Below are 144,179 nucleotides of genomic sequence, written 5' to 3' on the forward strand. Positions count from 1 at the left end.
ATTTCATTGGATGAGTGGGAGGAAGCACTTCTGAGCTGGGACTATACTGGACATTTCCAGCACTTCTCAGTCAGTCTTGCTTCCGCCTCTTCTTCAGGCAACAGCTTTCTATCCTGGGCTTTCTGCCAAGGCCCCGGCCTTGAAAACCAGATAACAGGCCTGTATACTAACTCCCTTCCAATTAACTCGAACTGCTTCTAACTTTTTTTTTCCTCTCTTCTCTTTCTCTTTCTATCCCATTCTGGGGAAAGGGGGGGAAGAGAGGGGAGAGCAGAGGTGGGGGACCCCTCTCTGCCGAGGGGGGCACTCTCATTTCTGTGTTACTTTGTTGTATATCTTTGTATATATTGTAGATATTGTAAATTTGTAAATAATCCCCTGCAAACCCTACATCGCTTTGTAAATATAGCTCCACTGCTTTGCTAATTCAGCTTGCGAGTTTTTTTTTCCTTTCCCTTCAATTTTTTTTCCCTTTTACTTTACAAAGGGGGAAGGGAGGAGGCTTCTCGGCCTTACCTTCCACCCCACCACATTTTTTTTATTGGCGCCCAACGTGGGGCAGATAATTAGTTTAATTTATTATTTGATTGATTTAGTGTTTTCTAGCTGAATTAGCAAACATGAAGGTATTGTGGTTTGTGGAGCGATTATTCTTTTCAATTTTTGGGGCTCTGGTTTACAGGTATTGTTTGGGTTTGATTTTGGATTACCTGGGTAAATATTTGGTGCGGACAATTTATATGTGGGTTATGTATAGAGTTAAATTATGGTATGGAAAATGTATTAATTTATTATGGCCAGTGAGATACAGGAATGTTACCTCCACCACTCTCCCAATTGAGATAAAGGGTTTTAAGATTCCGCCTGAGGAGAGAGTAACTTTAGGTGATGCCTGGGATCCAAAGGTGATTTATTTGATGTGTATAAATCTGTTGTTAGTGATGGTAATTGCATATTTACTGTTCTCTTTACGGCGAGAGAGAAAGGTGTCCAGGGCGTGTTTTGTTATTAAAACTAGATCAAAAAGAAAACGCCGTGGCTCTCGATCAGTCCCAGAGTCATCTAGTGACGAGGACTGTGGAGAACCCGTGTCAGTTAAAAAGAAGGCTAAAAAGTTAATTGGTAAAGCAGCTCTAAATGACTTTGCTGATTCTAGCAAGCAGCCAAGGGCATCGGCTGGTATCAACATGGCACCTACTCCTTCTCCCACTCTTTCTCCTTCTTCTTCTTCTCCGTCGGCCATTAATGGAGCAACGTCACTTCCACCCACTCCCTCGGTGGGACCGGAAGTCACTGCCCCAGCAGCTGATTTATCTCAGGACTTGTCAGCTTCCATTAAGGTGGCTGTAAATTCAAACACAGCTCCAGTCAAGATGGCTCCTTTAAAGACTAGAGCTGGAAAGGGCAAAGATGGAGAAGAAGAGGAGGAGACTGATCCTGGTGAGGGGCCCTCTACTCTAAAAGATCCTGCTCAGGAGGAAGAGAAGGTTTGTTTTAAAGATCTAGCTAACCTAGTGAGATCAAAGCAGGATAGAGATGAAGCTAGGAAAGCAGCTGGCAAAGGTGGTTCTCAGCTTAAAGAGATCCTTAGGAGAATGACAGCAGGATTTTATGGGCAAAGAATTCAGGGAGATGAAGATGAAGATGATATTACGGACTGTTCGTCACCACGGGAGGAATTGCGTTATGTCCGTAAAGATTTCACCAGGGCAGATAAGGAGCCAGTTCTAGCTTGGCTTAGTAGGTGTTATGATACAGGTGCTTCAGCTCTAACTGTTGGAGACAAGTCAGCAGCTCAGTTAGGAACTCTCTCAAGGGACAATGGAATAGATAGGCATCTAGGCGAAGCTCTCGGTAAGGTTAATCTGTGGATACGCCTTTTAATAGCGGTTGCCCTGAGATACCCTTCCCGAGATGATCTTCCCTGGAATCCTAAACCCTGGACTACCATAGATGAGGGAATTAAGCGCTTGAGAGAATTTGCTGTTAGAGAGCTACTCTATGGTGAACATGAAACTCTGAATCCTGATGACGTTCCTGTGGGTATTGGTCTTGCTAAAAAGATTATCAAACTTGCTCCTTCCAATTATGCAAACATTCTGGCAAGCAGAATTGTGTCAAGAAGTTATGGTGGAGCTTCTCCCACGGTTGGCCAATTCAGTGATCAAATGAGACAACTGGAGGATAGCATGACACGTGGTTCTTTGGTTTCGGCCATTAAAACGATGTCTGGTGATATTCAGAATTGCATAAGAGAGTTAAAAGATTCCATATACCAATTGGCACAAAGGGATAATTTCAATTCTTCCTCCAGGTGGGTACAAGTTTCATCTGTGAGGAATACACGTCCTCCAAGGAGGTCATTCCAAAACAGGTCATTCCAAAACAGGTCATTCCAAAACAGACCACCAAGGCAATCACGTAGAACTATTTGGATAACTCTGCGTGATCAGTTTGGTGAGAACATGAACCGCTGGGATGGCCAACCAACTTCTAATCTTTTCAGGAGACTGAGAGAATTGCAAAGTGGCAGAACCCGAGGTAGCAATACCAGAAGGGTAGCTGTTACTTCCACAGTTCCCCAGAACGACTCTTATGGCTCCAACAGTGGCTCCAGTTATAACACCTGCCCACCCCTCAATGTACTCCTGGGGCAGGGAAATGTTGAAAGGACACAGCTCGGATACTGAATTCAGCCGTAGCCAAAACACTGCTGTGTTATCAACTGCTGCTGCAAAAAAACCACAGCACTAAAATGATGCTGTGAGGAGAATTAACTCCACCTCAGTTCAACCCAATACAATAGCCCAACTGAAAAAAGGATTCGGAGATTCGTAGAATACCAGGTTGGAAGGGACCTCAAGCATCATCTAGTCCAACCTTTCAGGGTAAGAATATAGTTTAAATGAGATGGCCCAGCACCCTGTCAAGCTGGGCATTGAAACTGTCTAGTGTAGAGGAATACACCAGCTCCCTTGGGAGTTGATTCCAATATCTAATAGTTCAAATGCTAATTTCTTTTTCCCTGGCATCCAGTCTGAATCTTCCCAGTAGCAACTTGTGGCCATTACCCCTTGTCTTTACCATGTCACTCTTTGTATAAAGAGAGTCTCCCTCCTCATGATAGCCACCCTTTATGTACTTGAGCTTGGCTATGAGGTTTCCTCCAAGCCTTTTCTTCCCAAGGCTGAACAAAACCAGTTCTCTCAGCCTTCCCTCATATGACAGGTCTTCCATTCTTGTGACCCTTCTCTGGACCCTTTCCAGCCTGTTTGAATCCTTCTTGTATAGCAGGGACCAAAACTGTACACAGTAGTCAAGGTGTGGCCTCACCAGCACTGAGCAGAGCGGGAGAATGGTATCTTTATCCATGCTTGTGATACTCTTATTAATGCAACTCTGCATCCCATTGGCATTCTTTGCCACTGCAGCATCCTGTTCACTCATGTTGAGCCTTTTGTCCACCAAGACCCCAGGTGCCCCTCCACAGTGCTGCTCTCAAGCCAGGTGGCTCCCAATCTGAGCTGCATTCCTGGGTTATGTGCTCCCATGTGCAAGACTAGGCCTACACTTGGCCTCATGAAACTTCACACAGTTCCTTCTTGCCTGCTCGACCAGCCTGTCAAGATCTTCCTGGAGGGTTGCTCTCCCTTCTGGGATGTCAACTTCCCCACTTATGTTTGTGTCATCAGCAAACTTCATCAGGGTGCTCTTAATTCCAATCTTCATTAATGAAGATATTAAACAGCGTTGGGACCAATATTGAATCTTGGAGGACTCCAAAAGTGACAGCTTCCCAGGCTGAGAAAGAGTTATTTATTACCACGCTCTGGGTATAGCCTGTGTAATGGGTTGGGGCAGACCCCCTCCCCACCACGCGCAGAAATGATGACTCAGACAAACGGATTGCAAAAGTGATGGAAAGTTTAAATAGAGAACAGTGAGCGCGTGCAGAGAACTAGAAATACAGTGACAAGAAAGACCCCAAAACAGACCCAGAGAGATCCCATTCCCACCTGAGGGTGCACCCAAACCCCCAGGGCTCCTCCTTCCCCCCCCCCCACTGCTAGGCTAGTCTCAGCTGGCCAGATCTGAGACTGCCCCTCCCCCTGTGGCCTTGGGCCTAACCAGGCCCATGGCCAGGAGATCTCTTCCCCAGTTACCAGGTGGCGAGGAGGAAGGAAAGAGGAAGTGCCAGACCCCGCCGTGAGACTTACAGTGGTGCAAGGGATCATGGTAGGAAATAACCTAATTTCCTGTGTCCACCCACTGGGCTGGACTTCTGGACACAGGAAACACCCCTGTAGCAGAGGACACCCAGCCCAAACTACGGCAGCCTGTCAGACAGTTCCTCATCCACCACACAGACCACTTGTCTAGGTCACAGCATGTCAGTTTCCGAAGGGGTCTGTCAGAGACTTGTGGAAAGCCTTGTAGAGAGCCAGACAGACAGTGTCCACTGCTCGCCCTGTATCAACTAAGCGTGTCATCTTGTCATAGAAGGCAATCAGGTTTGTCAAGCATGACTTACCCCAGTGAATCCATGTTGGCTTTTCCTTACCACCTTCTTCAGTTTACTTGCAATAGTCCCCAGGAGAATTGGTTCTGTAACTTTCCCAGGGATTGACATTAGGCTAACAGCTCTATGATTACCTGAATCCTCCTTGGAATCTGTATTGTAGATAGGGGTGACATTAGCCTTCTTTCAGTCTTCAGGCACATCTCCTGACCTCCATGATTTCTTATGTATTATGGAGAGTGGCCTTGCAACAACATCAGCCAGTTCCTTTAACATCCCCAGGTGGATGGCACCTAGGCCCATTGATCTGTACAGTTCAAGCTCCTCTAAGAGGTGACATACCAACTCTTCCTTTGACACAAATAAGCATTTGTTATGCATTATTAGAGCAGTTTGTAGACAATTGTTTTAACTTTATCCCTTATCCAGAGACATTTTTCCAGTCAGTTACATACAACCCTACTTACTGATTTCCCCTATTCAAGAAGTGTAAAACAATTCACAGGGTATTTGGAACAATTGACATTAATAATATATATAATTTAAGGAGCAATGACTCCTAAGACCTTGCTTTAAGAAGTTTTAACTTAATAATGTTACTGGAAATCCTTTTAAAGGCTCTTGCATGATAGGGCTTTTTTCTCACTGTTTGGTTTGTCTGCTTCTCATTCATAGTCTTTTATGTGACTCACGAAAATGCAGTGTTCCAATCTGAAATTTATTGTTGCTATCTCCCACAACACCTTGAGAAGAAAGAGGATGATGTATTTTTTTCTTTTTACAGAAAGACATGAACACCACTGAATGTCACCCTTAGGGTAAGAGGGCAATAAGGTGGAATGTGAAGCAAACACTTCCAAAGCAATACATGAAAATATAACTACAAATAAAATAAGTGAGTAAATGCAACCACTTTTGGCAATATAGAAACTATAGTGTAACTAAAACCTGATAATCAAGGTGGCTTGTATTTTCCCTTTCAATAAATCACATGCTACAGCTCTGTGCAGAGAAAAAAACAACCTAACTGACCCACATTTTTGGCAACATAGTCTCGAAAAGACGTTGACTATCTCTAAACTTCTTGCGGCTCTTCTGTTCTTTAGCTGATTGATCTAAGATCAACTAAAGAGACTTAGAAAGGAAAAAATGTCATGAATTATTTCAAATAGGATGAAACCTCCACTCTGTGTATACAATAAAATCTTTAAGACATTACAAGGTAAATATTTTCTCACTTTCAATTACTACTATTGTTAATACTCTGAGATCAGTAAAAAAGCCCAGAACAGATTCATAACAAAGTTCAGAGAATACATTTTGGTACTGTTCATGATTTTGGCACTAGCGCAATAAAAAAGTCTACTCCCCCATATGATCACGCACTTTCATACTTGGAAATCTGAAAAAATTTTTTCCAATTTGTCTATCACCACAATCCCAATGGAAGACTAGTCAGTCTCACCTCTGTGCCAGATAATCATTGAATCACAGAATCAATAAGGTTGGAAAAGACCTGAGAGTTCATCAAGTCCAATCTGTCACCCAAGACCTCATGACTACTAAACCATGGCACCAAGTGCCATGTCCAGTCCCCTCTTGAACACCTCCAGGGATGGTGACTCCACCACCTCCATGGGCAGCCTATTCAAATGGCTAACAACTCTTTCCATGAAGAACTTTCTCTTCACCTCGAGCCTAAACTTCCCCTGGTGCAGTTTAAGACTGTGTCCTCCTGTTCTGGTGCTGACTGCCTGGGAGAAGAGACCAACCCCCTCCTGGCTACAACCTCATTTCAGGTAGTTGTAGAGAGCAATAAGGTCTCCCCTGATCCTCCTCTTCTCCAGGCTAAACAACCCCAGCTCCCTCAGCCTCTCCTTGTAAGGCTTGTGTTCAAGGCCTCTCACCAGCCTCGTTGCCCTTCTCTGGACATGTTCAAGAGTCTCAATGTCCTTCTTAAATTGAGAGGCCCAGAACTGGACACAGGACTCAAAGTGTGGCCTAACCAGCGCAGAGTACAGGGGCAGAATGACTTCCCTGCTCCTGCTGGCCACACTACTCCTGATGCAGGCCAGGATGCTATTGGCCTTCTTGGTTATCTGGGTACACTGCTGGCTCATGATCAGCCTACCGTCAATCAGTACCCCAGGGTCCCTCTCGGTTTGGCAGCTCTCCAGCCACTCCAACCCCAGCCTGTAGCACTGCATGGTCTTGTTGTGACCAAAGTGCAGCATCCAGCACTTGGACTTACTGAATGCCGTCATGTTGGACTCTGCCCATCTGTCCAGTCCGTCAATGTCCCTCTGGAGAGCCCTTCTATCCTCTAACAGATCAACACCTGCTCCCAACTTTGTGTCATCTGCAAACTTACTGATGATGGACTCAATCCCCTCATCCAGATCATCAATAAAGATATTAAAGAGGATGGGGCCCAGAAATGATCCCTAGGGGACACCATGTGGTGAAGGTACATTATGCCCAAATGTGGCCGGTTGACGTTGCCCCCTTAAGAAAGAGAATATGGTGGACGGAAGTTGGTAAACGGAAGGAATAGTCTAAACTAATTTCATTGGTGAAGTGGGAGGAAGCACTTTTCGGAACTGGGAGTGAACTGGACATTTCCAGCACTTCTCAGTCAGTCTTGCTTCCGCCTTTCTACGGTGCGGCTGCTCTCTGTCCCTGTGCTGGGCTTTCTGCCAAGGCTCCGGCCTTGAGAGAAAAACTGATAAGGCCTGTATTAACTCTTTTCCAATTAACACAAAACTGCTTTTAACTTCTTTCTTTCGCTCTCTCTCTCTTCTAACCTAATCTGGGGAAAGGGGGGAAAGAGGGGAAAGAGGAGGTGGGGAACCCCCTCTCTGCCGAGAGGGGTTCACTCTCATTTCTGTGTTACTCTGTTGTATATCTTTGTATATATTGTAGATATTGTAAATTTGTAAATATCTCCCTGCAAACCCTACATCGCTTTGTAAATATAGCTCCACTGCTTTGCTAATTCAGCTTGCGAGTTTTTTTTCTTTTCTCTTCAATTTTTTTTCCCTTTTACTTTACAAGGGGGAAGGGAGGAGGCTTCTTGGCCTTGCCCTTCCACCCACCACACCAAATATCAAATCTTGTCCCAGCATGTGGACAGGTTCCCCCTCCTTCAGGAGGAAGACAAAAGCCAAGGCATTAGCCAGGCCAGCATGCACCCAGCGCATGCAGTGCTCGTGCAAATACCAAGTATGGGCAGATTTCTAGCTTCATGCTTTCTATAGGCTGAAGCCAGTTGTTTATGAGAGTGCCCATTGGCCAAACCCAGCCTCGCGGAATCTATAAGTATCACCCCAGTTGGTAAACAAGTTGCCCTCTCTTTCACTTTGTGCTTGCTCGAGAGAGCAACTCTCGAGCCGCAGCCTCTGCCATTGAGCTTATTGTTGTTAGCTTCTGTTATACATGCACACATACTGAAAGCCTCTGCATCATGAGAAGCAATCGTGACAATCATCTCCAGAGGGAGGACCTTCGCTGCGCCCGAGGAGCCCAGCGTTGCTACAGCTAGTCGTACAAAAGCCAAGGCATTAGCCAGGCCAACATGCACCCAGCGCATGCAATGATCGTGCAAATAACAAGTATGGGCATAATTCCAGCTTCACGCTTTCTATAGGCTGAAGCTAATTGTCTATGAGAGTGCCCACTGGTCAAACCCAGCCTCGAGGAATCTATAATTAGCGCCCTAGTTGGTAAACAAGTTGCCCCCTCTTACACTTTGTCTATCTATCATTGCTGGAGAGGACAATGCTAGAGCTATTAGTCTCTGCCACTGAGCTCATTGTTATTAGCTTCTCTTATTCATACATGCACGCATACTGAAAGCCTCTGCATCGCGCGAAGCAGACCTGAGAATCCTTGTTTCAGAGGGAGGACCTTCGCTGAGCCTGAGAAGCCCAGTCGCACCGAACAGGTGTGGTGAAGAGGTTATTAAATTTATGAATATGAAATATGAATTACCTGAGGGTACACCCGAGACCCCCAGGGCTCCTTCTTCCCCCTCCCACTGCTAGGCTAGTCTCAGCTGGCCAGATCTGAGACTGCCCATCCCCCCGTGGCCTTGGGCCTAGCCAGGCCCAAAGCCAGGAGACATCTCCCCAGTTACCGGCTGACGGAGGAGGAAGAAAAGAGATAGTGCTAGACTCCGCACTGGATCTTATAGTGGTGCAAAGGATTGTGGTATGAAATACTACATAATTTCCTGTGTCCACCCCTCTGGGCTGGACTTCTGGACACAGGAAGTAAACATTACAGGGGGGCACCCAGCTCAAACTGTAACACTGCCCATCCCCCCGTGGCCTTGGGCCTAGCCAGGCCCATGGCCAGGAGACATGTCGCCCAGTTACTGGGTGGCGGAGAGAGAAGAAAGAGAAAGTGCCAGACCCCCAGCTGGATCTTATAGTGGTGCAGAGAATTATGGTACGAAATACCTAATTTCCTGTGTCCACCCCTCTGGGCTGGACTTCCAGACACAGGAAGCAAACACAGCAGAGGGCACTCAGCCCAAACTGCTACAACCCTGTAGCCTTGCCAGCTGTCGAGTCCGATCGGAAACATCCGAGCCCGCCTATCAGCAACGGTTGCCCCACCCTGCCATGCGAGTCGACTCCAAGGGCCAACCCCACAGGCCAACCCGACCAGGGCCAATCCCTATTGTCTGGAGGGAATTGACTGAGTCCTGAAGGGAATCTGCTTCTGAGCTAAGCCCAGGTTCCATTATTCCCTCTCCACTGCTGTGGAGAGAGGAGACAGCTACCCAACACTGCCTTCTAGATCGACTAGGAACCAGTCCAGTGACAGTAGTCAGCCAGAACCTCCACCTTGCTACAAACAACAGCTACAGAGTATCTTCCACGTTTTCCATCCACTAGCACTCAGTTCAAAGTATCCGCGTCTAGCAGAGTAATTGCTGAAGCACAGAAATATTGTGAGCTGTATATAGCCAGAAGCCACCCGTGTCCCGTCGAGTCGCCATCTAGTGGCCAAGCAGCAGAACTGCATCCCTCATTATATAAATATAGATAAAAGTCTGTAGATAGTTCAATTAAGTTCTAATTGTAATACTAACCCACTTATGGAATGTATTTCATGAACGTGCACTAGAACATGTATATAAGTTAGTGATTCATTGGTTATTAATAATTTTGATAATTAATAAAAATTATATTTTCATAATTAATATTTCATATTCTTAAATTTAATAACCTCTTCATCACACACCACTAATGACTGGCTGCCTGCTGCATGTGGCACCATTCACCACCACTCTCTGGGCTCGGTCCTCCAGTCACTTCCTAACCCAGCACAGAGTGCTGCTGTTCAAGCCATGGGCTGACAGCTTGGCCAGGAGTTTGCTGCGGGGAACGGTGTCAAAGGCCTTGCTGAAGTCCAGGTAGACTACATCAACAACCTTTCCCACATCCACCAGGTGGGTCACCTGATCTTAGAAGGAGACCAGGTTGGTCAGGCAGGACTTTCCCTTCCTAAATCCATGTTGGCTGGGCCTGATCCTTTGCCATCCTTCAGGTGCACAGTGATTGCCCCCAAGATGAGCTGCTCTGTAATTTTTCCTGGCACTGCAGTCAGGCTGACAGGCCTGTAGTTTGCAGGTTCATCCAACCGTGACTTCTTATGGATGAGCATCACATTGGCCAGTTTCCAGTCGTCTGGGACCTCTCTGGCAAGCCAGGACTGTTGGAGAATGATGGAGAGGGGCTTGGTGAGCTCATCTGAAGATCATGAGCAGATCCTCCTGATAACTGTGCTAAGACACATGGAAAAACAACAAGGTAATCAGTGACAGCCAACATGGCAACAGCCAACATGGCTTCAGAAAGGGCAAATCATGCCTGATGAATCTGGTGGCTTTCTATGACAGCTACAGCTCTGTTAGATATGGGAAGAGCAACTGACATAATCCACCTGGAGTCATGCAAGGTATTTGACATTGTCCCACATGACATCCTTGTCTCTAAGATGAAGAAACATAGATTTGATGGATGGTTAGCTCCACGGTCACACTCAAATTGTGGTGATCAACAGTCTTGATGTCCAAGTAGAGACCAATGACAAGTTGAGTTCCTCAGGGATCTGTACTGCATCCAGAGCTGTTTAATATCTTTGACAGTGATACAGACAGTGTCATCAAGTATGCCCTCAGCAAGGTTGCTGGTGATATTAAGCTGTGTGGTACAGTGAAAGCGATGCCATCCAGAAGGATCTTGACAGGCTTGAGAAGTGGGCCAGTTGACAACTGCATGAGGTTCAACAAGTAAGTCCTGAATCTGGGTCAGCCCAATCCCAGGCTGGGTTCACAGTGGGCTGAGAGTAGCTGTGAAGAGACGTGGGTGTATTGATTGATGAGAAGCTCACCATGAGCTGGCAGTGCGCTCATTCAGCCCACAAGGCAAATCATATCCTAGGCTGTGTTAAGAGGACTGTGACCAGCAGGTCAAGAGAGGTGATTCTCCCTGAGGAGAGAGACTTGGGGGTGCTGGTGGACGAGAAGCTCAACATGAGCTCTCAGTGTGCACTTGCAGCCCGCAAAGCCAATCAGATCCTGGGCTGCATCAGGAGAAGTGTGGCCAGCAGGTCAAGGGAGGTGATCCTCCCCCTCTACTCAGCCCTGGTGAGACCCCACCTGGAGTACTGTGTCCAGTTCTGGAGCCCCTATTACAAGAGGGATATGGATGTACTGGAGCATATCCAGAGAAGGGCCACGAGGATGATCAGAGGGCTGGAACACCTCTCCTATGAGGACAGACTGAAGGAGTTGGGGCTGTTCAGTCTGGAGAAGAGAAGGCTCTGAGGTGACCTAATTGTGGCCTTCCAGTATCTGAAGGGGGCCTACAAGAAGGCTGGGGAGGGACTTCTCAGGATCTCAGGTAGTGATAGGACTAGGGGGAATGGAATGAAGCTGGAGGTGGGGAGATTCAGGCTAGATGTGAGGAGGAGGTTCTTCACCATGAGAGTGGTGAAACCCTGGAATGGGTTGCCCAGGGAGGTGGTTGAGGCCCCATCCCTGGAGGTGTTTAAGACCAGGCTGGATGAGGCTCTGGCCAGGCTGATCTAGTATGGGGTGTCCCTGCCCATGGCAGGGGGGTTGGAACTAGATGATCCTTGTGGTCCCTTCCAACCCAGACTGATACTATGATACTATGATTCTTCCCTTTTACTCTGCCCTTGTGAGATTCCATCTTGAATACTGCATCCAGTTCTGGTGTCCCCATCATAAGAAGGTGTCTCGGTCTGGAGAGGGAAAGAGACTCAGTTCTTTTTGAATATTCCTGTGATGTGAAATTAGAGGCACAAATGAGGCCAAAATATCAACAGCTAGACTATTTATTACATAAATAAAGTGGACATATGAAGGGGAGAGGGAGAAAATAGAGAGGGAGAGAGGGAACAGAGAGAGAAGATGAAAGGAATTATATCACCACACCCCTCACGCCCCCCAAGACAGTTTGAGTCTGTGGAGGAAAGGTGCTGCAGGAGATGTTGGGTTTGTAGAGAAACGGTGCTGAGGCTTTGGCTGGAGAAGAGCTGTGGTCCTCTGGGCAGCCTCTTCAGCTCCATGAGTTGCAGCAGGCAGAACTTAGGACACAGAGAAAGGGTTCATTCTGCTTCTTCCAGGCTCCACGGCCTCTTTTCTCCAGAGCAGCATTGTCCTGGGATTTTCCTTCTCAGTGGCATGGTCCTTCTCCTGTGTTTTCCATCATCTCCATTTTTCTCCTGCGCTTTTCTTCCCCCAAGCCAGTAGTTGCTCAAGTCTTTTATACAGTTTTTAGTCCTTAGGTATGTGTCCAAGTATTGTCCCTCAGGAATTCCAGGGCCAGGAAATCATCCTCCTTCTCCATCTACATGCCCCCACACTCATTATACATCAGGAAACAGGTGGTGAATCCGTTGTCTCACCATCCTCCCTTCCCAGGGTACTTGATGGGTGGAGATTATCTTGTCTCATGCATATTCCCGAAGGTGGCCTCAGTCCATTGTTGTCAGGCCAGCTGTAGCCCAGAGAGCAATGTTATCTTTGCACCTTCCAAGAGTCGTTCCAGTGGCTCTGCCCAACACATATCAGCTATTGTCTGGGCAAGCAGCAAGTGATTTTATCTTTGTTGAGTCACACCAGGAGAGACAACTTTTAGTCTCTCACAGAAGGACACAGAGATGTTGGAACAAGTCCAGAGAAGGGCCATGAAGATGATCCAAGGGCTGGAACACCTCTGCTATTAGGATAGGCTGATAGAGCTGGTCTTGTTCATCCTATACAAGACTCCAGGGAAAGAGTCCTGAAGGGATCCTGTAAGAAGGCTGAAGAGAGACTTTTCATAAGGGTGTCTAGAGATAGGACAAGAGGAAACAGCTTTAAGCTGAGGTTTAGGCAGGATCTTCGGAAGAAGATGTTCAGTACAAGAGTAGGGAGACCCTAGAATAGGTTGCCCATGGAGGTTGTGGATGCCTCCTCCCTAGGGGTGCTTAAGGTCAGGTTCGATGAGGCTTTGAGCAGCCAAGTCTAGTTGAGAGGCATCCCTGCCCATGGTGGGGAGGCTGGAGTAGATGATCTCTAAGGTCCCTTCCAACCTAGGCCATTTCATGATTCTATGAAGATTGTTTCCCAGGCTGATAGGTTAACCTTAATGTAGGTAGGCTACTTCAGCCCATGAGTCCATCCCCTATTACACTTATTACCTACAAAAAGATACATACTCTGCAGAAAACCAAGACACTGAAGACTTGCTTGTATTGGCAACCTCAGCCTTCCTTTGACATTCATGTCTACTGCTTAATACATGTACAGGAAAGAAAACAGTGAAAAAGATGCAATGCCTTCTTTGCTTAAAAAAAAGTGATAGGCAGATGTCAAACTTAAAGCTACTTAATGTGTCCTGTAAATACTTGGTAATTTCGAATGCAAGAATGTAAAAATATGGTTACCATTACTAACTCAGCTGTTCTTTTTCTACCAGGTAAACACTGTTTTGGAGGGTAACAAGCCAGATTTTATACTTCTAGCAAACACTTATGCTTTAAGTGAGTTAAGACATTTAAAAAGCAATCAATCAATGAATGACAACCACCAAACTTTGCTGACTCCCAACATACCTCATTCATTTTTTAATGAAAGCATCCTATGTAAAATTTGTCTAATACAAACCAGAGGACAAGCTGTGGAGCTTTCACAATCACCTGGATGGCAGTTTTGAGAAATGTCCTGTAGGTATTTCAGTGTCAATTTTAGACGTTAGCTAGTGCTGTAGCTACAATTAAATCTAGTATGTAATTTTTGATATGTGGGTGGGAGAGAGGAATAGGTGTCAACTACATCCTTGCATTCCTCATTCAGTAGCTTCCCATATGCAGAATTTAAAATCAAGTCCAGCATCTTGATATCTGTTTATTCAGACAATATTAATCTATTTCCAATCTTAAAATATTTTGCATCTAAAGCTTTAGTATTTTTAAATATCTTGTTCCTCACTGCCAAATTAGCGTATTAAAAGTATTACAATGTTAAATTAAGATATTAATTTTAAACATCTTATTTTGCATGTAAACAATCAGATGCATAAATAAAACTTAAACTAGTTAATTATTCATAGAATCTAGAGCCTCCAGACTTCAGAGATATTTTCACAACTCAAAAATATCTCAAAACTAGATGTCAACAATAAAACCTAACTCAAAAAAAATGTTTAAAAATTCTCCTTTTCCTCAACGGCTAGACAGTGAAATTGAAAGCAGATTCTGTTCCCAACATATCATTAAGTGATCCACCATCACACTTTCCTTCTTGCATCACCATGGTTTTGTTGGGGACTACATAAGTCACAGATGCTTTATATAAATATTTTGAAAATAGGTTTAAAACGTGTTGTAGAGTTTTGTGTTACTTTACAGCATATTGCAGAGAGAATAGAAGAACTTCAGTTACAGTCAGTTATTGGAAATTCCCTTTCAGATCAACCAAGTAGTTGTACTTGTGATCCAAACTTAATTTCCTGGGAGGGAAATATTTCTCATAGATCAGCTAATGGATTCACGTAGCACTGCTATAGGGATGATGGAAGACTAGGGGTGGAAGCAAGTTTCATGGCACAGGACCGCAGTGCTGCTTTAAGAGAAACGTCAGAAAAATCCTACATCTGAATATGTTAAAATCATGAATCTGGAATAAACTTTACTGTTCTTCAATAATGCATCTATGTATGTACTCCCAGCTCAGTTTTATTAACACAAAGATAAAAGAATTTACCTACCTCCATTTACTTACCTGTGTTCATTTTTTTGCAAAACATTTCAGGAATGGATAGAAGCCTAATAAAAACCTACAAACAGAATGTTGAGTAATTTAGTCAACACACCTCAAAGGAAATTGCCTATCAGTAGAAATGAAAGGCATACTGCTTGTGAAGGTTTTACTGTATTAACACAGTCCAGCAGTCTTGCTTCATTTACAAGGGCCTTGATTAGAAGGGGGTCCTTAAACCACAAGTTCTTCTTCATTGAGAAATTAACATATTCAATATTAGGCAGAGAAGTAATTTACTGCTTAGCAGCCAGCACAACGCTGGAACAAGCACTATTTCCGCCTCAACCTTTAGCGATAGAGTTTGGATGAAAGTTCAATTAAAAATTATTTGGTTTCTCAAAATATTTTTTCCTCTTCATTTTTCCTTTTTATTACCACAGTCCAGAATATGAACAATATGCTGGAGAAAAGGAGTGAGTAAAAATAATTCAAGCTGGATAGTTGTTTATACTGAAACAGACTGTACTTTTAGAGGTATCTATGACATACTCCAATAAACTAAATAAAAATGAGTGCAGTACACACAGCATCTGAATAAGAACCTTAGTTTTACAAACTGTAAGTAAAGTAGGCTTGCATTTTCGATGCTTCACGTTACATATCAGTTTTCAGATTTCCCTCAGAGACTTCAGTGGCCTGTACACACTGCAGTAAGAAATGTTTGCTTTGAGGTGCCCCCAAAACTCATTTTTATTAGCACAAGCACACACACCACATCAGACAGAACTGTACCATAGCTCTAACTGGTATAACAGCCCTACTTATTGCTGACATTTTCTGATGTGGCTTTTTGGAATATTTCTGCACAAGAATAGAAAAGCATTTGGATACATTGACAGGAATTCTTACAATTCAGCTTGGAAATCTTTTAAAATATTCCTGCTTTCAAGGATAATCATGAAGCTTGACATACATACATTCATGCATAGCATTTTTTTGAAGTGTAGATGTAAAACAAGACCGGAAGAGAGAAAGGAGAGCCAGACTCTTCTGCTGAGGACAACTGAGGAACTTTTTACTTTTCCTGTGAGAAACTCCCTAAATTCTGAAATTACAATTGCAGCAGCATAAATTTGCACAAGGAAGAGCTTGGTGTTCAAATTATAAACCAGATTACAAAGTACTGTGTAAGGTCCAGAGCTGCAACAGTGCCAGTTGCTTTCAACCACTTCTGATTATACTGTTACTGGCTAACAGGAGGTCATAGATGGGTAGGCTCTTATCAAAGGCTGTTTTAACAGTTTTACAGAATAGAATAGAATAGAATAGAATAGAATAGAATAGAATAGAATAGAATAGAATAGAATAGAATAGAACCGAACCCGACCAGACCAGGTTGGAAGAGACCATCAAGATCATCGTGTCCAACCTATCATCCAACACCACCTAATCAACTAAACCATGGCACAAAGCACCCTATCAAGTCTCCTCCGGAACACCTCCAATGATGGTGACTCCACCACCTCCCCAGGCAGCCCATTCCAATGGGCAATCACTCTCTCTGTGTAGAACTTCCTCCTAATCCCCAGCCTAAACCTCCCCTGGCACAGCCTGAGACTGTGTCCTCTTGTTCTGGTGCTGGTTGCCTGGGAGAAGAGACCAAACTCTGCCTGTCTACAACCTCCCTTCAGGTAGTTGTAAAGAGCAATAAGGTCACCCCTGAGTCTCCTCTTCTCCAGGCTGAGCAACCCCAGCTCCCTCGTAGGGCTTGTGTTCCAAGCCCCTCACCAACTTTGTTGCCCTTCCCTGGACACACTCCAGCAAGTCAACATCCTTCCTAAACTGAGAGGCCCAGAACTGGACACAGGACTCGAGGTGCGGCCTAACCAGTGCAGTGTACAGGGGCAGAATGACCTCCCTGCTCCTGCTGGCCACACTGTTCCTGATGCAGACCAGGATAACATTGGCCTTCCCAGCTGCCTGGTCACACTGCTGGCTCATATTCAGCCTACCATCAACCAGCAGCCCCTAGGTCCCTCTCTGCCTGGCTGTTCTCCAGCCATTCTGACCCCAGCCTGTAGCACTGCATAGGGTTGTTGTGACCAATGTGCAGAACCCGGCACTTGGATGTGTTAAATCTCATGCCCAGGGGCACACCACTACTGACTGGCCACCAGCTGGATGTGGCACCATTCAGGCACCCCAGCCAGTTCCTAACCCAATGCAGTGTGCTCCCGTCCAAGCCATGGGCTGACAGCTTGGCCAGGAGTTTGCTGTGAGGGACATTGTCAAAGGCCTTGCTGAAGTCAAGGTAGACTACATCCACAGGCCTCCCCACATCCACCAGGCAGGGCACCTGATCATAGAAGGAGATCAGGTTGGTCAGGCAGAACCTGCCCTTCCTAAATCCATGCTGGCTGGGCCTGATCCCTTGGCCATCCTGTAAGTGCTGTGAGATTGCACTCAAGATGACCTGTTCCATAATCTTGCCTGGCACTGGGGTCAGGCTGACAGGCCTGTAATTCCCTGGTTCATCCAACCAGCCCTTCTTGTGGATGGGCACCACATTGGCCAGCTTCCAGTCTTCTGGGACATCTCCAGTGAGCCAGGACTGCTAAAAAATGATGGAGAGCAGCTTGGCCTGCTCATCTGGCAGCTCTCTCAGCACCCTAGGATGGATCCCATCAAGTCCCATGGACTTGTGGGGATCCAAGCGTCTGAGGAGATCTCTAGCTACCCCATTCTGGAACAGAGGAAAACTATGCTGCTCCCGGGCTCCTTTTTCCAGCTCCTCCGGCCAGCTGTCTGGAAGACATTCTGTCCTGCTAGTAAAAATTGAGGCAAAGAAGTGTTAAGTAACTCTGCCTTTTCCTCATCCTTTGTTACAACATTCCCCTCTGTGTCCACCAAGGATTGGAGGTTGTCCTTGCCCTTCCTCTTGCTATTAATGTATTTATACAAGGACTTTTTGTTGTCCTTCACGGCAGAGGCCAGTCTAAGCTCCAAATGTGCTTTTGCCTCCCTAATTTTTTTCCTACAAGACCTAGCAACATCCTTAAACTTTTCTATGGGTTTCCTCACCTTTCTTCCAAAGATGATACACCCTCTGTTTTTCCCATAACTCTTTCAGAAGTTCATTACTCATCCAGGCTGGACGTCTGCCCCGGCGGCTCATCTTCCGGCACATTGGCACAGCCTGTTCCTGTGATGGCAGCTACATCGTAATTTTCCTGCTGCAGCAAGGCTTCCAGCTCCTCTTGTTTGTTGCCCATACTTCATGCACTAGTGTACATGCACTTCAGCCGGGCTGCTGGTTTCACCCCTGACTCCAGCTTACCACCCTCAGACTCCTGTCTGTGGGGACTGGTACCAGCCCATTCCCCCTTCAAATCTAGTTTAAAGCCCTATCAATGAGACTTGCCAATTCCCTTCCTAGAATCTTTTTCCCCTTGAGGGATAGGCCATTCTTGTACACTGATCTTTCCCCTCCTCTGGGACAGATGTACTCCATCTGTTGCCAGCTGACCTGGTACAGTAGAAAGTTTATCAAGATCGAAAACCCCCAAATTCTTTTGACTACACCAGCCTCTAAGCCACTTGTTGACTATAGCTGCTGACCTGTTCCTTCTTGTATTCCCTCCTGCAACTAAGCGTATAGATGAAAAAATTATTTGTGCACCTGACCCCTCAACCAGATCCCCCAGAGCCTTGAAGTAATTTTTGATAGCCCTGGGAGTTCTGGTTGAAACATCATCATTCCCTAACTGCATAACTATTAAGGGATAGTAGTCAGAGGGCTACACCAGACTAGGCAGCCTTCTGGTAACATCTTAACTTGAGCTCCTGGGAGGCGACAAACTTCCCTGAGAGAAGGGTCTGGCTGACACATGGGGCCTTCTGTTCCCCTCAGAAGGGAATCACCAATAACAATTACCCTCCTCTTTTTTTAAGGGAGCAAGTCCTGATGCCAGGGGAAGGCTGTTTAACCTTAGGCTGTTTTGCCTAAGGGTAAACCCCAGATGGTGTGTCCTCCAGCATGAGAATCACCTCACTCTCTACCTCCAGTGCTACATACTTGTTTTCCAAGGGCAGTGGGGAAGGTGAGGGGAAGCAAGGAGGTTTAACCTTGCATCTTTTGAGAGGAACCTGCGTCCATTCCCCTCTGCTTTTTGGGTAACCAGCCTCTGCTGGGGGAGGCTGCATAGCCTGGTTACTCAAGTTTTTCTCCCTTCTACAATCCCTTACATGTCTAAATCTAGCAACCTCGTCCTTTAGTCTGGCCACCAGGTTAAGCAGATAGTCCATCTGCTCACACCTAATGCAGGAGTTGTCCCCACTACCCTGCATCTGAAGTGCCAGGCTCCAGCACTCTCTGCAGCCAGGCGCCTGGGCACCTACCTCTTGCTTATGACTCCTACCTACCTGCTTATATTCCCCCTCAGTCTCAGTCGAGACAGATTTTTTCAAGCAGTTATTGTGACGAGTTACCACCATGCCTAGCCCTGCCCATGTGACCTATTGGACAACGATTTAGAAAAAGCATGGCAGCACGTGCGTCTGGCCGCAGCGAAGTGAGAGCACACAGGCTGAAATGGAACGACCCGTGAGGTGCCGCCGGCTTTTAGAAGTGCCACTGGTGACACAGCGATCCCGAGCGATCCCGAGCAGTAAGCACGTGGAGAATGACAAGCGCCGATTCTAGCTGAGTGCTGAGACACCATGCGGGTCCTGCCATTCCCGTAGGCTGAAAAGGAAAGCAGTTAGCGCCCTCTGAGGCTGCTGGTCACGGTGTGTTCCTGAGTGAGCTTCCCGCTGAAATCAGTAAAAAGGGCTAATTAACCATGGAAGCGAGATAGATTTGGGACTAGTGAGTAATGCTATGGGAGTATGGCCCAAAGTGATATAACAAACCCTACCTGTCTTGGTGTAACAGTATATTTAAAATGGCCTTCATTTGATAAGATCTGAAGTTACATGTAGAGTCAAAACAAATACAGTAGTCAGGTTAGAACACATGAACAAAAACTCTACCACACAGGAAAAGGCTGAGGTAAGAAGATGATGTCAAACCAAATGCTTTACTAACACCTGGGACGCTTGGTAACATTGAAAAAAATGGTATGGTTTAAGAGGGCAGCTCCTTTGATTCACGTCAAAGACATGACTAAAAGCTTGCTAGGGGTCATTACAGTGTTCCTTCAGTTTCCTCTGGCAGTTTTTTGAAGTACATGACATAGCCATTTACAAGAGAAAAATGTCAATGCAAAAAAATTAGAATTAAGCCAGACAGAACGAAAGCACAAAATTCTGTGTTAGAAAACCCGCAAACCTTAACTAGGTCCAAACCGTATCTAGTAGGTTCTATGCCTACGTAATTATCTCTGCAAGTTTAAGCTACCTAGGGGGTCAGAAATAAAATACAATTGGCCCAGGAGAAGTAATTTAACACTAACTAATTAGTTAGTAACTAGTAATTTTAACACTAGCTAACTAATTTTGTTAAAAATGGAATTTTTCAAGTTTTTGATGGTAGGTGAAATAAAACCTTATTTAGGTATGCCTGACATAATATTTTTTGATGCTTACAGAAACAGATTGAAATGAGTGTTCTGCACAGTGTTCATTAAGTTGTGAAGATGTCAAAATAATTAGGGTCATATAATCAAAGATTAATGAGAAGTCTGAGCTAACATTTTCATTATTTGTTCACTACCTCAACTGAATTTGGAAACGCAATTTCTGGCACTTCTTCCACAACAACTGAAGTATGTTCCACCACTTATGTCCTGCTCTGGAAAGATTTAACTCCTGAAAAGAAGGAATAGTTATTTTTTCTGCTCCTCTTCCCTTCCTAACTTTCTTGGATGAAGAACCTCCTCGCAACATACATAGAAGCGAACTAGATTTCAACATTTGAAAAGATATAAAGGTTTATTAAATGAATCCCAATTTGACAGATATTACATAAATTAAATGGCAATAAAATTTAACAAGGGTTTATGTACAGATCACAGTGATTTTCAGTGTGCAATGAGGGCTGACTCTGTAACTTTGAACAGTACTTGTACATGTGAACTAGAACAAGCAACCAGCACATACAAAGTTAATCCAGGTTAATCTCTCAAGTCTAGCAGTTCAAGCTGATTATGCAGTACAGAAATACCTGCTCCCACTATCACTACTTACTACACTACAGAGTATTTATAAAGCAGTCAACATTTGCCACAGAAAAGTGCAAAACATGGAAAGTCTGTACCCAGTACAGTACACAAAGGAATCATGCTACAGTCATTGAAAGCTGAAAAAATTCTATAGCAGGAAGCACTGCATCATAACTCTTCTGAATGACAAGCAGATGGCCTGAGGAGCAGTCCTATCTTAATCACTTTCAAAGCTGGAAAATCCCTGTTCATCCATTTAAATATAGCTTAACGTAGTACCTCTGTTTGATCCATCAATGACTTTCTACAGTGGAAGATCACATTAGTTAAAGCTCAGTAGCACATATATTCAAGTTAATTTACAGGAAAATCTACAGCATGTTCTCCGTGGAAATCATGAAGCATTTTTATCATTGGTTACAAGGTCATTTATACAATGCATGTTTATCACTTAAAACCTCAAACTGGGCACTTAAAAATATATATATATATATATATGTATAAAACTCAAAAAAATAAAGGTTGTTTTTTAATGTGTTAACATTCTTCTTTACCAAAGCAGAATACCAAAGGTCTATGGGCTCTTGCAAGAAAATAGTTCCTATGCAACAACAGCCTATATGCAAAAACATGTTAACAGAAGCAACCATAAGAAAATGAGAGACTTGAACAGAAAATAAATGTATTCTAGCCCGATTACAAAACAAAACACCAAAACCATCAAAACCTCCCACCAAACAAGTGAAAAAAACACCATTAAAAAAAAATACCACACACAACAATGAAATACCACACACAAATCCAGAATTCTTGGTGCAGTGCGTATTGGGTGACAGAACTACATTAGCAGACCACGGAAGTCCCAGTAAAGACTTGAAACAAACTAGACTGGTTGGAGTGAAAAATTAAAATGGACATTTAATAACAGCTCATTAAGTCCAAGACTGTAGAGAAAATAACTCATCAATTAAGCAAATGCTTAAAAATTGTTTTGGGTTTTAATTAGTTGCAGCTTTTAATTTAAATATTGAGAGCATTTTTTGCACTAGAAAGCATGTTGTCGAGGTCAGTAGTCAGGCATATGTACACATGGCTCTAGAAACAATACAAAATTAATGGAATAACATTATTAATAAGATAATATTAATTGTTTCTTTAGTCTCTATCATGAGTGTCAGTGTATCCACTGCCAGCAATGGATAAGATCAATAAAAAGAAAATTTACTCTTTCCTGTTGTTCAAGCATTCAAAAACTTCTAATCACCAATGTGGCAGATTAGTCAAATACAACTTCATTTCCTCAGCTTTGAAGACTTAAACACAATGCAGTTTCTAAATTTGAAAAAGTTATTTTGCACACTTACTTGTTGCAGTGCGTACATTTTTAAATAAGATATTGGTTTGTAGTACACAGATTCCATAAAATATTGTGAACTTATGTATTGAAACAAACCAACACTGAACTGTGATCCCCTTAGACAAAATAAGCTGTGTTTTATGTGCTTCAATTTTTCCAGTTGATGTGGAGTAACTAACTCCACAGATAAAAATACAGTGGACCACATACAATTTTTCAAGAAAATAAGCTGGGTTTTTTACTAGGTTAATGTGATAATTTTCTATGGATTCTTCCTGTATTTTTCAAATCTCTTACATTTAGACTTGTTTCATAAAGAACTAGATCTAATACCCAGAAACTGCAAGTTCTCAACAGTACTTCTGCACTGTTTAGAGCTGAACAGCAATTTTTACACAAGACTCCATCTATGGATGTCACAAAATTAGAAATATGGTAATTTTGTTAGTCATTACTAGAATGTCTACTTCATAAGCATTCAGATTTAGCTCAGAAAAATGAATCTTTGGCCTAAATTTGTTATGGCGTTTCAGATCAAGTATGTGTAGAGCAGTTGATGGAAAGTAGTGCAGAGCCATCATTCATAATAGTAGAACTTCAGTAAGCTAATGTGCTTTTGAAACTAAAATATTTTTGGTTTAAATATAATAAATTCACAAAAAGTAATCTAATACTACAGCATCTGGAAAAACATAATTACTTATATCAATTGAAGCACTTAAAAAAAATAATCAATTCCTCTGTATTAACACAAGTATCACAATATGTAACAAGAAAAAAATAAAAATCCTGACATGTCCACAATCTAACTTCACGTTTTTGTGTATTCAAATATGTAGATAGATACATATGCACATACAGGTATTTGGTGCTACTTAAAATGCAGTATTGCAAATACTTCCTAAGTAGAGTGTATTCAAGCTGCTAGAAAGGTACAGGATGAAAAAAGAGACTCCTTACTTTTAAGACTTGAACTCTGTACGTACGGAATTCCTGGCAGCACAGACTTCAGGTCAATTCCAAAAGCAGGAGCTGAAAAATTGGGTTGTAATATGTATGTGGTCTTCCCTCACATTCTGAAGTGTCAAGCATTCAACAACAATTATTTCAATAATGAAAACAGTGTGCTATGGCTGATGCTTCACATGTGGAGCAGACAGCAACTTTGAAAGAGACCCACTCCTTTAAGAGCCAAGTAGAACCCTTGGTACCAGCACACATCAAATTGCATGCTTACAGAGAGTCTTCATGTAAGTAATCTCACTTCAGACAGAATATAGTCATTCAATATCCTGTTTCTTAAAGAGAAATTACTGTGACAGAAGTTCATAAATTAGTCATTAAAGTGTATCTTCACAATAAAACATGTCTTTCTGCTTTCAAGTACTACAGCTGCAAGTGTGAAGCATTGGAACTTTTAGGTAGAAATCTTTTTTAAAACTTAAGTATTTTAATTTTTTACAAAGAACTATAAAATGTATATAAGATGATGAAAAACTCATTTATCCTTTTACGAATTTTATTCCTAGAGACCTTTGTGAAAAACATTATTGAAAAATAAAAACCATAGACTCTGCAAAGTACAAAAATTTACATCTCTGCACAGTTCCTGTGCTTTAGTTGTACTGTTTTCATTATATACAGATATACTAATTTGTGTTTTTAATTACACAAGTTTAGTATAAACTTTTAAAATTAAGTCTATGAGTTAACTACACAAATGGATCTGGGAAGAGCAGGAAACTAAATGAGAAGTTAAAAAAAAAAAATTCCAAAATATACCATTTTAGGGAGTCTACCTCGGAGCAGACTACCATTATTACAATTTATTCGACTAATGTCAAATATCAAAAAATTACTCTTGCCTGCCTCCAACTCTTTATATATTTATTATATAGTAACATGCATATCTGAATGCAGTATTTTTCTTATCCACAAAGAAGGTCTTCATTTATATATCAACTCCACTTTTCTTCAGACTTCTCAGCAATTCACTGTTTTTCCAGTTTCTAAGGCAAAAAATAATTAAAAAGTCATGTGGAGCATGCAAAATTCATAACAATTATCAACCTATCACAGTTATAAAGCAGAACCCATGGTACAGAGCTAATCTGACAATCTTATTCCTCTAACTGAAGCCTTTGTTCTTAACATAAAAATCTTGTGAACGAGCAATCACATTTCTTTATTCATGATATTGTATTTTCTTTCCACGAACTATTTAAAAAATCCTACAGACAGGACTTAAATATCTGTACAGTAACTAACTCATTGTAGAAAAAAGTCTGTAAGATAAACTTTAGCATTCTGTAACTCTGTCTTAAAATAAAATATTTTAACAGTTTACCTAATACTACATATTACTGCAATTCATGTTGGTTTTAGTACCACTGTTATGAATCAGAAAATGCAATTTTGCATACATCTCTCCCAACCCCAAAATGCTTTTAAGAGGACTTCTGACATCTGAATATACCTTGTCCAGTGTGGATGTTGCATTCAGAAGTTCTTGAAAATTTCTAGATCTTTAGGGGGTACCGGAGGCATCTTGTTCCAGTCATCTTCAGGATAAGCTTCAAAATTGGAAGTATCCCCATCATTGGATACTTTTGGTACTATGGGAGGCTAGTCAGAAAAAAGCACAACTAAAATGTCACTGCAGTTTCCTCAACAAGTTCCTCTCGATCATACTAAAAGAGAAATTCTGTAAAAAGACTGATTAAACAAAAGGGGTACGTATTATAAAATGTTTACCTTTTTTTACCAATAAATGGCACCAGGGAGAGGAGCTTGCAGTAACACTGACATGTCCCAGTGCTTTGTCTACACTACAGTTCCATATTGTGGTTAAAAGGCAATTAGGTAGTATTTTAACACTCAAGTTCTAGCTGGTTTGTAGGCTGAAGGTAACTACTGCAAAAAATTTACTACAACTAAGCTTCTCAGAACATTACATTACAGAATAATTTGCCCTTCTCCTTCCTTAACCGTCCCCTCTTGTGTGATCTGCATGGAAAAAGGAGTGTAAATATATTAAGTTCCTTTCAGCTAAGGCTTGACTGGAACTGCTTTCTAATTGAGGCTGAAATTTTTAACTTACATGCACTTCACAGTATCTACTATGTTCTTCCTAGCCTAGCAATACATATAAGCAGGTAAAGAAATTGCTGCACTGCAAAAACTCACTTCACAAGGATATCTGTAAAGGAATCTTAATTCATATGCATCTTTTTAAGGAAACTTGGAGGTGCCAACAGAGGTATCTCTTCTATTTCTGTTCTCAGAGAATCCTTTGGATTTCTAATATTGCCCACCAGCTTCACAGCTTTTGTCTTGTACTTAGCATCAAGATTACTTTGCCCTTCAGGCTGTAACAGCTCATTTCAGGAGTATTCATTGCAGCAGTTAACCTAGGGCAAGACATTTTTCTTCTCTGTCTTTATCTCCTTTCCAGTAACAGAGAGCTTAAACTATCATCATGACTACAACAAAACACTTTAGGATAAGAAAATCTTATGACTGATCACCAAACTGGCTAATACGAAGTTATACCACAGGTAAGTATGACAAAATATTATTCTGCATCTCTTCAAAAAGACAGAAGTCTGGCTTCTGCTAACTCTGGGATCTTATATTTTTGGCTTCTTGGTTTTAAACAATGCTATCAGTGGGTTTCAGTGGGAAAGAAGGGTCTCTGAGGAATTGTACGTCTAAGCTTCAGCCAAAAAGCAAAGTCCTACTTCTGCATGTGCTGGTCACAGTATACTGCCCAGTTGCTTAGGAAAACATGCAAAGTATGCAGTGCTCCAGAGAGACTATTTGCTCCACTCTGGGCAATGCCTGATACCCCCCATCTCCTTGTAAGCATTTTGGCAGGAAAACCAGTCTTCTGAAGTGACACACAAAACCAGAGAAAAATAAAATAAAAGAAGAAAGGAAAATCCTCTATTTTAGATTTCCTTTTGTTGAGACCTGACTATTGCATACATAATACTGGTATTATAGTATTGGTATTAGGACCTTATCAAGACCATGAATCAATACTTCCTTTGCATAATAGACTAATTTACATTTTTTAAGGGGAAAATGTTGCAGCATATCATTATTTCATGTTTTTAATCTCTTTAACAGTATGAAATAGTGACACTGTGAAATCTAAAGAATATAGCTGCCTCTAGAAATACATTTCTGATCCAAGTCACATCCTTGCTGTAAATTATAAATTATCAGCCTCTCATCTCCCAAAATCTTAATATAACCATCAGAAAGATTGAGAAACAAGTTTTAGATGCATAATAATCTGAACGCCACACAACACAGAAAAGATGTTTGCATCACAGACTTAGGATTTGTACACCTAACATTCAGTTTTAAATACTATTTGTTTGGCAATACAGTATGTAGTCATAAACTTCAGAGCTGAAATACTTGTTATCATCCTGTTTGAGTTCTTTGCAGATTTGCTTGACCAGAATGTACAGTAAATAATCTAAACATGTGACTTCATTACATCAACTGGGTGTAGTAACATTAAACAAACAAACCAACCCAACCAACCAAAACAAACGAAACACACATATACACCACCAAAACCCTAGAACATTTGAAACAATGTAAAGCTTTTTCTTGAAAGAAAGTTAGCTACAGCTTTATTTTAGCTGTATTTTATACTACAAGAATACATCAAGAACATTTTAATCCTGTATCTATTTTGCAAGAACTCAAGATATCTAGACAGAAATTAATTGTAAGAAATTATTATAAAGAAAATTAAAACCAAGCATTCAATGAGTACTTAATTGACTGTACATGGCAACCTATGTTACTGAAAATCACTGATGTAAGAAGCACTAGTTAGAACTTTGAGGAAGGAAGGAGTTTTACTCCCAAAGGACTTTAAAAAGCATCCTCTTTCATATAATACAATTCAGTGTTGTTAGAAAGTAAATTAGAATTGCATTCATAAATCCTTCTCTCTAACCTTCCCTATTCCTCCTACTCCCATATGCTTTACATTTTATTAAAGCATTCACCTGAATTGAACTTGGCACAAAATCTTAAAACCCAGACTAAACCACTTCAACAGACTTCAGGACAAGAAGGAAAGCCAAAACAAAATTTAAAAAAACCCCAAACAACAAAAACGCAATCCCCTCATGCACCTAAACAAAAAACCACTTAATGACATGTAATATTTACAGCACCCTAAACCTGAACATCAAATGTTATATTAACTAACCAAATTGAACAAAACATTTATTTTCAGACATGTCATATATAAACAAAAATCCAAGTAGAATTAATATTATTTTTCAGTGTAAAAGAGCAAAGAGGCATGTAATTACTGACATGTGCATATACACACGTGCTCACACACATGAACACAGATAAAACAGGCACAAAACTTCAATAGAACAGCTTAAATGAATAGTGGTTTCTTGTTGAGATATCCTGTATAGTATTGAGCAGTGTATACCTTTAGTCTCCTCTGAGGTACAGCATCCCATTCTATAGACCTGAACCATCGATGTCTCTTCACATCATCTGCTCCATTCTTCAATAAATAGAAAAAAAGGTATGTAATAGTCTATGTACACCAAACCATGTATTTCATCATAGAAACTGTGGTATTGAGGCCAACTAATAGCCTAGAATTTTATTTTCTCAGGTGATAATCACTGTAAGATTCTACAGGATAAATTCACAGTGTTATTTCCCCAGCAGTTCCCAAGTTTCAGAAATTTAGCACCAGTATTCTTCTGACACATGGAAGATTAAAGTAGGTTTGAAATTACCCATAGAACCATTTGCTGCAGTTCTAGTCACTTCTGTTTTATCCAGTAAGTTAGAGCAATATTCAGACATATTATTCTTTTTAGTTCTTGTAAGAATTAGGTAGTAATTAAACAAAACCAAACAAAACCAAAAACAACCCATAAAAAAACCAAACCAATAAAAAACAAACCCAAACAGAGGGTTGATAGTGTCTTAAATAAAAATCATGTCTGGGAGGCACACAGTTTTAGTAAATATGAGACAAGTTTAATGCTGACAACAGGAGGTTCTCAGTAATGTTACAGAAGTTTATATTAAAAAAATATTTGTTTTCATTTTAGATGTATTGTTTAAAGACCCATTTGTCTTGTACTATTTCTCTCTGGGCTGACTGTTTTAATTATATACATAAAGAAACTGGGGAAAAAACAGTTGGTTCTCTGTCTCAGGTGTGATTATAGTGCAGTTTTAATGCAAAGCACTCAGTTCCATGAAACAATCTGTTTTCTTCAGATTTCTATGGAGTGGGACCACCCACACTGACATTTAAAGAGGTAACAACAAAAAAAACTGTAAAGAACTCTGAAAGATAAGAAAAACATTTAAACATAAAAATCCAACAAATCATTTCTTTCTAGCTTTTATTACCAGTCTAGGTTTGTGACATAAAAGGCTCTGGAAAGGAACTTTGGACAGGGGGTTGTAGTATCTATTATTATATCAGTATGTTCAAGAAACCTGTATGACCGTGTATCTTTTATGTTCTTCACTTAGGCGCCCCATAAATTGTGCTTTGTGCAAAAATACCCAAACCTCTATACCTCCCTTGCTTAAGGAAAAGAAAACTTCAGCTGTCTTTAAAGAACTGAAAGATTACACAGGCAAGGTTTTGATATCTGCAACACTGCAACAGCAACAAGTCAATGAATACAGGATTAATTTACTCTGGCAAAAGTGCAAATTAACCTACACTGAATTGTGCGGTGTTTTGATTAGCCTGTTACTGTACCTGAGTTAGTATCACAATGAGGAGTTAACTGCACGTGAACTAATAGAGCTACTGCACAGCTCCAGAATCAAATGAACTTGTAATACAGCTGTTGTCATCTAGGCATTACAAATAGTACCACATCAGAACATCTCACAGAATTTGCAAGATCGCTTTGTGTTCCTCCCTTGACCTATCAGATGTGTTTCTGAGGTAGGCTAGGTTGCTACCCAAGACATGAGCATTTTCTTGACTAATAAGTTACTGCCTCCAGAAGTTTGTTCAGAATAGGATGAATAATAATTGTTGGTGGAAAATGACTTGTGTTTAATCAGCCTCAACACCAAACTATCAGGACAATGACCAAACATGAAATGACTTGATCAAACCTTGTAGTCTTTATAATAATTTTTAAGCTTCAAATTTGATTAGAACTCCTTCTAGGATTAAACAACTCCCAAGAAAATAATAAATTCAGTTGGCACCCTGTCATACAGCATTTGGCAAGTTTCTGGTCTAATGTACGTCTTCAAATTAATCAGTAAACAGGTAAGAGTTCCTTTTTAATTTTTTTTTTGTTTTGTTATTTTTAGTGAGGAGGAGTGAGGTGTGGGAACATTAATCCAGCCAAATAGGAATGATTTCCTGAAATACAGTTAAACTTCACATTTAGTAATGTATGGGAAAATACATCCCAATTTCATGCTTATAAAAAGTCATAGTAAAGCTTCATCTTTACTACAGAATTCTCTCCATCTTGTGCTATGTTTCACGTTAGATCTGAAATTTTATACTGACCTTCATATTTCCTAATCTCCTTGTCCTATCAACCACAAGCAGCTTCTTAATGAGGTCTCTGCATAAAGGAAACAAGGTCTCTGTTAAAAGCAATTTATATTTAACTGTCATACATATATTACAGAATATAAACATACATATTATTTTGCTTAGCTAATACTGCATATGCTTTGCCCATTCATTTCCTTCATATTTCAGAATACTTAAAGAGTAAATAATAAAAAGGGGAATAATCTGTTCTGAAAAGGAACTTGCAGAATTCTTGCAAGCTCCTTTTAGACTCTTAAGAAAGAAGGGGGGAAACTTTCTCTCTCCTCCCTCCATCCCCCAAGTAGTACTGTGTTTTCTGTTGTATTTTTGAGATTTGGAATCCCTAGGAAAATACAAAATTTGGCAGAACATTAATATATATTAAAAATAGAGATAAAGCCACATCCTCAACTTTATACATTGACATTTAAATTCCATGGCATCTAAGTATTTAGAGACAACATGGAAGAGCTAGTCTATCTGCTTAACACTAGTAACCTCTATAAGCTTTAACTTCATTGAAAATGAAAAGCCTCCCTTGAGATCCTAGTTCACTGGACAGTTCCACACAAAGCTAAACCAACAAGTACTTTAAATATTAAGCACAAAATAATGCTAACATAAATCAAAGTGAGTATCACAGTTCACTGAGTTAGGTCAATTACTTATAAGCTGAGACAAAAAAATCTAGCTTCACATTTCTAGAAGCAGTTACTTTTTATCTCACAGATTATTTTGCAATTTTTGGAGCAATAACATTCTGGTCTCATTGCATAAATACCAGGGATGCAAAGAACAAAATTTTATCCGTTCTTTCTATAGTCTCAAACAGACCTGAGAGATGCAATGCCTAATAAAATGCTGGGAATCTACAGAGTATGGCTAATTGCAATTTTTAACTTCACAGGAGGTTTGGAAGGAAAAAAAAAACAAACACAAAAAAACACAACAAAAAACACACACAAACCCTCCCCAACAACACACACAACCCAAAACCACACAAGGGTTTATTTACAGGAAAGAATGCAAGCACATTAGTGACATCTACCTCGCTCCAAAACCAGTATTCTGTCACCAGCCCTTGAAATCAGAAAACATGCACAAAGAATATGTGGACTGAGAGTGAATGCTGTATCTGGCAGGAATATATCTCTAAAGTTCACCTGGAAACATATTCTGTTCTTGTTTTGTCTGGAGACTAAAATCAAGGTAGAAAACAATTTTTAAAAACTCCCATGATCATTCCAGCCAATCAATATTTGAATTAGATTGAACCATATGACTGACTCCTTGTACAGCTACCTTCACTGAGAAATCTCCTTCTAGTTCTCTGCAGAGAGAACTATTCCTCACATTAAGTCTACATGAGCAACTATAACCAAACATTAGACAGAAGTTGTACTGAAAAGAAATCTTTCAAACCAGAACTAAATTAACAGCCAATATGACCAAAAATCATTCATGGAGTCTCCTATTTCTATAGCCAGAAAACATTCAGGGGATCAATTCTTGGCTTACTTAACAAGTCATCTTACGTAAGAATAGTTAAGGAATGAGCTTGCACAGTGAAAACACAGCAAGAAGATGAATACATATTCTGTCTTCAACAGAACAAATATCCATTAAATTGAACGCTATGCAGACCAGTGCTTCCTTATTACACATAAAGAACAGATTAAAAATTATTGTGTTAAGGTCAACCCAACATGTTGCTGTATGTATTTCAGGAATGAAAATCTATATCAAGGTCTTTGCAGAGTGCTGTAAACTGCTGTGGCACTGATGTTTCATTGATGTTTCATTTCCAAAACTGTCTCTACAAAGAAAAGCATACGTTAAGTAAAAAAAGAGAATATAAAGAAATAACTTCTAAACTCTTTAGTGGCCAAAGAAATAGATGGAGCATAATAAATACATATCAGAAATGAAGTAACAGAACTCTTCTGAAAAACTTATTTTGAAATTTCTAGTTGGTTAGTTTATCATCATCATCACGGTAGAAGCTGTTTTTCAGAAGAGATCTGAAATAATGGTCAAAAGTGTCGAAAGACCTCATGCATGCAGGACAAAGGACTTGGAGAAAACATCTAATCAAATTGCAAGGTGGCCAAGAAAAGAGACACACTAGAGAGAAACGTAAAGAGATGCTAACTCAGGACAGAATGAATAGCACTGATGTAAAACAGCAGTTTACACGGCACAGAAAGACACAGTGAACATCATGCAGCAGGAAGGAAAGCAAAAAAAGGGCACAAATCCAAAAAGTAAAATGTGTGGGAGGATGATAGAAGGTATGTGGTTAGAGAAACGTCAGACACTAAGTTTATGTAGTACTTCTAGGCAGAAAAGTTGTCTGGGAGTTCAGAAATATAGTTTTGCTGCCTAAGAGTTGAGAGTTAATGCTACTGTACAGTACTAATACTTCAGACACAGCCTGCATAGCACTAATACTTTAGATACAGCTTATATGTGACAGGACCCAAAATAGTCTTCATCCTTGCTGAGATACCAACTGTGAGGAAAAAGAGAGAAAGCACACAGGATGCAAGAAAGACAAGAAGTAGATTGCTTCCTTACAACTAAATCTTCATGTTTGGTTGAAGGTAATGGTGCAGAAATAGTCAAGACTATCCAATTCTGCATATTGTGGATTTAAAAAAAGGAGGAAAGATTGCCAGAACAAGAGAGATACAATATGCCAGCAACTCACTGCAGAAAGCAGGTGAAGCCAGGCAAATGAATAAGATCACTGAAACCAAGGTGCAAGACAATAAAAGCCAAAACTAGAATTCCATGAGAGCACCTTCATAGCAGGAACATAATGGAAATGAGATGTCAAGCACATGCAGACAAGAAAAGCTGATGGAAGAAACATGTATCAACAAGTATGCATAGTGCAATTAATTCACCATCCGTAACATTGACACTGAAGGGTAAAACCTGCACATACATGCTTACTGCTGCATCTAGGAAAGTATGTTACACCAAGTGCTGTCTGGGAAGTACAATTCCTAGTGTTGGTCAGTGAATGTCAAGTGAAAACAGAAGCATCTCTACTTTTCAATGTTTTCACCATGTTAGACAGATTGCTAGTGGCAACCACCTAAATAGAGCTGTTCATCTTCTGGTCACACTCTTACCCTTTAGTGCACACCATATTATGAGAGACACTCAGTTTACTTCCCAAGAGAGACTGGGTTAGGAAGAGCAAACAATAAGACTTCACCAAATGAGGAACAGTATCAAGACAGTAAGAGAAAAGTGTTAAGAAGAGAGAAATATGAACTTTACAAAATCCTCCCCAAATGATTATTTTTGCAAAAGAATTCACAGAAGCTCAGAGGAAGATGGACAGATTTCCTCAGATTTGTTATATGACACTTAATCTATTTACCTAGTAGTGAATGTAAGTACGTGCCTTCTCTAAGGTCACTTACTCAAAACACCTTGAATTATTAACCTGGAAATTTAAGAATAACTTCCTGTTCTCACTCAACCATCTTAGTTTTTGAAGTGAACCTTCCACGTTTAAAATTGCACTTCCTCTGTTCTAATGTTCACTAACAATTATTTCAATTCTGGAATTTTTAAATAGGGGTAAGAAAGTATTTAATTTGCAGCATAGCTGTAATAATTGAACAATACTATGAATCAAACCTACACATGCATATATAAGACTGCAAATTGAACTGGGGCCCTGCTCTCAGAAGTGGGAGTCAGTCTTACACTGGAACTTCTGAAGAATCATTCGAGCTCTTCTAATTTTTCCCAAATTATATCTACATATTCTCCCCCCTTTCACTCTTCCAGGCCTAGTACCAACGAGCTTTGTACAAATTGAGAAAGCTATTAATATTCTAAAACACGCAGAAAAGTAAGAGAGGCAGATACTATCTTAAAACTGAATCTCCAGCTTGAAGTCTACTGAACACAATTTTACTTGGACTGCCAGAGTAAATGTCATCTAAAACATTTTTCAACATGGTATTCTAGAAAATCTGGTATTCTACGAAGACTTTTTTGAAACAGTGCTTAGGAGGTGTTTAGAATAGAAGATGACAGTGTTGGGAGTCATAGACTTACTTTACATATAAATCCAAATGTCTTGGGAAATCTATTTTGCCAGCAAGAATCTTCTGATATATACCAAAAGGATTGTCATCAAAAAATGGAGGAAACCTGTTCAAGAAATTTTTAGATGTTAAACTTTTTTTTCTAAAAATTTTATAAGCAGTATTATGTTACAGTAATTCCTCTTGGAAATAGTTGATTATATATTTTCTTTTATTAGGGCATCAAAAATCAACTACTAACTTGAAGACTAAGTTAAGGCTGCTATGTCAAAACAAAACATTTTTGTACACAACACATTCAATATAGAATTAAAATTGAAGTACTACAAGAGAATTTTGTTACATTAATACAGTAAAGAATATAAATTATTAAACAAAAATTGAGTCTAAAACAAAGGAGTATACTTTCCAAAACAGAATTGCTGGCTTTGATCTTGTAGTGGTTTGGAATTTACCACTACATTAACTAAAAAGCACGGCTCACTCAGTTGGGAAAGCAAATAGAAGCTATATTTACAAGCAATAACTACACTCTACAATAGAAGGCAATGAATATGTACAAAATATACAGTATTTACAACATTATACAGGTATTTACAATCAGAAAACAGCATGGAAAGCCCCCTGAACCCCTCCTGGTATCCAAAAAGGAGTGGGGAAACTGCTCTACTTTCCCCTAACCCCCTCCCCTTTCTCAGTTTAATTAGAAGAAAAGAGAAAGATATTAGGAGAACCGTTAGCTCAAAGCATTGTTAGTATCCTTATCTCAAGGTCTCTGCATTAAGATTTCTCTCCAGCTGAGCAGAGCAGAAGCAGCAGCCAGAGACGAAAGAAAGGAATGAAGTGGGATGTGCGAGATTGCTAGGGGTACCCTTCACACATCTGGCCAATTAAATTAGTTTAGAATAATCTTCTGTTTTCCTTTTTACACCCAACTGTGAATTGTTTATATTTCTCCACTCTTCTGCTCGAAAATCTGCAGCTAACTTTTAAAGGCATAGCCTGAAACTGCCACACGTTGTAACTGTAGGCCAACCGTCAATCAGTAGCTTCTATCTGAAGTATAAAAGTGAATAGACTGTCCAGTTCAGTCGTTTATTACACTTCTTGAACTCAAGTATATGTTCTGCTAAAGAAGGTTTGAAGGTGATAATGTTCAAATCCTGAAATGCAGCTGTCTTTGTGTTAGACAGATGAAGTACTTATTTCATAACCTTCCCAAGATGATCAATAAGTCAAGACACAAAATCCTACACAGTATTTTCTAGATAGTTCTTTACAAACTTATGAGTCAACAGAGAGACTCCTTGTCTTTTAGCTATGGCAAGAAATGAGTCCTCTGTTGTGCTAGTGTAATATATATCACAATTACTGCAAAAGACAATGGATGCATCACTACAGTTGGTATAAGCAGGTTAGCCCAAGTGTCAACCAGGTTTTCAGAGCGACAATCACCTTTTTAGAAGTTACTATAGGAAATCCTTTTAGGGAAACAGAATAAGTAATGACTCATTCACTAATCTCAGTCCCAACTTGATTTTGGTAACATGACTAAAGCATCCCCTTTACCATGCTTGTCTCAACTCCCCTAAAGAATAGAGAAGAAAAAAAAGGTTTGAATATCAACCATAATGCTCATTGTTACTCTTTCTAGCATTTTACAGTTACTAAGAGCACTTAACTGCATACATACACACACACAAATACAATGCTCAAAATCACTAGTAGCCCAAAGCTGAAAAGAAAGAACATTTCTTGATTTCACATTATGTAATTTTATGCTAATCAAACTAACTTATTATTCAACAAATAATACACATGTACGTGTTTTCAGAAGTACTAATTCCTTTATTATTTGTCTGACGCATACAGTAAAAAAAAAAAAAAGAAAAAAAGAAAAAAGTAATTCTTTAAAACACAGAGAACACCTTTATTGGTTGTGTCCTGAAAGTCAGATTACTGTCACTATGATAAACAGAATAGTCTCAGCTGAAAAAGAAACCCTGGAAAAAGTAAGAATCTCGAGGGGGTTGGGGAGGGGGGAGAGGGGGGGGAAGTCTTTTTATAAATCCCTTCTTTGACACTGAAGAACAAGGCAAAAAGTGATATTTAACATGCATAAAATATTCCCACACCCAAGAGATCATCATATAAGCTTTCTTTTTCAGACAGGCAACATTATATCTTTCACATTCTCCAAAGCAATTTGGCAAACAGTGCACTCAGCTTTCAATTTTGTATTTATTATTATGTGTTGACATCTATAAATACATAAAGCAAACAGAATGAGACTTTGCAATGATGTACAAAGCTAGCAGCTGCAGTAATCATATTGATATGTAATGCAGGGTTTTTCCTCCTCAATCTCCAAACATTCTGTCCTCTAAAAAAAGTGTGAAATCATGAAGCAGCATGTGTAAGTTTTTACATACATAAATAGGTCTAAACTGCTCTTAGATGTCCCACTTTGAAAATCCAAAACTACGTCTAGAGCTCTTCAGAAATTTAAGTGATGTTTGAATACATAATAATTTAATAGCAATACTGCTTAAAGTGCATTTGAACTGCATGTAAAATAAGAGCAGCTTTGAAAAGCTTTGAAAGCTTTCTTGTGGACAAATCAAGCAACGTGACTTTAATACTACTTGTCAATCTTCAACACATCACAGATTTTAGATAAAATACCACAAGTACTGTGATGGAAACTACCTCGAGTTTTAGATTGTCTTCACACTAACACAAACAGAGGCCTTTATTGCACTGACTGGGACATCAGCTGCAAATAATTCCTTTTGCTAATTGATGCATAACAGTGGGACTGACATCGGTCTCAAAGGTAAGAGTTTCCACACAGGAGAAGTTACACAATCTCAGGAGAAAACACAGAAGTCTGAGAATATGAAACCACAGACAGGAACCATTATACCTAAAGTGACAGACCAGCACATCATCTATGACCACCAAAACAAAAATGAGAAACAAAAGCTCTCATTAAATGAGAACATGAATTTAGCTACACATCTGATGACAGTAAAATTACGATCAAACATATTTAATGCTAAAGAAGTTTATTTTCCTTCATGGGAGGTTGTAAGGGAACATATTTACATCTTTCTACTCATTATATTGACAGTTTATTTACCTCAGGTTAATTCTGTTAATATTGTTAATCTTTACTGTTCTGTAAAGATGTCTTCTCACACCTGATTATCTTAGCTATTTTCCCATCCTATATTTTACTATCTTAATCCTAAAATGGACCTTGCCTTAAGCCTACTATGTAATGAACTAGAATTCCATGGGTCTCTAGAGAACAAGTTGGTGAAGTAAGACATTGCAGAACAGGAAAGTGTGGTTTTGTTTGTTTTTAGAGATATCACTTCCCTACCCACACATCTACCAATTCTTTTCAACTGCTTTTGAGGTTCAGAGTAATTCAGCAAATAACCACCAAATGTCTCAAATAGTTCATTTGCAGACAATTAAGCTCATCTTGAAGTCAGGTTGTGCTTACCTTCAAATAATTCTCCTATTTTTTAAATCTTTGAAATTCAAGGGATAAAGTTATTTAGGACTGCATTTGTGCTAAAAGCCTTTATAGTAAGCATCCAGCTATATCTTGAATCAGTGAGGATGTTTGCTACTGTCAACAAAGCAAAAAGCTGATAAAATGCTAAAAGTTTATATCCCATGTAATAATCTGCCCTTCTACAGAGTGCAACCCCTGCTACAGTCAAGCCCCCAAATGTCAGAATCTTAGAAGTCCTAAGCAAGTAGCATCAATCAACACCACTCCCACCTAACCTGCCACTGTCCACCCTCCTCCCCCTTGCCAAAGAACCCAAACAAGGAAAAGCTAACAAAACAAACAATGCCCTCCCCCCCCCAAAAAAAAAAAAAAAACAACAAAACATAACAGCAACAAAAAGCCCACAACAAATCTAAAGGAAAAAAAAAATCCAAGTAAACTTAGAATGCCTATCCCAGCTTCAGGTAGGGATTCCACCTGATCACTAAAGGGTAAAACGAAGCATCTGAGCATTACAAGGAGCAGATCTACAGACACTAGCTAAAAATTATTTCAAAATCACTTGCAACAGACAGCTGCCATGTAAGATTTCAGCTGCCTCTTAGAAATATGTCAATTAACTCTACTAGTAAAGTCTCTATAGTGAAAGTGTTTATATAAAGATTTGGATTTGGGGAGCGTTGATCTCAACATTTCAGTCAGATAGCATCAAGACAGAATATCCTGCACAGACAGGATTACAGATGCTCCCTTTTTAATGAAGAACACATAGTCATACTTCAGCACCCTGCAGTCTTGAGGTCTCACTTACTTGAGAGATGAAGTCTTGCTCAACTATCACCTGTAGCCAGAATGTTAACTTTGGAAACTATGTTTCTATTACTGCTCTAATAAAGAGAATCAGTTAAAGCACAGAAAGGGAAAACCATCCAATTCCACTTACACTGAGACCACAGACCCAACAGAAAGTGGCCTATCCAAAACCCATGGCAGGATGTCAAATTACTCAGGCTGCAGTAGCAACAATGTGGCACTTGTGCAGAACCAAACATTTTTCTCTAGGGTTCACGCTCTCTATCACTAATATGAGTGGTCACAGGGATGCTGGGAATCTCTTGCTCTTTTCATTCCTTGGACAAGGATTATCATAACCATATAGGGCTGCTTATCCTTACAAGGAGTGGTAGAAGAAAGCCTGGGATAAAGTTTGATGATATTGAGTGGACTTCTTCACAACCATGATGATGTGTGCATTTGTACTACTGCACCCAACCATGGTGAAACAGATTGCCACTTTTTTTTTTTGCACAAGTACCTTCAAAGACTGCAACCAAGACAGAAACAGGAAAAACTATGCAGATGCCTTATTAAGTACACAAGCAGGATTTCACGTCCTCCCTAAACCAGTTAAAAAAAAATACTATTTCCAGTAAATTAAGTCAGAGCAAATTAAGACAATTACTTTTATCTACCTAACAATTAACAGAAACAGGTAATTACATTAATGCCAGAATGCCTCTATTAGAACTTGTATCTTGTGGAAACACTGCTTATCAAGCAAACTCCCAAACATCAAAAGAAGCATTTAAGCAAACTGATTTCCAAATCGACCTTTGAAGCTTTTCCCTGTTCTTTCTACTTTCGTTTTAAGAAAACTTATGCTTACTAGTAATACAAGCTATACTAAGTCATCTCCCTATATGCCACTATATAGACTAAAACTCCCACTGCAAATAACATTTCACTATGCTAGGAATTAAGACATTTCAAAGAAAACCTGTAGCCTTCTTTACCCTTTAAATATAACAGATTTTACGTATAAAAATCTAAGTTTCCATAAAACTTCATTTTCCAAAGCAGATAAGGAAAACAGTAGCTGTTAAAGTCTTAAGTAAAAAAAAAAATAAAATTAAATTAAAACCCAGCAACCAAAAAACCACAAAACTACCAAAAAGAAAAATAATCCACATAACACTGATATATGTTCTTTTGCACAGCTTCCCAATTCCTTTCTTCAAAGGCAGGAAAAAAGCATCCAAATCTGCTATTCTGAATACCGACAACAGAACTAGTACAGAATCCTGTATTACTTTATTGAATAATACTGCTATGATATTGTAGCTATTATCACTTACCCTGACAGCATCTCAAATACAAGAATTCCTAGGGCCCACCAGTCCACAGCTCTTCCATGGCCTTTACTTTGTATGACTTCTGGTGCAAGGTACTCAGGGGTCCCACACAGCGTCCACGTCCTGGGAAGAAAAGAAGAAAACAACAACTCGCAAAACAAACAACAAAACCAGACTGAAGTGAAACTGAAATGATAGCAATAAAACCAAACCAAACCAACCCCCCCAAAAAGCCCCAAATAAAACTCACACACAAGCAGGAAATATCCAACATATACCTATATATTTATTGTACATAAGAACAAGAGGAAAAATATAGACTACAAAACTACTTGTAACAGAGATGTATGGACATTATGAAACTTCCTGGTTGCAGGAAATCTGTGCACTAAGTTTCCTGACTGCTGGTACACTACTCCATCTACCATGCTATGTTTTTACCCTGTAAAAGCTGCAGACCCAGAGAGTTCATGGACTATTCAAAAGCCCTGCAAATGCCAAGTTTATTGATCTTTGAGAGCAAAAGGAATTTTTTATTTTTTTTTCAGAAATATCAAAGGGAAAAGGGACATATAAAAAAAGTAGCAGTTTAAAATCAATAACTAGCTGCATACACATCTAATATTCCTTCTACAACTTAAATAACGTCTTTCAAATAGTATAGAAATGTAACCTGTCGTCAATTCCACAATATCCATAAAAAGAAAAACATTTTGTCTTTTAATTATTGGAAACATTTAAATGGTGTAGTTAAGCAAGTGTGAGATACAAAAATAATGTTTTATATATTTAAATGTAATTTTTAGTTGTATCTTTTTTAATAGAAACTCAGTGTTTTATTGCCACCTAACTGAAATGTGTATTTTGAGTTCTATAAATTCATTAAAGAAACTGAAGCTAAACAGCCAGTTTACAAAGATTAAGTTACAGTTTGAAACAAGGAATATATCAAAGCCATTTCTTCAGAAATATTAACTCTTCTTTGCTGTATTACCCGTGTAGATTATGCCTTACGTCCCTACACGCTTAAGAACAAAAAAGGTGCTTTCTGTCACAAAAATTACAATTCGGTGATAGCAAGGCAGATGAAACTTTGAAGTAGTGGTAACCAATTCAAGAGAAAATTAAATAACAGGAATGAACAAGAAAAAAAAAAAAAAAAGGCATATTGCATTTTAAGAGAAGTCCTAGTAAGACATGACAAAAGAATGTAGACATAAAATGGATGGTTACTGCACACGATTTCTAATTTGCAGCAAAAGAAACTCTAATTGTTTATTTGTTTGTGCAGGAAGAAGTCTTCTCCAAACTGCTAACATGGTCTTGAAGATGAATAGCAATCATCTTCAGAAATAATACGTAACTTATTGCAATTTCTAGTTTTCTCTGCCACTGTTATTCTAAACATAAACCTTCTTTTTCCTAACTTTAAATGGATATTCAAGATGTACATTACACAGTCCCAGAGTGGTTTAAAAAACAAACAAACAAACAAAAACCTCTGCCACAAAACAAAAAGCAACATAACATTTTTCCAAGTTAGCAGAATTATTTTAAACAGAATTTTAGAGCCCTGTTCTTTAGTGCATTTGTTTTGGGATTTTGTTTGTGTGGTTTTTTTCCCCGCCCTGTTTTTCTTTTTGTAAGCCTTAGATTTATATAAATACTTAAGATCAAGGAAGAAGAGCTGTACAGTTAGTCAAGACTTCAAATGAAGATTTACGATGCACAGCTTTATTTTAATATGGCAAAAGCCACATTATTCCAGCTCAACCGTCAGAATGCATGTGTCTATATTATGCACTCATGCTCCATGGTTCTTGAAACTGTATTCATTAAAGAACACATTTAGTTTTCATCATAAAATGGTGGCATATTTTTTATTGCTAGAAAATATAAACTCCCGTTTTCCCAATCTCTCGCACACACAAAAAAAAAATTCTCTACAGCATTGCTTTACAGGCTAGCGCCATCTAGCAGTTGCCTAGATCATAACTAGATAAACACAAAACCCAACAAAATTCTGTCTTTTAAAATAAAATTGTCCCCCCTTTCCCAAATGAAAAAGCTGTATTAAAATCCATTGTGTGCATTTTTTAAAATACGGGTTTAGCCAGATCTGCAAATGAAGAAATTGCTGGTTTTACTGTACATTGGAAGAAGTGCTTTACAAATAAAGCAGTAAATTAAAACGAATGCATCTGCCCTGTCTGTTTTGAAAGTGTGCAGGACCACAACCCACAGGAATAATTTTCCTCCACCAAAACTGCTAATACAGCCAATGGAGATATTAGCAAAGATGAAGTCTTTGGTGGCTTTCATCCCTTACCAAGGTAATTTACATACAAATGTATCTAACATTTCACCAGGACATCTAGGACCCATATAATTTGCTGGTGAGAATGTAACTCAAATGACCCTCAATTGCTGTACAGGTTAATAACTACTTTTTATTCAAGCAAAAGGAAGATTACAAATCAAGGAAAAGCCAGTGCTACTTGAAGTACCTTACATGTGCTAAGAAATTAAATTGATTACCATTTAAGTAAAGATAAATTTCTTGATTGAATAACTACAAAACCTACTTGGAAGCTCAAATTACTTGTCAAGTTGAGTATTTCTGCCATAAGATCACAACTTGTATTTCCTCTTTGGTCACAAAATTATTTAGTATTTTGGAAAATGGATCAAGTAGATGGTATAAAAAGAGCAAATTGTCCTAAGTATTTTTTTAATCTTATTTCATGACTGTTGTATATTCATCCAGAAATTGAGATCATCCTTTTGAAGATATATTATTAAGAATAGACCATTTCCTTCAAACTGCTACAAAAATGTCCACTGCTCTGTGATTTCAAGATAGATGCTGAAATAACAGTTAAGCAATAACTGACAAGGTTGGACATGTCATTTTAAAACATGAAAATAAAGAATCTTACTCTGGTTAACAAAGATAAGCTATAGAACACTATTATGTGAAGACGTTACATCTTGATGGTTGATGTATTTTAGCATCCTATGCCTTTCAGCATCTACCTATGTAGTCCCTGACAACCTCCTTGCATACAAGTCTGAGACTAACAACTACACTCTTTTTCTGAATTATCTTCTGGAATTTTCTCCATATTTATATTCAATGGAGATTGAACAGAAACTTTATTTCCAGTCCACAAAAAATTGTTCTGCAAGACATTCTTCTTTCTACAGTAACAAACACCACATTCTGCAAACAAGACTTGCTGTGTCCTTTTTTTCCCTTCCCATCTTTAGTCCAACAGTCATAAGGCCGTTGAGTGACAGTGCAAAAGCATCCCTAACATCTGTAATGTTAAACAGTTTGAAAGTTTCTGAGGAAACTCTCACAGTTTTTTTGGTTTTTTTAAATGCAAACTGAACAAACTAAATTTAGCAGTAAATAACATTACTCAAAAAACCATCAACAAAACAAATTAAATAATCACAAAAAAAACCAAAAAACCCCAAAACAAACCCAGTTTCCATAGAAGTCCTAAATTTAGCTAAAATTTTCGTAACATTGAGTGAAACCTGTGTTTCTACAGCTTAAAATTCTACATAACCCCCACCTATCTTTATCTTGACATTGTCCTTGTTTTGAAGTAGTGGTACATCTACTGTGTGAATGTACTCATAAGAAACTAAAAAGGTTAAGTCTATAGTTAAGCAACACCAAGGTAGAAAACAGAAGAAACAGACATCCGTTAAGGCAGAGAGACACTGTTTTAGAGAAAAATTTACAACTTTTAGAAGTATATTATGACTGAAAAGGGAGAAACAAGGATAAACAGATGGACTTATCAACAAGGAACAGAAGCAGACAAGAAAATCTATTGTCTGTGGTAAAACAAAATTTAAAGAGTCTAGACCTTTAGAAAATCCACTAATAAGAAACTAAAGACATGGGCTGCTTCACACAGCGGGAACACAAGCTGCAAGTTAGCCACTGTGTAAATGGCAGCATAATTGTAGACAGATGTAGTGAACACTTCACTATTGTATACAGGGTAATAGGAATAAAGGAAAAATACTGTACAGAAAAACCTCAGCTAAGCAACTACACAATCATTCATAGGAAGTAGTATGTATCAATAAAGTGTAATTGTATTGAAGGTCTTCTGAAGACCATTTTACACATTATGTCTTTTCTACATTTGTTGATCCTAAGCATCAGGCTTCCTTACAGCTCCTTGAAAGACAAAGTACCTGTGGTTTTCATTTTTGCAATTCATATACACTGTATGTATGTATGCATGCTTATATACACAAACTTGCATGCACACACAGAATGGTCCCATACACGTTTGCCATGCACAAATATGACAACACAACTATACATTTGATCAAATAGTCTGCAAAACAAAATAAGCAACTAGAATGCATTAGTTGATAAATTGTTGACAATTGTGTATTTTTACACCAACAAAAAACAGCCTTGTGAAAGTGACTATAGTAGTGAGGATAATACTATATGGTTAAAAACCACAAAAGATCAAAATAGACTTACTAAGTACCTGTGCTCCACCTGCTAAACTCCTTGAGCCTTCAAACTTTCATGTTCTATATTTATACTACCTGTTGTACATTTGCAGGTAAACCAGCTAGGAATACAAAACTACTGCAGTGTTCTGTGATCCAATTCTTAACAAATGGATGAACTTCACTGTCCCCCATTCCCCCTCCAAAATATAGGGTGCAAAAAAATTAAGAGCAGTTGTGCTAATTTATTTTCATGTCTTAAAACATATTTGAAAAAAACTACTCTTACAGATGTATCTCTGATACTGAAAAATATACTCTGATGTGAACTATCATCTTAGTTAACACAAGGATATTTCAGTTGTGCATTAAACCAATACAAATTCAAATTAAGAATAACCACTAAGTGGCAGTATCTACATGTAAAATGGAAGTCATAAGAATTTGTATGGAAGTGTCTTATAAAGATATCTTCCTACTTTCTTACATGGAATTAGCCTTACATCTTGCCAACATTTGTAGACCTATCTGTCCAGTAGAAACGGAATTCAATCAAATATTTTGCTATTAAAACACTAGGGTTTAAAATCAGACTTTCAGACTTTAAGGATGAATAGAATCAATGTATTTATTAGTCGCTAATCATTCTTCTGTGGCGTGGTAATTGAGTACTGAGAGTTTGTAACTCATAGGAAAGCAACCTTTATGACCTGCATAATACATGGATTTGTCTCATCTGACTTACTTCATAAAAGAATCCATTAAACATAGCTCCTCCTGATCCACCTTAATTTTAAATCAGACTTATAGAATTTGCCATGTACATTGAACTGTTGCAAAAAGACACATCTAACAGGTAAACATACAAGTGAAGAGAAGGAGCACCTATGTAACACTTAAATTGCACTAGAGTAATCACATAGAGTCTCCTCAAGGGGTGGCCCAAGAGTGTAATATGAAACCTTGTCACACTGCTTTCAAATACAAAAGGCTAGTTCCTTCCTCTCTTTTTTTTTTTTAATCCAAATGAGAGCCCTTGTTTCCTTTTAAGAACACATATTATGATCTTGGAAAAGTAACTCAAACAGAGAGAACAGAAACAAACTCTGGAGAAAAAAAAGCTCTGGATTGTCAAAAACTTTACATACATTAGGAATACAGACCTAAGGCTGGCAGTATTGTAAAAGTTACAGTGGAATAAAACACTTCTGCTGAATCTGGCTGTATTGTTTCAGTCTAGGTTTTCCAGTTTTATTTTAGCAACAAGCTAGTGAAAACTGTAGCCAGTCTTAAAATGTTATTACTATATTGCAAAAATCTGCTACAAGCAGAAGGAAACATGACTTACAAAACACTTAGTAACTCAACTTGTATAAATAATTAGTATTCCATTTAACACACTGATATACAAAAATCACAGTATTTTGCTTATATGACTTCACCGAACTCCCTTTTTACAAGAGGAATGCTGAAAACTTAAATATACAAAACTAATCATATAAAAATGTTTTTCTATGGTAGTTTATTTGTAATATTGCTCCCAGTAATACCTACAGTATAATACTGGTTTCCATACAGCCATTTTAAAATCCTTTCCTTCACATTAAGGGATTTGACATATGTGAAACAAATGCAGTATTACGTGAAATGCTGAGCTTGGCAATAAAACTTTTTTCTTCCAACTGTTTAACATGCAAAATGCAATTAACATAATAAATTACTTACCTATCCACCAGTTTTTTAGCAAATCCAAAATCAGTAAGCTTGATATGTCCTTCTTTGTCTAGTAATATATTTTCAGGTTTTAAGTCTCTGTAAACTATTTCTTTGGAGTGCAGGTATTCTATTGCACAAATAATTTCTGCAGAGTAAAACAGTCCTGTGCTGTTGTTGAAACGCCCCATATTGCGCAGGTAACTAAAAAGTTCTCCTCCTGGCACATATTCCATTAACATATATAGAAAACGCTCATCATGGTTGGTCCAAAATCTGTAATAAAAATATGTTATTATATAAACAAATTATCTCTGATTTAAAAATTATCTCTGATGTATATGCAGAACTGTGTTTGTTGCCCCAAATATGCAAATAATTAAATTTATGGTTCTTCTTCTGCAAATATTAAAACCCCAAGAATCTAGTAGGATTATGTAACAGTCACTCAAGTAGCTGACTTCAGATGAAAAGTAAAACAGATAGTTCAAGATGTGCACAGCACAGACCAATAAAGAAAATCTGATGGCCTCCATTGCACTGTACAAAACAGGTCTCTTAACAACAACTGACTTAGTATACTGTCACAGTTTGCAAAGACTAGAAAATTCTTACACACCTTAATCAAATATTGTCAGATTCATGGGAGCTGAGCAGGATATGCTTTTACAAAGACGTTTATGATAGTATGGTCAAAACCAGCAGACCAGAGACTTCAACTTCCCCCTCTCTCCCTTCCTCCCCAGTAATGCACAACCACAACCAAATCATCAAATCACAGTTCTTGCTTTCAACAAAAGCAATAGAAAAGCAAAAATGACAGTATGACAAAATTTATTTCTGTACCTCAGAATTAACCTGATAAGTAGCTTCCGTTTCTCAAACTGTTACCTTTAATTTAAGAACTATTACTCCGGTACAATCATGAGTGCAGTAAAGAGCAGATAAAGAAGAAAGGAAAATCATTCGGTGTGGCTTTTGAATGCTTCATACAGAATACAGGAATCTTTCCCACATTTCCCAAAACTAAGCTGTTTTTCTCCTGTCCCACTCCCTCTCCTCCCCTCCCCTCCCATTTCTTTTTTTTTTTTTTTTTCCTCCTTATAGCCACATTAGACAAATCAAATGCCACATATCCAAATGTAACCGAACAGTTAAAAGCATTTGGTATTGTCTTGAATAAAATTCTATAATTTTAAAATAAACAGCTATGTCTACTACTATGGTAACAGATAAAGAACACTATATCCCTGTCTAATTGATACAATAGAAGTTACTTGAGCTTCTAAATATCTCAAGAATGGAAAGATCAAATATCTTTCTTTTTTCCTTCCTTAACTGGTTCCTAATCAAGAAATATAATCTTAAGAAAGATAGGCAGAGCAAAGTGAGCTCCCAGACCCATAAATGCCTTTTACTCAATAAGATTTCTTCCTTGATATCAGAACTGAGGTGATCAAGAAAATGAGACAGGCTACCTAACATCAGCAACAGCTCCTCCATTCTTTCTAAGTGATGAAGAAAGAGTAGCCCAGGATTGCCTTCTGCTTTTGTGGCATTGTGTCTTTACAAAAGTCGTAAACATCATTAAGTGGCTATTGAGGATGCTCATAGTATCTTTATTGAATAAGTGATGTATTTTAAGTACTCAAGCAAAGTTGCACCTACAATAACCAAAGAGGTACAAGAACAGCGAAAACAAATCAAACTAAATCATGTATTAAAAAAATATGTACAGGGAACAGAAAGGGCAAAATCTAACAAATGCAGAAAGAAAAAAAATGGAAGACCTAGACTATTAAAATATAGTGTGGTTTTTTTCCCATAGCTCTGGGAGGAGGTTGCTCACCCTGCATCTGGAGATGAATTAGGACTAATTTTGTCTTTATTCTATGCAAAACTAATTAAGGCAAATAAATTAAAAAAAAACTTGGTCAGTGGTCCTGTGTCCATGCATGAAAAAATATAAGAGGAAATTAACTGTGCAATTATTCAGAGTTCTAGTTATCCAATTAATTGATATAGACTCAGAGGCATTGTGGTGTTCTGAACAGAAAAGTATGATGCCTTCCCTCCTTAATAAAGGGATTATTAGGGTCATTATAATCACCACAATTCTACTAAAAGTTATTTTTCCATGAACTATGCTTAAATCATGTTCTTTAATAGGTTCCATCACTTAAGCTCAAACACAGAAATAACAAAGCCCAAGTAGTGCTGCAGTCATTTAAGCTCTTTTAAAAATAAAGTTTACAAAAGTAAACGTCACAGAAGTGTTCTAAAAGCAGATGCTTAAAGCTATCTTTATCTAGATATATACAAGATATACATGTAGAAATACTTGGCTTTTTGACATTCTAACAAAAAGACAATTTTGATGAACCAATCCTAACATCTATTTTGTAGTTATTTTCCCCTCACTTAAAATTTCTTTTCTGAATTATGAAAATCAGTAAAATTTTAAACAAGTTATTGCTTAAATGTTTAAATTATGTCTTGATTTTAAATTCTGCATTCTTCTCTAATAAACATTTTTAATATTAACTCTGTTTTAGTCTAGATTACATAATACAAAATGTTGTTAGTTAAGTATATAAAAATTTGCAATGAGACTCTGGAACATTTTAACTGTACTCTATGAGTTAGATGAATTGAAAAATGCAACAACTTACAATCTGATCAAAAAGGGGTGATTCACTTCTTTCAAGACTGACTTTTCATTGTGCACATGTTGCTCTTGCTTCAGTCGAATGACGTCAGGAATGCTCATTACTTTCAGTGCAAAGTAACGTTTTGCCATTTTTTCCTTCACCAGATGAACACGGCCAAATGTACCTGTGCCTGAAAAGTTGAAGAAGAAATGTCAACTTATGGCGAAAACAAAAAATAGAAAAGAACTTCTATATCAGACACCACAAGAACTCAGTTCCTGGTTTGTTTCTTTTTACTTCATCACAATATATTACACATTTTGACCTGTTTTCATAGATTATTTTTTTTCCTTGAGATTTCTAAGTGCTTAGAGATAGTGATGTATTAAAAATAATTAATTTAGGGTTTAAAATGTAGCAACTCATGAGTGTACAGAATATATAAAAATGACACTACCCTTCTAAAAACAAGAAGGAAATCTTATAGTGCTGCATCACTAAGTCACATGCTAACTGTGGATCTCAGACATCACTTTGATGTAGTTAATGCATTCCTTTTTCAATTCCATTTTTATTCCTAAAAATACTAAAAGGAAAATAAAAACACTATCTTTTAAATAATGTATTATGCATTTCTCTCTTCATACAGTAGTCATTAAGATTCCTTTTAAGTGCACTGCACTCAAGACAATTATACATAATTGAACTATTTCCTTTATTTTGAAACAGAAGTTAAAACTAGCCATACTTTAGATACTCGAACTACTGCAAACTGCTATAGATTTGAAGATGAATACACATTCGAGCTCATTGGGTGGCTGCTTATTGGTTTTTTTCTCTCACTAAACCATACCATGTAGGTTCCATTACAACAATACAGCAGATATTTTTGATCCTATTGTCTGACAGAAACATGCCACTACAAAAGATGCTTGACATTCAAACCAATTGACTCACTTGTAATAGGTGATACACTTGCTGAGGAATGCCTTCCAAAAAAGTAAAAATTTTATACTTGAGCTCACAACCCTTCTTTGTACATACACTGGGAAGGCAGCCAGTGGACCTGTTCCAGTGTTAACTAGTACATCAATTTATTTCAGAGTGAGTTCAGTTTAATGAGTATGTATGTGAAAAGAAACAGATTTTGGGTATGTGAACAGGAGAGATCAAAAATAAGCTTCCAAATCTGCATTATTTGAGGAGGGGAAGAGAAATAAGGGAGTTTTTGCCTCTAGTAGGTTCAAGACACTTGAGGGCAAAACAATAACAAAAAACACCAACCAATAACCCACAACCAAAAAAAGGTTTGTTAAAAAAAAAAAAAAAAAAAAAAAAAAGAAAGTGAGAATTCACATACAAAAAACAGTTATTCTTTGCAGACCCTTCAAATACTGTTTAAGTGCATGGTCTTTACCAAAAACCCAAACCAAAATACTCCCACTAAAAACTGCAACGTAATGACTTCAGCAATCCAGTTTTATGGAATTTGTAGCTCCATTACAGATACAGCTTTCAACCTAAAATGTCTCACTACACAAACCCACACCATGGATTACTTGTCCAAGCGCAAAAAGATTCCATCAAAGCAGTCTTATGTTCCCACCTGTCCTCAGTTACACTTCTTTAACAATGAAACTATAAAGAGGTCTCAGATAAAGCTTACTATTACAGTGAAGTAAGCCATCAGGTTACCTCGGGGAAAAAAAATTACCATGAAATTAAGTTCCTTTAGCAATGTAAGTCTTGTTACAGGACCATACCTGTAAACAAAATTACTCGCATGAAGATAGACTTCTACCATGAAGCCAATAAACATACAAGGAAAAAAAAAGAAAGAAAAGGAAAAAAAAAAAAAAAAAAAAAGGCACAAAAGCTTCCAAACACAGTTATCTGTTCAAGTTACTTTACTATACAGATGTAAACAATTGGTATTTGAATGCATAGACAAAAGTTGTTTCAGAACTAGGAGCTGAAATTTACATTTTGAGCAAAAACACTGTCAATGATAACTACAGTTGTATCAGATACCAGAGCTGAAAATAAGTTTTAGGACTTCCAAATGTGAAGTCAAGAAAATTAACAGTTTCAACCCTGTAAGTAAATAATGGTTTTATATGCATTTTGATACTTGCATGAACAAAGTGCCTTCATAGACATATTCAACAGGAAAGTCAGGAACAATCAGTTATGTATTCCCTTCTAAGTCTGTAATGCTCTCATGTTTCATGGCTTGTTGTTTAGACTGCTTTAATTTTTCCTTATGGTATTGATCTAACTTTACAAATGGTGCTGCTCAGAAATAACAACAGTAGTAAAAGCAACAAGAGTTCTACTCATTTTCAAAGAATGACCTGTCAGGGACTCATTTAGCACTAGTTCTAACTTTGGAGACACGATCTCTTTAAAAATGCCTCTGCCAGGAACAGCAAAGCTTGGCAGGCTATTCCAGAACACTGGCAAGCACCTAACCTAGAGAGCATCTGGGAAAACCAGAAGACCACACAGACAGGCTAGAACATACAACCTCCCTAACCAGTTCTATTGTTCAACTGATTGCAAGCAGGTTTTTTTCAAATGTCTTTAGCCCAGCTTCAAGCAACTATGGAAATGAAGACAACAATACAAACCAAGAAGTCATCTAACATTTGTTTTCAGATTTTTCATAATACGAATTTTTCTCCCACTCAAGTCTTCTCAGAAAATCCATGAGGGCTGCATCAGTTGGTAGTAACAGTAACCAGACACACAACCATCACGCTTCAGCATTTCTGACAGACAACAATCTCGTAAAGCTCTAAAGAAAAATAATTGTGATTTTCTGGAACTTACTTAGACCACTCTCAAGCTATTCAGTTGAACTCCCCTCACTGCAAAGAAAAGCAAAGAACAAACATGGCAAGTACTAAGTATTTTTTTTCAGCCAAGGAAAAGGGTAATCATGTGGGGCCATTAACAAGGAAGAACAGGGGAACTTGTTGAAAATTAAGAATGATTGCATAAAGTATGCAAATGGGTTTAATTTATGCCTTTGCACAGCCTCATAGAGGATTAATTGTTGAGGTTTTGGGTGTTTTTTTATGCTTAGCCAGTCTACAGTCTTGGATAAACTTTGCACAGAAAGATGACTATGATTCACATATCACTTCAAACTTTTGGCCTTGATTTTTGCAAATATTTTAAAAATTCTTCCATGCAAATTGCAGGGAGAGGAGAGTAATGGGATGGAACATAAAGGTCAAAAGATGGGAGGCTGCAACAAGATGCTGTTACAGTTGCTTAGCACAATCATGAAAGTCTAGCTGTTAAACAAAAAATGTTCTTATTCTGTGACCAGTTGGAAATCCTGCCCCTCACAATCATGGGGAAAACAAAAAATAGAAAAAATTAAGCAGCAAGATGGCAGCATATATGATGGAGGCCCAAGCCACATAAATTTGAGAGAAGTTTTTTGGAAGAAGAAAAAAGCAGATTTATTAGTAGTCTTCCAACAAAGCACCACTGCATTCTGCCCTCCAGGAAGAAGAGACTAAGCTCATGGAAAAGTTTCTGTTAACCTTTGTGAAAGAATTGTTCAGTTACACAGTATCACAAAGGTTGGAAAAGACCTCAAAGATCATTGAGTCCAACGTGTCACCCAAGACCTCATGACTACTAAACCATGGCACCAAGTGCCATGTCCAATCACCTCTTGAACACCTCCAGGGATGGTGACTGCACCACCTTCATGGGCAGCCCATTCCAATGGCTAACAACTCTTTCCGTGAAGAACTTTCTCCTCACCTCGAGTCTAAACCTCCCCTGGTGCAGTTTAAGACTGTGTCCTCTTGTTCTGGTACTGGTTGCTAGAGAGAAGAGACCAACCCCTTCCTGGCTACAACCACCTTTCAGGTAGTTGTAGAGAGCAATGAGGTCTCCCCTGAGCCTCCTCTTCTCCAGGCTAAACAATTCCAGCTCCCTCAGCCTCTCCTCATAGGGCTTGTGCTCAAGGCCTCTCACCAGCCTTGTTGCCCTTCTCTGGACATGTTCAAGTGTCTTGATGTCCTTCCTAAACTGAGGGACCCAGAACTGGACACAGTACTCAAGGTGTGGCCTAACCAATGCAGCATACAGGGGCACAATGACTTCCCTGCTCCTGCTGGCCACACTATTCCTAATGCAGGCCAGGATGCCATTTGCCCTCTTGGCCACACTTCTGGCTCATGTTTAGGCGGCTGTCAATCAGCACCCCCAGGTCCCTCTCTGTTTGGCAGCTCTCCAGCCACTCTGACCCCAGCCTGTAGCTTTGCATGGGGTTGCTGTATGCCCTAATCACATCAGAGCTCAGCTGTGTGAACCAGATAAATTTGACCTTCTGAGACAGGTAAACGTTCCTTAGAATTATGTTAAAATAGAAATATTCTGTAGTTGCCCATCTTCCACATGATAATGAAAGAGAAGAGTGCAAATTTCTGAACAATATTCTACTGACATTTAATATTTACTTCAAACCAAGAGAACTTCAGGGACTGCTTACCAATCTGGATGATTCTTAGGGTATACCCTCCTGCTGAAGAAAATGCAGAATCTACATATACACATCCCAAACTGTCTTCATTATAGCATGCCAGAGTTTTAGAGCAAAAACATGCTTATATCAGGAAGTGAAGGAGGATTTCAGTTTATCTGTACAGTCTCCTCCTCCCTGCTAAAGCATATAGCAAACAGAAGTTTCCGTCTGCCAGCAATAACAGCAAGAGTGCAATTTGCAATACAATGAAGATTTTCTGAACTAAATCTAAATGGGCAAACAAAATAAAACACACAAAATGCCAACAACTAATCCAGTATAATCTGTTTACAACACAAACCTTGATTCCTTTTGCAAATCGGTTGCAGAATTTGAAGGAATGCCAGCAATCTTCTCGATTTGGTAACCTTCTCACATTAAACACACACAAAAGGAGGCGGCCAAAAACTACTGAGGACAAGTTTGTCCTGTGCCTCAAAAGCAGAAAAGGATGTTCTAAGTCTTACAAAACAATCTGGACTCCCTAACACCATGCCAAACACCACAGGCAGTTTCCAAAATTTTACTTTCTTTGAAGCTTGGTAGAAGAGTAAAGAATGTGGGAGTATTTCTGATGCAATTTTAGATACTTTTGATGCTAATGAATTCTGAAGCTTTTGATCAGTTAAAACAAATGAGTGAGTAGTCATGTAGAGACTATTTTCCTATTGATGTAGGTGACTAATTTAATGCTCAGTTTGCTTCTTTATTTTTTTCCATTAATTAGGCCCAGCTGTTCCATCATTCCATCCTTTTAATCCCCAGCTCACTCTTAAAACCAAGTTTGCCTTGCTCAGATAGATACCATCTGTTTTAATGAAGAATAAACTAGGTCATGTGAGATCCATGACCCTGAGGGCTGCTGAGTCTGAAAGGGTTGGTTCTGACTTCCACAGATGCCTACAAAAAGCATTGGATGCATTTGCTTTTATTTACAGTTAGAAGAAATGTATCCTACTGTGACACAGATTACTCTTGTTTTGGTAGCCACAAGCACAACAGACTTAGTTTATCTTTGATATTCAACAGAATTAAGAGAATTGTATCAGACTACAGACTCACTATTAAATGGCAAATTTGCCTGCCACTGAATCTCCATCTCATTTGCGGACTTGATGAGCCTAACAACATGCCTTACAAGGGAGAGTAGGAGTTTGTCAATAATTCTTCACAAAGAAGGGGAAGAAGTGACACAGAAAAGAAAACCAGGAGGCCCAAACGATTACCAATCGTTTGGTATCAACTGAGAGAAAGATATGGAGAAACCACATGACATAAGCAACTGTGGGATTCTACAACAGAAGATGTGGCACGTAAACAAAGGAACACACAATAAGGATGATGATTCTGGACACCGTAGAGTTCTAAAGGATTCAAAGCTGAAAAATGTACCAGAAAAATAAAGAAATTTAGAGAAGTTTTTAAATGTTTCCTATTGTTCTGTGTAGAACTACATATCTCATACTATTGAATGCAAGAAGTCAGAAACTACTTTTTTTCCAGAGCTTTTGTATATCCTTCAATGATCATATATCCAAGGAAACAATCTGATCAAAAGCGTACAAAAGCACAGAAAATAGAGGTGCTTTGTGTAGTGTTCACTATATGCAACTCCACCAGAACAGCATGCTTCTGTAACTTTGTTCATTCATCCTGTGTTCTATGTTCCAGTTTACACCAAGATCTCCTTGGACAGGGAAAGCTACTACACAGCAAGAAATGTACCAGCTACACTCCAGCCAAGATCATCACATTTCAGGCTACCTAATCCAGAAATCTCTTACTTCTCTGTTTTGGATTCTAGGCTCATCCCTTGTCAACCCATTCTTCAACTGAAAGTCCCGTATTACTAATTCTTTATCCCAGCTCAGCTGAAGTTGAAAACAAAGTAAGAATGCATGGTTGAAGTGCATCCCAGCTTTTGATTCAACAATCCTGCTAAAGATGTGACATTTTCAGATTCTTTCTTGCTTGGTAGGCAAGAAGCCTATAAAGAAACACCACTAAAAACAATCTAATTTGGTATAGTCTCTTCAAGTTCAAACAAGATTTGATACACCAGTAAATACCAAGCAATTTTATCACAATCCTTAAGAATTACCAAATTACTATCCTTAAGAATTAGGAATGCAGGAATCACCAGGCTCATTAACACGCATCAGTCAAGCTTCCTGTTTTTCACCTAGTTCAAAGACACATTCCAAATATCTAAAGAGTGGCACTGAACAGAACAGTCATGATGGGAGTTCCTTTCTAATTTCAGATTATTTTTTCTGAGTCACAACTTAAGTGTCTATAAAAATACTGTAAACATCAGAGTGTCTGATAAAATAAGGAGAATCCCTCAAAGTTTATCCTCTCTATTCCTTATTTTGAAATACAAGGGGCAAATAAATAAGTGGGACCAGAAAGTCACCAGCCTGCTGGTGATAACCTTCAATCCTTTCAATTTCTAACCATCTCTTCTAACACTTAATTAAAATAAATGTCCATATCCCTTCACAAAATTTTAACATCCAAGATCTTCAACAACCCTGGTGTTTCCCCACTTGATTCTTCAATGGAATTTCTGTAACTCTTCCTATGCTTTCCGCTACATGCAATTCACACTTTGATATAAGGAATATGAACAGATGACTGGATTCAGCTTTTCTTCTGTATTTAGAATATTACAGTGCAAAATCATTATTACTCCTACTTTTACCTATTTTAATATTGCTCGTGAAGTGTTAATACACCTCAACTGCAAAATTGGTTAGTTGTTTTTCAGCTCAAATAGAAGGATATACTCCTTTTTCACCTAGAAACTATTATAGTACTTCTGCTAAACGAAACTTGGGCCTTTTTTAATTGGATATTGTAAATGACACCAAAACCTTGATAGAAAACCAACCAACCACACAGGAAAGAAAACAAACAAACAAACAAACCACCACCAAAAGAAAACTCCACAACATGAAAACAACACTTGGTCTACTATGTTTTAAAAGATAAGCACAATTAAGTTAAGTATTGCATAGTGGTCTGGCTAGTTACACATGTCAACATAAAACACTAGAAAGTATTAAATTATTTCATCTGACAATTTAAAGTAATTAAAATATTAACCACATTTTTTAATAGTTGGAAAGGAATCAGAAAGTATACTGCTAGAATAGGGCATTTTTGGATATTTTAGTGTTATAAGAATTGTTTCTTGAAGGTAGGGAGAGATTTAAAGGAGCATGTTAACTGAGAATTTCTTGGAACATAAATATTAAAGAGAACAATGTTTTTGTGTTCTGTTTTGTTTTTCCCCCTCTCCAAAAAGCCTTTCAAACAATGAAAATCAGAAATACAAACTTCAACATCCAGTTACCTTCTGTCCATTAACCAGTGCTCAAAATTCCCATCAAGTTTAAAATTATTCAGGATTCTATATTAATTTGTGCTCAAAGTAAATTTTTTAAAGGAAAAAACAGCAATTATTTAACCCACTATGAAACAGTTTCCTTAAATGAAACCTGAAACAAACTGATGAACATTTAGGCTAGAAATTGCTGTTTTTAATTACTCTGACTTGCCACAAGCAAAATAAATAAATATATTGAAATGCATCCAGACTCAAGCAAAGAGAAGGAAAACTATATCAGTCTAATGTTATTCTAGAGATCAACAAATCCCAAATTTTAGGCTACCAGATCCCTTTTCTTTGTTTAGGGGAAAAAAAAAAAAATTCCTATGAAAGAAATTTTATATAACCCCAAACAAGGAATCCTGTTCTCTCAGATACTCTTTATGTTTGGGTCTGCTGTTATGAATATATGGCTCCAACATCTTGACTTGGGATTAATACTGGATTTAAAAAAACAAAACAAAACAAAACACAACCCAAAAAAAACCCCAGACACACAAAAAAAAACCACCAAACTATCAAGTGAATGTCCCAGAAGCAGTCTAAGCCTCTAAACCTCTACTTTTACATGACAGCGATTAACTTGTAGTTCATCTCTGGTACTAACTGAATGATCAATTCTCGAAAACCATTAACAACACATTTTTCACATACTCTGTTCTGATCATGAAATATGATCCCAATCCCATGAGCTATATATCCCAATTCTTTTTTCCCCTCCTGGTGAAGATTGAAAGACGGTTAAAACCCATGTAAGGACATACTGTAACACTAACCAAATAAACTTGTAAAGTTTATTTCCCACAATCAAATCTTTACCTAAAACAACAATAAAGCTTTCTCATTGTTTGTCAGGACTTCTATCTTTGCCTTTAGCACCCCTGTTTACAAGAAGCACTTAGTATACTTTATTTGAATTTGGCATGGAGAGATATAGTTTAGTTTTCAAACACACACAAAAAACAACCAATAAACAAACAAACAAAAAACCACCATTCTGCTGTGTTAAAGAGCCAAGGTCAAATTTCAAATCTTTTCAAGTAACTTCAATTAAAGAAAAGTCATGAAGGTCTTAAATGTTTAAAACAGCACAGCTGTAGTTGATACATCACAGTTCAGGTTATTAATGGATTGTTCCAGTAGATTCTGCTCTGTCAGTTGCTACAGCTGAGGATATTAGGTTCCACATGTTGTGAAACTACTGTATGGACAACACGTACAATTATACCCAAAGAAACAAAATGAATGGTTTAAATATAATTGACCAGCCAAACAATGGCAGACATGTCTGGGCCCAAAATTTATGTGCTTATCTAAGGAAAATAAATACAAATAACATTTTGATGACTAAGACACAAACACATATGCAGTAATCCATGAAGGATTTCCATAGTCAGTTTATTCCACAGAAATTTAAGTCACATGGAGCTTGGTAAAGATTGTGAGATACATGCAGTAGTGTATATCACAACTTTAACAGCAGCCTCCTCTGAACTGTGACAATTAATAGATGTTAGATACCTACTCAGTACCACTGATTAGTTATTTTCCTTTTCAACCCAGAAACATGTGCCTCTACACACTACTAGGATTTTTATATCATCAGCATACTTTTGTTTGCCCTGGAACTCAGCTCTTGCAGGCCGCTGCTTCTGTTTTCTCTGAAAGAACTGATTCATGCAAGTCAGTCCCATATTAATGCAAAGAAAATATCAGGCTTAATATCCTTGACTGTGTCCTTTCAAAATACAAGGAAAACCATCTTGTTGAAGTACAAAGGTTTATTATTACTGAACAAATGTAATAAAAGCCACATTGTTTGTACTTGACCAATCTCCTCCTTCACCAGTGCTGGAGAGAAGTCTTCTAGAGACTAGTACCTCTTATAATACATTCCTTTCAATTACATTTCACTTCATTCCCCATCTCAAGTAGTGCTAAAGAAATAAATCAAGGAGATCTCATAGTACAGAAAACCTGTATTTTTAAATACTTTTGGAACAGATTATATATTCACTAATTAGCATGATATTTCTATGATGCTTTTAAAAGTATAAGATTGAAGAGTAAATTATGTTGAAGAGCTCCTGGATGACAACAGATTAAATACTTAAACGCACTCAGCATACTTTAGTTCTCTCTCACATGTTTCAAGAAAACACTAAACAGGCAACTAACTGAAAGCTGTTCGAGATTACCTATTCCCTACTACTATGCATGTTAACACACAAACCGGCACAGAAGGACTTAGTCCAGAAAAGCATTCGCATATTTATGAGCACATTGCAGCAACATTGAGATGTAGCTAGAAAGGCCAGGTTGAAGTCCTTCACCTTATACCTTCAAACCTTAATACTATTTTTGAAAAATTACAAACTGAAATTCATTCTTCTAAGAAGATTACCACAGAGGACCATGTGTCCCTGTATCTTCTCTTTATGGTTGGACATTAAAGGATAAAATGGGCGTATGTCCTTAAAGGTGTCAGTTGTTCTTGGTCTGTTGCAATTTACGGTAAGAACATAAAAGTTTTTTTTCACAATAAGGAAAAAAGAAAAAGAGAAAAGTAGTAAAGTTGCAGGCTAACACTGTACAAGCTGTAACTGACCAGCTCATTTGTATCCCAAACACAGACAGAATTTCTTCATGTTTTTGGCAGACAACCAACAACCTCCCCAGACACCTTGTGTTGGAACTTTCTCACTTATTAGAGATCTTACCTTTGGACCAGACAGGTGAAATACTTTCCAAGTCAACAGAGGGAAGAAAAAGGCACTTCTGTATTCAACAGAGCAGTATTACACCCCCAATTTACAAGCACAGAAGTACGCATTTTCCTCAGCTAATTATAAAGTGATTCTATACATGCAGGTTTGATGGCCATTTATACTGCGTAAGTCTACATTCAGATGTAAGGAACCAACCTCCAAGTTACATGGTCTAAAAAACTCAGGTGGGATTTCATGACATGGAAATAGACACAGAACATGCTTATTTCAAAAAAATTGCTAGCTAATCACTAAGTTCTTCATACATGTCACCAAAACTATGCCAAATGATACCTATACAACTTTATAATCTTCAGCTCTAACTCAAAACCTGCTGGCACAACGTTATGAACGTACTACCAAAAGTCAGCTCATGCATCTATCCATTTACCAACCAGATATAGTTAATAAACCTTAAACACAAGAAGAGATATTTCTCATAATTACAGCTCATAACACATCCTATTTGTATTTTCCCATGTAATCTATAATTTAACATATGTTATTCAAGTTTATAGAGCGTAAGAGAGTCTTGGAGGGTACTTAAATTTATTGTTATGTCTACCTCATGCTAGAGCTGTTATACAGACAAACAGAAAAACATTTCTAATACATCTAAGCCCTTTTCTGAAAATTTTGTTTACTTTGATCTTCATTTGAATGGGTTATGCTGAGCACTAGATATTTTATTGTAATACTGTCTACATTTATATGGGGCTAGACTATAGTAACTGCTATATAGCTATATCTGGGGCTAAACTATAGTAACTGCTCTTTCATCAAAGAAGGGGAACCAGGAAAAGGAGAAAAGACCCGCAGGTTGAAATAAAATTCCTATTTAATGAAATAGCTGAACTGGCACCAGTATCAATACAAGACACAAAGTTATACTCAGCCCAGCAAAAGTACACCAGTCACAAGTCACAATACCCAAGAAGGCAGGCCTCAAGAGCAGAAAAGGGATGAAGAAAACCCAAAGCAGAAGGCTGTAACAGGAAGCTCCTCTCTGTCCAGTGAAATTCCTCCTTGATACTGAGTGTGACACTCATGATATGGGATACATCTGTGGCCAGCTCCAATCAGCTGTCCTGGCTGACTCAGAACTGCTGATGGTCTTCATCCCATGCCTGGCCTGAGAGTCTGTCCCAGCAAAACCAGGACAAATATGCACAAAAGGCTTAGTGTTGTAATTAAATAAAATTTGATTCTTTCTCAAAAGATTCAAATAATGTTTTTGCATTTATAAACCATGAACAATGTGCTGGGCTACTGAGACTTTATATTTTATCTTCCAGAAATGCAGTTAAATGAAACAAAAATCAACCAACATACCAGTAAGAATTTTCTCCTAACAAACCATTTGACTCTGGAATAAGCACTGCAAGTGAATTTATTATTTCTTAAGGGTTAACATGCTGAGAACTCATGAGTGGAACAAAGTATTTCTCAAAGGGAATGCTTTGTTTGGACTCATAAGGCAGTATCAACTAATATTCTTGAGAGACTAGGAAGTAAGGATGCATTGTGAATCTCAAATTTACTTCCTATGTTATCTTTTCAAATTCTCTAATACTATTATCATTCAAAAAATAGCATAACACTATCCAAGGTAAGATGATGAAATCACTGTTTTTGGCACTGGAACTGACATAATATTCTCCACATAAAGAGCTATTATGTAAAAAAAAAAAAGAGGAAGCAACTCTAGAATATCCAAATAAAGTTATACCTGATATGGAACTGCAACAAATACACTAACACAAATATTGAATTTTAAAATCCCATTCTCCAAATTCCATTCTCAAATTTTAATCACATGTTTCAGAAGTAAATCACACACTGCCCACAAATTACATTACTGGTAGAAATAAAGACTGAAAATACTCTTTGTAATAATACTTCATGTTACTTAAGACATGCCACTGTTATTTTAAGAGTTATGTTTAGTGTAAACACTAAAATGCTCTAGCAGAAAAGGACTGTGGTCTTCAAATTTTTCATGCAATTCATGATTGTATTGCTAAACTTTTTCTTTTGTTCCTATAATGCAGAAAAGTAAGTCTACTTGCAATTAAATTTCTGTTTGCTTACTTCAGTTCATACTACTATGTTACTGAAACACAGAATTTTTTTTTATATTTATTATGCAGTTTCTAAATAGGAAAGAAAAAAAAACACTTCAACAAGTTTATGCAGTTCAAAGACAACTTGATCTTGCCAGTTTTATAGTCTCTCATCTTCAAACCAATATAAAATAGTATTTGGAGTTTCAAAAGGCTTACATCTAAAGAAAATCAAAACCTGTATTACAGAACACTACAAAGTCCCATGACTGGCAGTCATATATGCTTCTTTAAATTAGTGTCACAGTATCAGTCTGGGTTGGAAGGGACCACAAGGATCAGCTAGTTCCAACCCCCCTGCCATGGGCAGGGACACCCCATACTAGAGCAGGCTGGCCAGAGCCTCATCCAGACTGATCTTAAACACCTCCAGGGATGGCGCCCCAACCACCTCCCTGGACAACACATTCCAGCGCTTCACCACTCTCATGGGGAAGAAGTTCCTCCTCACATCCAGCCTGAATCTCCCCACCTCCAGCTTCATTCCATTCCCCCTAGTCCTATCACTACCTGAGATCCTGAGAAGTCTCTCCCCAGCCTTCCTGTAGGCCCCCTTCAGATACTGGAAGGCCACAATTAGGTCGCCTCGGAGCCTTCTCTTCTCCAGACTGAACAGCCCCAACTCCTTCAGTCTGTCCTCATAGGAGAGGTGCTCCAGCCCTCTGATCATCCTCGTGACCCTTCTCTGGACACCTTCCAGCACATCCATATCCCTCTTGTAATAGAGGCTCCAGAACCTGCAGTACTCCAGATGAGGTCTCACCAGGGCTGAGTAGAGGGGGAGAATAACCTCCCTCGACCTGCTGGCCACACTTCTCCTGATGCAGCCCAGGATCTGATTAGCTTTGCGGGCTGCAAGTGCACACTGAGAGCTCATGTCCAGCTTTTTGTCCACCAACACCCCCAAGTCTCTCTCCTCAGGGCTGCTTTCCAGCCAGGCCCTGCCCATCCTGGATTTGTGCCTGGGATTGCCTCGACCCAGATGCAGGACCATGCACTTGCTCTCGTCGAACCTCATGAGGTTGGCCTGTGCCCACCTCTCCAGCCTGTCAAGGTCCCTCTGGATGGCCTCCCTTCCCTCTAGCGTGTCTGCTGCACCACACAGCTTGGTGTCATCAGCAAACTTGCTGAGGGTGCACTCAACGCCACTGTCCATGTCACCCACAAAGATGTTGAACAAGACAGGTCCCAGGACTGATCCCTGAGGGACTCCGCTTGTCACTGGCCTCCACTGGGACATGGAGCCATTGACAGCCACTCCTTGGGTGCGGCCATCAAGCCAGTTCCTTATCCATCTAGTGGTCCACCCAATCAAACCCATGTTTCACCAGTTTGGAGACCAGAATGTGGTGTGGGGCAGTGTCAAAGGCTCTGCTCAGGTCCAAGTAAATGACATCAGTTGCTTGCCCCTCACTTATTAATGTTGTGACCCGTTCATAGAAGGCCACTAGGTTTGCCAGGCAGGATTTGCCCTTGGCAAAGCCATGCTGACTGTTCCAAATCACCTCTTCACTATTCTTCTGAGTCAGTAGTGCCTCCAGGAGGATCCTCTCCATGATCTTTCTGGACACAGAGGTGAGACTGACTGGCCTGTAGTTCCCTGGTTCCTCCTTCTTACCCTTTTTGAAAATGGGGGTAATGTTTCCCCTTTTCCAGTCTGTGGGGACTTCCCCAGACGGCCATGACTTTTGAAATATAATAGAGAGGGGTTTAGCAACCTCATCTGCCAGTTCTCTCAGTACCTGTGGGTGTATCCAGTTGGGTCCCATGCACTTGAACACTTTCAGGTTCTTAAGGTGATCACAAACCTGATCTTCACTTATGATGGGAGTTCTTCCTCCCCGTCCCTGACATTGTCTTCATGACATCAGGAGTGTGGCTAGAAGCCCTTGCAGTGAAGCGCTTTTCCTCATCACTTGTTTCCTTTCTGAGGGGGCCCACACTTTCCCTAGTCTTCTTCTTCCCATTAATATACCTGTAGAAGTTCTTAGTGTTCCCTTTAACCTCCCTGGCTAGATTCAATTCAAACTCTGCTTTGGCTTTCCTAACCAGGTCTCTTGCTGCTCAGGCAGCTTCCTTAAATACCCCCTGTTCTAGCTGTCCTTCCCTCCACTTCCTGTAGAGTTTCTTTCTAAGTGATAGCGTGTCAAGTAGCTCCTTGCTCATCCAGGCAGGCCTCCTAGCATTCTCACCTGCTTTTCTCTTTGTTGGTATACAGAGCTCCTGGACACAGAGGAGGTGGTCCTTGAATACTGACCAGCTGTCCTGGGTCCCTCTTCCCTCCAGGGCTTTGTCCCATGACACTTTGGCTAGCAGGTCCCTGAAGCAATCAAAGTCTGCACGCCTCAAGTCTAGGGTCATAAGTTTAGAATACTTCCTCCTGATTGCCCTGAGGATCTTAAATTCAACTGCTTCATGGTCACTGCAGCCAAGGCTGTCTCTGAGCCTCACACTGCTTACCAGCCCTTCCCTGTTGGTGAGAACAAGGTCCAGCATAGCACCTATTCTTGTTGGTTCCTCTACCATTTGCAGGAGGAAGTTGTTTTCTACGTAGTCCAGGAACATCCTGGATTGCTGGTGCCCTGCTGTGTTGTCCCTCCAGCAGATGTCAGGGTGGTTGAAATTACCCATGAGGACCAGGGCTTGTGAACTGGAAGCTGCTTCTATTTGCCTGTACAGGACCTCATCTACTTGGTTCTGCTGGTCAGGTGACCTGTAGGAGACCCCCACAGTAATATCTCCTTCCCCTGTCCTGCCTTTAATTTTAACCCATACACTCTCAACCAGCTCATCATCCCTCCCCAGGTGGAGCTCCACTGATTCCAGCTGGTTATTGACATAGAGGGCAACACCTCCTCCTCTCCTTCCCTGCCTATCCTTCCTATACCCATCTATCCCTACATTCCAGTCATGGGAATCATCCCACCAAGTTTCAGTAATAGCCACTATGTCTTGGCATCCCAGCAGCACAGTGGCCCTTAATTTATCCTGTTTGTTGCCCAAGCTGTGTGCATTCACATAGAAGTACTTCAGCTGGGCTGGCCCTGTCGTCCTCTTGTGCCAATTCCCCGTGGTTTCCACAGAATGTCCTGGTGTATCATTCATGGCTTACCTCAGGGCAGCAAGTTGAGAACCCTTACCAGCTTTCTATCCCTCTGCTTCTGGTGAGCTGCCCCTCTGTTTGTCAGCGGCCAGCAGGAGACTATTAACCCCATCCCCTTCAAATTTAGTTTAAAGCGCTATCAATGAGCCCTGCCAATTCCTGCCCCAGGATCCTTTACCCCTCTGGGACAAGTGTGTCCCATAAGTTGTTTTCAGCTCTGGTGCCTTGTAAATCAAGCCATGATTGTAGAACCCAAAGCCCTGTTGATGGCACCAGCCCCAGAGCCATGAATTGACCTGTTGGCTCTTCCTCAATATTCCCTCATCCATCGCTCACGTTAGAGGGATAGCAGAGGGAGGGATAGCTCCTGATCCCTTTAGCAGTTGCCCTAAGGTTCTGAAATCTCCTTTAGTTGATTGTGAGCCTCTCATTGTTGCATTGTCACTACTCACCTGAAAGACCAGAAGTGGGTAGTAGTCTGAAGGACTCACGAGTTTGGGAATTTTACCTACAATGTCTTTTACTTGGGCACTAGGGAGGCAGCTGACCTCTCTATGAAATGGGTCTGGTCTGCATATTGGGCCCTCTGCTCCCTTCAGTAGGGAGTCTCCTATAACAATGACCCTATGAGATTTCTTTTCCGGATTAATTTTGATGGCTGGCCTGAGGCAACCTGTCATTGGTGAAGCTTGTGACCTTCTTGAGTCCTCATCCTTACCGATGACCTGTTCCTCCTGCAGAGCCTCACACCTATTCTGTAATTGCACTGTAGGCAGCGCACTGCTTGAAGTAGCAGACTTTCTCCATTTGCACTTCTTCTGTTGGGCAGAGACCTGCTCCCATTGGCCCTGCTCATGTGGGTTACTATAGGGAGGTTGAGAAGCTTGCTGATGGGAAGGTATCAAACTCCTTGTTCCAAGAGTTACCCCCTGTTCTGGTTTTGTAGAGGTTAGACTATGGCAATAGTCAATTTTCCTTTCGCCATCTCTTAGAGTTCTTAGCATTTCCCCCTCTTCTTTTAGTTTGGCCACCATGCTCATCAGATCCCTGATCTGCTCACACCTAACACAGGAGTTGTTCCTTCCATCCTCCACATGAAGTGCCAGGTTCCAGCACTCACTGCAGCCACCTACCTGAACATCTGCATGCTTGTGTGTGGTCTGTTTGGGTGTCCACTGTTCTTCTACTAGCCTTTGCTCTAGTAGTAACCATCTTGCAGTAACCACCCTCTCCACCCAGCTTTTTTTTCCTTTTTTTTTGTTTTCCCGTGTCAGCAAGAAGGCTGAGCTGCACTCCTCAAACTGCCTCCTCACTCCTCAGCCACGCCATTATATTTAATCTTTTAAAATGCAGAGCTCAAGTGTCATTTGTGATGGCATCCTCATGTTATAGGACTTGAACAGTATCACTGACAAAAATCCATACAAATCCAGAAGCAAAACAGTTGGTACACATAAGAGCATGTACCCTACACAAATATTTCCATACAACCTGAAAACAAGCCATAAAATCTGAAAGGACTTCAAATGCTGTCAAAGTGATTTTTTTTAATGTATTGAGAAGAAAAGACCATGTAACTCTTTACATGAAGTGAGTTTGGGCTGATAAAAATCTCATCCTTACTAATGATCCAGTAGTCAAGTTCAAATTGCAGAACCTTAGCCTAACAACTCACTGGATTTGTCTACTAACCTGATGGTGACTAGGTTCAAAGTAGTACAGTGGCAAATCCCTTGTACACAAGAAAAGTCATTTGAGATGTTGTAAACTGCATTTCAGGACAACTGTTTGGACTATACACTAACTCAATACACAGGAACAGCTTCCCAGCATAATTGGCCTGGCTAATCTGAAGAACACCTTAAATGGAAAACAAAGCTTTAACAAGAAAACAAACTCCCCAAATCCTCCTGTATGACAGTCAAAAACATCAGGATAACAGAACCTTGAGATCTAAGCCCTTTCAGGTCGTGATTAGTGTTAGCTGGTTACACACTCTCTCACACACTTCTACTTCAGACAAAAGAATCTAATATTTACATATACTTTGTTTACAATAGTGCATGAGAAAAAAATAATTATCTGTCATTAAAGATTTATCAGTTGTTCTATTCCACAGGCCCTAAGTTATTGCCTGGATCTTAACTCATAGTGCTCTGTAAGATCATGAAGTGCATTGTGTACATTACATAGTAGCAATACTAGTGAAGACTCTAAGATAGACCTTACTAATAGAAACAGTTTCTAATCCATCATATAACAGTTAGATATGAGTCACTCAGCTACAAAGATCCTTTTTTATATCCCCAGTGTTCCCCCTTTCCAGTCACTGAAAACAGTCATTAGTACTTAAACACTGAAAATAAAGCAAAGTTCTCTTCTTTTCTCTGCATGAGAATCAGTATTTTAAGTTTTCAGTTATTTCCTTCTGCTGTCCTACATATGTCTTCAACATGTATCAGATTTCTCAGCAACATATACCCACGTATGTAAATATACACACACTTCATAGAATAGAATAGACCAGGTTGGAAGAGACCTTCAAGATCATCGTGTCCAACATATCATCCAACACCACCTAATGAACTAAACCATGCAACCAAGCACCCAATCAAGTCTCCTCCTGAACACCTCCAATGATGGTGACTGTGACCGTTTTAGGCTGTGCCTTTAAGAAAGAGACATTTGCTGGAACACTCTGGCTGAATATTTTGAAAATATTCAGATATTCTAAACAAATTTCATTGGTAGATTGGTAGAATGCAATTTTAAGTTTTAGTTCAGTTTGAGTCTGTCTGTGCTCCAGTCTGTTGTGCCTTTGCAGCCTGTCTGCTTCTGAGCAACTAGTCGGAGTTGACCTTGAGATAAGAAAACTAATCCCTGCAGGCGCTTTTGAAGCCTAACAAAATTTCACCCATATTAATTACCTTTTCTCTCTCTCTAGCCCTTTTTGGGAAAAAAGGGAGGTAGGGGGAGAGAGAGGGTACGGTGGGGGAAACCCTACTCTGTCTGGAGGAGGGAGTTTTGTTCTGTATTACTTTCTTTGACGTGTATTGCTGTATATATTGTAAATATTGTATATATTGTGAATATATTAACTGCATTTCATCTTGCTTGTAAATATAGCTTTGCTTCTCTGAATTAGTCAGCTGTGGTTTCTTTCTTTTGTAGGGGAGGCAGAGCTAGGCCTTCTCTCACCACCAGTGACCCCACCACCTCCTCGGGCAGCCCATTCCAATGGGCAATCACTCTCTCTGTGTAAAATTTCCTCCTAACCTCCAGCCTAAACCTCCCCTGGCATAGCCTGAGACTGTGTCCTCTTGTTCTAGTGCTGCTTTCCTGGGAGAAGAGACCAACATCTGCCTGTCTACAACCTCCCTTAAGGTAGTTGTAGAGAGCAGTAAGGTCACCCCTGAGTCTCCTTCAGGCTAAGCAACCCCAGCTCCCTCAGCCTCTCCTCAGAGGGCTTGCGTTCCAAACCCCTCATCAACTTTGTTGCCCTCCACTGGACACGCTCCAGCAAGTCAACATCCTTACTAATCTGAGGGGCCCAGAACTGGACAAAGTACTCGAGGTGCAGCCTAACCAGTGCAGTCTACAGGGGGAGAATGACCTCCCTGCTCCTGCTGGCCATACTGTTCCTGATGCAGGCCAAGATGCCATTGACCCTCTTGGCTGCCTGGGCACACTGCAGGCTTATGTTCAGCCTACCATCAACCAGTACCCACAGGTCCCTCTCTACCTGGCTGCCCTCCAGCCACTCTGACCCCAGCCTGTAGCACTGCATGGGGTTGCTGTGGCCAATGTGCAGAACCCGGCACTTGGCTGTATTAAATCTCATACTGTTGGATTCTGCCCATCTGTCCAGCCGGCTGAGGTCCCTCTGCAGAGCCTCTCAACACTCTAGCAGATCAACTCCTGCCCTCAGCTTAGTGTTGTATGCAAATTTACTGATGATGGACTCAATGCCCTCATCCAGATCATCAAGAAAGATGTTAATGAGCATGGGGCCCAGCATTGTCCCTGGGGGACACCACTAGTAACTGGCTGCCATCTGCATGTGGCACCATTCACCACCACTCTCTGGGCTCGGCCCTCCAGCCAGCTCCTAATCCAGTGCAGTGTGCTCCCGTCCAAGCCATGGGCTGACAGCTTGGCCAGGAGTTTGATATGGGGGACAGTGTCAAAGGCCTTGCTGAAGTCAAGGTAGACTACATCTACAGGCCTCTCCACATCCACCAGGCAGGGCACCTGATCATAGAACAAGATCAGGTTGGTCAGGCAGGACCTGCCCTTCCTAAATCCATGCTGGCTGGGCCTGATCCCTTGGCCATCCTGTAAATGCTGTGTGATTGCACTCAAGATGATCTGTTCCATCATCTTGCCTGGCACTGGGGTCAGGCTGACAGGCCTATACTTCCCTGGCTCATCCAACCGGCCCTTCTTGTGGATGGGCACTACGTTGGCCAGATTCCAGTTTTCTGGGACCTCTCCAGTGAGACAGGACTGCTGAAAAATGATGGAGAGCAGCTTGGCCAGCTCATCTGCCAACTCTCTCAGCACCCTAGGATGGATCCCATCAAGTCCCATGGACTTGTGGGGATCCAAGCAGCTAAGCAGGTCTCTGGCTACTTCCTCCTAGATCACAGGGGAACTATACTGCTCCCTGACTCCAACTGCCAGCTCTTCAGGCCAGCTGTCTGGAAGACATTCTGTCCTGCTAGTAAAAATTGAGGCAAAGAAGGTGTTAGGTACCTCTGCCTTTTCCTCATCCTTTGTTACAACATTCCCCTCTGGGTCCACCAAGGAGTGGAGGCTGTCCTTGCCCTTCCTCTTGCTATTAATATATTTATAGAAGGACTATTTGTTGTCCTTCACAGCAGAGGCCAGTCTAAGCTCCAAATGTGCTTTTGCCTCCCTAATTTTCTTCCTACAAGACCTAGCAACATCCTTAAACAATCTGTGGGTTGCCTCACCTTTCTTCCAAAGATGATACACCCTCTTTTTTTCCCCTTACTTCTTTTAGAAGTTCATTACCCATCCAGGCTGGCCGTCTGCCCTGGCGGCTCATCTTCTGGCACATTGGCACAGCCTGTTCCTGCACCTTCAAGAGTTCTTCCTTGAAGTAGGTCCAGCTCTCCTGGACCCCTTTGTTTTTAAGGGCTGTTTCCCAAGGAACCTTCTGAGTTAGTTCCTTGAGTAACCTGAAGTCCGCCCTCTGGAAGTCCAGAGTGGGGGTCTTCTTGCTGCCCCTCTTAGCTTGATTGAATACTGACAATTCAACAAGGTCAGGCAATCTTGAGACAGCCTTAAGCTGCCTATAGAGTGACTCATCAACATCTTCATCCTGGTTGGGTGGCCTATAACAGACTCCAACCAGGATGTCTGCCCTGCTGGGCTTCCCTCTAATTTTTACCCACAAGCACTCAATCCGATCATCCCTGATCTCCAGCTCAATGGCATCTAGTGCCTCCCTGATGTACAGGGCCACTCCTCTACCCCTTCTTCCTTGCCTGTCTCTCCTGAAGAGCCTGTAGCCATCAATTGCAGCGCTCCAGTCATGTGAGTTGTCCCACCACGTCTCTGTGATGGCAGCTACATCATAGCAGTTATGTCACTTATACACCCATTTACCCAAACACAAGTTAGGTTTTACTTCCATAGTTGCTTTACACTATTACTCTGTCCCAGTCTCTCTTTCCATAAAAAAATCTCAGAATTCGGAAAAACAAAAACACGTTCTGTAGTAAGAAGAACAATGAATAGCAAATCGAACACCGCCTTCATGGGATAGATTAAATTACAGATAATTGAACTCATGAGCTGTAGTTCACATCAAGAGTACTTCACATGCCCTTGAGCTGTAGTTCACATCAAGAGTACTTCACATGCCCTTGTAGACTGTTTTTCAAGAATTGTAGCATTATTATTTATTAAGAGGTTCACTTGCCATTATAGCTGGCATAGCACACCTTTCAACAGAAATGTATTTTGAATTATTCATTTTAAAGAATAAGTACTTTGATACAATTCATAATTCCAGACTTTAATATTAAAGAAAGAGTGCACAAACAAAAATGTGCTAAAATTAGAAGGCAGGGTTAGATGAAAGTACCAGAAAAACTGGCAGGTTGAAGTTTCCCATCTCATTAACTTACCATGACTAACTCAGTTGGAAGTAAACAGAAGCTGTATTTACAAGCAAAAACTACACTCCACAATGGAATGCAATGAATATGTACAAAATATACAGTATTTACAATATTATACAGATATTTACAATTAGAAAATAACATTGAAGCCCCCCTGGCACCCCTCTGGTTCTCCCAGAGACCAGGGAAGCTGCTCCACTGCCACCCCTCCCATACCTCCCCCCCTTTCCCTTTGTACCAAAGAGGAAAAAAAGGAGCAGAGAGAGAGAAGCAGTGTTAGTGTTCTTATCTTTTCTCAAGGCCAGCCAGAAGTGGTTATTATCTCCCCAAGTGAAAAAGAACAACTAAGACCACAGGAGAAAAAGAAAAGGAATGGAAGTGAAATGTGAAAGATGTTATGGTACAACTGCTTCTATACCCCAGACTTTGCCCACTGAATTTGCTTAGAACAATCTTATGTTTTCCTTTTTACACACAATAGTGAATTATTTATATTTTTCTACTTTTCTGCTTAAAATCTGCAGCTAAATTTTAAAGGCATAGCCTAACACTGCCACACAAACACAACTCCCATCTATCTGGGCTGGGTCATTGGTTTGTATGTAACCCAAATTAGTTGCAACTGAATGTTACTGCTATCTGATGTTTATTAGTTTATCATCCACTAGCATTTTTTGCAAAAGCTGAACCATGTTTTCAGCAGCAAAGGTAAATGGCATCCTTCTGTGCTGAAGAGAACAAACAAGAAAACAAGAATAATTATTAGGCATATTTGGTATTTCATGTCCTATGAAGTGAACTGCAGTTTGTGTCACATACTTGCACATTTCCTAGGAATAAATAACACTCTCAAAAGAAAGGAAAGAGACCCCTAAAATTATTATTTTATATATGAGATCCTCCTATATCACTGATGAAAGAGGAAAATAGAACTGCACTATCCAAAATGTACTCCCTCATAAGGGACCAGAAGAATGCTGTGACAATGACTAACACAAATATTTTACTTCTTGTTGTAAAAATTAAATGTTATCCTTAATGAGACTTGCCCGTAAATAAGTACAACCAATGTTTAAAAAAATCCCTAGAAGTACCTATTTTCACTCTACTGCTGCTTTTAGTCAACTTTACTGAATCCATCAGTCTTTAAAATTAGGTCTGTGTACAATATGCAAAACACTTTGATTATATGAACATTGGGTAAACTCTAAAATTTAATACAACTAAATCAACTTTGTTATGGAAGGATCTGCAAAGCAAAGCAATCCAATAGTATGACTTTTCTCCTGTCAATTCTACCCCTCCTGCAAGTGTCCTCACATTTCTATCTCGTTGGCCTTTTTTCCCCCTATTGCTACAAATAGTTTAATTTCATTTCAAGAACCGCATTTCAGAAAATCACATTAAGCCAAGCAACAAAGTTCTGTTTTTTCTCAAACAATTAAGCTTCTAACACCACTATCAAAAACGAAAGCAAATTAGTCAAGGTATCAACACTGGTCTGGGAGTATCCATGGAGTTCTGCATCTCTCCCTAGCAGTAACATCCAAATGTCAGCAGAATTTTTTTCCTCCAACAAATACCAGAATGAGTGAAGATTAGAGAGAGGTTTGTCAATGTATTTTATTACAAGACATAAATTGGCAGCATTTCATGCAAGACCATCCAAGTTTAGGATATCAGTGAATCCATAGATGGCTTATTTCCAGATGAAGCAGTAACATAAAGTGGCAGACAATGCACATTCAACTAGCCACAGCTACAAGTTCAGATACAACTACCAAATCAAGCAATAGTAACATTTTTTTTCTTTGCATACAATCATTTGTAATACCAACTCCTGCTTCTAGAGGGACATTCACTCTGTTCTACTTGGTTTACTCAGAAAGGAAACAGTATTGGGGAAATACAAACCTACCTAAACAAAATTGGGCGTCTCAAAACAGTGTTAAGATCTCTTTATCCTACTCTTTTACCAACACAGTTTTTAAGTGGGAATTCAAGCACTCAAAGTATAGCCTCACCAATGCATTCATCCCATTACTGCCTGCCAACCTTCTCTCACTATTCATCTGTTTCATTTGTCCTCATTTCATTTAGAACTATCTATAACAAAATAGAAATTGCGACCATGCAAAAAAGTCAGCAAAATTGCAAAAGAATATTTAAAATTAGCAGAGGTGTGAACCCTTGTCCCCAAATGCATAGTTTCAAAGCACTTTTCTTGCATTTAACATTTGAGATGAAGATTCAAAGACAAAATTATTTATACTGCAGGCTTTTAGCACCGAAGTACACTCCTAAGAAACTTAAAAGCAATGTGAAACAGGAATATTCTAATCTATAAAATCAGTAATTATGCAAACAAAGCCTGCTTTACATTTCATGGGTTAACCTGAAGACTTGTATGAAAAAAATAAACATTGCTGAGGGACTGGCTAATTAGCCACAAAGGCACTTGTCTTCCATGTTTACCACTTTACAATGTTGCTTCTGTATTTGCTATGGGCATATATTGCAAGCTCTTCTCAACAGATAAAGAATTCACTGATAAGTAACATCACCTGCAGTATAGTGTAAAATGTATATTTCATGTTAAAAGATTTAAAAATCCTTGCTAAACAGGATTTTGTGATTCTATTTCTCATTCTGCCTCTGATGTCAGGTTGAATGTTTATGAAATTATACCCTAGCCACATATTATGCTCACCTTCTGATCACAAAATTAAATCATATTACACTTTTGGGGGGGTGGAGGGGAGAAGAGGAAGAAAGTATAATTCCAAAATACTGTTTAGATTTCAGATATCAAAATCTGTTATTTCACAAAATGCACATGCAAATTGTTGTATCACCATTTTCCAGAGCATTGTTTTCCCAGAATTATGCAAAATCAAGACAGAAATGCTGTATCCTCTGCTTATTCTACAACTGACAGTGCAGTAGAAGCACTGAAAAATGTAGGCCTACCTAATAACAAAGGCATCAAAAAATTAACCACCACAAGAAAAAGCTTACAATAAGTGTTGCAGATAAAACCAGTTAATTCTACAATCCCACTTCACTCAGACATTCAGAACAAAGGATATAGTTTATTAAACACTTAAAGTAGATAGCTTTCACAGGCTTTAGAGCATCAGGAATGGAAGAGCCCCAATCAGTTTCTACTTTTCAACTGATAAAGGATGAAATGTATACAAGTGAAAAGGAAGAAAAACAGCGTTGCTGATTCAGTTAACTTTTACATCCAACACATCTGAGTGTGACAGCTGCAAGGGTTGAAGACATACTGCAGAAGTCTTCGTAGGCCTTTGAAAGTCACAGAAGTCAGAACTAAATTTCAGCATACTGACATGCAGCCTGAAACATTTTGATGGAAGAGAGGATAAGAATCTCAGTTTAGAAACAGGCTGATCAGCAGCTGCCCTCATTGTTTGTTCTCCAGAGACAGAAAAGGAATTACCCACTGATCTTGCTGAAAACAAACTAAAATTTTACAGTGCATTCTTGAAGTTATTTTTGGCAGGCTGTGTAAATTAAAACTGTACAGGCTATCATCTCCTGCACCTAAGGAGGTTTAAGAAGCCAATACCAAACTGGGAGAGAGAAGTCTGAGGCTAGCAGTGTGTCATCTGTTTTGGGGCAGGTAGCTAGATGAGTCTGTTATTATAGCACCCACAAGTTTTACATAAGCAGTCAGGTCCCAGCCTCTTGGTTTTGTGTGGGGGTTTTTGGTTGGTTTTGGTTTGGATTGGGTTTTGGTTTGTTTTTTGTTGGGTTTTCTTTTTGGGGAAAAGGGAAGGCCGTGTTGGTTGATTGGTCGCTTCTGTTCTGGGTTTTTTTTTGTTTGTGTATGTGTGTGTTGTTTGGGTTGTTTTCTTTTTTGTTTGGATTTTTTTTTATATTTGCCATCCATATAGCTATTACAGTGCATCATAATTAGTAGATCAGCAAAATAAGACTCTTGCACCCAGTTTAGCTTGTTTTCAGAGTCTTTGGAGGGATAGCTTTTTCAACAGGTACTTAAATAATTCTGGAGTGTTTAATTTACTGACTGAAGCACTATCAGGGAGGTATAAAAGTAATACTTCATAAACATTTTGCTTTAATCCAGACAACTCCTTGCACCTAATGCTAAAGACAATGCTACTACTGTAAATATTCCAGACTGTTTGAACTCTCCATACTCCCCAATACAAACAGAGCAATCAAGCAAATGCCACAAATGCTGTGGACGAAGTTACATTTTTAGTGAAGAACCATACCAAAATTCAAATTTTGCATAAGGGGCACCCTAAATGGTCACTTTGTATAATTTTAAAAAAACAAATCATTACCAACTGTGTAAGAGTCATGTATATAAAAAATCTTAAAAAAAACTCAAGCCACATACTTTCCCCTTGTAACAGACAAGAGATTATATAGTCTCTCTCCCCAGGTAAAACAATGTATTGTATTGATAGCTATAGGGCTTTTTAAAAAGTATGTCTAAGACAATGTCAAGTGTGCAGAAGAAAAGCAAATGCATGTTTAAGTCACAGGTTACAACTGCTAATACTAGTTTATGTTATAAAGCTGCTTGAGTTGCCTTTCTCAAGTACTCCAATAAATACAAAGGTGTTTAAGAAGAGACTGGATGAGACACTTGGTACCAAGGTTTAGTTGATTAGATGGTGTTGGGTGATGGGTTGGATCTGATGATCTCAAAGTTCTTTTCCAACATGGTTAATTCTATTCTAGTCTATTCCATGAAAAAATAGGCTCAGAATAAATGCTTTTATGAAGTTTTTAAAAAAGGTTATTTTTTAATTGCTAAATGCTATAGATACTGTATGAATAATTTGCAGAAACAAAGAATTGCTAAGTGCTATAGCCAAGTAGGAAGTCCTCTGCATGCTGACAGAGAATGAGCAGATTTGTACATATTCTCGCTCTTTCTACATCAAGCTGCAGAACTTATGTTGTATGTGTTTATATAATTTTAATATATATATGCATATAAATATAATTCATATTCCAGTAGAGATAATTGTAGATTATATTCTAACTGAATATTCAGAAAATAAATAAGAGCAAAAAAGATCTTACATAAAAATTTGTCTCGTTTAGACACCATAACCTGTTGGCATGCCACCTTGGAAATACACTGCTAACCAAATGAAAGGATACAACCAATCTGCTCTATTTTGATATTAAATAAATATTCCCCAACAAATAAGGAGTCACAAGACTAGAAATCCAGACACTACACAAAGTATTGAAATTGAATGAGGAATATGGTTCAGATTTAATTAACGATAATGTTGGTCAAATTGAGCTGAGTTCCATGTTCCCTTAACAGACTAAGAAAGATGTTGGTCAAAGCAAGATTTAAGCAATGATTCCATTAAGCAGGTCTACCCAACAGACACATCTAACATTCTAATGCCATTGATGTTATACAGAAACGTGTTACACAATGCAGTTTAGTCACGTGACAATGATGCTTCCTTCATTAACATGGTTTAGTTATAAATAAGTAAATAAACCATACCTGCTTGCAATTTGTCTGAGATAAGTGTATCAAAGCAGATCAATTGATTCCCTGGAGAAAAATTACAACCTATTTATACAAAAGTTACTGTCAATCAATTAGCAGACTAGCTATCAACTGCTACAGGATGGAATGGGAGTGAAGAAAGAGGGTAGCTTGATGCTGCTGATCACCACAATTTAACACTGGATGGGGCAGCTGTCGGAATTCAGGCCAAAAAAATGAGCATCCACACATGTGAAGAGCAATTCTGCAATGCAAACATCCTCAAACTACCTTAAAATAAGTATTGATACTAACACAAATCCTTCAGCATGAGCATTACACAGCTGCTCAGGCAAGCTTATTTTACTAACCCTAAAGTATAAGCATTTTGGCAATACAAGTAACAGTTATACTAAAATTCAGTGAAAAAATTTTAAATATATCTTAGGTATCAGGACTGTAATTATATACGCTACAATGTAGATATATCCAGAAATGCACATTCTGAATACTTCCAGTATGCTTGGACTTACACTTCCAGAACTATTTTTCCTGATCCAGTCATCTTTTGGCCTTTCAGTAAAAGAGCTTAGCTATCTACACTGAACAGTTAAGTTGCTTAAATTGGATTGTAAACCCATAAAATTTAGAGTTTAATAACACTGTGGTCCTTAAACTATGTAAAAAAAAAAAAATGCTTAAGCCACATAATTAGATTGCTAGTTTAGTATTTTCAGAGTAGAACAAGATGTTTTCAAGTTCAAAGATGCTTTCCAGAATGATGCATCTGTATTATTCTCAGAGTTGGGTTTTTTTCAGATTATTGACAGGTTCAAGGCACAACTGCTCATACAATCACTGTATCTATTTTATACCCTCTCCCAACAAACCTTTAAAGAAAACAAGCATCACTCAATGATTCAGAGGTAACATCTTTTCAAACCCCTCAAGAAAGAAGTCTTGAACTTGCTACCTTACAGTATCACCATCACTACTGAAGTTATTTCAATACCCTTGAAATATATTATTTACCCAAAACAAAACAGTAAACATGACACAAAGGACAAAATTTAAACATTTCCTTTATCAAAATTAGCAAAGCAAGACTAAATTTTTTCAGACTGACATATTTTTAGTATTTTATTATTCTATAACATTCCACTCACTAATGCATTAACTGCTTTCAAAAATTCACTCACCCATCTCCCAGACAAATTTCCTTAGCACTCTAGATTTAGCCTCTACAGTGAAGAAAGGTTTATACTAAGGGAAAAAATCTCTGATCTATCTTTGGTATTCAAAAAGGAATAAAAAACCCAAACACTGCTCTGATGTAAAATACAACACCTTCTCCCCCTTTAAATAATAAAAAAAAAAAATTAAAAAAAAATATATTTGTACGTTCATCCACATAATCCTCCTGCCAGAAACCAGAATTAGGCTAAATTTTGAGAATCTCTCTTCCCTATCAACTGAATATCCCAGGTGCACACTGATACAGTACTCAACAAAATAAAAAATTTTACCTACCAGCATCTTTAGAGCTGCTAAAAACTTTCTAAAACTACACAGAAAGAAGCTTTCCTTCCTTCCCAAGCAAAGACATTGTGCTAAACTACTCCGAGAAATAGAAGTTAATGCTGACGTTTTACACTGGTAAATATCAACAATAAGGGGATTGTACTGCTTAACCTAAACTAATTTGGTTAAGAACAGCTAATGCCCAGACAAGCCCTTGCAAGGTTCCCATATTTTACTTTAACAATTTCATTCTTTGTTGCTGTATACCTCATAACAAACAAGAGTGATACATAAACTCTGCTGCCCTTTTCCTTCTTCTGATATTTACATATTGTGTATCACCCTTAAAGTGGGGCCAAACCAGGATGAAATGCACTTTACCTTGTGAGTTGTTTCCCTGAGTCTTCAGGATGTAAAAGACGAAATATCAAGACATCCATTGCCAATAGGCTGCCTTCCCTGTCCACTACAAACAGTCCAGACATGCAAACTCAGGAACCCAAACACAGAAAAAGTGAGTCAAGCCCCAAGAGTCTACATGCCATCAACCACCAGTACTTGAAGTTCAAATTTCCTCCCTTTGAGGGCAGAGAAAGAAGAAAAAAAAAGAAATTAAAATCTCTATTTCTCTTCTATCTTTTTCAGTTTTAGTTGAGACACCACACTATTGATGGAAGAATTTTTCAACAGCATCCTTACCGGGAATATGCATTTTTACTTAAGCATAAACTTGGCATGAGAAAGGTGGTGCTTTAGGTGCTTTCACTTTTGTAGGAGAAGAGTTTTGCATGCTTCTTATTTTTTGAGATACTAGCACTAGTCAGGTTCCAGATTATTTGCATTGCCATAGGCACTTCTGGGCATCTCTGGACTTAAATTATCTTCAAAAAGTGTATGTGAGTGTTAAAGCCCATTCTATAACATACCATCACGTTCACAACAGATCTTACTTAGGTATCTAACTGTGGAAAGAATTTCCACAGTTATATACCTAAGTAAGACTAAGGGAAAAGAAAGAGGTGACAAGCAAACACTAGCCATTTACCTGAACACTGATTTTAGCAGTGAAGATAGAAAAGAAGTGAACTTTTACTTTTTACATATTCAGACTTCTTCCATATACTCTCACTTTTCTGACCTTTCTGAAAGATAAAAGAGAGTATTTGTTTCAATTCATTTTTCCAGCCTAATAAGCATCTTGTGGGAAAGTACCTGTTGCTGCCTACTCCACAATAAACATTATCCTACTGAAATTCACCTCAGCAGTGGGTAACAGGAAAAACAAGAGAAGAAAGCTGAGTCACACCTGCTAATTTCCTCTCTAGAACATCAGCTGTAACAATACTAAGCATTTATTTTTGGGACAAGTATGATCTTGTGGGAGGGAAAAATGAAGCAAGAAAGACATTTCACCGACAGAGAGTAAAAACAAAATCCAAGCCATTTAGCTTTGTGACTGAAGTTTCAAAGACATACAAATGCAGTGTTGAATTCAGGTCACCATTACAGTCACAACATGCAGACTATGTTTTCTTTCAAAACTTGTGGTATTTAAGGATATTGCCAAGTAAAATCATGGATTATTATTTGTCATTTCAGTATCAAGAAAAGGTGACATAATAGGAAAAAATGTTCACATATACTTAGAATACAGTGTTTTCAAATAGGTGAGAACCTTAATAGTGAAACAAACAATAACACTTGGTAAGAAAAAGAACTATTTTGAGCCACTTAAGGGGGGAAAAAAACAAAAAAAAAAAGCTATGATGCACCTCACTTTTCCCGTGTACTTTAAAAGATTTTCCCCTGCTCATAAAAATTAAAATAGTGGTTTGCCCAAATTTTAATTCTGCTTTTGTTTAAAATACTTCATGGGAACAGTTGTTTAAAAGAAGGTTTTGAATGAAAATACTATTATTAAAATATTTCAATCAATTGAATAGATTAAGAAAATCCAATTTACATATATAAAGTCTGTTACAGTATTAATTGTAATTCGAAAAATGGGCAGAAAACACATCTCACAGGAGAGAAGACAAGAAGTTAGTCATCATTCTGCTCAGAGTTTTCTTACTTCTCCCTTCCCTATTACCATACACTTCATTTAGAAACAAAACATTTGTTCTCCCAACTTCACATATCCAAAAGCGAAGACACTGTTCTAGATGATCTAAATTACTTCATTATGGCATGTAATCAAAACCTGACTATCTCTGGGTGCCTGACTGCAGCCACTCTGACTACTGGAATAGAAAGGTTGTTCTTGTTAAACACTCATCAAAACCAAGGATGATTCACAAACAATGGCACTAGTGTTCATAGCCTCTGTTCTCCACTGGTTGGCCTACAAAAAGGTTGAAATGGATTCAGATAAACTTCAGTGGGCCAAGAACTTTCAGCAATAGCGTAGTTACTTTTGCTTCTGTGCATCACAGAACTACCTTGGCGCAGCCTGAGTATGTAAATTCAACTGAGACTCACATAATATTTCAGTGAGGCCCAAGCAGCAGTTTTGTAGCAAGCACTCATTTTGAATTCCTTTGAAATGAAAATTAATTCAAAACCAGAAGTGGACATCCAGACACCTTCTATAGCTCTAGAGTAAGAACACTGACATTTCCTGTAAGAGGACTAGTTGAAAAACCCTATGCACTTACTTCCATCTTCACTAAGGAAGTACCCTCAAAGAAATATTCTTCCTGTTCAGTCTCTCTTACTGACAGACACCAGTACACACCCCACCTGTGTACCCTCCCTAAAACCACAACTTCACTTTATCAACTACATATTAGGGCAGTTCCCCCAAAAGCATACTTGTTCTCTAGTCTCTGCCCTCAAAGCCTTTTACCAAAGCACTCACAGACATCAAAACAATGGCTGAGTCCTGGGATATTCGGGGGAAACAAATGCCCTCCTAATCATTATGCTAAACTGTTCTCCCTGTTCAGTTTTTGCCCTCACAATGAGTTCTTTGCTAAGCCAGACAGAGTTTCCAACAGAAATCATGGAGAATATGCCCAATCCAGCCTGCCCCATGGTGGTCAGGTTAACAGAGGCATTTTAATATTCTTAGAATACAAAAGATATTTAAAAGAGTGGTTACTATATTTGAAGCAGATAATGCTTCCAATTGCTTTATTATTATTACTACATGAACTTGATTTCATCCTACAAGGTAGGATTTCATCCTACAAGGTACCTAAATTTACAGATGACCACAATCTCACAGACAACCATGTCATTCTGTTACCTCAAATATTACTTTTCAACAGCTGTAAGACCATGGAGCTCACCTCACTATTTTGCCACTTTCTTGATGGTTTCAAAGCCTGGGCACACCTATAAACCTCAAGGATTCTAATAGAGAACATATCAGAATTCCTGTCCTCGGCATACCCTTCCAACAAACATCTCCAAATGTGTCAGACATGGCATATAGCTTTTGAGAACATCAACAGAAAGAAAATTGCTATTCTTTTCACACCAATCAAACTGCACACAACTCTCAAATGCTGTGGTGAAACTGATGACAACACATTAATCTCATCTACTTGTGCAGGAAGATGAAAAACTGAGTATAGTGTAATACTGACTTAAACCACTGTTGAAATAAACATGTAGATACACTCTTTCAGTACACAGTTACATAAATCTAAACTGTACTTAAAACTCAATTACAAAAGGTTTCAGCCAAGCAAAAATGAGCTTTCCAAGCTAAACTAGACATCTACATAGTATTCTGCACTGATTTAACTTGTAGCCCAGGAATGCAATGTAGCCTGTCAGTAAGTGCATATTGAGCAACCCAACCGCATGCTCAGATCTCATTTGCACTAGACACATTAGCAGGGCACTGTATCTTTTATACACTGTGCCATGCAGAGGCACAGGTATAAACGTGTTTGGTTTCAGTATCACTTTGAGGCTGCTGCGTTGCTTCCCAGTGAGGATATAGATTCTTTCCCTCTTAATAGTCTTCTATTGAGGCAGATAAGGCATGACACAAACTAATTTTTAAACCAAATGGAGTAGTTATTTTTAAAAAGCCAGGTCAGCTTCTTGACAAAATAAGGCTTTATGTATTTATCTGTGCACATTTTTTATACCTTTCAAGTTTTGAGTTTTGTCTTCCTCCTCCCTACAGAATAGCCAATAACACTGCTGAGAAGAGATACAAAGAATGGTAATCTTCTCAGAGCTGTTTGAGAAAAGAAGGGGGGGCAGAAGTCAAACTGAATAAAACAGAGAAGGAAGACTATTCTTTAAGCATCCTGTCAGTGTCCTGATAGGCAGCTATCTCTCCTTTCACATTTTATTCTCTTCTCTGTGTCTTCATATTAATTAATATGCAGTCTCACTTTTTAAAAGCCTCTTTTGATACATTGTAGAATCCAAACCTTCCTATTCCTTAAATCTTTAAGGAGTACCTGAAAGAACACTCAGAAAAGATGTGGTTTAAAAATAACACCAGTATTATTTCCACACTTCTTCACTGTCCTCACGAACTTCTCCATGACTATTATACCTACTGTAAAAATTGGTAGTTTTCTGTAGCATATGCTTCATTTGAAGTCATAATCTTCTGTGATGACAATTGTATCCATGGCAACTAGTCATGATGTAACAAACAATCACTTCTAGTGAGAAAAAAACGTAACAAACCTTTCAAGCAGTATCTTAATAATCTCAATTAATTTCCCCTGTTCACATTTCAAATTGGAAAAATGCACTTCAAGAGAAGACAACATACCCTTCTCCAATCACACTATGAGAACTTTCCAACTTCATCTTAAAAGACCTTTTAAAAACAATCTATTTCACTAAGGAAGAGCTTAAAGTGCACTCTTGTTTGGGTTTTTTTTTTTTTTTGGCTGAAAAGTGCTTAGGGGAAAATAATATTTACAGCATTTACTTTAATAAGCATATCCAAAAATCATTTCACAATTCTGTAAAGAAAAAAGTAATAAAGCTTCCATATAGTTGAAGATACACAAGCCACCAAACCAGGTGCAAAAACGTATGTAACTATACACATGTACATTTAAACACAAAGGGACAGAAACAGTGGATATGAACATGAATGTACATGATCACACATGTATTTACCCTGCAATTCTGCTGAATACGGGCAGTTGTTGGCGGCTATTGCAGATGTTAGATGCAACCTAGCCTTCTACCAAAATTGTACACGTGCAAAGCATCTTTGCATCTCTTTGCCAAGAGAGCGTTGGGGTTTTGAAACATACTTAGCAATATTCATTTAACCTGCTTCATCTGTTCACTGAACGACAACTACATGTAAATGGTGATTTTTTTAATCATGAAATCATGATGCAGGTAAATTAAGTTAAATCGGACAAATCGGCTTTCACATCCAAAGGTCTTTCGGCTTCAGCTGTGACTGTCCCTATCTCACAGACAGGCCAAACCCGGTCAGAGAGTCGTTCAGCCGCAGATCAAAGCCATGATCTCTGACGGTTCGTCAGCCCACCCTCACAGCCACGCCAGGGACAGACAATGCCAACAGACTCCCACAGGCTCAGAGCACACCTCCCAAACTACGCGAAGGCTGCAGCGTGTCTTCTGAGCTGCATCCAGCCACCACTGGCAGCCCTGCGGCGCCGAGCAGCCGCTACGCCAGCCGGCGTCCCCTCCCCAGGGACACGGGCGTGTAGGGAAGGGAAAGGGAGATAGCCCCAAAAGACACCTGCCAGCCGTTAAACGGCCGAGGGTCCAACCTCGCTGCCTCCGAACGGGCCTACAACACCCAGCGGCCGCGGCCCCGAAGTGCCGTTGGGGTAAGGAGCGAAGGAGAGGGGGCATCCCAAAAAAGAGAACTCCCGGAAAAAGAAAACGTGCAGGCGGCCTTTGGGACACCTCCCGGGCCGCACCCGGCGACAGTAGGCGAGAATGCTGCCCGCCCTACTCCAGGCGGGCACGGCCACAGGCGGGCACCTGGGCTGCTCCTTTGTTCCTCCCTAGTCACGCCGCCCTACCCTTTACACACTCACCCACGGTGGCCAGGGTCTCCAGGTCCTCCAGCTTGTAGGCGACGGGCTCGGGCGCGGCGGGACCGATGGGGCTAGGGGCCGGCACGGCGGACTGAGGCGCCGACAGCCCTGCCACCGCCGTCTCGCCGCCACTCTTCGCCCCCATTTTGGCCTTTGCGGCGCTGAAGGCGTCCATGGGGCCGAGCGGGCGCTCCGCAGCTGCTCAGCGCATGGAGGACGAGCCGGTCCGGCGAGGCGAAGGGGGAGGAGAGGGAGCGGCGGGGACACAAACTTTCAGTCTTCAGCAGGCGGAGTGGCTGTTCCCCGAAGATGGAGCCAGTTCCCGCTGCCGCCTCTGAGGGGGCGCGGAGTCTTTCAGCATCGCTGCCAGCCGCCGCGCCGCCCGCCACTCGCAGCAGACAATGGCGAAGGCGAACCCTGCCGAGCCACGAACTGACGAGCCGAGCCGAGCCGCGCCGAGCCGCGCCGCGCCGCGCCGCACGCGGGCCGGAGGGGTGGGGTTTGCCTTCCTGTTGCTGCAGCACAGTCCCGCAGAGGGCTGGCGGGGCGGAGAGGGGGTGGGGGAAGCGCGTTCCCGCCACACGGCGGGAATGCGGATCTCGTTCCCCGCCGTGGGCACGTGGGTATCCAGTGGTGCTGGTGCTCCTGGCTCGTCCTTCGCCACTCCTGTGCCCCGCCTGAGAGGCAGCGGCGCTGTGCTGGGTGGAGCGCTTAGGGTGGAGGGGACCCTTGCGGCTGTTGCGCGTGCAGCCGCGCTCCCTCAGTGCTGCGGCTCCTGAGGAACGGAGGACGGTCCCGTCCGCTCCCCACGAAAAGTTAGAAATGGTTAATGAGGCCCTTGCAAGGCGCACATTTCAAAGGGTTACTCCTACTTTACTGCCTGATTTCAAGCAGGTATGGGTATTGCGACGGCCACAGCCCCTCGATGTTGTCTGCTCGAGACTGCAAAATATTTAGGTGACTGAATGGCTGGCGGGAGCGCCAAGGTGTGCCCAGCGAAGATATGAAGACATCTGGTGTAGCAGCAACCGTGTACCTAATAAGCTCCTTCTACAGCGGCCAAGAAACTTGATGATTATGCTGAAAGACAGGGAGTGTGTGAGCCAAGTCACTTAGTTCGTGTCAAAATTGGGAAGGAAATCCTAATTTTTCCCATGCAGTGCCCTGGCCCAGTTCTACATTGCTTACAGCTCCTACCCTGTGCTCCAATAAGCAGGGTAAATCAAGTCACACAGGTGGCAGTTTGCATCTCTGTTTCATTAAATACGAAAAGATGGGCCTACAAGTCTCTCTGTAGAGTTGGTTCAGTAATAATGAGAAATAGTCATGTGTGTGTATTAAAAAAAAAAATAAAAGAGAGTATCAATGAGTATACAATCAATATATATATAACAAATATAACAAATTAACAAGTATAACAAATCAATATATATCTTTCCTGAATGTTAAGGGGGTCCTTACAGTCTCATTTATAGTCATGATACTCAGATGACATATGTTTTTATCTCTCAGCTTGTTGACGTGAAGGGTTATGACTCATTCAGAAAAATGTTAGTGTGCTTCTGCTTCCTGTCAGACTGACAGGAATCACTAGTCAAGGATAATGTTCCTTTTGCTACAAAATTTCAAATTTCATTTGTATACTACTCAGAATGCAAGTTTTGCACTTCTATTTTGCTTTACTACTTAATTCCTTTTGTATTGTGTTTTACACATTGTATACAAAAATTATTGTGATTCATGCCTTCAATGGACTATTTTAAAGATTCCTTAATTGCAAATTGTAAATTTTTTTGCAGGTTGTATACTTGTTACCTATGTGATCAAAAGATGAGCAAACCAACAAACCTCTTCCATGAATATCAGAATATTTGTTTAAAGATAAGTCTAAAAATAAGCTTTCATATGCTGAAGAAATCTTAGTGCCTATAAAATTATAACTTTTTTTTTCAAAATAATTGAAAACTGAGATGATTTTTAGGAAAAAGTACAAGTTGATTGTGATCATCATTTTCAAGAGAGTATCTCAATTTCAGTCTATCCAAGAAGATCAATATGTGATCTTCCTGAAAATGTTTTGGTTTGTTTCAAATATTTTATAGACAGTATTAATTACTTTCAATTGGTATTTCTGTTCATGCTACAAACTTTATTAATGATTACATTACTTGTATTCAGGAAGTTAAAGCTGTCCTTTTAAGAGTCTCCTACTGCCATGCTTCAACTGTAGGCCTGTGTGACAATATTCAAAAAGGCTGTGATTCAGCAAGGTTTTGTAAGCACGGGATTAGCTCTATTTAATGTCTTGTCTCTTGTGATTAAAATTATCTTCCTACCTTGCTAGACTGGCATCCAAAGTATTTGTTAGTTGTAGCAATATAATTGCAATGTTTATATTTAGAATATACATATTGTTAGTGTACTTTATCAACTCTGTATAAGTGGCCCAGCTTGGTAGTGCATCAGACCCTTAATGGGAAGGTCGTGAGTTCAAGCCTGCAGTGGGCAGTAGTGTCTTCCCTACTCTAGTCATGTGGTCTGTGGTGACAGGTTGGACTCGATGATCTTTGAGGTCTCTTCCAACCTTAGGAATACTGAATACTGAATACCTAGAATATATCTTGCAGATACTGATTATTACTCACAGTATTTCAGAGAAAGAAAATGCCATTCTTTCTAAATACAACAAAATTGAGAATCAATACTCATACTTTCATAAATTGCATGTGGAAGTAGAGCTGTCCATGGGGTTGCAATAGTGGATATAAAACTTAGGGTTTTGCCTGTTTTGACCACACTTCATAGAAAAGGCTGCAGCCCTGTTCTCCTTTTTCCTTTTAATTTTGCCACTACGTTAACTTGCTATGTGAACATTTGGTCACAGATACTTTTTGAATAATCATAGCATTTCCCTTGCCCTTTGTTATTCATAGTTCTCATTTTTTTCACTTTCACACACATGCAGGAGGTATCTACAGCCAGGTTTCTTTAGCTTAAAGCAGATGCTTTATGTTTCCATTTCTGTACCTTGTAGGAGCTTACACTATAGGTTAGCTCTATTCATTTTCCCTTAAATGCAGCAGATGTTGCATGTGATTCTTCTCAAAGACAGAGATTGTCTTACTGAATGATTTTTCTTCCCCTTAAATATAGAGAACAGTAATTTAAATAAATTTCTCAATACTCATGATTTAAGTACCTAACTCTTGGTCTTTTGGTACTCTGAGGAAGGAATCAGTCATTTATATGTCTCCAGGACTGCAGACAAAAGAGTCTCTCCTATGCTTTTAGCAGGTTTGCATTTGTCTGCCTGAAAGCATGTTTTGTTCTTCCCTGCAAATATATAATTTTCCTTACAAATCTTGTTAAAGCACATTTTTGCCATCACCATCATAGTAAAACTACTACAACAGGTTTGCTAGATAGCCTGTGCAAACCTGTAGGGAGGAAATGGAAAAGTCCTTTTGTGGCGGTTACTACTAATAAATACTTCTGTATCATCTCCTTTTTTGCTGTATTGTGTACAGTACCTAGAAATGTGGGACTGGTCTTAGGAGGAAGAATTGCTAGCAAAGGTAATTAGTAATCGTGTGGTTTTAATTTGTTTTGTTTTGCTAAAGAAGCTCTTGGTTAGGTAAGTTCTATGAAGTAAACAAGTACCCTTTCATGCAAGAAATCCCTGCCTGTGACAAAGAAAGAGCGAAGGTGTTCCACTCATCTGAAGTAGTTCTTTCACAGTATGGAAATAAGACCATTCTTAGAATGAGCAATCACAGATCATGCAAATATATCTACATCTTCATAAAACACCTATCACACTTGTATTTTAATATGGTTATCATTAATTTTTAAGTATTTATATTATTATTAGTATGGTGGATGAATCCAAATAGTTTAAGCACCAGTAATACAACATACATGCCTGCATCCACAACCTCAATTCTTTAGAGTCTTGCTGAATTGAATCCTCACTTTGGAAGTTCATCAACTTAAGTTAGTTTAGATGTGGAAATGGTGTCTAGACTTCTGCCCATTCTGAGCAAGTTTATGCCTAACTTCTGCCAAAACTAGTTTGAGATCTGGAAACAAGGTGTTGGTTGCCTACGTTTGCTGAAGAACTTGTTTTGTTAAACATTCTGAAAGCATATCTCACATATATGTAAAACTGCTTCTCTCACGATTTTAAGTTGCATTTTTAGAAAAATATGTTTATCTGTGTTGTCTAATAGGAGACACTGAAATAACTGTGCTGGACAAGCTCTTGAAAGATAGTTGGTGGTATTTTCTTTAGGTGGAAGACAGAATAGGGCAGCAATGCATCTTTATGTTATTCTTTTCCCCAGTGAACTAACTATGTATATTCATACTAGCACATTAGGACTTTGAAAATTAAATTGCATATAATGTCTTTTCTAAGGCACACATATCTAATACTTGAACAGAGTAAGTCTTCTGAATCAACATTTTTTTAAATTCTCTTTGGTTTCATGTTGATATCCTCATATCCAAGACTAGGGACTTGCATAAGGAAAAAGAAACAGCTAAGATTTTCTTTTAGTCACGGACATCAAAGAGAGGAAGATGTCAGGCTTAAGAGTCCATTGGGTCTTCATTGATTTAATGTCATGTTTTCCCCGTGTTGCAGTCTATGAGAGCTTCAGGCTTAGAAAGGTGTGGCTCATTTTAAGCTGATCCAAATCCTGGCTGCCATGATTGTATCCTCCTCCTTCCTCTGTCACAACAGCAGTCCTACCCACACTGCATGGAGCTGACATTTAGGTAGCTCCCTAGTGAGCCAGTTCAGGAATTAATTTGTTTATATTTGTAAAATAATTAGGGGTTTTAGCCAGTTTGGCTCCCCAAGCCATTGCCATGCACAAGTTTTTAGGGCATAAAATGCTCTAATCATTCATCTGTGGGGAATTCTGAGGTAGGTTGTGTTTTCTCAAGCTGTTTCAGCTTTATCCTCCACTTTCATCTGCTTATGCCTTTTCTGTCCCTCTCATTGCCTCTCAAAAGAAAAAAAGTAAGCACTTTGAATACTCCATGGATGTAAGTTGCTGCAGCTGAGGTCACTGTTCCCTGTGAACATTTTTTTAAAGAGATCTTCATTCACTGTTCTAAGAAAATAAATTAGTTCATGGCAGCATCGAAGCTGACCATAAAACCAGAGAAAATAATTGGGCGCCTTATTTAGATTATCAGGTTTTCTGGTATTCTGAAAGTATCTGCCTAGTTCTACTAGGAAATACATAGTTAGATGTAACCCAAGCTAACTCCAGGCAAGAGGCTGGTATTCTCTCTTACTTCTGTGGCATTTAAAGTCAGCTAAGCAAAGTCTGACTCTTAATTCCGGTTTAGGCAAATCTCAAGAAATGCCTGCAGTTTATCTCTAAAATGAAGATGACAAGACAGTGCCAAAAGTTTTACTATGCAAGGATGTTTTATAAATATTCATGGCTAAATGTAAGCAAGTCTTCTTACTGATAGGTTGGACTTGATGATCTCGAAGGTCTTTTCCAACCTCGTTAATTCTGTTCTTTTCTCTTCTCTTCTCTTCTCTTCTCTTCTCTTCTCTTCTCTTCTCTTCTCTTCTCTTCTCTTCTCTTCTCTTCTCTTCTCTTCTCTTCTCTTCTCTTCTCTTCTCTTCTCTTCTCTTCTCTTCTCTTCTCTTCTCTTCTCTTCTCTTCTCTTCTCTTCTCTTCTCTTCTCTTCTCTTCTCTTCTCTTCTCTTCTCTTCTCTTCTCTTCTCTTCTCTTCTCTTCTCTTCTCTTCTCTTCTCTTCTCTTCTCTTCTCTTCTCTTCTCTTCTCCTTTGGTTTTGAAAGCTAAATGCTTCCATGCATAGTAGCAGCATCTATAAAAATGGAATGGAATTATGAAAAGGACTTTGTCAGTTGAATCCAGCAACATTAATTATGCCTCTGATGTGGGGGTTGAACTTGATGACCCTTAAAGATCCTTTCCAATATAAAACATTCTCTAGTTCTATGTTTATCCTAAACCAATACTGTCTGCTGCTATTACTTTCTTAATCTGTTCATTGGTGTTCTGTAGTTCATTAATTTAATTAAAATACTATAAATTTTGTAAATTCATTATGTAATGGCACACTTAATACCTTAAAACTCCAACTTGGTCTGATTTATATTTCTGTCTTACACTGTCAGTTAATATCCTTACTGAAACATGAGATAAAGTGAATATAAAAGCCTTCAAAACATTTCTGCTGATAATTTTACAACCTGATCACTACTGAAGGTGGCAAACTATATTTTGGGTCTTGTTAATTAATATTTGTACTTTTGTGTATGAAGTAGTGTATGGTTTTCAAACTCTCTTTTTTGCAAATAAAATATATATTTTGCTGAACAAATGCGCAGTGTTATAACTGATTCATTCTTTTGTTTACAGTTCGGTTCATGAACTGTTCAGTATATGAGAGTCATTTCAGATACAGTAATCAAAGTACTTAAGCACCTACTTAACTTCTGTTAGTTTTAAGCAAGTGTCAAAGCCAATGGAGTTATTCACAATGTGCAATGTTTCAATGTTCCAGCTCAGTCTACAAACAAATTGAAAGCCGTGCATACACCTATGTGCTTATATAAATGGGAGCATAAACACAAAACCATAAAACTGTTCAAGCAACTATTTTCAAATATAAAAAGGAAATAAATTTTGCTCATGCATCTTGCCCATGTAACTATGAACATCAGCAGAAAACCAAGCACACCACCACTATCAAAAAAAGAAAAAATGTGGATTTTTGTAAAAGTTAAGTTGATATATGGTCATTATAGATCTGTGCAACCTCTAGATAATGTCCAAGCATATATGCTACGTAGCTTGACATATTATCCCCTGAAGATTTTGCCATCAAAGGCTTTACATGTGAGTTCATTTAGCGCTATCACATTTTTCTATAGATTATGGTTCATTCTATTTTTCCTTTTATATTGCTTTTGTGTAGTATAAAATCTGCAAATAGTGCAGTGAACATTGGGCAATACGGAATATGAATGTAGATTAGTTCAGCAGCATATAAGCACACCAGTAGTTCATTCGTTTTGCCAAATACCTAATTATGTAACAGCTATATGTGGTAGCTGATCTCTAGCCTTTGAACAGATCTCATTTCCAGATTGTGTTTGCTATGATTCTGATGATTTCTCTGGAGCAGATCACTTGTCATGTAGTTCTGTTGAGGATGAAAATTTTAGAAAGCCAGGGTTTGGTGCACAGTCATTCTGGTACCCATGTTTCAGACTGATGTAATTTTAGAAATTTTATACAGGTAAAATGAGGGTAATTTAATTACATGTAAAACCTGACAGCTGGAATTCAAGCCAATACCATGTCAGGAGATAAGTAACTGACACACTGACAGTTTCCTGTGAGTCCCAGGAGAATGAGAAACAGTGGCTTGAATCAGAGGAAAATTTCATTTAGGAAGAAGAGAGACTATTAAAGACAGTAAAATAAATGGAACATTCTTGTGCCAGAATTTAGTACATCTAGAAATCAGGTCACATCCACTACAAGGCAGAGAAATTATTCTTATAATTAACAAACTCACTTTATCAAGGCTTATACCTGAAAGTTTCTCAACATGTTCACTTCTTTTTTTCATGATTACTTTTCTTCACCTACCCATCTACTTCTCATAGGCACAGGGATATTTCTATGATGCCAGAGGCTTTGTATGAGCTATAATCTATATACTCTTGGGGTTGGCTGGTTTGTTGGTAGGTTTGCTGCGATTAGTTAGTAACAGCACACTTTAAGTATTGCAAGATCAATGTTTAGATACTGATTCAAACCCAGTGGAAATTAACATGAACTTTGCACTCACTGATGTCCAAGGTTACTAGATAATATACTTTTGTAAAAGAAGAAATTACAGGAAAATGATCTGTAGTTCTGATGTTTCCTCTCTCTATTTTAGGAAATTTCACAAAATGTATTATGTGCTTGTCCACATTTCCTATGATGTATATATCTATATATAAAAAACAACAGCTGTAAGTTGTATTTAAAGTTACTTTTCTTATTGTATCTTGGAATCCATTTTTAAACATTACCATGTAAACATGCCAAGTGTTTTCCTAGTCATTACTGTAGGCAATTCTTGTAATACTTTGAAGTTGAAATGCCGTGGACACTTTTTTGCATGTGTATTGTTATTCATCTTGTGCAAAAGGTTTTCACTGTCTCTAACTGTAGCTTTCTTTCTTTTTGAGGTATATTTGCAGGTAATGGAAAATGCAGGTGGAAGATTAGAAGATTGTACTGGAACTGTAGATAACCCTCTAGCTGCTGCTATCCTTTGTAAGTGTAATGGGTGATCCTGCTTGTGTTGAAAATGAGATGAGTTTTGCTATTGATTTCACAGGGCTCACCGTCTGGGGTATGAAGCTGACCTCTAATCAGCACCCTACAGAGCAAGAGAAACCTCTTACTAGTTTTCTATTGAAATGAATTCTGAGGTTTTGTTTTCAGCCATGGCTTGTCTCTTAACAGTTGCCAGCTGCCGCAGATGGGCTTTATAAGTCAAACACTTGGATTCACAGCCTCTGCTGAACATCCTGCTTCTCTGTTTATAGCTATACGTGAGAAGCGGAACCTCTATTCCTTTTGATCTGATATTCTAATGTATAAACAGGTACAGAAGATTAAAGTGATGACCTTTCTTTTAGGTATGGCATAAGGCATGATTTTTTCAAGATTTTTGATCCTTAATAGTATGTATTAATTTGTATATTTTACATAATGTATCTGTAATCTATATTATCTAATGTGTCTGCACTCACTTTTTTCCCACATTTAAATTTAGTTCTTATTGGTGACCTGCTCTCAGGTGGGCCTGTGTTTGTCTGCAACCATCTAGCTAGAAATAGGGGGTGGAAAATAAAGTTTAGGGGGAGCGGACAAAAAACATAATACTCCTTCTGCACTTATTTTGGAAATGTTGGCGTCTTCTAAAATAACATTATTTTTATTTTGAACAGTTAATTTTTTCCTTATTTCTGTTTCCTGTGTGTTTTCTGTGTCATGAAATCCACACAGATTTATATAATCTATTTTACTAAAAAACCCCAACTAACCATATGGTGTTTGGGTGGGTTTTTTTTGTTTGGTTTGTTGTTGTTAATTCTATTTCAAACTTGGGCTGCATTCAACTACATGGTAGGTCCTGTAGCATGAGGATACGGTTTTGATCTTTGTTTGGATACTCTTCTATTGTGACTGTTATTCTTCAGATACTTTACTGCCTTAACTACGATATCGCTATTGCTGCTTTCATGTAATAAGAAACCATTCTCATGTTTATATGCTATGTGTTTCTTATCTGCTTCTGTTTTTACACACCCTTTCATTAGACAACCAAGCACTCTTCGTGCCTAAACAAGGTTCATATCTCCCAATGGCACTTACACAGCTGATAAGGCTGCTACTCAAAAAATAATAGAAAACTGTGCCAGATGGCTTCATCTCAATTAAAAAGGATACCCAAATTCAGTGCAGAAAAGCATAATATGTGAAAAATGACGAATGTAAATAGTAATTGCAAAGATGTAGGCCAAGGAGATTTTTCATATTTAAAACACTTTCCAGAGTGAAATGCAAAGTGGGTGGGATAGTGAGTTTCAGGGCAGCACTTCCAGGTGACACAGCTGAGGAGAGCTGCTGAGGATTTCTGAGTCCTGGAGACAGCTTCTCAAAGGAGAGCATTAGCATGGTTTCCTTTTCCAGCTTCCTTCTAAACTTCTAGTTGGGAATTGCAGATTAGCATTTCACTGGAGACTAAGAAGCCGAGCCTATAAGAAACTACTGAAGAGATAAATTGAATTTGAACATACCATGGCTTACAACATAACTTTCCCAGTCATCTCTGTCCACTTCAAATCCCATCAGCAATAAGTGTACATATGGTGGCATTTTTTTGTGTGAAAATGCATCTGTGCTGCCTGTAGTTTATGTAAGCTTTGGTTGACATAGTCTCCAGATATGAATCTAATTCTAAGATTAATGGAATTAATCCCAGCTGCTGTGTGAGCCTACCAGGGTTAAGGCTTTGCTTGACCTTTTACAAACAGAGAAGGGTTGGTGGGAGATGTGGTGATTGGAGGTTGTCTGGGGTCCAGCAACCACAAAATAATTGAGTTTTCAATATGCAGTCAAGCTAAGAGGGGCAGCAACAAAACCTCCACTCTGGACATCCGAGGGCAGAATTCAGGTTACTCAAGGAACACATTCAGAAGAGATCTTGGGAAACAGCTCTTAAAAAGAAAGGGGTCCAGGAGGGCTGGACCTACTTCAAGAAAGAATTCTTGAAGGTGCAGGAACAGGCTGTGCCAGTGTGCCAGAAGATGAGCCACCAGGGTAGAAGGCCAACCTGGATGGGCAATGAATTTCTGAGTGAATTAAAGGAAAAAAAGAGGGTGTATCTTCTTTGGAAGGAAGGAGAGGTAACCCATGAAATGTTTAAGGATGTTACTAGGTCAGGCAGGAAAAAAATCAGAGAGGCAAAAGCCTATTTAGAGCTTAGACTGGCCTCTTCATTGAAGCACAACAAAAAATCCTTCTACAAATATATTAATGGCAAAAGGAGGGGCAAGAACAACCTCCACTCCTTAGTGGACATGGAGGGGAATATAGTACCTGAAGATGAGGAAAAGGCAAAGGTACTTAACACTTTCTTTTCCTCAATTTTTAATAGCAGGATAGGTTTTCTTCCACACAACTGGCCTCCTGAACTGGCAGATGGAGTCAGGGAGCAGTATAGTTCCCCTGTGATCCAGGAGGAAGTAGCCAGAGACCTGCTTAGCTGCTTGGATCCTTACAAGTCCATGGGACCAGATGGAGTCCATCCTAGGGTGCTGAGAGAGCTGGCAGATGAGCTGGCCAAGCCACTCTCCATCATTTTTCAACCTTCCTGGCTCTCTGGAGAGGTCCCAGATGCCTGGAAGCTGGCCAACGTGATCCCCATCCACAAGAAGGGCTGGTTGAATGAACCAGGGAATTACAGGCCTGTCAGCCTGATCTCAGTGCCAGGCAAGATCATGGAACAGGTCATCTTGTGTGCAATCACACAGCACTTACAGGATGGCCAAGGGATCAGGCCCAGCCAGCATGGATTTAGGAAGGGCAGGTCCTGCCTCACCAACATGATCTCCTGGACTTCAGCAAGGCCTTTGACACCATCGACTACAGCAAACTCCTGGCCAAGCTGTCAGCCCATGGCTTGGATGGGAGCACTCTGTGCTGGGTTAGAAACTGGCTGAAGGGCTGAGCCCAGAGAGAGATGGTGAATGGTGCCATATCCAGCTGGCAGCCAGTTACTAGTGGTGTCCCCCAGGCATCAATGCTGGACCCCATGCTCTTTAATATCTTTATTAGTGATCTGGATGAGTGCATTGAGTGCATCAGTAAACACCAAGCTGGGGGCAGGTGTTGATCTGCTAGAGGGTAGGAGAGCTCTGCAGAGGGACCTTGACAGGCTGGACAGATGGGCAGAGTCCAAGGGCATGAGATTTAACACATCTAAGTGCTGGGTTCTACACATTGGACAAAACAACCCCATGCAGAGCTACAGGCTGGGGTCAGAGTGGCTGGAGAGGGGCCAGGCAGAAAGGGACCTGGGGGTACTGGTTGATAGTAGGCTGAACATGAACCAGTAGTGTGCCCAGGTGGCCAAGAAGGCAAATGGCATCCTGGCCCATATCAGGAACAGTGTGGCCAGCAGGAGCAGGGAGGTCACTCTCCCCCGTATTCAGCACTGGTTAGGCCACGTCTTGAGTCCTGTGTCCAGTTCTGGGCCCCTCAGTTTAAGAAAAATGTTGAGTTGCTGGAACGTGTCCAGAGAAGGGCAACAAAGCTGATGAGAGGTCTGGTGCACAATCCCTGTGAGGAGAGACTGAGGGAGCTGGGTTTGCTTAGCCTGGAGAAGAGGAGACACAGGGGAGACCTTATTGCTCTCTACAACTATGTGAAGGGAGGTTTTGGCCAGGTAAGGGTTGGTCTCTTTTCCCAGGCAACCAGCACCAGAACAAGAGGACAGAGTCTCAAGCTGTGCCAGGGGAGGTTTAGACTGGATGTTCGGAAGAAGTTCTTCACAGAAAGAGTAATTGGCCATTGGAATGGGCTGCCCAGGGAGGTGGTAGAGTCACCATCACTGGAGGATGGCTTACTTGGTCCCATGGTTAGTTGATCGCATAGCGTTGGGTAATACGTTGGACTTGATGATCTCGAAGGTCTTTTCCAACCTGGTTAATTCTGTTCTATTCTAAAATTTAGTAGAGATGCATCTGGGTTCATTAGTTATTTCTAGTATCTGAATTTGAACAGGTGGAACTTGGGCAATCTTGGAAAGAACGAAATTACTGTAATTCAGAATTAAATGTAGGTAAGGGGACACAGGGATTTCACAGGCAAACATTGATGAAGTTATAGAAGTTTGTCCCTAAAAATGCTGAGATACAAGTTCTATGGTACAGGTGACTAGGGGAACACCTGGAGATTTGTTTCTGAGTAAATTTGTGCTCTTTAGGCTGGACAGCTGACCACCTCTTTTTTCTGTCAGTGGAAATACCTGACTGTGTCAGACTGTGCCCCCAGTAAATACCACATAGGATGAGTGAGGATCTTAACAATGGCACAAGCAGGCAGGTTTTCAGAAGTTAGGAAATCAAGAGCTGAGTACATGAAAATCATATTATAGTTGTGATAGAGATAGTAGAGTGACAAGGCTAAATCAAAAGATGAAAAAATCAAATATTCAGTACTCTTCTACTCTGGTATTTGGAATGGAATAACTTTTACTTGACCATTGATATATATTCTATTCACTATAAATATTGAAGGTCTTCAACAGGGTAGTCTGTTGTTCTACCAAAATTATTTACTTTGTAATATTTGATAGGGGGAAAAAATAGCACAAAGATGTCTTGCACATTTGAGAAGAGATGTGAGAATAATTGCTGATATTGTTTCTGAGATTCAGTAAGACGTGTTTATCACTATTTTAAAAAGGATTGCTAGCATTTATTTAGCAGTGTTACAAATATCGCTTATCTTAATCTCATTACATTATGTATTATTTTAATTTTTATTTCTATTTCTACAAAATCAGTAGTTATTTGTTGAACATAATATGATAACTTTGATACCAATATAAAGTTTTTTAATAGAAAGGTTCTAACTTTAGAGAAGGTTTCAAAAGCTGACAATTTAATCTCCGCAGCTATACTCTGGGATTCTGAGCAGGATAAAATCTTTAATGAATTTTAATGGCATCAGATGGCAGCTTGAACCTTTCCTTGAATAAATCAATTTCAAATTTATTTTTCAGTTGGGCCTTGCTTCATGAAAGAAAATAAGTGTGTATTTCAGTTTAAACTTATGTATGAAGTCAGTAGGAGCTAAAGAAACGTTTAAGTGCTTTGTTGACTAACCAAAACTGAGGCACATACTTAGCATTAAGTCCTTTAGTAGATTGAAAGTCTAATATGTTTTTACCAGTAAAATGTTTTCACCAGTTCTGGTGAGAGTAGAGTGAAAGAAGAAGAGAAAAATTACCTTGATCTCACTGAACCATTTAAATTATAGGCATGGCTTTCTAAGAACCATTTGTACCAAATCAGCAGAATGCAGCTTCTAACTACATAGCCTTATTACATGTAACACTAATTTCATTGGGTGTGGAGTTGTTTTCTGCTAATCCAAAATCATGGAACAAGCACAGAAAAGGGATTGCTCCTTAAAAAGTATCACACTGATGGTTTATGACAGTGGATAATCATTTGACTGATTGAAAATATGCACTCATGACACAGATTCACTTTCAAGTATTTCTTTAGCATCCCAATTTATTATTTTTGAAAGATGTACTAAACTTTGCTTTCATAAAATAGTGAAAAAACTGAAAGTAGATGTACTGATGCAAAGGAAATATGATATTAGAAATGTACATTTTTGTGGGTTTGTTTACTGAAAATATAAAACCATATTTTGCCAAATGAACCTACAGTGCAGTGCAGAAATAAAAGACTAGCAAATGATACATCAGTGACATGTAGATCTCTATGCTAAGGTCTTCCAAAAATTTAAATATTTTCTATTGGTCCACCCATGTTAATCCATCTAAAGAATTGGGCTCCTCCCTATTACAAAAATACCATAAGATGTCCTTAGAAGTGAGATCTCAAAATAACACTACAGTGATATAAATATCCTCTGTTCTGAGAAGTGTTCCTGCTGCAACTATGACAGACATTCAAGGCTACGAGATTACCTCTTCTGCAGTTTATCTAGTAAGGTGTAGGGAACTATTTTAAGATGGGGAAAACTATATGACCTCTGAAGCCCTTCAAGATCTTTTGCTATACTGCAGGTAGATTTCTGGTGATGTCTATTTGTTCTTACTTAGCAAAGATTCATATTCTTACAATAAGGAAATCTTCATATCAAAACTTTTACAAAAATTGTGTATGATGCCTCCAAAACCCCCAAATTATTAAGCCACTATTTTGTTCTTTAGTTTTTGCTTTTGTAACATATAAACACAAAAATACTCTACAACCTATCAGTCTGTTTCAGTATTCCTGCTTTTTGTAGGTTTATGATAATGAAAATCAGATATTTTCTGAGTAGTTCATTTACCTGACAGAGAACTTTAGAACTAGGTTAGAATGAGAATTTATATTGACTTATTTTAGTCTGAAACAAAATGCTTCAGATTTAAATCAAATATCACTTAAGTGTCTAGCAGGTTATTTTTCTTTTAGAGACACATTTGATAATTACTTGAGTGCCTTTATGACAGTTATACATTGCTCTTCCTCAAAAGCATATAATTACAATGTAAGATGTCATGCTGTATATTTGTGTCATACTGTATGTTTGATTTTCTTTTAGGAATCTCATCTAAAACTGAGTTTTTTCACTGTTTAAATGTTTTAAACAGCCATATTTATTCCAGGCAGAATACAGCTTTCTGAACAAAATTCCAATGTGGGCAAAACAAAGACTTTACCTTTGGTATGCAAATAAGCAGCATACAAAATCAAGATGGATGGAAATGCAGGTGTACTATTACCTTAACCCCTGGGGCCAAATAAGAGTTAGGCCAAGTTAAGCAGTTTTCAGATGATAATTTCTTTTCCCCCTATCCCCTTTCACTTGTCCTCTCAGTTGCACCACTACCTGGTGAACTGTTCTGGCTAAGTCATCAGAAAGAAAGGAATTTTTTTCAGACTCACCAGTTCCTTGGTTTGGGCCACCACACAGGTGCAAAAAGAAAGTAAATGTTGAAGAGATGGTCAGAAATAGAGGATGTATGAGAACCATGTGCCGTGATGCTACAGCTGAAGGAAGCCATGTAAAGATGACCTCACAGATTATTTTTGTCAAACAATTTCTTGCCATGTCTCACTACAGAATGTAGTGGAGTTACACTACCTGTGTTTTCTCCTGATTCCAGAGATCATCTAAAGATAGTTGACAAGACTACTGGTTTAAAACCAAAACAAACCAGCTTACATTTACTTGTCTACATTTAATTGTGAAATCCATTGTTTTACCTAAGAAATTGTCTGTTTCATCAAAATTAATTGCAGTAGTCAGAAAAGACACATAAACAGTACAATTTGTTTGTAGTAATTTCTAGCATTCTTTGGACTGCATTCACAGTTGAATCTTGAACTGTAATCCTCAACAACATACTCTATGAGTTGATTCCAAGTGAAGTGATTTATTTGTATTCCTATTTGTTTTGCATTCCTATAGTGCATTATCTACCTTTTATAACACAGACATGTCTTTTGTCATCTTTTTTTCTTGTTTTGGCCTTATACTCAAAGTCTTTGGAAAGAACCCATCTTGATACAATTGAAAACCAAACCTGACATTCTAATGTCTATTTATTTTGTTGCAATCTTATGTCTATAATCTCTTACCAGAGCCAGATTCAAGCCAATCTTTAATTCTTTTTATCAATCATAGTTCTTTATAGGTTTTGTCTTTGAAACACATGGTCACAAATATTGTACAGGTCACTGTATGAATCTCTTAGCAGTTGTTATCAAGGTGCTAATATATTTTCTGATTTTTGACATTTTTTCATTCCTTTTCCCATTATTTCACATCTTTGTTTTTCCTGTCATTAACAATTCTTTTCTTTGCATTTCACCCTTTATAAAATAAAATATGTGAAATCTGCCGTGGTTGTTATTTTGAAGACTAGAATTTGCCCTACTTTAAAATGCATCTTAACTTCCTGAGTTAGGTTTTGTTCATCCTCCCAATGTATTTAATGTTTCTATTTCTATGTATTTCTCCCTATTTTTAGTCCATATCATCATTCTGGACTACAAACAGTCTGTTTTGAAGTTCTCACTACTTTTCATTTTTTAGTATCCTACAAACTTATGTACCCTCCATTCTATCTTTTTTTTTTTTTTTTTTTTTTTTTTTAATTTCTGTAAAGCATTTAACAATTGCTGGTATATTTCACTCATTCTCACTCACAACAGTCTTTCTGCTATTTTAATTTATTTCACCTTCTGCACTGGCATTTCTATCTCTTTGTGTCTTGCATATGTGTCTTTTAAAGTGTATTGATTCAAAGTTTTACTTATTTTTCAGAAATATAAATATCAGATTTCCTATGCTGTTGTCCTTCTCTGTCTTTCTCATCCATTTGCCATGTATTTATCAGCTGAAGCCTTATTTTTTGTCACAATATGTTGTGCAAAAATTTCCTTTGAGTGATTGATGATTTGATTATTTTTTGTTATAACTTATGATAAATGAGTGTTATGTAAATACAGCAGGTGGATTTCCCTAAAAAAGATAAGCACATCATGAAAAAGTTAGATTTTTTTTTCATTCTGGAGTGAAGGGTGGAACAGATCCCATAGTTATCCTTACTCAGAATTTTGGAAGCAGTGAAGTCATGCAATTCATAAAGTCATACCAATCTGGTGGGACTTTTTAACTCAGGTGCAATGATGGCTAATGCAGCAACTCTGTTTCTGTGTTGGGTGAGGTGAATATATTAATGCTATTGGGCCCTGCAGTTTTGATCATTGTGTGGGAATGTTTTTAAGAAAATATCAGTGAGTGCCATTTGGAAATAAAAATTCAGACAAAGAGGAGAAACATGCTGGCAGAATATAGTATAAGACATAGAAGTCATTATATAGTCTGCTGCTTTAACTGTCTCTTGCAGCTGAAGATTGCCATTCACACCTTTGGCCTCAGTGTGCTCTTCACAACAATACTGAAGTCACTTCATTATTAAGTTTTGTCTGGCAGAAAAACCTGGAGAAAAGTCCTGCAGAGAAGGTGTGAAATATTGCCACAAAATGAAAAGAAATAGCTTCAGGCTTCCTAATCTGTTCTGAGGTTATGAACAGTCCTGTGTTTGATCCTTGCATCATTTGCTCCACAAAATAGGCTACTCAATAACCATTTCTTCTGCTTTGTATGATTCCTTGGTTCATAACATTCTGTGCCAGCTTAAGGAGACTGAATGATGCCAGAGGGGCAACAAACCAGTCTTCCATACTACAGGGTAAAGAATTCTACATGTCAGGGCTCCTCCTAAGCTGACTTTCAAAAGAAATTGGGCAGTTCTAGAATTCCGGAAATAATTCCTGCACTGTGTAATAGAAGATTCATGGATGAAATTATGTATGTCCTGATTCTCTAAGTGCTCTTCACAGTTTATGAGAACTGCTAACTGATAAGTAGAATTCAGCTTTTGTGTAAGATTTCCTGATGCACCATCCATAGGACTAAGCAGCACTGGATTGTTTAATGTTCTTTAGCACATTCCCAAGTCCTTATTACTGTGAAAGCGAAGCTGTGGGTTAGCTGTGTCAAATGATTTACTTGAAAAAAGTCTTTTGATCTAGTTTAGCATTTACAGCTAGAACTTAAAAGTCAAGCTGGTTTAGGCAGCCAGAAGAATGTGGCCCACACTCTTTCTATATTATTTCTCATTAGATGTTCTTTCTCCCACACTTTATAATTTTCACTAGTATTTCACTTTTCCACTCCTAATTACGTTCTGCTGAGTGTATCCTCTGTCCCATTACCTCTCTTTCTCTCTTTTCATGCCTCTTAGAATCTTTATTGATTTTAAGTTGGTTGGACTTGTTAGGTTGGACTTAAGTTAGATTGGACTTGATGATCTTTGAGGTCTGTTCCAACCTTGGTGATTCTGTGGTTCTGTAAAGGTCATTGTTATTGTTTTGAATTGAAGTAGAAAACAGGCTTTGATAAATAAATGGCTGGATATAGAAGTTGTTCAAATCTTCTCTTCTATTGAGCAGAAATGACCCACTCTGCTGCTTTTCCCAGGCAATAAATTATTATTGTTTTAAAATACTCATAAAATAGTGCTTTAAAGTAATTTCTTCTGAGGATTGTTTTTATAGATGCCTCAAGATTGAAAGTTCAAATGAGCTTGGCTTCTCAGTAAAGTTCTGAGTTTCATTAATGTTCAGTCTCCAGTAATATCATCCAAGATAGCTGCTGCATAGCCTGCTAGGTCAGAAAATCATACTATTGGTATCCCTATGTGAACATATGAAGCCAGTTTTCTATTTGGTTGAATTAGAAAATCTCATACATTTTATTTTTATATTTTCAGGAAAAAGTCACATTGTTTTTCAGTTCTTAAGGATGTGCTCACATTTAAAAGGTCGGAGATTGTCCTATGTATTGCTCTGTAGAGTTAATTAGGAGTGATAGTCACAAAAATACTGCAAGTCCATAACACTGCTTAGGCTTTCAGATTTTCTCTGGATCATTGTTTTTCCAGAGTAACAAAACTTATACAGATATTTTCCTGATCATTCAACAAATAATGAATGATATTTTCTAGTAAATCTCGTAAATATACCTAGTGTTGTTTTTGTTGTTGTTGTTGTTGTTGTTTAAGTATTACTTAGATACCTTATTTTTAATTATTTTAGAGAAATGGATAAATAATAAGTGTTTTGTTACATTTGTATTCACGTCCAATTCTAGGACATACTGCGCCTTTAATTTATGTACTTTTTGCCAGGTGATTTCATGGTCATTAGCATGCCTTCAGATTGCTACTATAATTAGTTACCATATAATCTAGAACTTAATAATCGTATAGAAATTCCCTACTGATTACCCTGTAATCTTCTATTTGTTGGTTAGAAGAGCATGGGGTGAGTATTCTAGTATTATTCATCTCAATTTACATGATAATCATGTCATGTATTTTTCTTATTTACTTGCTTGGCTATGTTGTATGGTATTTTGTTCTGTTAATAAGGTACTGCCTTTTTATGTTCTTCCAATTTAATTCTTACTCAGTGAGTTTCTCTTTAGATGCACTTCTAGTCTGCATTAGTTTTGGACTAGCACACATGAGGCTACTATAACAGGTCATCCTTTGTTTTCTCTGAAAAGCTCCCAGGCAAGTTTTGAGGCTTCAGGATATGTCAATGTTTATGTGAAATAGTTACAATGCTTGTGTCTAGTTTAAATATAGGTGAACAGTGTCCATGCTGAAGGAAAAATAGTGAGCTGTGGATTTGTGGATCAAGAATGTACACGTATCTGCTCTGAAGTTCAGGAGGAGGCAGCATGGTTAGATACTTGGGCAAGATGAAAGAGGAAAAAAATAAGGTTAATTTAATGCTAAGGATTTACTATAAACTATCAGAAGGCACAGGTGGAGGAGGCTATTTTTGTGAAGCTATGTGATGCGTTGAAATAGCAGGGGTTTAGTAGATGGTGTTAATTAAATTTGTATGTTGGAAGAGTCATTTTGTTTTTCACACAAAGAGTAATAAATGGTTAGTGCTAGCAGTTTTAGATGTGATTCTAAGTAGCCAAACAATACCACTTGAAAATCCAAAGACAGAGGATATGTCATTGTAAATGATTATGAAGTATCTGGGATCCTAGAAAGCAGATGCATGTATGGAAAAAGAGAATAAAGACTGACAGAAGTATATTACAACAGAGGATACTTAGCAGGTTAAGTTAGGGAGGTCATTCTGCCCCTGTACACTGCACTGGTTAGGCTGCACCTCGAGTACTGTGTCCAGTTCTGGGCCCCTCAGTTTAGGAAGGATGTTGACTTGCTGGAACGAGTCCAGAGAAGGGCAATGAAGTTGGTGAGGGCTTTGGAACACAAGCTCTATGAGGAAAGACTGAGGGGGCTGGGATTGCTTAGCCTGGAGAGGAGGAGACTCAGGGGTGACCTTATTACTCCCTACAACCACCCGAAGGGAGGTTGTAGACAGGCAGATGTTGGTCTCTTCTCCCAGGCAGCCAGTACCAGAACAAGAGGACACAGTCTCAGACTGTGCCAGGGGAGGTTTAGGTCGGATGTTAGGAAGAAGTTCTGTACAGAGAGAGTGATTGCCCATTAGAATGGGCTGCCTGGGGAGGTGGTGGAGTTGCCGTCATTGGAGGTTTTCAGGAGGAGACTTGATGGGGTGCTTGGTGCCATGGGCTAGTTGTTTAGGTGGGTTGGATTGGTTGATGGGTTGGACACGATGATCTTGAAGGTCTCTTCCAACCTCGTTTATTCTATTCTATTCTATTCTAAGTGCTGCTAGGTAGGGTCTCTTGGAAAGACAGGAGGAGAGATACTTATCAGGGTAGAAAGCTATAATGCACTTAAATAATTAATTAAAATGTGCAAGAGCAAAATTTATCAAAAAAAAAAAAAAGAGAACATTTAATTAATATTATAAATTCAAGAAATTATCTGGATTCAATAAGATGAAATTCTGTGAAGAAAAGAAAAAAAAACAAACAAACAAAACCAAACATATTAAGGCACTTGGGGATTAAAAATACCCAAGCAAATACAAAATGGGGAATTAGTCCTTAGACAGAAGAATTACAGAAAAGGATTTCTGAAATACTACATAAAACAACATAATAAATGTAGATCAATGGTTTGATATATTTAAAAACCCTACACATTTCATTCTAGATGCTATTAACAGTTGCAGTAATTATTTTGCTTTTTCCCAGATCTATTGAGACCTCAGCTGTAATGATGATGGGTCAAAGGTTGGACTGGATGGTGTTTGATGTCTGTTCCAAACAGATGTTTTCTGTGGTTCTGAGATTCTGTCTAATTTTAGAAATTATTGTCTTTGAAAGATGTAGGCCAGTTAGAATGAGTTCATAGTAGAGTTCTAATTCTGAAAGATTTAAACAGTATAATTTCTGAGGACAAGTTAAATGCACTAAGTTCACTCAGGCTAGAAAAATAAGTCTGCAATAAGAAAAATAAGTCTGTATATCCTCTGGTATATACATTCTGTTGTATAGTGTAGTATTATTATTTACTGGAGGAGAAGCACAATACTGGCTGAGTTTGCAACATAAAAGGTTTAAGTTAAACACAAAGAGATTATATTCAAAGCACATTGGGAATTAATAACAGGAATAATCTGTCTAGTGTAAAAATAGTATTTCTTTTACTGAATGCTTTGAAAGAGATATTAGTTGAACATCTATTAAGAGCAGTCTAGCCTGCCTCAGTAGAGGATGAGAGATTCAGGAACTTTTTTGTTCTTATGCCATTCAATCATGTTCTTTTAAATCAGTATCTTTCTGAACTTGTCCCTGAATGAGTTGAATGTAGCTAATAGTGGAACTACTAACTGATATAAAACTGGTGTTCTCCAACTGGACTCTACAGAGTCTAGAAAGTTAGGATTTTGGTTTAATACATGGAAAATGTAGTGGCAGAATACATGAATGAGTTTTATGTCTCCTTGTCGCTTAACCAGTTTTTATACAGGATTTAGTGTATAATTCCTAGAAAACACACACTGAGTGTGTAGTATGAAATCTCATTGCTCAGGTACATCATGGTATTTGAACATTTCTATAATTATAGAAATTCAGCTTGATACTAATGCATTAAAATAAAATAACTGACACTTGAGTGCCTTCTTTCAGATTCAGATCGTAAATTCTCATAATTGGCTCATTCTAATAAGTTTTTCTTTTTGTGAATTGATAATTGATAACCCTAATGTTATCAATTAATAAATCCAAATGAAACTATAACATAGGAAATTAGATAATGTTTTTAAGGCTTATCCAAGCCTTGTGCCCTGCATTTCTGAAGCAGAATGCTGTGGGAGACAGTGTCAAAGGCTCTACTAAAGTCCAGGTAGACAATGTCCATAGCCCTTCCCTCATCCACTAAGCAGGTCACTTTGCTGTAGGAGATCGGATTAGTCAGGCAGGACCATATACCATAAAACCATGCTGACTGGCCCTGTTTGCCTGGTTGTCTTGTAAGTGCTGTGTGATGGCACTCAGGATGACCTGCTCCATGACCTTCCCTGGCACTAGGTCAGACTGACAGGCATGCAGTTCCCTGGATCATCCTTGGCCCTCATTGTAGATGGGTGTCATATTTGCCAGCCTTCAGTCAACTGGGACCTTCCTGGGTAGCCAGGACTTTTGGCAAATAATGGTGAGTGGCTTGGTGAGCACATCTGCCAGCTCCTTAAACACCATTGGGTGGATCCCATCCAGTAACACAGACTTGTGCACATCTAAGTGGCACAATAGATCATTTATCATTTCCTTCTGGATTGTGGGGGCTACTTGCTGCTCTCCATCCCTGTTTTCCAGTTCCAGGGGTTGAACGCTCATGTTGCAGCTGGTGTCATTGACAAATACTGAGGCAAAGTAGCTGTTCAGCAGCTCAACCTTTTCCTTGTCTTTGGTCACCAGGTTCCCTCCTTCATCCAGTAGTGGGTGGAGGTTCTCCCTAGCTCTTCTTTTACTGTTAACATATTTATAAAATCTCTTTTTATTGTCTTTAATGACATTGGCCAGATTCAGCTCATGTTGAACTTTGGCCTTTCTAATTTTCTTCCTACATATCCTTGCAAGAGTCTTGTACTCTTTCTGAGTTGCCTGCCCCTCTTTCCATGGCCAGTAGACTTTCTTCTTCTTCCCGAGTTCTAGCCAAAGCTCTCTGCTTAGCCAAGCTGGTCTTCTGCCCTGCCAACTCATCTTCCAATGCATGGGGACAGCTTGTTCCTGTGCCTTGAGGAATGTCTAGCCTTTCTGGACTCCTTTGTCCTTCAGGCCTGTCTCCCAAGGAATATCATCAACCAGTCTCCTAAACAAGTCAAAGCCTGCCCTTTGGAAGTCCAAAGTAGTTCTACTGTCTCCTCTCCTAACTTCACTAAGAATTGTTAATTGTACCATCTTGTTGTCACTTTGTCCAAGACGTCCACCAACCTTTACATCTCCTACTAGTCCTTCTCTCTTTACAAGCAGTGAGCCATCCCTTGTTGGTTCATTCACCAGATGTGTTAAGATTTTATCATCCATTCACTCCAAGAACCTCCAGGACTGCTTCTTGTGTTGTATTTCCAGCAGGTATCCAGTAACTTGAAGTCCCCCACAAGAACAAGGGTAGTGATGCTGAGACCTTCCCAAGGCACCTATAAAACACTTGGTCAACCTTCTCATCCTGGTTGGGTGGTCTATAGCATACCCCCTTCATGACATCTGCCATGTTGGCCTTTCCCCTGTTTCTTAACCCACAAGCATTCAACCCTATCATCACCTTTGTCTTTATGCTCTAGACAGTCAAGGGCCTCCCTGACATAGAGGGCTACCCCACTGCCTCTCCTTCTAGGCCTATCACTTCTGAAGAGTCTATAGCCATCCAATACAGCACTCCAACTATGGGATTCAATTCACTATAGCTTCAATCTGTTTTTGCTTGTTCCCCATACTCTGTTCATTGACGTAGATACAATTCAGCTGGGGTGCCTTTTGTGGGGTAGGGACTGCTCCCTGATTGATTGCTCCCAGGCACTGACGTGAATCCTAGCTCATCAATGGCCCTTTCATCTTCCTTATCTCATTGTCCATTATCCCCTACCTCTCCTGAGGATGCAGTGGAGCCATTCCACCATCCCATGGGTGTCCCAGGTTTGTCTCCAGCAAGCTTGGTCCTTCCCCTTTTCCCCTCCCATTCTAGTTTAAAACCTCGTCAATGAGGCCAGCCAACTCCCCAAAAAAAACCCTTTTCCACTTTTGAGTGATGTGTACCCCGTCTGCTGCCAGCAGGCACAATGTCATGTAAATTGACCCATGATCAAAAAAATGAAAATTCTGCTGGTAGCACCAGGCTTGAAACCAGGAAGTAATCTCATGAGTCTTTTTCAATATATATGAGTTGGTCCCTGCTACTGGGATGGAGGAGAGCACCACCTGTGTTCCTGAGCCCTCCAGCAATCTTCCCATCTAGACATTTTAGTGCCTTTTTTTTTTTTAAAAAAATATTATTTTATTTGTCTTCTCTGACTTTGCATTTCACTATGATAAATTTCTGCTCTGGTGGATCAGACCTGTAGTAGTAGCCAAATGCTAAGTGACTTTTTCATTTCAGTAATTTTTTTGCAACCAAAGGAAATTAGGCCAGCATAACAAAAGTTACTATCACTCCTAACTTCTCTTAAAATTATCTGGTTTATAGGAAGATTTAATGAGTATACATGTTATTAAAAAACATTCAATACATATAAATCATGCTAAATCTTGTATTTTGATCTGCTGCTAGCTAGCAAAATAGGGACTGCAGGCTTATGAAGTGTTTTTCACACCTGCAGGACTGAAACAAGGTAAATCCAAGTCTGATAGCCAATACCAAAGAACGGGAAGCACTGTGTTTTGACACATACCATATGTCAGTGTCACCCTTCCTGGCCCTTTGAAGTAGCACAAAGTAAGCTGCTTCTGTGTCTTTGCTGAGCTGGTTCTTCTGGCCAAGGCAGTGCCAGGTGGAGCCAGGATACTGACCTTTATTTTTATATCTGTTTCTTTGTGAGAAGACTCTGGCTGTTTTCACTATTAGCACCAAACAACTTCATGATACGTAAAACTACCCTGTAGTCTGATCAGTATGTTTTTTATAGGATTGCTGTTAACTTAAGGTATTAGATTTATGACTTAAACCAGGAAAGACTGTCAGTCTTTCCACATGTCAGAATTCAGGATGAAGATGTTATTATTAGATATTTTTGTATTCTCTTAGCTACAAGTATGTTGTCTTTCATGGCTGATATTTACATTAAAATTCTTATTGGTGCCAACAAAAGCAAGGCTTGGCTCTCTAACAATAGGAACCCTGTTATTACATCTTGATGAGAGCTAGGAGAAAAAGGTTTCCCTGCTGCCATTACTCAATTGGGCAGGAGCAAGCAGTATGAAAGGAAAACATGTGACCCATCTCATCTTATCTCAGAATGTGACTATCTCAAGAAAGTAAGGATGCTTTTTGCAGTCTGTCACACAGAAATACTCCAGTGTCTCTGGCTATTGTAAAGGAGCTGTCTGTGCTGTGGCTCCACTAGACTACTGCCCAGATAATATTAGCAGTAAGGGATTAATGCAGAATAAAATAGATGGAAAATAGAAAACAACATGAAAGAAATTAAAATAATTAGTCGGCAAAAATGGTGCTGAGTTCCTTTCCAAAAATAGCAGACTTAGTGTTTCTTACAAGCAAGAGCAGAAGTATGTTGTGAGTGACATTGCTTTGTGGTAGCAGAAATATAAATAGAAGCAGTTATGAAAGCTGTTGAAAGGAGAACTAGAAAACACGTGAAAGACTTTGGAATCACTTAATCTGATTACAAAGAAGTAGAAATCTCAGCATTAAAACTAATGTTTATATTCTCAAAATTAATTAAAAAAATAAAAAAGATTAAATAGGAAAGTAGCAGCTCTATTAGTCTGTTAACCTAATCTATTTTTTTTTAAATTAAGAGTTATAAAAGCTAGAAAAATAAATGGATTTCTTTCTCTTTCTTTTTCTTTCTTTCTTTCTTTCCTTCTTTCCTTCTTTTCTGCCTTGATCTGATGTTGATTGTAAACTAGTTGCCTGCTTATCCATTCTCATTTGGATTACTTCTTTGTTCAGTGGGAAATGAAAACTCTTCTGTTTCCTGATGGATTGTAGCATGCAGTTTTCTTTTATTTTGGAAAAAATAAATAAAAAGAACAAGAAGGAAGGTGTTAGACAGAATGAAAAGGCTTATTTTTAAGTCACTGGTTTATTTTGGCACAGTTCAAAATTGACAGTCAGGTCTTTGGATATGAACCAGCTCTTTGAAACTTTTGCAGAGGTTAAAATCTGATCAATCCTGTCCTTAAACCCTGTTCACTTCGTGCTACCATTTCCCACATTGTATCTTGAGGTAAGATCCAGAGATTTTCAGGGAAGAAAAGAAACTTACATAGAGCCACCAACTTCACTGTCATATGAAGAGATAACATGTTTTTATAAGTCTGTTTTGAACATAGGCTGGGGTTTGAAAAGTCATTTAACTACAGATGCAAAACAACAAAAGCACTTATAATTGGTGTGTCTTTGGCTGACAAAGGCAACAACATCTGAACAAATGGTTCAAATATACTAATTATCAGTGTTCAACTGATGATTGTGGATGTGGGTATGGTATATTCAGAGGAGGTATAGTTTCAGGTTTTCCTAAGGCTCTTGTAAGGCTTGGACAAATCAAATTATTAAATAAATTATTAATAAATTATTAAAATTATGGACCTCAATTAATTTTAGACTTTTATTGGCTGTTTCCATTTCTAAAAAACCTCGTTCATCATTTGCACATGAAAAGCCACCATTGCATTCAAAGGATTGTTGCTTCAAATCCAGTTGCAGGTTTCTAAGCTATTTTCCTGTTAAAAACTATCATGGCCATGTCATCACATTAGTTGTTGACTGCCTGCTATCTGGGCAAGGCAGAATGTCATGATTGATGCAGAAACTTGGCACATGTTAGCTCATGCTAAAGAGCATTTTAAAATGGGTTATTCACAGAACAGCTCTTGATAGAGCATCACAGAGAAATCCACAGCTGAGTTCACCCATTTCTATGCCTAATGCTTTTTCAGTGGAGAATACTGAAAAACATGTACAGCAGTTCTCCATCTCTTGTGTATGCATTTTAGCCTCAGGCTTTCTGCATAGATTTACCACCAGATATTCTTTTTTAAGCCCAAGTCTCATTGCATGCTTTAAGGCAGGAGGAGCTAAGGAACTGTATATAAAAATAGGTAAACAGTTATACAAAAAAACCCAACCTAAACCAAACCAAAACAACAGAAAAACCAAACCCAACAAAACAAAGAAAAGAAAAGAAAAGAAAAGAAAAGAAAAGAAAAGAAAAGAAAAGAAAAGAAAAGAAAAGAAAAGAAAAGAAAAGAAAAGAAAAGAAAAGAAAAGAAAAGAAAAGAAAAGAAAAGAAAAGAAAAGAAAATTAATGATACTATGTAGATTACCATCTAGAAAATAGCTGTGTGGCCCAGACTAACCCATATGACAGATACAGAATAGTCATGGTCATCCTGTTAACACACGAGGCTGTCTGTTAATTATGTATATGATTCCATGCATTACTTCTTCCACCTTAGTACCAAAACAAGCTCTATTAGTGTATACTAGTACATTCTAATAGATCTTGCACCAGCCTAGCTCCTGCATTCCTTTCTAACATCAGCACTTCCAGGGATATTAAATCCTGATGTCATTCCACATTCTCTGATTTTTGGTGGCTTACATTTGAGAACATCTCTAAACTTCCTTTTCCATTTGGAGTTCTGCATTAGTATAATCTTGCTTGTGGTCTTCATGTGGGTTAATCTAAATTAGATATCTTGATCCTAGCAGTGCCATATACATTAATTTACTGGGCCACACCTGTAGACCTGGAACTGTAATGAGTGTGCTCCATGAGTCCAAAATTGTCTTCATATGAATTGTATTTCAGAAGTATGGTATAAGGAAAGTCCTTTTTATTCAAAGGAGCTCCAACTGGGATGCAGCCTGAAAGCTTGAATCACCCTCTTTTCTCCAAGGCACAGCACAGAGAACAGGGCAGACCAGGAGAACCTATGGAGCAGAGTAGCAGGCATGCAGAACATAGCAGACACACAGACGCTGATATGCTGTCAGAGTCTTGGTGTTACATCTGTGCTTCCACAGAAGTGTGTGAGAAGGGAATTTTTAGTTTCTTTAGCAGTACTGATTGAAAGAATATTTATTATGCTAACTCTGTGATCACTGCCCTCTGAAAAATTACCTAAAGAATGTATTTGGAATTACCCAGTGAACTTTGTTCTATGTTGCCAGCGTATTTTGTTTGAACTTCATGCATGAACATGCCCATTTCTCAATAGAACACTCTCAAATTTCTTTTTCTACCCATGTAATTGTGCAGGTACTTAAGACAAAAAGCAAAAAGAGCCGTTTGGTCTTAACATTTATGAATGCCTTGTTCAGGCACAAGGATAAAACCCCAACCAACCAGTGACAGGACATTCAGGCTGGTGAGAGGCCTGGAGCACAAGCCCTATGAGGAGAGGCTGAGGGAGCTGGGATTGTTTAGCCTGGAGAGGAGGAGGCTCAGGGGTGACGTCATTGCCCTCTACAACTACCTGAAAGGTGGTTGTAGCCAGGAAGGGGTTGGTCTCTTCTCCCAGGCAACCAGCACCAGAACAAGGGGACACAGTCTCAAGCTGTGCCAGGGGAGGTTTAGACTCGAGGTGAGGAGAAAGTTCTTCACCGAGTGAGTCATTCCTCATTGGAATGGGCTGCCCAGGGAGGTGGTGGAGTCACCGTCCCTGGTGGTGTTCAAGAGGAGATTGGACGTGGCACTTGGTGCCATGGTCTAGTCATGAGGTGTGTGGTGATAGGTTGGACTTGATGATCTTTGAGGTCTCTTCCAACCTTAGTTATACTGTGATACAGTGATATTTAAGCTATCCAAATGTTTAACTAGATCTTCTACTAAAAATAGCATCAAAACAAGGTTGTGTTTATATTAATAATTTACATTACTCTGTGTGTGTATAAAAGAAAACAAATCACTGATTTTACAAGAACTGAAAACTTGTTTTCCATACATTATACTGTCTCTAAATATTTCTAAATTTATATCTTTGGCATAAAAATCAGAGAACAAAATTAGGTAAAAAGATGAGGGAAACTTGACTCATCCATGTCTTGGTCCAGAGAGGGAAAGAGACTTAGTTCTTTTGAATATTCCCGTGTTATGAAATTAGAGGCACAAACAAGGTCATAATGTCAACAGTGAGGCTATTTATTAATAGAATAAAGTGGACGGAACAGAAGGAGGGAGAGAAAGGAAAAAAAAACCCAAACCAGAAATAGGGACAAGAGGGAGAAAGCAGGAAAGGGATTATATTACCATCGGTCAGAGGTGGAGAGCAAGAGTTCTCAGAGTCCAAGCTCTTTTGTGTTGCCCTGTGATGTTTCCAGTGTGCGGTGTCGTCTTCTTTCTTCTGCTCTGCCAGTATTGCTTAAGTTTTTTTATACAGGTTTTAGTCCTTAGGTATGTGTCCAGGTATTGTCCCCCAGGAAATCTTCCTGTGTATTCCTTGTATTTGTATAGGAGTCAGGAGGAAGGGGGGGGGGCACTTCCGCCTGTTCCTTCTCCATTTACCTGCCCATACACACAATACCAGGGGGCCAGGTGGTGAATCCATTGTCTCACCATCCTCCTATTCCGGGGTACTTGATGGGTGGAGATGATCCTGCTTTATGCATATTCCAGAGAGTACCTATAGCAGTGGTATCTGCCCATTGTTGTCAGGGCAGCTGCGGTCTCATGAGCAATCTTTATCATTTGTTGGGGCACATCTCAGTTCATGATACAATCACAAGGTGATTTGTGTCCAGGATTTGTAGACAGTATTCCTACAATCCAATAATGTGATTTTTCAAGGTTCAACATGTGGATGCTCTGGCAGACAAAACTGAATTCAGTTTGTCTTTAGAAATGCTTTCCAAAGTATTTTTAAAACATTTATGTTACAATGTTATACAAATCCAAATAATTCAGAATTACACGATAAACATTATTAACTTTGTAGTGGAAGCTATTCAAAATGTTTTAGCCAAAAACTGTTGCCACCCTCTTGAATTAAGGAAAGGATAGTATCATTGTAATGGATATTTTTGTATTATTATTAATCACAAGGGTTTATAATTAAACAGTCTGTGATGAAATTGCCTATGTCTGTTTTGACAACATGTTGTTTTAAAAATAAATTCTCTTTCATCATTATCTTCAGACATCTAGGCAATGATAATCTGTAGATAACTTTCTCCTTTGCCCCTCCAAAAATACTATGTAGAAACCATATGTTTTCCTCTATCTCCTGGGTCAAGACCATATTTTATCCCCCAAATTACCTTTTAGATAACTATTATTGTGGGATTTTTTCCTTCTGAATTACTCCTGTTTTATTTTAATGGGTAATTTAACCAAAACCAGCCTCCATTTAAACTGTGAATGTGAATCAGAGTTGGATCATCCCAGACTTTTTGCCTGTATATATATCTGAACTATTGTTACAGATTGCCACTAGTAAAACTGTAGTGGCTTCTTTGTCTCAGAGGTATATGGATTTCATGTTACCCATGTGAGACTGGAGACCAATCTTGCAATGAATATGATCTTATCTAGTGCTGATAAAAAGAGCCAATTATAAGCTTTCACTTGCATATCAGTGTCACTGGGAAAATAGCAGTACAACCTCATGTGGCCAAGTCCTCCCACTCTTAACTGCAAAAAGAAAACATTTCTCTTTACTGTATCTATTCAGTTTGTATCGCAGGGATTATGTACTCTCTCTCAAAATCCCTTTTTTCCTAGTTCTGTTTCCATGAAAGGTACTGCAGTTAGGACAGAGTGACTTTTTGAATCACGAAATACTAACCTGCTGACTTGGCCATCACAGAGAAAGATGTTCCAAGGAAGAACTGATTTTCATGTGGTAATATGAAGTCTTTCGGTGGAAGAGGACTGCTTCATTATTATGTCACCTCTGTGAGATGCTTGATTTATACTACTTCCCTAAATTGCTTTTGGTACAGAATAAACTGGATGAAAAACACTGTGATGGTGCAAAACACTTTTGGAATACAAATTTGTTGGTAAAGAATAAGACATTAAAATAAAGCGCAAAATTAGAAAAAGCAGTGATAAAGGCAGGCTGTTACTTCAGTTTTCTGGCTTCATGTGCAGTCTAATAAACACATATAACAACAGTACTGTTTGCTGTAAGGCACAGTACATAAGGGAATAAATAAACAAACAAATTGGTTTATTTATAAACAAAGGCTAAACTAAATAACTAATTGAGACATTGATTACTTATTCCCTTCCACATATTCTAAGAAGCTCCCATAGGAATAAATGCAGCTGCAAGGCATTTCTGAACAGAGATATTGTTAGAAAAGGGATATATGATTTTTCCTTTATTATAAATGATATGGTGATATTAATAAAAATACTAATAACCTTTATTAATATGAAAATTGCCAAAACTTATTAAAAGGTTTTATGTACATTTAGAATATATTTACAGTGGGAATGTACACTATTTGGGCAACTACAACAATTTAAACAGTTTTATGCAAACCTGAAGGATCTAAGAGAAAGAGAATACCCCAGGAGTGAAATGGCTCTCAACCACAGTGGGGGGAGACACAGCAAGAACAATTATGCCAAAGAGGCAATTAATTAATTACTCACAGCCGGTTGTACCCAGGTAGGGAGTGCTGCTGCTGTGTATTAGAGACTTTGGGGTGCTCTCATGCACCAGGCATGGCAGGCTGCCGGCAGGAATGCCATGTAGTTGTTGATGGCTGGTTTGGCTTCAGCAGACAGCGGGCTGTTAATGACGCTATTGTGATGGGTGCTTGCTTTGTCCTGAGTGAATTAAGGCATGGCAAAATCCTGGTCGCAAGGAGAAGTAGGCTTGGCTCCGACTTCTAAGCTCGTGGCTCCTCTTGTAGCTTGCAGTGTGTATGCTTGTGGCTTTATCCCAGGTTCTGGACTGGGCAACTCAAGGCTATGCAACTCGAGACAACTTCAAGCCAGAAAAGGTCCAAGCGGGTTCAAGCACACAAGGCTTGAGCAGGGCTTGAGCAAGGCTTAAGCAAGGCTAAGCAAGGTATGGGCAGCTAGAAATCAGCCTGTATATAAATCTTGCCTGAGACCGATTGGACCAATAGGGCATGAAACCAGCACATAGTTACCCAATGGGAAGGGGTTCTGCCAGGCTGTGGCCAGAACACATACCCTTACCATAGATACAGGGTTGTTTACCAGACATGCATGGTCCTGTCCCCTTTGTTGTCTTCCTGTGTTACCCTGGCTTTCTGCAGGAAGGAGGGGAAGAGAGGGGCACCATGTCTGGACACTTTAGTGTCTGTCTGGATTTGTGCTGGGGCTGTTTGGCCCTGCCATGACAGATATGCAAATGATTGTTTGGTTGTTTGCTTTGGAAGCTCATTTCCACACGGCTCCAGTAATACCCTGTGTGTTTCGTTGTTTTTAATGAAAGCAAAATTATTAATATTTCAAAATAATATTCAATTAACCTACTCCTAAAACCTACCACTTCTAAATCTGTTTAGCTGTTGTGATAATATGCAAGTTCATTTTCTTAAGAGATGCTTCAAAATGGCTGATATGGCCTATTTATGACTGAGGCTGTACTTCACAACTATAAAAGCCCACAAACAAACCTCAAAGAGGAAACAACTGATGCAATTATAGTACCTTTGTTTTGTCTTCCTGGATATTAATTCAAGTACTTTGCCTTTTGAATACCTAGTAATTTGGCACATAAAATAAAAAGTATATTTCCCCAGAATAAATATATATTGATACTTCTGTCTAACAAATATGTGCAGCAGTGATTATTTTTGTTCATGAAACTTCACAGATTTGAAATACAATAATACTTTGCATTTCTACAGACACAGTGCAGCCTATGCCTAGTCAACAGCATGGTTTGTAGGGCAAATGAATTTATGCTGTTACAGTATTAGTGAAGGTATATTTCATATTTCATTTTCCTTAAATAAAAACCCCTCAGACTTTGGATAGTAGCATATATTATGCATTTGTGCGTGTGTATATGTATATATATATATCTCAATCAATCCCATGTGAATTTTCAGAGTACAGGTCTTGGCTTTTCATTGGGCCATTATGTTTCATCAGTCAAATTCTAGTTGGGATGATAAATTCTCTGGAGATATAAACATATAAGCATTATAGAATAACAGAGTCACAGAATGCCTTGAGCTGTAAGGGACCTCAAAGATCTAATTCCAACCCCTGTGTCACATGAGGTCTCCCTCTACACTGGGTTGCCCAAAGCCTCATCCAGCCTGTTCTTTAACGCTTCTAGGGATAAGGCATCCACAAATTATAAATATAAATGACTTGTGTTCCCACTGTGTCTTATTTTGGTGGTGAGCAGAAAAGAACAGATTATTTTGATTTGTCCAGATAAGTATTTATTGTATTTTTTTTTAATCTCGTTGATGACAACTGATGCTGTTATTCTCAAGGCTGTATACAAAAATGACAGGTACTGCAAAATAAGGACATTCATTCTGTAATTATGTATATAGAAGTTATGTTTTATAAACTATATCTTCTATATTACTTATTTATTTGACATGAAAAGTAATTTTTCTCTGACTGCATAGAGGCATTTCTGAATGTGTTTAATGAAGAAAGAACAAAGTATAGAGGTAAGCTGAGTAGTAGATTTAGTTAATTATACATTAGTGTACTTAAAATGTAATAATTTATATTATGAATAATTATAGAGTGATCTAGAAGAAATGTTTGTGAAGAAATATTCCTATGCTTGTCTTGGCTGTATGGTAGTCCAGCAACAGCACAGAGATGAGGTATGTTACCTCTTGATCAATTCTATATTTGGGTAGCCTGACACTTTCCTTGAAGAATCTCTCACCTCATCTGAAACCATTAACCACCAGGGTATTATAAAAACTGTATGGTGACATGCATAGCTAAATGATGTCTTCATTCTGTTTAGAAAGGATAACCACTGCTTGTCTGGGGGCAAAGACCAAAAGATGGCTACTTATCGGGGCGACGGAGATGGGAATCAATACGGCTGACCAATATGATCGAGTATTGTTCCTTTATTGTTCCAGTGTTGCAGGCCGATGGTGCAGGCCTGAGGTGCAGGCCTATGGAGCAGGCCTGTAGTGCAAGTATAGCACTGTAAAGTAAAGAAGAAACAGGAGACAGGAAAGGCAGAAGTGCGTAGCAAGAGAACTGCTACAACTTATATAAACTTGGAGTACCTTGTTGGCATAGCTCCAATGGTTCCCTCTGAGTGACCACACATTGCACTATTACAGATTATTGGTCCAACTGCTAATGACACGCAAGGTTTGTTGATGCAGGTGCATGTCCTGTTGTCCCAAGATAACTGTCCATGTTTATAGCTACCAGTGCCTTGTTTTAGTTACATGCTGCAGGCACAGCACTGTTTTGCTACACTGCTAGCTGGCTCTGCATTTATGCTGAGCATGGCCTACCACCATGTCAGGCTCTAGGCCTGCACTGCCAGATTGCTCACACTGCTCGTCACTGGCATAAGGGATGAGCTTAAAGTGTCCTGTTGGACAGTGTCAGGCAGTTTCCTTGATAGTGTGCATAAAAAGGCTGAAGAGCCCCATCAGAGATATTTAGCTTTTTCTATGTATTGTGTTCTAACTATATCTGAAGAGCTAACTGTATAAGTGAGTAGAAGACATATTCAGGATACTTTGTCCCTTCTCTGGAGTGTATGGACACACACAGGAGCAGGGCTACTGTCTTGATGTCTAAATCAGTAGCCAGCTATTCTGCTAACTAACTCAGAAAGCAAGTAGAGGGTCTTAGGATGATTTGCAATGTTAAAAAAAAATCACACAAAAAATCCCGCATGTTTAACAGCATCAGGATTCACCTTACCAACAACAAATGTCCGTGCTTTTGCTCTTACAATAATTGTCTGATGCCTTTTGCATCTGTGTAGATGTTACCTCAACAATGGAACAGTTTTGAGTTAATCTTTATGATACATTAAGTTGAATTGGGACTTTTGGGGAATCTTATCAATGTGTATAAATACCTGAAGAGAGAAGACAGAAACAGTCTTTTTACTAGTGCCCAGCAGTTTCCCTCTGAAAACACAGTAAACACTTTTTCACTGGGAGGGTGGCTGAGTCCTGGCAAGGTTGCTGATAGAGATTGCTCTTGCAGATGTGTAAAAGTTGTCTGTAGATTGTCATAGGCAACTGACTCTGTGGCCTTGATTGACCTCATGAACACAAAATATCTCTTCCAGCCGTAACCATCTGATGATGATGTGGCTGTACAATGTTTGTTTCCTCAACAGTTGCGGCTTGTTTCACTGAATAATTGTTAGATTGATATCTAGCTCTTAATACCATGGGGTAGGGAGAATTACTACCCAAAAATATGCATATAGCACTATTTTTATCTTACAATTTAAATAATGATATAATCTCAACTGTTGACTGGGTTTATTGGGCAGGAATGTATCTGCTAAGTTGTGCAATCATTTGAACCAAACATGCTGTGCAAGTTCAAACAGGGATTAGAGCAAGAAATGGGATAGGGTTTTCACCTTCTGAAGGTATGGCAAAGAAATGGTTTTCAAACCAGTAAATTCCAATTCCTGACACTTTCCAGTTGATATTTATTTTCATTCAATAATTTAAAATAATATATTACATTACATTCTTAGACATATTTTTGTTGTAAACCAATTTGCACTTTACATTAACTGTGCTTCATCGGCAGAAATCATTTAATGCTAATCCATTGATGCATCGATAAAAGAGGCACAGTGTGAAGAGGCACACTGTGAAGCTAGCATTTGGTTATTGTTGAGTTTGAAACATACCACATCACCACTACATTGCAAATGTCTGGGTATTTTTGCATATAGTGGTATGGTAGTTAAATTGTATTGCATATTTCCATCCCTTAACACACTTGAATTTTTTAAATATTTTTCATTCCTGAAAGTTTTGATCTGAAACACTCTTACTAGTTTCCTTTAAATGTCTGCTTTTAAATTGAATCATAGAATCAGTCAGGGTTGGAAGGGACCACAAGGATCATCTAGTTCCAACCCCCCTTCCATGGGCAGGGACACCCCATACTAGATCAGGCTGGCCAGAGCCTCATCCAGACTGGTCTTAAACACCTCCAGGGATGGCGCCTCAACCATCTCCCTGGGCTACCCATTCCAGGGCTTCACCACTCTCATGGGGAAGAACTTCCTCCTCACATCCAGTCTGAATCTCCCCACCTCCAGCTTCATTCCATTTCCCCTAGTCCTATCACTACCTGGGATCCTGAGAAGTCCCTCCCCAGCCTTCCTGTAGACCCCCTTCAGATACTGGAAGGCCACAATAAGGTCACCTCGGAGCCTTCTCTTCTCCAGACTGAACAGCCCCAACTCTTTCAGTCTGTCCTCATGGGAGAGGTGCTTGAGCCATCTGATCATCCTTGTGGCCCTTCTCTGGACGTGTTCCAGCACATCCATATCCCTCTTGTATAAGGGCTCTGGAACTGGACACAGTACTCCAGGTGGGGTCTCACCAGAGCTGAGTAGAGGGGGAGAATCACCTCCCTTGACCTGCTGGCCACACTTCTCGTCATGCAGCCCAGGATCTGATTGGCTTTCTGTTTGGCTTTGATTCTATGATTCTATGAATGTGGCCTAAATCTTCCCATCATGGTGTCCCCTGTGGTCCTGCTGAGGGGGGTGGGTTATAGGCTCCAGCTTGCCCTTGCCATCCACCTCTCCTGTTAATCCTGCTGTTTCAGATGTGCAGGTGGGGCGTAAGAGAGATTTTGCTCTAGAGCTGAGATCCTGAGAGGCTGGGTAGCCATCTCTATGTGGGACAGAGCTTCAGCTTGTCTTTATGACATGCCAAAGAAACGGAAGCCCAAGTGCATTTTTTTAATGTTTTTTGTTTATTTTTTCCCTTCTGTTTTGTTAACCTGTCTACTAAATTGCTTGCATTTATTCTTAGTCCTAATCTTATTTTGCTGTTAAAGACAATGGATTGTGGCTGTTTAGTTTAACAAGAATCAGTTGTATAAAGAAAAATGCCTGTAAACAGCTTTCAGAACAGTCCTTTGCTGACAGACCAGTGATCTAGCACAATGAAGGCCCAGACAGATGTTGGGAAACAGGGGATATGGCTCAGGTAGCAAATGTCATTCCACTTACATTTTACACCTTGTTTTTAGTAAATAAACCAATTTTAGTACTAGGGATCACAGTTTCTTCCCAGACATAATATTCCATTGCTGTGTTTAGTAATTTTATGTTTTGTGAATTTTACAGTGCTCTGATTTTAAGAGTGTATGACTGTCTGATCAGTGCTTACTGGCTTTGGAGAAGTTACTTACAGATCTGCAACAAGACCACAAAATGAGAGTGATTCATGATTGTCCTTCTTGGGAAGCATTTAGCATCACTTCCCACCAGCTTTAAAGAGGCTTAAGTGATCACATATGAGCAGACTGACAGGAACTAAAAGACTAGGAAAATCACAGAATTGTCAATTTAATTTTTAACTTAAATAAGGTTTACACTAAGTAAGTGGAGAGGAAAAATAAAGCCACTACCATATTAAAAAAAAATGCCATTATGCATGCAATTTATATAATATAAATAATATAAATAATCATAGTCGCAGAATGTTGATTTAAATAGTCACTTACAATGTTAAGAGAGTCCTAATTCTTCTCTATTTTACCCGACTTAGCTGAACAAATTGAGTACAGTGTTCAATTACAGGTCTTAGAAATCAGTAATCTCTGTTCAGTTATAGAATTCTAACAAGAAACAGAAGAAAACCCTTTCTTATTAGCTCACAAGTGTCAGATTTTAAAAACATGTTGCGGAAAAAGGAATGTTGACAAAGATAAAGAGATTACATTTCCAAAATAAGTGCAATAGGCTGTTTAATTTTCATTAATTTCATTCAATTTGAATGCCATCTGCCAGACAAAATTCAACCTGGTATTTCCTGGGGAAAAACAAACAGACAAACAAACAACAAAACAACAACAAAACAAAAAAAAAAAATTAATGTTATCTATTATTAAGAAAGCTAAATGGGAAGAAAATATCCCAAAAGAGTAAGTATTATAATCTAAAATTAACATTTACATTGGGACAATAAATGTTTATATTGAAGCAATAAATCAAAGTTCCCAGCATTATAATAATCGAACAGAAAATTGTATCTGATCTATCAAATACTTACTTTGGTTGCCTGAAAATCCTGAATTCTAGTTGTGATAGCTTTTAATCTTTTTTTCATAGCAATAAAATTGACATTTAAAAATCATGTTCTGAATCAGATAAATGAACTTTTTATTGAAAATAGGAATTCTGAGTTATAAAGTTCAGGAAATGTGGAAAAGTCATTATGTCTTCTTGTGAAAGTTGATGTTCATCAGCATCTATCATACTTTTGCAGAGTTCAGTTTTGAAAAGAATGCTGCTACTGTCCTTTTATGAGTGTATTTCTTTTGGGGTGTATCCTTTGCACATAATATTGTCACATTCAGCTTCCATAACAGGAATTAGTGAAGGTAACACAATGAAAGAAAGCAATTACTTAGTTCTTTTTGCCTTCCACACCCCCACCCCCAAATCTGTAGAGGAATATAATCTAATATATTTTGCAAAAATGTGTTTGTTGTGTAGCTTGGCTATGTTTGATTGCTTGTGATAATTATTTTGTGGGGACTGTTTATAAAGTTGCCAAATTTCAGTGTTTAATTTTGATCAGTTATTCAACTAAGCTGTTCAAATGTGTAGTACATTGATTGCAACATTTAATCTTGATTAATATAACTTTCCCAGATGAAAGGATTTTTATTCCTGCAACCATGAAGATACATAATAAAAGTCACACCATTTTCTAAGTGAAGAAATGAAGCATGGAATGATTTCAGTTCTGATACATAGAAATCCACTCAAGGGTAGGTTAAGTACTGGAATAACTTTTCAAGAGTTTCAGAATATCCTTAATGAACTGTATGTAAAGCAGGTCAAATGGGTGATAGTAGCAAGCAAGCATCTGTGAGTAATGCTATACATAATAGATGGTCTTTTAAAGTGGAGTAGGGAATATTATAAAATACCATAAATCCTTGGTTATTTTCATAGGTTATTAGTAGTTCTGTGATTTAGGCAGGTGACTGAGATTGAATGGGATTTTAATGGCAGAAAATTAAATTACTTTCAGAATCTGCATATGTGAAATTCACACAAAATCACAAAGGAGATACCTGGAAAAGCAAGGGCCTGAATGCCAGTCTCCTGAGGCTTGGATTAATAATCACTCCATTTCACAGCCTTTCCTACTTCAGATCATGTTTCTAATTAAAGTGATATTAAATTATTACCTTGTGATTGAGTAAGTGTACATTTCACCCTCAAGGTCTTGCATATAAGAAATGGAAATAAAGCCCTGTGAAAATGTTGTCTATGAAATCTATATATAGTTATAGTCCTATTCAGATATATGCTGGAAGTAATGTCAAAAGATCACGACTGAGATAAACTCATGCTTAGCAGCCAATTATTTTCTGATTGCTAGTACAAAATAATAGCATTAACAATATATTATACTAAGATGGAGTCCTCTACCACAAGACCTCACAGAGTTAATGCTAATTAATCAGTTTAAAGATAACTGAGGAAACTGAGACTGAGTTTGGTGCCCAGTCAGCAGAATCACATAGTAGGCAGGAACACAAATGTGGCCCAGAGAGCAGAAAGTTTTACTCAAATATCTGTTGCAATCAAAGGGAAGACCACCATGAAATCCCATGTACCTTCTACTGACTTGCAGATAAACTGGTTCAGGGTTGTGCAAAACTGATTTTTCCTTCCAATATTGGCTGACTGGTTGCAGCAATAATGTCTCTTTTTAATTATTTTAAAGACATTTCCTCATAGCAGTCAGCACAATTGTGTATATAAGCAAGACATAACTACCGTAAACTCAGAGAATTTCCCTGAAGTCGCTGTCAGTCACGTGCTCTAGGACAGAGATATTAATCAATTACTTGATTCACAACTTTTCTAGGGCAATAAAAAGAGCTCTAAAAAGATAAGATTTTGAATCAAAATCTGTTTTCCAAAATCAGGAATGTTCTTTATCTCTTCTGAGCACAGGTATTTTCTTCTTACTTTAGAGATTTAAGCCAGAAAGATTTTGGTATAAATGCACATGTATGCATAAAGGCTATGAAAAATGGTCATTAAAACATGACACTTCATCCTGCAATGATTTAAAGGGAATCAAAGTGCAATAATAATAATAATAAAAAAAAAAAAAAAACAAAACACCAAAACCAAAGGTAGGACATACAACCCACCAGAACCAGTTCTTCTTGTGCTTTTGAACTTCTGTTTGTAAGATACAAAAATTTTGCAAAGCAAAATCAAACCAATTCCACTGACATGTAAGTGGTTTCTGCAAAACAAGTGATAAATTAATCAACCATACATGGTTTGCCTGTTAAGGTCTGTGGAACCTGTTCTAGTTTCTCTCATAAACCAGTGGGGATTAAAAGGTTGTGTTCAATTATCATTAGTTAAACATGTGATAGATACCATTTATTTGTAGAGTTTGTGAAATTCCAAAAAAATGACAAATTTTTAATTCCCATTCATGCAACTAATTTCAGGTGTCATTTTATTATCTGTGAAAAGTGAGTATCCTCCTGTATTCTCAGCTTCCCAGGATTGTGTGTGTTTGTATGTGTCTTTAAGAAGGTCAGAATACAAGACTGAAGAGTGTTTAATCTTCCATGCGCAAGAAATTGAAGAGAAATGAAGAACCATGGTGCAGAGATCCATTCATGTGGTCAATATCTGACTGTGAATTGTATATATTGTAAAGTATGGACTGCTTTATGCATTTGCATGCTCTTGCTGGAGAAGGGTCAGTATTATGTAGCTTTCCTTCTAGTGAGGATGGGAATACCTACCTTCAGTCTAAACTTACGTGCAGTTCTAAAAAGCAATGCATCATGTGGTAGTGGAACCTTTGTTTAGGGTGGTAACAGAAAAATGTTTAACTGGAAAATCATTTGAGAAGTTTCATGTACTGTACACTATTAGCCAGGTGAAAGCTATAGACTATTTTCACCTCCATTACTTTACATTCTGCAATCTCTGTACGTAGAGAATATGTTGGGTTGGTGGGGATTTTGTTTGTTTTTTGTTTTTCTTAGTTTGGGGGGGGGGCTTCTTTTTTTGGTGTTTTATGGTTTTTGTTTGTTTGTTGTTGTTTGGGTTTGTTTGTTTTTTTAACCCCTCGCTATTTTCCTCAATATCCTTGCACTTATTTTTTCTTCTGGCTCCAGGAAAACAAATTGATGTAACAATCTAGTATGCATTGCCTAAAACTACTTCCATTGTCTTTAGGCAGGCTGGCTGCCAGTTCAAATGGATTTGTTGAAACAGCATGTTTTTACCAAGCTATACTCACTACTTCTCTTAGCAACAAGAGATTGTGAAGTTAGCAAGCTTATTTTGGAAAGCTCTGCTCTGCTCATTGTGGGATCAGAGGGATCATCCCAAGGGCTGAAGTCAAACTTTGTAACTTGTAAATTAATTGACAAGCTCCAGAATCCTAGAGCGAAAGCAAAGATTTGTTCCCCTATTAAAGAAAAATAATCTCTCAATATAATAATGAAGGAGAGTAATAATTAAGATATATTGAGTCAAATATCCTATTTGCTATTGATTTGCAGTGACACATTAAAATTTGAATAATATCAAATAGCTTAATAGCATCAAGAAGCCTGCAGCTGAAATTAAGCACTATATGTTTAAAAAAATCAGTAGGAGATTCTGGGAAAAAATACATAGGAATTGATGTACAAAAAATACTTATTTGGGGAAAAAATAAAATAAAAAGGTGGAAAACTGAATCTTGTAATTTTACTGATTTACTTTTTCTCCCACAAATATGGTAAGATTTTCTTTGTAAAAATGCTTACAGTAAGGACAAAGCTAGAAATTCCTGAGAATTCTCATCCTGAGAAAGCTCCCAATATGCTTGAAATCTTGTTCTGTGGGCCTCAGGGGATGGGAGGAAGAATTCAGCCAAGACCAGGGGAGAGAATTAATCCCAATAATAAAGTGCAATAAAAGTGCACATTTCAATGTGATTTGAGCGTGAATATTTGCACACCTAAATATAAGCACTTGTCTCAACTGTTTTGCTGGCCAAGCTGCTCTCCATCATTTTTCAACAGTCCTGCCTCACTGGAGAGGTCCCAGATGACTTGAAACTGGCCAATGTGATCCCCATCCATAAGAAGGGTCGGATGGAGAAACCTGCAAACTACAGGCCAGTCAGCCTGACCTCAGTGCCAGCGAAAATTATGGATCAGATTATCTTGGTAGCAATAACTGTGCACCTGAAGGATGACCAAGGGATCAGGCCCAGCCAACATGGATTTAGGCAGGGCAGATCCCGCCTCTCCAAACTGATCTCCTTCTATGATCAGGTGACCCGCCTGGTGAACATGGGGAGGCCTGTGGATGTGGTCTACCTGGACTTCAGCAAGGCCTTTAACACTGTCCCCCACAGCAAAATCCTGTCTAAGCTTTCAGCTCGTGGCTTGGACAACAATGCTCTGTGCTGGGTTAGGAACTGGCTGGAGGGGCGAGCCCAGAGAGTGGTGGTGAATGGTGCCACATCCAGCTGGTGGCCAGTCACTAGTGGTCTCCCCCAGGGATCAGTGCTGGGCCCCATACTCTTTAATATCTTCATTGATGATCTGGATGAGGGGAGTGAGACAGTCATCAGCAAATTTGCAGATGACACCAAGTTGGGAGCAGTTGTTGATCAGTTAGAGAGCTGAAGGGCTCTGCAGAGGGACCTCAACCAACTAGACAGATGGGCAGAGTCCAAGAGGATGGCATTCAACAAATCCAAGTGTTGGGCGCTGCACTATGGCCACAACAACCCCATGCAGAGCTACAGGCTGTGGTCAGAGTGGCTGGAGAGCTGCCTAACAGAAAGGGACCTGGGCATGCTGATTGACAGCCACCTAAACATGAGCCAGCAGTGTGCCCAGGTGGCCAAGAAGGCCAATGGCATCCTGGCCTGTATCAAGAATAGTGTGGCCAGCAGGAGCAGGGAAGTCATTGTACCCCTGTACTCTGCACTGGTTAGGCCACACCTTGAGTACTGTGTCCAGTTCTGGGCCCCTCAGTTTAAGAAAGACATCAAGACACTTGAATGTGTCCAGAGAAGGGCAACAAAGTTGTTGAGGGGTCTGGAACACAAGCCCTATGAGGAGAGGCTGAGGGAGCTGGGATTGTTTAGTCTGGAGAAGAGGAGGCTCAGGGGAGAGCTCATTGCTGTCTACAACTACCTGAAGGGAGGTTGTAGCCAGGAGGGAGTCGGTCTCTTCTCTCTAGCAACCAGTATCGGAATGAGAGGACACAGTCTCAAGCTGCACCGGGGAGGTTTAGGCTCAAGGTGAGGAGAAAGTTCTTCACGGAAAGAGTCGTTTGACATTGGAATGGGCTCCCCAGGGAGGTGGTGGAGTCGCCGTCCCTGGAGGGGTTCAAGAGGTGACTGGACGTGGCACTTGGTGCCATGGTCTAGTCACGAGGTCTGTGGAAACAGGTTGGACTCTATGATCTTTGAGGTCTCTTCCAACCTTGGTGATACTGTGATACTGTGATACTGTGATTTGTAGATTTGGTTAATGTCTGAGTCTCAATAATGACTTTGACAATCAGTTTGGGCCTCTCTTTGTCCAGGCTTTGATCACTCTTAAAAGCAAAGTGCACTTCAGTTTCCACTGACTTTGGCAGAACTTGTGAACACTGAGTTTTTAAAAGGTATGCACAATACCATGAAACTGGACTAAACCTATATAATGATTATGAAAGAGGTAGTTTCTCAAAGTTGGAGAGAGGTTCTCATTCTTTGTGAAGAGGAATTTGAAACAATCAGCTATTGCCTCTGGTGTGCCACCAGATGTGTTTCTTTTTTATCTCCGGAGTGTGTATGTCAGCATCATGCTAGAGAGGGAGAAGACTTGATAAACCCTTGAGGACCCTATGCTCATAGGACAAATATTGCTATGGAGTAGACTTACAGTCAGTCTCCAAATAAAACAAATTGAAAGGGAAAACCTAGCTGAACTAACCTTTTTGAAATAATCCTTTTAAGATTTAGTGTTACTTCTGCTTTACACTTTTTTTTTTTTTTTTTAAAAAACATATAGGACTGTAGTTCTAAGAAAGTTATTTTAGACTAAAAAGAATGTCAGCGCATGATTTCAGAGATATTAATATGTAAAGGGCTGCACAAATCTACAGTTCCAGATCCTGGATTTTTTTTTCTGGATTTTCTCAGTCGTAGAAGTAAGAGAAAATACTAAAAGTGAGCAAGCCCTAAGATCCTTTTCTGCACATAAAAGGTAGAAAGCTTATTCCTAACTTTTCTTATGCCTCCCTATGTTTAGAGACCATCCAGTTCCCTTTTCAAGGCCTGCTTCCTAAATGAACTAGTTTTCCCTGTAATAGGTTAATCACATAAATTACTTATTTAAGCAAACAATCTCTCTCTACAAGAAGATTCATTAGGATTAATAAACTTTTATTAAAGGTACACCTATCAATTATTTTTCTTGTCTCATTCTTCCTTTTTTATGTTTTCATTTTCATTTAAATTTGACAAATACATATTATTTTGGTGCATATTTCTGAAGTAGATCTGCCCTTGAAATGGGATTATTTTTTAAACTGAAGCCACAAAATTTTGGCCATTATTGAACAAAACCGAAGAAACAATATACAGCCCCCAGTCTCTCTGTAAATGATAATAGTGCTTGAAAACCCTTACATACAATGAATTGTTGTTATAGCTGCACAATAGAACAATAAATGCCATTGACCTTTCTTCCTTTTGCTTGAGGAATGACTTCAGTATCAGAACTAGGTATACAATGTTTCTATGGACTTGTCTTCTGAAATCAGGATTAGAATTTGCAGGTATTTGGCCATGTTCAATACCTGAGAAAGAAGAGTGTTTTATGCGGTGGAGACCTCTTCTGTTTTCCTATAGACTTGCTTGAATGTTCCATATGTGGTGAATGTGTGCACTTGGACCCATCTTCCTGTAGCTATATATTTTCTTCAGTAGCTATGCTGACCTCAAACGAGGGAAGAGTTTTTATCTATTTTTCCTGAGTGCTGACAAAAAATCAGGATTAGTGTAGGAAGAAACAGTATAATCTCAATGAAGGTGAGATGGGAACCAGACCCTCTTTAGTCTGCAGTTGAGTGTGTTAAAGTGGAATGAAAAAAAAAATTGTGGGCTCAGGATAAGAATCTGAGGAAAGAGTATGAAAGAAATTCCCAGAAATACATAGGTCAGGGAAATAAACATTAAGTTGAAGACTGAAGCTGATTATTAAAGAAATTATCAAGCCCTCATAAAAATTTTGAAAGCTGAAAGCAAGTGGAAGTAGGAAAGGAAGAACTGTGTCAATAAGAAGAGTTAAAATGGGAACTTGCAAGGTGAAACTGAAACTGCATATGATGTTGAGGGAGTGAGATTGTGTGTGGAATTAAGTAAAATGGTGAAATGTAGGGAGATAAGTGACTCTAGCTAACAGAATTGAGCACTTGAAATAGGTGGTCAAACATACATAGAGTAAGTACCTGGGGAGGGCAAAAAGTCAAGGAAAATGGTCACTGGAGTGAAAGCAAACAGATTATGAGAATCAAGACACTCATGGAACACTATTGTGACCATTTTAGGCTATGCCTTTAAGAAAGGGACAGTTACTGGAACACTCTGGCTGAATGTTTTGGTGTAATAAGGAAAACAAAGATATTCTAAACAAATTTCATTGGTAGATTGGTAGAATGCAACTCTGAATTTTAGTTCAGTTTGAGTCTCAGTCAGTTCTCTGTTCCAGTCTGCCTGAGCAGCTTCTGTCTTTCCTCTGTGCTGGATGGAGCTGACCTTGAGCTAACGAGCTAATGAGATAAGAAACTAATTCTTTGCTTAGCACATGCTTTTAACTAACAGAATTTCCTCCTTAATAATTACTTCTCTCTCTCTCACCCTTTTTGGGAAAAAAGGGTAGGAAGGGAGAGAAGGGAGAGTTTTGGGGGGACCCTTCTCCTTGGAGGAGGGCAGGTTTCCTGTATTATGTTCTTTGCTGTGTATTTCTGTATATATTGTAAATGCTGTATATTGTGCATATATTCACTGCATGTCATCCTGCTTGTAAAATATAGCTCTTCCATTTTTTTGCTTCTCCAACGGAGTTAGCCATGGTTTTTCTGGGGGGGGGGGGGAAGGAGGGGGGGAAGAACTGGGCTTTCTCACACCACCACCACGATGTAGCACACAACTACATTTTTTTTTTTTTAATTCCTAGTGTATTGCTCACTGTATTTCTTCAATCTCCTGTGTCTGAAGCCTATATTTCTCATAAAGTGAGATCTTACAATTCTGTTTTTAGGCCACGTTCTGGAGTACACTACTCTGTACACAGTAGATCTGATAATGTAAAAGATACAGGTTTTTCTTTCAATAATCTGCAGGCAATATAGTGATACTTTTTAAAAGCTCAACTATAAACATAAATGAAGTAGTAGGAGAAATATTTATAAAATATCTCAATCTCTGTGTGTTTTTAGAAGTCCAAATATCACAGTATCACAGTATCACAGTATCACTAAGTTTGGAAGAGACCTCAAGGATCATCCAGTCCAACCTGTCACCACAGATCTCATGACTAGACCATGGCACCAAGTGCCACGTCCAATCTCCTCTTGAACACCTCCAGGGATTGTGACTCCACCACCTCCCTGGGCAGCACATTCCAATGAGGAATGACTCTCTCTGTGAAGAACTTCCTCCTCACCTCGAGCCTAAACTTCCCCTGGCGCAGCTTGAGACTGTGTCCCCTTGTTCTGGTGCTGGTTACTAGAGAGAAGAGACCAACCCCTTCCTGGCTGTGAGTGGCTGGACTAGATTCAGGCTTTAGTATTTTATTCATTCTCTGTACCAGAGCCTAAATCAGCCTCATTACACTGTTGCCAAAGGGGCAAATCCTGTATTTCAAAACTCTATGAGACAGATACAATATGCACATTTGGGGTTTCAGTATTTCACAGTTTATACCTCTTCACAAAAGTATTTCTCTGGGACATTCTGCAGCTTTTGAAATAGGACATATAATCCTTCAAAAACCTAGCGAGCCACTCCAGCCAAAGAATCCAGACAAGTCTTCAAGTTAAAAGGCTTTATGGATTGTTTCTTAGTGAAACTGCCAGAAGATTAAATCCAGATTTAACCATCTTAACTCTCCTTCCTGTATCCATTACCTGAGAATTCTGCCTTTCAGTTTAATGAATTACAATGATGTACGCTGCAGTACTTTTTTAAGAACCTATTATATGCAACTCAAAATCTGTGTCATCAAATGAGTCCAAAGCTCAAGTGCATCATCAAGGATCATACCTGGGAGACTGAGAATCCAATACCTTTCTTTTGAAAGCTGGAAATAATACTGACCATATCATTGCCATTGATGTTATAAAAATTCCATGAAACCATCTAGAAAACTATCATCTCTAGAACTAATGCTTATCCACAACAAAAGCCTCCAAAAAAACAAAACAAACAAGCCACAAAAAATCACCAACAACCACACAACAAAAACCTCCAACAAACCAAACACAATATTGCTACTACTTCAAGCAGTGGTTTCGTAACACCTATCCGTTTTTGCTGCTCATTGATCCTTCACTGGTAATCCAGAAGAGAAACTGTGCAGTCGTTTTTCTCTCAGATTGCCTTTTAGCTAGCCTATGGTAGTACAGGTACTGTAGGACTAGTATTAGTCTGCAGGCCTACACCCTTCTGATGACTCATGTGAAAATCACAATAATGAGATCAAACAAAGTTTTCTTTTCTTCTGATTTTGTGGGGGTTAGTCCTTCAATATGCAAACATTAGCTGTATTAAAATAACATAAATAAGGACAATAAATTAATCTTGAAAGATTAGGAAATGTCAAAATTACAGCTGACTGCGTAATGTTCTCTTGGCCTATTGGGCATTTGTGGTATGACTTAATCTTTAATTGCATGTTTGCATACTATTTTTCCACAGTAAATCTAACCTAGTTGATAGGTCAGCCCTGTTCTAAGAATGGCTTGAGCCTGTGTAGGTAAAGATGTTGATATCTTGCATGTGGAACCACAGTTTCTCATACCTTCATTTGACACATCTAAATTTGGTATAATAATACCTTGCTGTCTCACTGGTGTGTTTTGAAAATAACTTAATTGGTGTTTGTGTATCACCTGGTGACTAGAGCAGGCTACAGGAAAGCCCAGGAGGAAAATAATAATTTTGTATCTAGGGAAGGCCTTGAATCATGTGAATTATGCAGGGTGTTGGCCACATTTTGGACAATGAATGATAAACAAGATGTGGAAAGAGAACAGATCAGCAGTAGCATCAGATATCACATGTTGGGTGCACCTGATTTTGGCAGGTAAGTGGTTCCTGGCACATGGACTTGGAAGGCAGAGGAAAGTAAGGAGCAGATGCACAGGAAGTAAACCAGCTCAAACTGTGCACTGAGAAAAAAAAAGAGACATTTACTGGAGGGAGAAAAACTGCATATGGCTAAGGAAGTAGAAACTGCAGTGTAGTCCAAGATTTGCACAGGATGTATTACTTGCCATTCTTAAGCTTTTGAATGCTAGAGTTAACCATACTTCTCTGAACATGTCTTTCTTTTGTATATACTTACAAAGGTTCCATCCACTCAAAGAAATGTCTTAACTATACTCCAGATTCTCCTTTGGCACTCCTTAAATAAACAGCCATGAAATACAAACCTCATTCCACAGAAACCACTGATGACCACAAACATTTATGATCTATATCATAATTCATCCCCAGTAACAGAAATGTAGCTGGTTTTAGAGTAGCCCTTGGAATTTCTCAGCTAAGTCTTTGGTCGGTTATGCAGATGAGATGGCTGATGAGAGAAAATCTCTGCAAAAGCTGAAAAGCATTACAAAAGATTAGGGTGCCTAACTGAAACATCTTTGTGATTGTAATTATTTTAAGTGAGTGTCACTCTTAGGAAGTTCAGGATTGTGGAAGACAAAACAAATCCCTAAAAGTCCACTTGTTTTTCAGAAAGACAGATGCGTAGCCAAATGCCATGTCAGAAATAATAGCATAAAACGTTCATAATAAAATATAACAAGGCAAGGTGTTAAATTTTGCACCACTTTTAGGTATAAGTTGAACATAAATGGTAGTCCAATGGTCTAAATATAGTTCCACAGAACAAATTGCAGTTCTCAATCTAGAAATGTGAAGTATACGAATTAAGCAGTAGACATGCTATGGTAAAAAAACTGGTCAAACTTCATTGCTATTTTTCTGGAGAAAACCTACTTCTGCAACTGCTACATGATTTAATAATAGGCAGAAATTAGGGCAAAGAAAAATGACTACAAATAGCAACAACTGTGTATAAAAAACCACCATCTTTACATTATAAGAAGCTGGGAGAGAGAGAAATGTTCAATATAATTAAAAGCCTTTCCAATTTCTTGTCACTTCTGCCTGATTTTTTTTCTGTAACCATTATTTAACTACATTTAGCCCAAATTATCTCTCAATTGTGAGAAATACCTAAGATGACTATCTAAAAGGTAAGAACTTCATTTAATCTCTTCATATTTCTGTCTATAGTGAATTCTATTCTTTCCATTACATTTTTCATACTCATGTTACAAAAATTTGCAGCTAGAAAGACTATTTATAAAAGACAGTTTCAGACAACCAATGCTGCCACATATTATAGGTAATTATTTATAATTATATGTAGCAACCATGTCATGCCATGAACACCAGTTATGGTTCTGTGAGTGGCTGGACTAGATTCAGGCTGTAGTATTTTATTCATTCTCTGTACCAGAGCCTAGATCAGCCTCATTACACTGTTGCCAAAGGGGCAAATCCTGTATTTCAAAACTCTATGAGACAGATACAACATGTACAGATCAAAACAAAACAGAAATGGAAAAGATTTGGTAATTTCCCTCCCTCTATTTTGTAGAGAAGGGCAAAAAGTCATTGTAAAGCCACTATTGCTTTACCTCTATGTCTAAGAAGCATTTCTCCATAGCAAACAGGTCAGAGTCTCTTATGCTCACCTTGTTTCTGTCTCTTTTCCTGCTCTCCAGCACAGGGAAATGCCAAAGCTGAGGAGGAATTCCCTTCTGTGAGAATTATGATGTGAGTTGGGTGAGGACAACTGGCAGCAGGCATGAGCCAAGCTGAATGGAAAAACTACATGGAAAGCTCTGGGGAGCCAGACTGGTGGACTCTGGCCATCCCAATAGTGAAACAGTGTCAGCAGACTGCTTCTCCAGAGACAGTGCTCCCAGCAGGAGTCAAAACCTAGGGTCCTCATAGCAACACAGCAGCCAACATCACTTTCCAATATCCCAGTCACAAGCAAAGACAGACAAGGAGACATGGCTGTTTTATGTCTCTGTCAGTTAATCACTCTGCTTCAGCCAAATCATGGTGCTACTTCTTGCCTGAGCATGCCTCGAGTTACAGACAGGATGAATAGGGGATTTTTTTTGTTTGTTTCTCTGCTCTTTGCTTAAGGCAACAGAGTTTAAGCAAAAGTCATTCTAGTTTTGTTTTCCAACTTCTCATATCTAAGTTCTTCTTTTAATATTTGAATTTCTATGAATAGCAAGGCAAAAGGCAGGGGAAACCAACAACAGTGACAAAATAATACAATAATTTGCATCATGATATGTTATCTCTTTTGAATCATCTATGCTAGCATTTTTCTTCTGTTATGTATTTTGCTTATGATTCAGTTTCAGAAAATAAATCTGTTAGGTGTTACATAGTGCAGGTAAATTCACACTGCTTCATTATTAAAGAAGGTGTGTATTTACTGGCTGAGGTGGGGGAATTTCAACTTTCAGCTATTAGATCTCAGAAGACCAGCTGATCAAAATACCTTTCTCATTTCCTCCCCAGGTAGATTAGGCTACAGCCAGACATGTAGTAAGCTAAAATACCCCTGGAAAAAGACTTTGCTTATACACCCATCCAGTTGCCTTTAAATTTTGGACCCCAGAGCTGAAGGATTACATCTTGTGTCTCAGAGGATATATGTGGAAATGTAAGTCAGAGTGCCTGAGAGGAGATTCTAATCTAAAAGAGTTTCATGGCAAATAACTGAACTTTAAGCTTACTTATCTTACACAAATACGCTTACTGTTTCCCTATACTGTTTCAGCTGTGTGTTTGCACCACTCTCTTTCACCCTTTCTGTATTCTTGTTAATTTCAAGTCACCATATTTACTTCTCTGTTCTTGGAAGCAAACCCTTTACCCCTTAGCTTGGTAAACCATTAAAAATGTAGAACACAGACTTTGATGAACACTGGTATGCCCCTATGGGATTGATTCTGGGGGAAAAAAAAAAAAAAAAAAAAAAAAAAAAAAAAAAAAAAAAGATGGAGAAACAGATATTCTATCTTCTCTTTGTTTTCTTTTACATAATGGCTTCCCTTTTACCTTCTTCCCATTTCCTTTTCCTTTTCCCCAGTTCCCTTTCCTTTTTCTTTGGATTTTGAAGCTATTTTTTGTTATCTAATAGCCATTTCCAGCTCAGTGTTTTCATTGGACGTTAAAGCATTATGTTTTGATCCCTAGGAGAATTGCTAGAAACTTGATAGGGAAACATAGGAAAGGACAGACTTGGCATTAATTTGAATGAAACTCACACAATTTCACCCAGAGCAGAGAAATTGAATTGGCTTCCCACACACTTTTATGGCTAGTTATGAAATAGACTTAGCTTGTTAGTTCTGCTTGGTGTGTCATATCTGTTGCTGTATCTTTCCTGACAATTTGTGAGTGTTTCTAGTTCTCGAGAGTAAAAACCTTAATAAGAGTGAATATTTGTAATATGACACAGTGCTTCTTTAACAATGATAGCATTTTTCTCTTGGTTGCCAAAAGGATTGTTTTGAAAGTGTATTTTTATAGTGAACTAAAGTGACACTCTCCAAAGGCATGAGATGAAAAAAATGCTTTATAGAAATATAATGTCAAGAAAGGTTAACAATGCAAAATACAAACACATTTGGAAGGGGTTTGACAAATTCAGGTAAATAACTTCAAAAGTATTAAAAAAAAAAAAAGTATTTATAGCCTCAGAAAAACAAAACAAAACACCAAAATAAAATATTTAATTGAAATCCATAGAAATATGTCACAGATATACTCAAGTTTTTATTTCTGGCTGAGCAAAACTGCATGAAAGAACTTCAAGAGTTTGATTTTTTTTAAAAAATATTTTTTCTCATGCATCATTTGATTAATATTTTTCATATAGTTCTGACAAGAATATAATGAGTATACTGATTGTTGAGTGCTGGTGTGGTGCTAAGGAACATGTTTTTAAAAATGCTTATCACCTTTTACAGCTATAAGTCAAATGAACAACACAAGACCAGTGAAAGAGTTTTGGTTCAAATACCAAACCAAAATACAAAAAAATAATTTCAGTTAGCCCAAATTTTATTTTGCTCTGAATTCTTTTAAAATAGTCCTTTAAAAATGACGAAATATAACAAAAATAAACCCCACAAACAAGTGAAACACTTTAGCTCCTCAGAATTCCCCTCCACATCTGCTGGGACTACATAATCCCAAATCTGTGAATAATCATTTCAGTCAGTTCAAGCCTTTTTTTTTTTTTTTATTTTTTTTTAAACTACACTAAATGTAATATTATTAACAAAATTAAAAAGTTGCAAGCAACTTTTACACGTACTGATGACTTTGGGGCCTTTCTGGGACTCTCTACTCAGGTTGACATTGGGAGAATTGTGTGCTTTAAGGAAGCCCACATAACCTGAAAACTGTCCTGCTCTCTATGTTCACTACAAGATCACAACTCTGACATGGAGCTGCCCACCTGTTTTCTTCTCTCAGCTTACTAGAGTTCAGCTGCTCATGCAAGAAAGTAATCAGTTCTGCAGAACAGTCAAACTCACTACTGTAGAGAGAGAAAGAGCAATAGCAGATGAGCAGAACAGTGGTTTGGATAGTAGTAGCAGTGGGCAGATGTGAAGAAGATTGTTGTAAACCAGCAAAATGACCTTACTCTGCAGAAGGTGTTTACTAGGCAGAGGGCAAGAGCTATGTTCCCCTTCTTGATCCTACATGACCAAGACTTTATTTATAACAATTTAAAATGTCTTTTCTGCTTGGCTGAGATGTGCTAAATCCAGTCATGAGGATTTGCATATTGGACTCCTGCACCTAAGGCTAAGCTAGTTCCAAAACTGTGCTGACAGTGTGTGCTGAAAGATTATCCTTGGTATTGTATGAGGGTTGAGTGGTTTAAAAGGCCTTGGCCTCTTGAACAGAAAGAGGAAGGAGAGAATCCAGATAAAGAGCTAAGGTTTGAAGAAAATCATCAAAATGTATTTTTATGGGGAATGTTCGTCTGCTGACTGTGAAGAGGTTTTTGCTACAGCAGTTTCTCATTTTGAGGAACTCATCACACAGGAGTTGGGAAATGTCATTGCACTGGCTGTTGAGTACAATAGCAAGAACCCTATGCCCAGGTAGCTGTGGTGGAGCCTGCTGATCTGGAGAACACTGAACAACAGTCTGTAACATAATGGGAAGCAAGGATGAATGCTTTGAGCTCATTAGGTCTTTTCCATTTTATGGGCTATGGTACTTACCAGACAGCATACACCCTTTGTAAGGATCCAAGACCGAATGCCTGTTTTCCTCTTTCACTTGACATGAACTCACTTCCTTGGAATAATTTAAGCTACTGACTACCAAGTGTATCATGCAGTTGAATATTTAATTTATAGCCCTACCCAAGTTTCACAACTCTGAACATAAACTCCTGTTTTGATAAGAGAACTCCCACCAGCTGAATTGCCTGGAGTTTCACAACAATGACTTCACATTTGCATAGTTTACCCCATAACACATACTGCCTAAACAGGAAACAAAACCTTTTCATATTAAAAACTGCAAAATTTCTGTCCCATCAAACTTTGCTACAGGCAAAACAAATCAATAAACTATTTTTCTTAATAATGTCAAAGAGCCTGGAATTTTTACTGACCTTTTTGATCAATGTAACACAGAGAGATATAACCTGTTCCTTGAAATAATTTTTATTTCTTGCAAGACTAATTGCAAGCATATCCGGCATCATAAGGGAATTTATAAAGGAAAATTTTACTTTTTTCTTCCTTTTGGAGACCCATTGTTAATATCCCCAAATGAAAACAAGTTTCTCAAAGGAGTTAATTATCAAAGTCGTCTGTAATGTATTAGCCCTTGATTCACTTGGGCTGCACAATTGTTACAGAGAAATATCAGCAATGTTAATGTACAGTTTTGTTGTTTGTTCATCCAAGAGTTTGATGCAATCCTAAAATATTGCCAACTTCTTTATTCTGATAATGAAATACAACAGTGCTTTGTCTGCAACTGCAGAAATAGGAAAAGTGAGAGAGGAGTTTTAGGCAGGTGGTAGTGGTGTGCACTGAAGGGAGCACCATGAAGAATCAGGGTTAGGAAAGTTGTCTGAACTACAGGGTGCAATATAAAAATTGTGTAATGGTAGGGAAATACTAAAGAATTAGAGTGCTTGAAAGTCACTGATCTTTTCATGCAGCTGCTTTTTTAGACATAGTCAGTTCTTTTCTTTACATATGGCATGTACGTGAAAGAGGTTGCAGGCAATGGATAATTAAAGCTATAGTAGCCTTCATACCAGCAGTTATATGTTTTGCACATGCCAAGTCACACTTTTAATGCATTGAATTTCAAATAAGAAAAGTAATAATAATACAGGAATATAAGAATGGGCTCAGAGAAACAGAACAAAAGACAGCTAATCTGCTATGCTCTTTCTCTCAGCAGTTAATGTTGAGTATTTTGCAGCAAGAAAAATAAAACCTACCACTCCCAACTCATAAAGACACTGCTCATCTCAATATTTTTATGCTATAAGGAGGTACTTAGAATCTGACTGTTCAGGTCAGTATAATATGTAATCTAGTATGAATAAATTGAAAATGAGCTTGAATCTCACAGAATTGTCAGGGTTGAAAGGGACCTCAAGGATCCTGTGTTTCCAACTCCCTGACAGGGCCAGGGACACGTTTTTCATTAATACCCTTAGATGCAGGAAGGAATACTGAAAGGAATAGGTCAGCAGCTGTAATCAACAAGTGGCTCAGGGGCTGGTGCTACCAAAATAATTTTGAGCTTTTTGATCTTGGGGAACTTTCCATGGCACCAGATCAGCTAGCAACAGAGGGAGTACATCTGTCCCAAAGGAGAAGAAAGATCTTAGTGCATGGGAATGGCCTATCCCCCAAAGGGAAAAAGGTTCTAGGAAGGGAGTTGGCAGGTCTTATTGACAGGGCTTTAAACGAGATTCAGAGGGGGAAGGGGCTGAAACCAGTCCCCCCAGGCAGGAGTCTGGGGGTGGTAAGCTGGAGTCAGGGGTTGAAACCAGCAGCCCAGCTAAAGTGCGTGCACACTAATGCATGAAACATGGGTAACAAACAAGAGGAACTGGAAGCCTTGCTGCAGCAGGAAAGTTATGATGTAGTTGCCATCACAGAAACGTGGTGGTATGACTCACATGACTGGAGCACTGTAGTTGATGGCTACAGGCTCTTCAGGAGAGACGGGCGAGGGAGAAGAGGTGGAGGGGTGGCCCTGTACGTCAGGAAGGCTCTAGATGCCAGGAAGCTAGAGATTAAGGATGATCAAGTTGAGTGCCTGTGGGTGAGAATTAGAGAGAAGACCAACAAGGCTGACATCCTGGTTGGAGTCTGTTATAGACTACCCAACCAGGATAAAGAAGTTGATGAATAATTCTATAGGCAGCTAGAGGCTGTCTCAAGATCACCAGACCTTGTTCTTATGGGTGACTTTAACCTGCCTGATACCTGCTGGGAACTTAGCAGAGAGGAGGCAGTCTAGAAGGTTCTTAGAGTGTATGGAGGACAGCTTCTTATCCCAGTTGCTGTGTAAGCCTACCAGGGGTAAGGCTTTGCTCGACCTCCTTTTTACAAACAGAGAAGGGCTGGTGGGAGATGTTCTGGTTGGAGGCTGTCTGGGATCCAGTGACCATGAAATAATTGAGTTTTCAATATGCAGTCAAGCTAAGAGGGGCAGCAACAAAACCTCCACTCTGGACTTCCAGAGGGCGGACTTCAGGTTACTCAAGAAACTAACTCAGATGGTCCCTTGGGAAACATCCCTTAAAAACAAATGGGTCCAGGAGGGCTGGACCTACTTCAAGAAAGAATTCTTGAAGATGCAGGAACAGGCTGTGCCAATGTGCTGGAAGTTGAGCTGCTGGGGCAGATGGCCAGCCTGGAGGGGTAATGAACTTCTGGGTGAATTAAGGGAAAAAAAGAGGGTGTTATCATCTTTGGAAGGAAGGCGAGGTAACCCATAGAATGTTTAAGGATGCTGCTAGGTCAGGCAGGAAAAAAATTAGAGAGACAAAAAGCCCATTTAGAGCTTTGACTGGCCACTGCTGTGAAGGACAACAAAAAAATCCTTCTATAAATAATGGCAAAAGGAGGGGCAAGAACAACCTCCATTCCTTGGTGGACACAGAGGGGAATATAGTACCTAAAGATGAGGAAAAGGCAGAGGTACTTAACACCTTCTTTGGCTCAAGTTTTAATGGCAGGATAGATTGTCTTCCAGACAACTGACCTCCTGAGCTGGCAGTTGGGGTCAGGTAGCAGTATAGTTCCTCTGTGATCCAGGAGGAAGTAGCTAGAGACCTGCTTAGCCACTTAGATCCCCACAAGTCCATGGGACCAGATGGGATCCATCCTAGGGTGCTGAGAGAGCTGGCAGATGAGCTGGCCAAGCCGTTCTCCATCATTTTTCATCAGTCCTGGCTCACTGGATACGTCCCAGAGGACTGGAAGCTGGCCAACGTGATGCTCATCCACAAGAAGGGCTGGTTGGATGAGCCAGGGAATTACAGGCCTGTCAGCCTGACCTCAGTGCCAGGCAAGATTATGGAGCAGGTCATCTTGAGTGCAATCACACAGCATTTACAGGATGGCCAAGGGATCAGGCCCAGCCAGCATGGATTTAGGAAGGGTAGGTCCTGCCTGACCAACCTGATCTCCTTCTATGATCAGATGACCTGCCTGGTGGATGTGGGGAAGCCTGTGGATGTAGTCTACCTGGACTTCAGCAAGGCCTTTGACACCATCCCCCACAGCAAACTCCTGGCCAAGCTGTCAGCCCATGGCTTGGATGGGAGCACACTGCAATGGGTTAGGAACTGGCTGAAGGGCTGAGGCCAGAGAGTGGTGGTGAATGGTACCACATCCAGCTTTCGGCCAGTAGGTAGTGGTGTCCCCCAGGGATCAATGCTGGGCCCCGTGCTCTATAATATCTTTATGGATGATCTGGATGAGGGCATTGAGTCCATCATCTGTAAATTTGCAGATGACACAAAGTGAGGGGGCAGGAGTTGATCTGCTGGAGGGTGGAGAGGCTCTGGAGAGGGACCTCGAAAGACTGGACAGATGGGCAGAATGCAACAGCATGAGATATAACATGTCCAAGTGCCGGGTTCTGCACATTGGCCACAACAACCCCATGCAGTGCTACAGGCTGGGGTCAGAGTGGCTGGAGAGGGGCGAGGCAGAGAGGGAACTGGGGGTACTGGTTGACAGTAGGCTGAACATGAGCCAGTAGTGTGCCCAGGAGGCCAACAGGGCCAATGGTATCCTGGTCTGTATCAGGAACAGTGTGGCCAGCAGAAGCAGGGAGGTCATTCTGCACTCAGCACTAGTTAGGCCACACCCAGTACTGTGTCCAGTTCTGGGCCCCTCAGATTAGGAAGGATGTTGACCTGCTGGAACAGGTCCAGAGAAGGGCAATGAGGCTGGTAAGAGGTCTCAAGCACAAGTCCTATGAGGAGAGGCTGAGGGAGCTGGGGTTGCTTAGCCTGGAGAAGAGGAGACTCAGGGGTGACCTTATTGCTGTCTACAACTACCTTAAGGGAGGTTGTAGCCAGGTAGGGGTTGGTCTCTTCTCCCAGGCAACCAGCACCAGAACAAGAGGATGCCATCCCAAGGTGCACTAGGGGAGGTTTAGGTTGGAGGTTAGGAAGAAGTTCTTCATAAAATGAGTGATTGCCCGTTGGAACGGGCTGCCCGGGGAGGTGGTGCAGTCACCATCATGGGAGGTGTTTAGGAGGAGACTTGATGGGGTGTTTGGTGCCATGGTTTAGTTGATTAGATAGTGTTGGGTCATAGTTTGGACTTGATAATCTCAAAGGTCTCTTCCAACCTCATTAGTTCTGTTCTATTCTATTCTATTCTATTCTATTCTATTCTATTCTATTCTAATTCTAATTCTAATTCTAATTCCCACTAGATCAGGTTGCCCAGAACCACATCCAGCCTGGCATTAAAAACTTCCAGGTTTCATATCCAGTGTCAAAAAATGTGGCAAAACTATTTGAGTCAGAAGTCGTGTAAGCAAATTAAATACTTGTGACATCTTACTCTCAATTGATTACAGGAAAGATACTTGCTGTTCTGACACTTAGAGGAGAAATTAGCACTGTAACATGACATTAACACATCAGGCAGCACATTTGGCATAAACAATGGAAGTTATTTTTCTTTTGACAGATGATTAACTGATGGAACTCACTGCCACAGGATGTTGTGGAGTCCAGAAGCTTGGGTGCCTTAGAAGGAGAATAGATCAGTCAATGGCTGTTTAATAAAATAGTTCAGACAGAGACCCTGGCTTAGATATTTCCTGAACAGCTGGCTACTGGAAAATGGTATATGAAGTACCAGAAAGAGTCCTTCACACTTTCTGTGTTTTAAAACTTCTAATATTTTGTCATCTGCTACTATTAATTGGTGGAAAAATTAAACTGGGGTAGATGGACTTCTGGTCTGATTGTGTAACAGATAATTTTTGTGCTCCCAAGCAATAAACTTATTGTACTTAAAAGTCTCTGAGGTTTGTGCTGAAGTACTTTATTAAGCTTCTCATGTGTGATTTAGAAGAATTCAGTGCCCTCCAGCCTCTAACTAAACAGCTTACTAAATGATTGGTAAAAGATGTTTTCCATCTTTGTATCTCAGTTTCTTTGTATCTTCACATGAGGGAAGAGAACACTGACCTGAAATTAGAGAGCTTTTTGTTCAGAAGAACTCTGCAACCCCCTCCCATTTGTGTAATGTATTAGTACAAACTATTCACAATAGGCTAATAAGCCTGTCTCATTTTGGTACATTTCACGTTTGTCCAGAATACTCAATTTTATTTTGAGCTTTAAGCACATACATTCACAAACACTTTGTTTTAGTGCCCATTCTGAATTGCTGGGATCACATCTATAGAAAAGTGAACCATAAAGATATTATTTTCTGTAACCTGGATGAGTTTTTGTCTCAGATCTAAGTTTTTCATTGCGGGATGTTACTCACCTAGAGGAATCCGCTCTGTCCAACTGAAAACCTGTTTCCTGCTTCAAAGGTGGGTATGGCTTCTAGGGCCCAGAGCTAGCTGGGAAGCAGGAGATTTGTAAATTAGGAGGCTCTGCAGGAGCAGCAGCACCCTCTGCTGGGTCCAGACAGTGAATAAAAAATACATATAAAATCTTGAGAGCGTACTTGGGGACTTCATAAATGTTGGATGCTTTGTCTTGTGTACTTTCATCTGCTCTTTTACCTGGCCTGTGTATTATAGAAATGGGAATGTCTGGGTCCTTTTCCATCGACTTAAACAGAGCTGGTGGAGGACCACGAGTGGTAGAATGTTGTGTATTAGGGCTTTACAGGCTTCTTCTGAGTTAGAACCCTGCTGTGGAGTTATGAGTGTTTCAGTAGGAAGACTTGGAGAAATAAGTAATATCAAAGAAATAAGTGGTGCAAGACTGGCTTTGAGAGTCTTTCTATTTCTAAACCTCTTTTGGAGACTATATTAAAATAATTTCCTACATAAAAAGAAAAACAAACAGAATAAAAATTAGTCTGAAAAGTTACTTGTCCTTACAATATGGACACTTTTTGGACTTGCAGAGAGGATTTTAAAAAAGGAAGATGAATCCAGTCAAAACTTTAAAAAAACCTCCAAAAATTATTTAATTAAAAACATCTAGTGAATTGAAATGACACTTAAGGACCTTGTAAATATCACATTGTTCTGCAATCAGTGATTGCTAAGGAAAGTTGGTGAAGTTGCAGAGGTTAACATAGTGAAGTGTGGTGCAACCTAGGATATCAGAACCTCAGTTATATTGCAAGCATATATTCTTTTCCCTAGCTCAGAACAGTGTTATGATTATCAATAAATTATATGAAATGCAGATTATAAAAATATAATTATTTAATAATCTGAAGACCCTGCCCCAAACTATATACAA

General features: G+C 39.1%; 1 protein-coding gene across 1 annotated transcript; it reads right to left on the reverse strand.

The window, feature by feature from the left end:
* Window positions 1-20,713: 20,713 nt before the first annotated feature.
* On the reverse strand, window positions 20,714-84,097 carry PRKX (protein kinase cAMP-dependent X-linked catalytic subunit). Its single transcript, XM_068141659.1, has 9 exons — window positions 83,642-84,097; window positions 48,524-48,692; window positions 45,864-46,127; window positions 39,648-39,767; window positions 33,994-34,089; window positions 29,881-29,938; window positions 27,796-27,873; window positions 24,796-24,944; window positions 20,714-24,328 (listed from the first exon to the last, which is right to left on the reverse strand). Exons 1-8 carry the CDS (start codon window positions 83,814-83,816, stop codon window positions 24,819-24,821), a joined length of 1,086 nt encoding a protein of 361 aa, XP_067997760.1. The 5' UTR covers window positions 83,817-84,097; the 3' UTR covers window positions 20,714-24,328; window positions 24,796-24,818.
* Between the last annotated feature and the right edge of the window lie 60,082 nt (window positions 84,098-144,179).

The sequence above is a fragment of the Melanerpes formicivorus genome, unplaced genomic scaffold, assembly GCF_026170545.1.
Source record: "Melanerpes formicivorus ecotype bairdi unplaced genomic scaffold, bMelFor1.0.p_v2 SCAF_1, whole genome shotgun sequence".
Lineage (NCBI taxonomy): Eukaryota > Metazoa > Chordata > Aves > Piciformes > Picidae > Melanerpes > Melanerpes formicivorus.

Coding starts and splice junctions, on each gene's coding strand:
- PRKX (XM_068141659.1), bottom strand. CDS start 83,816: ATGGACGCCTTCAGCGCCGCAAAGGCCAAAATGGGGGCGAAGAGTGGC. Junction 46,128..48,523: donor CACCCCTTTTTGATCAGATT/GTAAGTTGTTGC, acceptor TTTTTATTACAG/ATTTTGGACCAACCATGATG. Junction 27,874..29,880: donor GGAGATTAGGAAATATGAAG/GTCAGTATAAAA, acceptor TATTTATTGAAG/AATGGAGCAGATGATGTGAA.